The 110,390-nt window shown below is 54.4% G+C and overlaps 7 protein-coding genes, 1 long non-coding RNA gene and 9 other non-coding genes across 19 annotated transcripts; 12 read left to right on the top strand and 5 right to left on the bottom strand.

Annotated features, from left to right (window-relative positions):
* Window positions 1-1,785: 1,785 nt before the first annotated feature.
* On the bottom strand, window positions 1,786-4,503 carry LOC135330612 (uncharacterized). Its single transcript, XR_010392590.1, has 2 exons — window positions 2,800-4,503; window positions 1,786-2,192 (listed from the first exon to the last, which is right to left on the bottom strand). It is a non-coding gene; the product is annotated as an uncharacterized LOC135330612 (long non-coding RNA).
* Window positions 4,504-4,735: 232 nt separating this feature from the next.
* LASP1 (LIM and SH3 protein 1) lies at window positions 4,736-44,553 on the bottom strand. Its single transcript, XM_026114730.2, has 7 exons — window positions 44,401-44,553; window positions 38,520-38,614; window positions 23,291-23,375; window positions 13,842-13,949; window positions 8,312-8,465; window positions 7,915-8,009; window positions 4,736-7,601 (listed from the first exon to the last, which is right to left on the bottom strand). Exons 1-7 carry the CDS (start codon window positions 44,467-44,469, stop codon window positions 7,428-7,430), a joined length of 780 nt encoding a protein of 259 aa, XP_025970515.1. The 5' UTR covers window positions 44,470-44,553; the 3' UTR covers window positions 4,736-7,427.
* Window positions 44,554-44,891: 338 nt separating this feature from the next.
* TRNAC-GCA (transfer RNA cysteine (anticodon GCA)) lies at window positions 44,892-44,963 on the top strand. The gene has a single exon. It is a non-coding gene; the product is annotated as a tRNA-Cys (tRNA).
* Window positions 44,964-46,989: 2,026 nt separating this feature from the next.
* On the top strand, window positions 46,990-47,061 carry TRNAC-GCA (transfer RNA cysteine (anticodon GCA)). The gene has a single exon. It is a non-coding gene; the product is annotated as a tRNA-Cys (tRNA).
* A 285-nt stretch (window positions 47,062-47,346) lies between these two features.
* Window positions 47,347-50,463, top strand: RPL23 (ribosomal protein L23). Its single transcript, XM_026114724.2, has 5 exons — window positions 47,347-47,464; window positions 48,028-48,111; window positions 48,533-48,661; window positions 50,011-50,124; window positions 50,333-50,463. Exons 1-5 carry the CDS (start codon window positions 47,452-47,454, stop codon window positions 50,413-50,415), a joined length of 423 nt encoding a protein of 140 aa, XP_025970509.1. The 5' UTR covers window positions 47,347-47,451; the 3' UTR covers window positions 50,416-50,463.
* On the top strand, window positions 48,339-48,469 carry LOC112991907 (small nucleolar RNA SNORA21). Its single transcript, XR_003261373.2, has one exon. It is a non-coding gene; the product is annotated as a small nucleolar RNA SNORA21 (small nucleolar RNA).
* Window positions 49,159-49,291, top strand: LOC112991906 (small nucleolar RNA SNORA21). The gene has a single exon (XR_003261372.2). It is a non-coding gene; the product is annotated as a small nucleolar RNA SNORA21 (small nucleolar RNA).
* A 456-nt stretch (window positions 50,464-50,919) lies between the features above and the next one.
* CWC25 (CWC25 spliceosome associated protein homolog) lies at window positions 50,920-64,448 on the top strand. Of its 3 annotated transcripts, none has more exons than XM_064524692.1 (12): window positions 50,920-51,143; window positions 52,328-52,424; window positions 52,683-52,881; window positions 57,556-57,728; window positions 58,228-58,464; window positions 59,170-59,239; window positions 59,773-59,900; window positions 60,092-60,161; window positions 60,646-60,836; window positions 61,424-61,501; window positions 62,091-62,252; window positions 63,575-64,448. In XM_064524692.1, exons 3-12 carry the CDS (start codon window positions 52,840-52,842, stop codon window positions 63,687-63,689), a joined length of 1,266 nt encoding a protein of 421 aa, XP_064380762.1. In that variant the 5' UTR covers window positions 50,920-51,143; window positions 52,328-52,424; window positions 52,683-52,839; the 3' UTR covers window positions 63,690-64,448. The 3 variants fall into 3 exon arrangements, with proteins under 3 accessions (XP_064380762.1, XP_064380761.1, XP_025970508.2); XM_064524691.1 differs by having other exon boundaries at window positions 50,922-51,143; window positions 61,421-61,501; XM_026114723.2 differs by lacking the exons at window positions 50,920-51,143; window positions 52,328-52,424; window positions 52,683-52,881 and adding an exon at window positions 56,991-57,204 and having other exon boundaries at window positions 61,421-61,501.
* TRNAC-GCA (transfer RNA cysteine (anticodon GCA)) lies at window positions 53,946-54,017 on the top strand. The gene has a single exon. It is a non-coding gene; the product is annotated as a tRNA-Cys (tRNA).
* On the top strand, window positions 54,308-54,379 carry TRNAC-GCA (transfer RNA cysteine (anticodon GCA)). Its single transcript has one exon. It is a non-coding gene; the product is annotated as a tRNA-Cys (tRNA).
* TRNAC-GCA (transfer RNA cysteine (anticodon GCA)) lies at window positions 54,944-55,015 on the top strand. The gene has a single exon. It is a non-coding gene; the product is annotated as a tRNA-Cys (tRNA).
* TRNAC-GCA (transfer RNA cysteine (anticodon GCA)) lies at window positions 55,427-55,498 on the top strand. Its single transcript has one exon. It is a non-coding gene; the product is annotated as a tRNA-Cys (tRNA).
* Window positions 64,449-65,140: 692 nt separating the features above from the next.
* On the top strand, window positions 65,141-89,803 carry PIP4K2B (phosphatidylinositol-5-phosphate 4-kinase type 2 beta). Its single transcript, XM_064524690.1, has 10 exons — window positions 65,141-65,529; window positions 74,654-74,751; window positions 76,366-76,462; window positions 80,455-80,607; window positions 81,378-81,524; window positions 81,770-81,808; window positions 83,199-83,312; window positions 83,613-83,871; window positions 84,263-84,366; window positions 84,941-89,803. Exons 1-10 carry the CDS (start codon window positions 65,353-65,355, stop codon window positions 85,019-85,021), a joined length of 1,269 nt encoding a protein of 422 aa, XP_064380760.1. The 5' UTR covers window positions 65,141-65,352; the 3' UTR covers window positions 85,022-89,803.
* Window positions 89,804-90,195: 392 nt separating this feature from the next.
* On the bottom strand, window positions 90,196-93,262 carry PSMB3 (proteasome 20S subunit beta 3). Its single transcript, XM_026114714.2, has 6 exons — window positions 93,127-93,262; window positions 92,710-92,894; window positions 92,080-92,187; window positions 91,301-91,478; window positions 90,948-91,042; window positions 90,196-90,320 (listed from the first exon to the last, which is right to left on the bottom strand). The coding sequence occupies exons 1-6, from the start codon at window positions 93,127-93,129 to the stop codon at window positions 90,272-90,274; spliced, it is 618 nt and encodes a 205-aa protein (XP_025970499.2). The 5' UTR covers window positions 93,130-93,262; the 3' UTR covers window positions 90,196-90,271.
* Window positions 93,263-94,816: 1,554 nt separating this feature from the next.
* On the bottom strand, window positions 94,817-94,890 carry TRNAN-GUU (transfer RNA asparagine (anticodon GUU)). Its single transcript has one exon. It is a non-coding gene; the product is annotated as a tRNA-Asn (tRNA).
* A 1,131-nt stretch (window positions 94,891-96,021) lies between these two features.
* Window positions 96,022-104,774, top strand: PCGF2 (polycomb group ring finger 2). Its single transcript, XM_064524688.1, has 9 exons — window positions 96,022-96,147; window positions 98,802-98,941; window positions 99,055-99,151; window positions 101,230-101,285; window positions 101,412-101,646; window positions 101,907-101,955; window positions 102,054-102,152; window positions 102,254-102,334; window positions 102,699-104,774. The coding sequence occupies exons 2-9, from the start codon at window positions 98,830-98,832 to the stop codon at window positions 103,032-103,034; spliced, it is 1,065 nt and encodes a 354-aa protein (XP_064380758.1). The 5' UTR covers window positions 96,022-96,147; window positions 98,802-98,829; the 3' UTR covers window positions 103,035-104,774.
* A 285-nt stretch (window positions 104,775-105,059) lies between these two features.
* CISD3 (CDGSH iron sulfur domain 3) lies at window positions 105,060-106,139 on the bottom strand. Its single transcript, XM_064524689.1, has 2 exons — window positions 105,850-106,139; window positions 105,060-105,738 (listed from the first exon to the last, which is right to left on the bottom strand). The coding sequence occupies exons 1-2, from the start codon at window positions 106,066-106,068 to the stop codon at window positions 105,568-105,570; spliced, it is 390 nt and encodes a 129-aa protein (XP_064380759.1). The 5' UTR covers window positions 106,069-106,139; the 3' UTR covers window positions 105,060-105,567.
* Window positions 106,140-110,390: the final 4,251 nt, after the last annotated feature.

Below are 110,390 nucleotides of genomic sequence, written 5' to 3'. Positions count from 1 at the left end.
TTCTTCTGATGCTGAATTATAACTGCTGTCACGGGGAGCTGATAAATCCTTCCAGGAATAGAAGCAAAATTCCAGCTGTAGCAATATAGGCCTTTCCAGACCGGGATTCCACCCTGACACAACTGCAGTTTGAGCTGCTAAAGATCATATCCTGTCTGTTAGAGAGGAGTATCAGTCCTGCTAGTGCGGCTCACTGCAGACACCTCTCCTGGTGCTTTCGGTCACTTCTCGGTCCTCAGCCGCCGCCGGGTCCCTTTCCTTGCAGAGCAGCCGCCTCATTGCAGCGCAGAGCGGCCGGTTTGGGGGCGCGGGTGAGGCGGTAGCTGTGCGCAGCTCGTTAGCTCTGCACAGCCCTCGGAGGGGAGAGGAGCATTTCGAGCAAGAGAAAATTCTTGTTCCTGGTTTCACACTCAGCTGAGTTTCCATTCCACGCGTTCCTGATTACTCACTCTCCCTTAATCGCTGTAGATGTTGACATCACATACGGACTCACGAAGCCAAGGTTACTGGGAATGTGACTGATGTTTGAAGAGATTCTTCCCAGAATATTTCATGCTTCTGATTTTCGACTATATTTGGTGATGGAGCGAGAAGCATCTCCTGTGCGTTTCCAGCGCCCGGCCGTGTCCTGCACGGGGCTCCGGCAGCGAGGAGCTGCCCAGTGCCACTCGGGCTGGGGCCGGTGTGCTGTGGGCAGTCTGGATCCTTGTGCAAAGTCGCGAGCATCGCGCTTCCCTCAGGAGCTTCGCTTGCAGGAGATTGCAGTGTCGAGTATTCCGCTGGCAGCGCTGGCCACATCCAGCATTTCCCAACTCAGAGATCCCTCTTCTTTCTGTAAACATGTTCCTCTTATCTACAAATCCCAACACGCCCCGAGAAGACCTGCGTAACCTGCAAGCCCTCCTCAGGTCCTCTCATCTCTCACCCACCAGCGGGACGGTGCCATGGTTTATCAATGACCTTTTCTTTCCATTACAGATATTTCAGGTGTTTATTGTTTACAAGGAAAGGTAATTCCCATGGGAGACGAGACGTATAAAAATCTGCTCTTCTAGGAGAATGAAAAATCCAGCCTGAGAAGGTTATTGCATGTGATAGACAGCGTGAGGGCAAGGGTAAATGTGAGGCTTTGTAACAGGGCAGAGCAGCCGACAGGGAAAATCCTCCTGAGACCCCAACCACTTTCCCAGACCTCGCCAAGATGGGGGAAATTAAGCTCTGAAATGTTCTTTCCATCCCACAGAAATTTCCACCGTATAAAAATGTTCCTTTTTCTTTGCTGAGAGGAACCGAGCTGTCCCTGAGGCCACCCAAGCCCAGGTGAGGCCGCGCTCGCTGCTCCAGCACCGCCGGCGCTGGGGAGCTGCTGCCCGGCCCTGTTGCCCGAGACCGAGCGTCACCTACGACGGTGCATGAGCCGCTCGGGAAACGCCAGGGAACGGCTGGGGACCGGACTTTGGACAGGATATTAATGGCAAACATGAGATATGAGCCTGAATCGCAGAAGCAGACTGGAGAGGGGAAGCACCAAGGGCATGTGGAGGCTCAGTGAAGAGCTCTGGTGCTCCAGGCTCCGCACGAGATCTCCCAGGAAGCCGCACGGCGCAGGAAACGGCACTTTCCGGCAGGCCCCTCCGTGCCGTGGCTTGGCCTGCGGGATCCCCCGCGCCGTGCCGGCGGACGGGGCTTTGCTCCGGGGTGGGCTGTGCCCCGCTGCTGCAGGCAGAGAACGGGGAGGCGTGTTTCAGCGGGGCCGTGCAAAAACAGCAGACATGTTCATGCTCCTTTGGTGTCATCCCTCTTTTTATTCCCTTTCCTCGGACAGTTTGCATTAAAAATATAAGTGCTTTCTAAAGTTAAAACCAAACAACGCAACCTCGGAAGTGCTTATCCCAAGGGGCTAACGCACGTGGCTGGGGCAGGACCCGCTACGTCCCCGGTGGAGCAGCCTGCGCGTCCTGGGGAGCAGCTCGGCCGCGGGACGTCGCTGCCCAGCGCTTTCCCGGCCCCCTGTCACCCCGCCGCCGCCCCGGCTCAGCCCCCGCCACCAGCGCATCGCGCCTGGCACTGGCGCCCGCCCGGAGCTGCTCGTCCTGGGTGTCCCCAGTCTCCGGCTGGGAGAGACGTCGGCTCCAACGGGTTAATGCTTTTCCAGAAGGCTCCAGGAGAGACGGACCGGGCGGCGGCTGCTGCTGTCGGAGAGAAAGGAGACACTGGTGTGACCGGGGCCTGGGCACCGCGGGAGCCCCGGCCGTGCTGGGAGGTGGGACCGGCGGCGGCAGCGGCCCTCCCTCGCCGGCACGCTGCAGGCACGGAGCAACCTGCCGCCGGAGCGACGAGGGGCAGCGACACCAGGACCCCTTCAAAACGATGCAACCAGAGTCACCTACTGCCTCTCCCCTCTCGTGTTTCCTCTCCCTCCCTTGTGGGAACAAAAGCCCCAGCTCATGCTGCGGCGCTGTGAAAGGCAGAGCTGCTTTTCCAGACAGGAAGGAGCTGATAAGGAAGGAGCTGATAAACACAGCGGGGAGAAAATACAAGCCCCCCAATAGCGAGAGCACGTCTCGGTGGGCGAGGTGGCCTGATTTAAAAAATAAACGCCGGCGCCCTCCTTCCAGCACCGAGCAGGCAGCAGCTGCTGCGATGCGGCCGGCTCGGCTGGCTCAGCCAGGCAGCGGGCGCAGGAGCCAAAGACAATAGCGTTAAAAACACAGGCAGCCTCCCTCCCTCCCTCCCTCCCTCCCGACACGTGTTTGCTCCCAAATTAAAGCCTGGCGGGGTGCGGCGCGGAGGGCTCACCTGGACGATGCCCGGAGTGACGGGCCGCTGCGGAGCCGCGTCCTCCCCAGCATCGCGCTACAGCATGTAGATGATGTAGGAGAGAATCACCAGGCCGATGATGGCGAAGAACATCAGGATGAAAATATCCAGCATGGTGGGCGAGGAGCCGCTGGGGCAGAGGCTGCTGGGCTCCCCGGGGCAACCCGGCTCCTGCGGCAGGGGCGGCAGCGAGGGGGATGCTCGAGCCGCCGCGCTGGCTGCCCTCCTCCTCCTCCCTCCCCTCCCAGCCGGAGCGCCGCTCGCCCTGCTCAGGGTGCAGAGATGATGCCTGAGCTGACTGAGCCGCTTCCCACCTGGAAAATAAAGGGGAAAACAAACGGTCGGACGGGGCTCGGCCGTGCCGGGGCAGAGCAGGGCACGCTCAGCTCGCGCCTGGGAGCATTGCTTTGCCCCTGCTCGGTGCTGCCCAGGCCGTTGCCCGGCGGTTTGCGGAGGCACTCGTGGTGCCACGGCCCTCGTGTGCAGCCGGGAAAGACTCAGCCTCAGGGAAGCATCAGAAACCGGCTTCGGTGGCTGCAAGCTGTGTCAGTCGCCTGGGACCGGTCCAAATTCCCAGCTCTCAGACACCGGTGCTCCCGGGGCAGGCAGGAGGCTATGGCATCCTTTGCTTTCCCCGTATCCAAACACCTGCTTCAGCATGATTTAAGTTAGCAACCCCAGACCGGGGAGAAGTAGCAGCAACAGCCATGGAGCCTTCATTTTTCTTTTTTTTCTTTTTTTTTTGGCTACCACTGCTGATGCAAATAACATCCTTCTCCACTCATTTTCAAGAAGTTGCTTTTTCCACTGCTAAACGCTGCAGTTGTTGAAAATCCCACCTTGCGCAGCCGCAGCAGCCAAGCCCGGCGGTCGCCAGCTGTGTCCGGCGCACGCGAGCTGGCCGGAGGCGGGTGGACCAGGCCGTTGTGGCGGAGCGGCCACGGCCAAGCACAGCGGTCACGCTTCAGTGGGAGTTTTCCCTTCTATGGGAAAGGGCCTGCGTTTGGCCTGTGAAACATGTGCCTCCAACTTTTAATACTTTCCAGAGAGGCTGTGAGGAGCCAGGACGCTGCACCAGCGCTGCACTGCCGGCAGCAACGCTATCGGTTGCTCTGGTCTGCAGACAGGGATTTCCAACGGGAGCCACGGAATAACCCCAGGGATCTGAACCCCCTCGCGCGGCAGTGCGTCCCTCGCCGTGCCGGGTGCCAGCCCGCGGCTGTCCAGCCGTGAGGGTCCCACAGCCTGGAGCAGGGGGCCAAGGCGCTCGTGCTCCGCTGGAAATTCACCCCCTCGCACTAACGTGGCCCCAACTGGTCCAACCGAAACGGCCACAGAGACGCCGCTACCTTTGCGGCCATCGCCAGCTCCGGCCCTGCTCTCCGGCAGGGCTTGTCCACGCTTTCCCGCTTCACGGCCGCGTTTCGAGGCAGCCTCCCGGGAGCTCTGCGGTCGCCGGCTGCCGCGGCACATCTGCACGCGCAGCCCGCATCTCTCCTGCGAAGGAGCAACAGCTCCTTGCTTGCAGGCGCCATGGTAACTGCCCTGGATCCGGCCCGTCGCCGCCGCGATGGGGACGCGCTGCACTGCGGGGCCATGAGCCAGCCCAGCTGCCGGCAAGCACCCACCTCCCGCTCGCCCCGTGCTTCTGGGGTGCGGGAGGCTCCACCAGCCCGGGCGGCCACAGCCGGGGAGCCGCCTTCCCGCGGCCCCGGCGAGTCCCTGAAACGCGCCCCGGGAGCTCGCAGGGGCTGGGGGTGACGGCGTTTCCCAGGTCCAGCCGCACACCGGGGAGCTGAGCAGGGACGAGGGCCCACTGCCCCCGGCCCCGAGGTCCCACCGCGTCCCAGGCGAGCAGCAAACCTGCCAAAGCCACCGGGAAGGGAACACAATCAAAACCAGCACAATCAGCAGGTAAAAATTATACTTTTATTTTTAATTTGAGTAACCCAGGAAGAGAATTGGTTGTGTTTTTCCATCGATGGTTTGGTTAAAAAGGCCAAATAACATTTCATTCGTGGGTGCTCAACCCCATGGGAAGCAATACACAAGGACAAATCCCAATCAATCAACTGATCCGAAAGAAAACAAACGTTCTAAGCTCAGCACTGAAACGCGACCAGGGAAGCTAAGACGGACGAGGTTTATTTTACACGTGATGAGAAGCAATTTAGCTTTTAATTTTTTTTTAACATTTTATTTATTTACTTATTTTAAATACAGGTTTAGGTGCTTTTCAGCTATGAAAAAAGGCAAAAAAGTGCATAAGTCAAGAGAAAAGGCAGAAATCAAGCAGTAAGAGGTTTGTTTCCCACAGCAGGGGAGGAAGGGCAAGGCATGAGAGGGGAGATTGAGGACAATGGTTTCAAGGTAGCATTAAAAAAAGGTCCGTATACCAAAATGTAATTGCCTGTGTTATTTGGTCCATTAAAAAACGGTTTATTCACATTGATACTCCCACCCCCCCTCATCCCAGACAAGAACGTGATTAAGAACAGGATTAGCAGGGAGAGACGCAAACCTCCCCCCTGGCCCCCCTTCTCCCCTGCTCTTGTGCTCTCGTTTTAGCACCGACCGGGATTCCCATCCCGTAAGGGCCATCGCAGCTGCTGCCGGGGCTGGTCCCCCCCAGGGACTGCTCCGGCCCCACCATGGCCGGCGGCAGCTGGCCGGGACGCGAGCCAGGAGCCAAGCGCTCCCCTTTCCGTGGCTCGCGCCTGCCCTCCGGCCCTCGCGACGGAGCCGTCCCCCCTCTACCCGCGCGGGTCACCGCGCCAGAAGCCCCTCAAGGCAGGTCACCATCATCCCAGCGCCGCAGCCCCGTGTGCTGGGAAAGGGACGGCCAGCGTGGGGCCTCCCCCGGGGACCGTCCCCCAGGGACCGTCCCCCAGGGCTCCTCACCAGGCAGCTCCGAGCATCGTCTAAACCCGGCAGCAGACGCAGCCGCTTCGGTCCCCAGGTTCCCCCCTCACTCGGGGAACCAGCGACAGCGGCAGCAGCCAGGGCGAGGGCACCGCGCTCCCGCCCGTGCGTTTCCAGTTACAGCTGCCCCCGCCCGTCCGGCTCCGAGACCGGGGAGCCCGGACGAGGAGGGGGCGGAGATGTGCTTTGAAATTTTGGTCCATGGTGACCCCAAGTCAGCTGTGGCCACAAAAGCCACCACCGCTGGGGACCAGCGAGGCGTGCGGGGAGGCCACGGTCCCCGTGCTCCCGTGCCATGGCTCCGGCGGGAGGGAAGGCCGTGAACACCTCCCGTGCACGCGGACCGCGAGCGGGGAAGGATCTTTCGCACGCGGCTCACAGCAGTCACAGATGTGGAAGGAAAGCTCCCGACCCCCCAACAGGCCCAGATCCGATCCCACCTGCTCCCCGCACGGAGCATCTACCCAGGAGGGCTCAGGAGGGTCTGAAGAGCCCAGCAGCAGCAGGAGAAAAGCAGGAACCTTTGGGTGGATTTGGGGAGCAGCCGCTGCTAACGGAGGACTCAGCTGTCCCAGAGGCCAGGGGACCCCCAGATCCCGGCCCGAGGAGAGGAGGCCGGGGCTGCGGGGGGATGCGAGGTGTCAGGATCTCGGTGCTCCCTACCAGCCTGGAGGAGGGGGCAGGCAGGGAGACAACCCCGGCCCTTCTCCAGCCCTCAAATGTGAGCAACAGCCTCCAGCCAAAGCACCGCCCCGGCTGCTCCTCTGCCAGCGCTGGCACAGCCCCTGCTCAGCCCCGGCGTCCCGGAGGCCTCCATCCCTCTGCCCCAGCGCCCCAGTGGGACAGGGATCGCCAGCAGCCAAACCCCGGGACAGAAGAAACAAGAGCCGCTTCCAGGGCTGTCCAGAGTAGCTGCTCTAAATCTCAAGGAGAAACTAAAAGATTTTGTTTAAAATTTTAACTGTGAATTGTTCTTCTGGTTTGTAACATTTTAAAGACTAAAGGGAGCAAAGACTGAATGGAAACACTGAGCAGAGGAGACGGGAGAAGCAACTGGATGAGCCAGAGCAAGAGCAGCGCAGGGTGGATGCTGCCAGCTCATCCCTCCTTTCAGCCCGGGGCAGCCCTTCGGACGAGCATCCTCCACCGCATCCGCACGGACACCCCCGTGGGAGCCCCCGGTAATCGCTGCCCCTGTGCTCTTCTCCCCACCTGGCCCTGCAAGAGGTAGGGAAATTTGGTCCTAATGGATGGTCAGCTCCTCCCTTGGAGCACGATCCCAGCAACTCCGGCTGCTTCCCGCAGCCAGGAAATGCCAGAGCCCCTGGGAAGGGGGAGTCCAGCCTGGCACGGGCGGCCCCAGCCCCTCCGGAAGGCCAGAGAGGAGGGAGACTGAAGGAGAGGGAAAGCTACGTGGTTTGGTCTCTTGAGCCCTCAACATCCCTTGCAGACAGAGCTCCCTCAGTCCCGACAGAGCTACAGAACAAAGCTAAATTGGAGAGAAAGCCGAGGTGGCTGCAGAAACAAAGTAACCGGGATGTCAGGACACAGCTCCGGCGGGCAACGGCAGGACACACTGGATAAGGGATGCTGGGTGAGAGAGAGAGAGACGCACACACACACACTGGGGCCGGCGCGGGCTGGGGGCTCGGCTGACAGCCACGCGCCCCGTCCCCTCCCGCGGCTCAGATGGCCTCCACGTAGTTGGCGGGGAGCATGCCTGTGTCTCCCGTGCGCTCCACCGTGCCATACATCCATCCGTCATCGATCTGCTGCACGTTGATGATGGTGTCGCCATCCTGGAAGGAGACCTCGTCTTCGTCGGCCGCGTTGTAATCGTAGACGGCGCGGAACCGCTTCTGCAGGAGACGGGGGTCAGCGGGCAGACGGGCAGAGCTCCCTCCCCCGGGCAACCCAGGGCGAGGAGCCCTGCCGGACCCACCCGAGAGGCGCGCAGGAGCCAGGAAATTCCCGCTGCATGGCACGCAGGGATGCTGGTGCCACCAATAGCTGCGGCAAGCAGAAATGACACACCAGCATACAACCCAGGAGCTGGGAGCAGCTTCCCAAGGGGAGCAAACCCGGCTTTGAGGGATGGAAACTTGTGGGCGGGTGTCAGGGTGGGTGCTGTCCGCCCTTTGGTGGTATACTGGTGTATTTGGGTATACTCACCCCCCCTCCAGAAGGAGCGTTGCGCTGCGTAGAGGCCGGTGCCGCAGGCTCCTTGTAGCCGTAGGACTGAGACGATGGCTGCTGCTGCTGGTAGACTGGGAAGGAAAGAGGGGCCCGTGAGCCAGAGCTGCTGCTACGTGCTGGGATTCGAGACGCAGAGCAAGGCCCCTCGCAGGGGCCTCGCAAGGCTCTAGCAGCCAACAGCCCTGGGGGGAGGAGAGCAAGCAGAACTCCCCGAATCGCCTCTAACAGGGGACGAACGCGGCAGGGCTCCCAGGCCCAGCGAGGAGCTGGCTGCCGCCCCGGCGAGCGCGGTCCCACCCAAGCGCGGAGGCTGGGCAGGCTGAAACGCCCAGCCCTTCCCGGGGAAAGCGCCTGCCCGGAGCCCCGAGCGTACCTGGGTTGCTGGGTTGGACGTGATGAGGTGGCTGATTCTGCTCTGCAGGTCTCCGGTAGTTGGTGCTTTCCTGGGAGTTCCTGCGCTCCAGCTCAGCGCCCTCAGCGGGACTTGGGCCCATCCTGCTCCTCTCAAACTCTTCATGGTATTTTATCTGCAGTAACAAAAGAGGAAAAGAGATCAGAGCACTGCCTGGAGAACTCTGCAACTTGGGACTGGAGCAGCTGGGCCCTGGGGAACGTGCAGCCAGGGCTGCCTCCTCTCCTCTGTCCCCCAGGACGGCTTTAAACAGGGTCTCATCTGCTCCCGGCGTCATCCCACAGCCCCTTGGCTGAAGGTCCTCGCACCTACACCCCAGGCAAATACAGAGTGTGCAAAGCCTGCAGAAACTGCGAGGTGGGCGCTGCCTCAGGCCCCGAGGCTGTTCACAAGGCGAGGCTGGGGCAGGCCAGGCTCCCTCGAGGAGGGCTGGCCCCGAGCGGAGCCACCCCGCAGTCCCCAGGGTGCTGAGGCTCCGGAGCGCCTCTCTCTGCTGTGCGAGGATGCTCAGACAGCCCTGCCAGCCCTCCGCGAATCCCAGCCCGCACGTCGCAGGCCCCCAGCACTGGCAGCGGCTCAGGCAGCCGTGCAGCACCAGGAATGTCTTCATCTGGTTCCAGCTCATTTCTGTTTGCCACTGAGGACGCAGCCGGCACATTACCCATCTCTCAGCCTCCCCGGTAATCCCAGGGACTTCTTCCTCCCCCCTCTCCTCTGCCACACGGTCCCAGTACCCATTCAGAGGCAGATGAAGTTCCGCAATCCCCCCACACTGGCAGGACGTAAATTCAAGGACAGGATGCCCTTTTCAGGCTGCTACAGGCTCTCGGCCTGGCTGTCTGCAGACACGAGCCCTGTACCATCTGCGACAGAAAACCAGGGGCCAGCAGCATGCCCTGTACAACAGGCCTGGACGCTCCCTTGCCTGCCCGAGGCCCCAAAGCCAGACCTCGCCTGCGCGTTAGCAGCCCTGGGAGACACCATCTCCGTGCTTCCGAAGTCACCGTGGAGGCTCTCCCTTCCCAGCTATTTGGCCGGCGAGGCCATGCCCCACCTTACAGCGCAGCCTGAAATTGTCGCTTCCTGCTTATCCGGAGGGCTCCCCGTGCCACCCGCGGCACAAGCAGAGCTCTGCCGCCGGAGCGTGACGGCTGCCCCGTCGCGGGCTCCGCTGGAGTTGACGGGCACCTTGGCACCGTGCAGGCAGCAGAGCCTGGCATCCCCGTGCAGCAGGCCGCAGCGCAGCACATCCGCACGAGCACCGCGGCTCCGCGTCCAGCGGCAGAGCTCGGCTGCAGCCGCGGCTGGACAGGTCCGACCCTGCCAGCGCCCGCCTGATCCTCCTCTCCAGGAGCATCCCGCGCTCTCGGCTCCGGCCTCCGGAGCATGGCAGCGGAGCAGCAGACTCCTCAAGCTGGCAGAGGGCCCAAGCACCCAATTAGGGCTCTGGCATTTGGCAAGGAGGGGAAGCAGAGGTAGCCGCCTTCCAGGAAAACACAGGGCAACAACTACTCAAACACTGGAGCAGGGATAATAAGACAGGGAGTGGGAAGGGAATCCCAGCAGAGGAGCGTACAGATGAGATTCACTGCACCACTTCTCAGCCAGGATCTCTGTGTTAACCCCGCCACCGCCCCAGGCAGCGAGGAGAGGAGAGGAGAGGAGAGGAGACGGTCTAGACGTGGACTGCCTGCAGGGCAGCCCGGAGAGGAGGAAGCAGGAATCGCCACGACGTGGGCTTCCCTCCCCTTTGGAGGCCCATCACCCAGGGACAGGGCAGGAGAGGATGCATGATGGGGAAAGAGGCCCAGCCCCAACCAGGTAAGTCTGCTGAAACCACAGGGACCTGCCTGGACAGGGCAGGTGGACTCAAACTCACTCCCCCCCACCACACTGCCCCCAACACCTGAATTAACCCCAGGGGAGACACGGCGAAGGAGAAGAGGGTAGTTATCCACCAACGCAGCACCAAGGAAGCACAACTGACCTAAATATAGCCCTGAGTGGCTGATCGGGCTGGGAAGATTGCATGGAAAACAACCAAGCAGAAGAAGGAACAAGGGAGATGGCTGGCATTTTCTGCACCAACAACCACCTTGCAATACGCAAGGCTGGCACGTTGCTGCCTTCTGCCCAGTTTGACTGTCCTTGGGGGAAGAGAAGAGACATGATCACACATGAAAGCAAGGAGGGTTTATGCAGGCTGCTGGCCAGATGGTCCTTAGAGTCTTCTGTTTCTCCCGCTCCCTGCATAGAGAAGAGCTTCAGCACACAGACTTGTAAATGACAGACAAAAGGATCTCAGTCTCTACCTGCAGCCTAATCCTGCAGCCTCAGCCGAGAGCAAATGTATCTCTCCTAACATCTGCCCCCAAATTTCTTTTTAAATTGAAGTATGAGAAGGCCTCAGGCGTTTTTCATGACAGAGACTCAAAAGAGGAGCCAGCAGATACCACTAAGCACACCAGTCGCATGTGACTGGTCAGAACCTTTCCCCCGCAGCCAGCAGAGAGGGACCTCTGCAGCAGCAGGCAGGAGGGAAGGGTTAACCCAGCTGCCTGGGCATAGGTGCAGAAATTAATAGCCACTTGTGTTAATGAATACACTGCTGTTGGAAAACACCTGGAGCCCATTTGTCTGCTGGTTAAACAGTTATTTACTGAAGGACGCTACACCCCAGCTCCCTGCACGAGCAAGAGGCAAAGCTTGGAGCAGAGTCGCACTCCAGGGAAGGGAAGGCCCTGAAGGGAGCACTTTGCTCCATCCAGCCCATTTCTTTATTTGCTATAGGGAGCCTGCCCAGGGACCGCTTCAGGGCAACGTTGCCTGGCAGCGGGAGTTAACGCTTAGGTTTTACGTGGCTTCGTTTCCAAGAGGGTTTCCTTGGGTGCAGGACTGGATCAGCACCCTCTGCAGAGGGTGGTGTGGGAGACCACGTGCTGCAGAGGTGCTGAGGCCCCAGCAGCCGCTGCCCTTCCTGTGAACGCCGCAGCAGAGCCACGGCGATGGTGCTGGGGCAGCCTCACCCCTTGGTCTGCTCGGTGGCTCCCTTCGTGTCCCACCTCTCTGCTGCATTATTTAAAACCTGGAACCTTCCCAACCGGTCTTCCCAAAAGGAGAGGCGGTTCCCTTAACGCAATGACCACAGCCCCACTCCATGGAAAGGGAAAGGACTGCACCATCCCAGGAAGCTGCGCTCATCTTCTGCCAGCTCAGACCCAATGGAAAAGCTGTCTGCAGGGAAAACCTTCCAGCCAGGTCCATTTCCCATGTGGGCAGGGCTGAGACTCCGCTGCCCTGAGGTTTGATGTTCGGATAACATCCTGTAGCTCCCCCAGGGAGAGGGGACCACTGCTTGCGAGAGCGGAGAACCGCACCATGAGATCAGAAGAAGAGAGAAAAACAATCTCCTCCCACCCTGCTGGGCATCTCCATGTTTGTGTACACACGTTAACTCCCACTGTTGGCACAGGCACAATCCTCCTCTGTATTCCTATAAGATCGGATCCACCCGCCTTGGACACCCTTGGGAAGCAGACGGGATCCCACGGTAGAAGTGCTTTTATTGAGGATAGAAAAAAGCTCCATTTTCTCTCTCAGGACAAGCTTTCAGCCCCAGCTCACTTCGCCTCGTCTGCAGAGACTCTAGCTCGTGCCCCTGCCAGCGCAGCACCTAAGAGGGGGCAAAGGGAGACAACACTTCCCCTGGGGCTGCAGGGAAGGGGCTCAGCCTGCCATCTGGGAACACGGATTAAGATCCATCTGACTTATTTGGCTGCCATGGTCACTCGGGGCATGATGGCAGCTGGAAACGGGCTGAGATAGAGACGCTCGGAGCCCTGGGGTCAAGGTATTGGGCTTTTCTCCCCCAGGACACTGCTCTGGGCAGAGCCTGTCCTGGGCTGAGCTACCCAGAGCAGCTCAGGGCACCGCAGAGGGACAGTAACTCACAGCAGCCATTTGAGGGGAACCTTAGAGATTTCTCTTGCAAAGCTTTGCCTCTGGGGGTGGTTTATTGGTCAGTGAGAAACCAGTCTTCTCTGTCCTGTCTTCTGCTAGGCCAGGTTTTGCAACAGCTTCTGAGCATCAGATAAGGAACAGACACATGACTTTCACATGCAGCTAAAGGCTAATTAACCCTGTGTTCTGCTGGAGGCAGGTTACTGAAGGCCTCCTGAGCCACAACGTCCAGGAGTCTAGGGTTGGGTTTGGGAAGAGGATTTTACCCCAAGTCCGACACACCCGACGCAGCAGCTATACATGCGAGTGCATATCCTCCTCTTTCACCATGGCAACGCACAGACCTCCAGGTCTTTGTGTACTGCATCCCTTTAACCAGCATCTGGATATCAGAGGCTGCACAAACTGCTATGCCAGCTGCCAAAGCTGAACATGGTTTTTACATAATTTTTAGAAAAGGAAGAGTTGGTCTCTCGCAGGCACAGGACGGAGTTCCCTTCCAGGAGGACACAGGGGACAAAGATGCTGCTGTGCACGGCCCTCGGGAATCCCTCCACGCCAGCGCTGCAGCGGGATGCTGACGGGAGGGAAGCTGTGTTCAGAAGAGGGAACTAAGCAGCTCCCTGCAAGGCTGCTCTTGTGCAGCAAGGGCAGCAGCTGCCAAGAGGTGAGGGATCTAGGTAAGGAAGTGGATGACGCTGCCTGTCCTGCTCTCAGGGGCTGGTGGCAGCAGGTGGTGGGACTCTGGGGACTGCACAGAGCCCAGGCACAAACTGACAACAGCAACAGCAGCTGCAAATGCTCTCAGCAGCTGGATGGTTGGAAATGGCTCTGCACAAGCCTGAGGAGAGGTCAAGGCAAGAGGAGCCTGGGAGGGGACAGTTGCAGCTGCACAAGGGACAGGAGGAAGAGGTGTGGCTTTTGCTGGGGTTGCCACATACAAATACAAGCCAACAAGAAAGGAGGATGGAGTCACTCAGCCCTCACAGGGAGGCAGCACTGGGCCTCCCCCAGAGAGCCCAGAGCCTCTGGAGCCCCCTTCCTTGTGGGCTACAGTCACAAGGGGTGGCAGACGGGACCTCCCCCGTCCCACCAGCCCACATCTGCCTCCTCCACTGAGTGCCATTCCCTGGTGCTCCCTTTCATCTTGTTTATGCTCTTACTTCTCACAGTCAACATTTATGTGAGCACCTAGGAAGAAGTTAAGGACTCCGATACCTCTTTGCATCTGGCTGCAGCCTCAACCACTACATTTGTTAGCCTTCACAGTACGAAGGGCCCAGGAGACATGCATGATGTCTAGCTGCAGACACAACACCTCTAAAAAGAGGATCACAAGGTGCCCAGCGAGAACATGTTTGTGAATTACCCTGCCGGGCTTTAAAGACGAGGCAGCCTTGTTTGTTTGCTAACAGCTATCAGAGCACTGGCCCTTGTTCCTCATTTTGCAGTCAGAGCACCCCCGGCCTTCTTCAGTAGTGCAGCGGGAGGAAGGTCACAATATCACACACAGAGATTACAAGCTACTCACATTGCTGATCTGATCCTGAGTCTTTTTGATTCTCTGCAGCTCTGGGGTGTCGGCCACCACACTGAAGCCTTTCCCCTTGTTCTTCTCAAACTCCTCCTTGTAGCGAATCTGGATACAAGAAGATGATAAAAACAGATTTGAACATGGAAGGAAAACAGCATGCATAGCATTCCTATGTGGCTCGTGCTCCTCATGACCCCCAGTGCATCCAGTAATAGTAACATGGGGTATTGCTAAGAGCCAAAGCACACCAACAACTTCCGATGCATTTGCTGATCTTGTTTCTCTTTCAATAGGGTGGGGGTAACTCAGCTCTACTTTGAATTTCCTGTGGCCACCAGCGCACACACTGCACGTACCAGGGATCAGCTGGCCTGCGGTCACCTCCGCCCGGGAGCCCCAAGGGTTGAGCTACACCCGTACAGGAGCATTTCGACATCAGGGGACGTTCAGCCTCCTCTGGAAGAAAAGCACCCAGGGAGGCCATAACCAAACCACAGCGCGGGGGGAGAAGGCAGGAACACAGGCCTCCTCATTGCTGCTTGCCAGATACCAACATCAGCTTCTCTTTCCATTGCACCCAAAAGCAGAAAAGTCCTGTTTTTCTTTTCTTTAATATCTATATATAGCTTTAAATGACAAGGACTTGGGTTTCCACCTCTACTGTGAGGGGGAACGAAAGCAGCACACAGCTCCTGAACACGCCGAGTTGCCACAACCCAAATTTGCTTCCTGGCCCGGTCGTGGCGCAGGGCGTTACTAGATCGGTGCCCTCGGTCCCGCGCGGGAACGCTGCTCCCACCCGAATCACCCGGAAGCAGACTTGGCCTCTGCAGCGGCTGCAGCCCAGCCGCTGACTCAATCACTCCAACACGGAAGGAAATGCTGAAACCAGCTTTTTGGCCTGCCTTGATAGAGCAGCTCTGCTGACTTTCAGATCTGCGCAGCCAGAAAGATTCCCACTGCCACGGCGAGGGGGGAAGCAGACGCGCGCAGCCCACGCGCAAAGCGCCGCGCAGCAGAAATGCCACGGCGAGAGCTCGGGGTCAGAGGGACCCTGCCCTCCTCCTGTGCCCGAGTCTTTCGGGGTGCCATGGCCTGACGGGGGGGACCAGCAGCTGGAGCTTCAGAAGCTCCAGCGATGGGGGAGCCCACAGCACACAGTCACAAGCAAACCGGGTCCAAAGCACGTTTGCATCCAGATGGAAAATTCATGGTTTTTATGTAATAGACTGGAGACAAACCCCATTGAGCCTGAAGTAAAACAATGAAGATGGGGAAAATGATGACAAGCCCAGAGCCCTGGTGGCTCTAAGGAGCTGACTGTCATTGCAGCAGTCATGGCAGCCCGAGAACATGCATGCAAGCCTGCCCTTCCCCTTCCCTGGGACACGTCTCCGCTGAGCTGCCCCGTGCACTGCAGACAGTTGTATGCTGTTGCTGAAATGAAAAGGTCACCGCCGCCTCGCACGCAAGTGGATTAAACCTCTGGACACGGACGGAGCGGTCTGCAAGGGCACCGCAGCCCTCCGCGCACACGAGGTGGGTCCACCGCTCACCACCTCCCGCTGGTGGGGGGGAATGTGGGCACAGCGGGGGGGGGGCACAGTCCCACCACTCCCCACCGCCCACTTCCAGCAGTGGGAACCTCCTTTTAAGGCGAGGGCCGGGAGCGCAGGAAGAACGGGAGGGGAGTGGGGACACGTCACTCCCTCCCACCGCCCATGCGGGAGCAGGGAAGTGCTCTAAGCAGGGCCCGACAGCAGCGTCTGGCCAGCACAGTCGGCTTCCTGTAACCCTTCCCGGCCCGCGGCCAGGCGCACGCAGGAAGCCGGCGATGGCCACGCAAAGAGTTTGCACAAGCACATCGCAGCCCCTGCCCCACAGAGCCGGGGAGCCCTCGTGCGAGGGTAGCACACTTTCGGGGCGAGGATAACACTTTCGGGGTGGCTGATCCAAGGCAGCAGCCGCTCCGCAACACAAACGCTCTCCCGCGTGAGCGAGCAGCAGCGGAGCAGGACGACTGCCTTGCTTACAGATTTGCCTCGCGCTCGCACGCAACGCCAAGATAAAGCTTGGAGGCAGCACAGGAGCATTGCGGGGGAGGCGGGATAAAGCTGATTTCTTCCCCACACTCTCCTACAGACCTCACGTGTTTGTGTCCTGCCCAGACAGCACATCCAGCTGGGCCTGGAAACACCTCTCGGGAAAGGCTGCCAAACGTTTCCTAGCATCTTTTGAAGGCGCCAAGAAGCTAAGAGACACCTCTGCTGCCATCTGGGCTCTTCTGTGCCCAGTCTAGCTCCAGTGATGTTAGCTAACGTGCACTGGGAGAGCCGGCAGGGCCAGGCGACTCCGATGGCCGTGACTCCTGGGGATAACTGTCCTTCCCAGGCCTCAGGCGGCTCTGAAATGAGGCCGTGGTGGGTCAGGGCCAAGCAGAGGCAGGAGTGGTCATCTCGCCTTGACTTAAAGGTTTCAGTTAACAAGCCTGGTGTAGACGGGGTGGTTAGCAATAGCATATGCTGCTATACACTTGCCTACAGCAGGGCTGGCAAACACCTCCCAGCACTGAGCTCCAAGGCACAGATGCTTCCTTCGTTTCAGTCCAGCCTCTGGTCTGCTCCACAGATCGTGTAATGGCCACTTCCAGGTTAATCATTATCCCGAGACTGGGAATCAGGAGCAGGAAACCAGCTGTGGCCCTGCTCCCAGAGAGCAGAAGGGCAGGAGACCAAGGTCTCCCTCCCCCAGGCCTGGAGACAAGCAGGAGGGAGCTGCTCACGGTGCTCCAGCCCGGAGCAGGCGGGAAGCCGGACACCAGCTCTGCAAAGGGCACGAGGAGAGCTCGCTGCCAGCTGCACCGGTTACCCTGGTGCGGATATCAGAGCTCAGTGCTCTGCTGGCAGCTAGAGCCACACTCGGCATTTTCTGCCCGGGGGCCCTGTTGCTATCCTGCAAGCCAGGAGAAACACAAGCCTCGGAAGCACAGAGCCTCCAGCCTTCTCCTCAGTGACGGCATGGTCGCTGGTATCACAGAAACCTAGTCCTAAGCCCAAGCAATTTATGCTCTATGAGTCACAGACTAACTCTAATGTGACATTAGAAAGCTTGATGACCCTTGATGAACCTCGTGGGGGGGGGGGCACTCTAGGAGGATGCAATAGCAGCAGCATGCCAAAGCACATCAGAGAGGACCACAAGACACCAATTTCAAGGCAGAAGACACTGTCTGAAGCAGTATGATGGAGAGAAATGCTTTTGCTGGTTGGGGTAACATAGATCTTGAAGAGCATCACTGACTAGGAAGGAGCAGCCCTGAGGTGTTCAGCATTAGGCACAAGGAACCCAAAAGTCAACAAAGCTGCAACAAAACCCGATGACGCACACTCAGAACGGATCAGGAGGGGCTGAGTCAGTCCTGCGAGCCAGCCTGAAAAGCCTCAGCCTTAGCAAGCTCAGCTACATCTGCAGCTGGACCCATAAGCAGTTGTATTTGTCCTTTCTCTGCTCTACTTTCAATAAAGGTTTTTCCTTCAGATCTCCAGCCTGGGCGTGGGATGCTCTCCCTGCCATCGTGCTGGCAACAAGCTGCTCAGAAGAACGGCATCCATCCCGCAGCCCTCCGCTCATCCAGCCCCAGAGAGGGGTCACCAGGCACCACCGCCAGCAGCAAACACAAGAAAGTTACCAGCTCTGAGAAATCCACAGCTAGGGAAAAACAGCAGCAAAGAATCATCAAGGGTGAAGCTGATTGCATGGCTAAGTGGTTCCTGTAGCAAATTTCATAATATATTTTACCCTTCTAAATCTTGCCTGGAGCCCTATTCGTCTTCCCTGGGTTTTTTTTCCAGGATTCAGGAGGAAGGAATTTGGCCCTAAAGCCAAGGAAGATTCACTCATGTATGGGGAAGCCTGGCTGCAAAGTAGGGACCTGACCCGAGTCGCAGAGGAAGATCCCGGTGCCCGAGGGCAGGTCCGAGACCAGCATCGCCAGCTAGCTCAGGTCACACTACACCATCGCAGCAAGGGAAGCACAGCGCAATGGCCACGGAAAGCAGAGCACGAGCGCCAGGAGCGATGCTGGGAGGAAAAAGCAAGAATAGCAGGGCAGGAGCCTGGCAGCCACCATCGCCCTGTGTTCAGCATGGCTCAGGCCGGCAAGGGGAGGTGGCTGGAATCGCGATCCAACAGGAACCTCGGCCCTTCCTGGCTTCGGCAAGCCCGGGCCCGGGTCCTCCGGGGCTGCAGCGATCGCCAGGGTTAAGCGACCAGGCCGGAAAGGAGGGAGGAAGCGCTCAGACAAGGCGCCTTTCAGCTTCTCCCTGCCCTTATATGGGCACCGGGCCGGGCTGCACCAGGCCAGGCAGCAGCCAGGCCGCCGGCGCTTTCCCATGCGCCGCTCTCCCATGCGCCGTGCCGGGCTATTATGAGCACGAGAGAGGAGTAGGGACAAAGGCAGGCCAAAAACGTGCTGGTGGGAACCGGAGAGGAAGGAGGGGTGGGGAGACGTGACCCGCGACCCCCAGCTGCCTCGCCATGGGAGGAATCTCATTCATCGGCACCAGCCGCCGCAGCCTTTAAAGAGACACAAATCCTTCCTTGCTCCCAGCCCCAGCGGCGCACAGCCACGTCCTTAGGCCCTGCCTGCTCCTTTGGTGCTCTTGGAGATTTGAGTCCAGGTGAGCCTGGATGTTAAGGGGGAGATAGATGTGCAATTCAGTCCCCCTGTGCATCCCCAAGGCGGGAGGGTAGTGCTGGGAACCAGCTCGGTGCAGTGCAAGGGGCTCTGATGAGCTGTCGCTGCTGCCTGCCCTCCTGCAGTACCTGCCCACCCATCTACTTGCTCCTGTCACGCTAGCTCATAGCTGCCTTTCACTTACACTGTACTAACAAGCCTTCGGTCTCATGGTCCTGGCACTGTCTGCATCACTCAGCTTTACGGGCGCAGAGAGGCAGCGGCCCAGCACCAGCTCAGAGCAAACCACGCACCGATGGGTGCGGCCAGCCAGACCACGCTTCCACAAAGCAGGGGTTAGATCTGTTCTCCCGAGAGCTTCCCAAACCCATATCCACACCTAGTCTGTCAGGGTCCCATCCCCTAAAAATAATACAGATTCCAGAATTAATTTCCTCAGAGGAACTGTTTCCCCAGCACTGGGAATGAGTGCCAACGCATGCATCCATGCACTACCTAAAGGGAGCCAGAGCACTGCCCTTTAGGCGTTACAGCACTAAGCAGGTCTCAGCTCAAGCATGTTAAACCAGCACTTGCATCCACATCTTTGATCTCGCTGACAGCAGCTCCCCAAGGTGACAGACGCATTGCTGCAGAAAGGAAGGGCTCAGGACACAGGACAGTCACCTGCCTCCCACGCCACAGGAGCCTCCACCCTCACACAGGAAAGGCTACGTCCAGAGATACCAATTCTGAAAGCTTGAAAAAGAAGCCACAGGATAAGTACCCTGCAATTTTGTTGCCACACGTGGGCTGTAAGAGAGGGCTGCAGGCGTAAAAGCTGTCACTTTGGAGACTTATTTAGCTGCACAAGACATTATTTTCCAGCTTCTGTCAGTGACCGGAACAAAAGACGCCTTCTCAGTAAACATAAATAGAGGAGGACATCAAGAGTTGCATGAAACTGCTCCAGCTCGGCACACAGCTCCTCCATCATCGCCCTCCGCCTCCCCGCTCACAGCACAGCCCAAACAGCGGCTCTGGTAAACAAGCGGCTTTTCCAGTCACACCAAGGTGGACGGTGTATTTTTGGCAGGCAGGAACACAGGATCAACCTTCTCAGGGTCACCCACGAGTACTGCAGCTCTCCAGGCCTACAAGACCCCGCTGCAGAGGAAAGGGCCTGGAAAGGGGCAGAGCTGCTGGCTGCTTTTGCCTGGAGCATCACTTCCCGCTATCAGGAATGACCCTCCACCACCCGTGGGAAATTCCTTGCAGCTTTCTAGCCAGAGGGGATGGAAATTTTCCCTTTTCCTAACATGGCTCCCAGCTGTTCCCAGCCACAGCTTCTCCCGGGGGGGGCACGCACTCCAGGAAGCTTCACAACAAGCAGCAGAGACTGAGCCATGGCTGAGCCGGGCTGCCAAACACTAGCCTGAAGGTAAGATGCAACTGTTCATACAACCCTGTTCTCACTCCACAAGCAATTGTGTGACTAAATCTACATGCAAAGCTCTGCCCATCGCAGTAGCCAGGATGCGCTTTTCAGATAGCATTTGAACTGGCAAACTGGCACAAAAGCTCTCCTACTAAGCTGTCACCACGGTAAAGCAGAGCCAGCAAGCCCTTTGACAAGCTTCCCCACTTCAGCTAGCAGCTCAAGTTTATCCAGTTAATTTACAAGACTGAATTCTTCTGCCTGCTCTAGGAGGACTGGAAGTGACCTATTCCAGTCCTGAAGCGGTTGCGTAGCTCCTGCAATTACTACGAAGGGATTGTCAATAAAACAGAGCACGGAGCAGCTGCATTTTAGCTAGAGTGCTTCAAAAATATGAACGTTTGGTGCTTGGAAAATAGGAGACTCCCTTTGTAGGCAGAACAAAGGCAGAGAGAAATAAAGATCTTATCTAAAGCGTTTAGGATCTGTCCTCCCTCGAGGACTATGGGCATTTTGGTCTGGCAGTTTCTGCCTGACTCAGCTCCTCACCACTCCCTGCTCCCTCCTCTACACAGGGTCTTTCTGCTTTTTCATGCAGAAGAACGGATGCTGCTCCATTAGCTCTTCCCAGAGCTCAGTTGCTTGGGGCAACATCCCTTTAACCTCTTCCGCTCCTGGGCAGCTGCTCCAGTTGGGCAGATGTCTGGGTCTCAGCAAGATCCGATTAGGAGGGAAGTGGGATGCATAAAGCCGCTGCACCAAACTGCTGGACAGAAGGGAAACATATCCTGGGGCCCAGGCCAGTCGGCACGAACGGGCAGTATCCCGCAGGCTGGCACGCAGCAGGGCTCCCGTCGTGCACCCGGCAGCGCTGTCAGAGGGGAAGGAAGCCGACACCAACGCCGGACTGCAGCTCGTGCCAGCGTTACTCAGTTTTACAGCCCTAGGCAGAGTCACAGGATGCAGCTTCCTCTGGCCGGAGGACAGCAGGCAACAGCACCAGACCACGCAGCAATGTGGAAGTCTGGGAAACTCTGAACCTTGGAGAAAGCAGCCTCAGCTGTGGAAATGCCACCTAAGCCACAGCACTGCTCCTGTGAAGGTCCGAGAGACTTCAGGGAGCTGGGCAGGGCTGCTCCTCCCCAAGGGGCAGAGATTCTGCTAGAATCTGAATTTTAGTGACAAAATCTAGGACCTGGCTTCTTAAACAGCTTAAAGCCAAGAGGCACCTTGCATGTGGCACGCTGGCAAGAAGGGCTCTGTCCCCCTTGGTGGCTGGCTGCATCTCGTAGCACCTCGCCTAGACGGGTGAGGGGCCAAGTCCTGTGGAGTGGACAGCCCTAGAGGCACCGGCAGACCACCCAAACCGAGAACATCACACCGTGGGAGGAAGCAGAGACCCCCGCCAGCTTTGGCAGGATGCACCGAGGCAGTGCAGCACAGGCCTGCACGGACACGGTCTTTGCAGCCCAGACTGGAGTAGCTGCATTTGCTAGAGACCAACTTCATGTTTATGGCGGCTGTGTCAGCCCCTCCTCAACCAGGCAAAGGGAATGTTTTAGGAGGCGCAGGCCCAAAAGAATAAAGATGTCACCTCCTGCAAAACAGCTGTCATACGCACAGCATTTGCTCCCAACTGCTTCCTGCACAACACACCATAAGGAGCTGGAAGTCCCAACAAGCTATAGAAAAGCCTGGGCAGTGTGGAGCACAGCCCCAGCACACACCCTCCCCAGGGTCTCCTTTAATAGGAAAGGACTAATGAAGAGCCTGAATTCATTGTGAAAACAGTGCTGGGGACTCCAGAGCACTTGGTGCAGCATTATCTTGATTGTTACCATGGAAAAGCAACTGTGTCCCCTTAACAGCTCTATGGAACACAAAGCCAGCCCCAGGCTGAGCTCTAACTCTCTGCTTGAGCCAAGCTGCATTTATGCAAGCCTGGGAGCTGTTGGGCAACTTGCTCTGAGGAAGAGACCTTACAAAAGCAGAGGTTTCAAAACTTGACGCTTGCTGTGTGGGCACCACCAGCTCTAGCTTGTAACAGGTGAGTGAGGATCCTAAGTTTCCCCCTTCTCCTCCAGCAGGAAACATTCCTCAGCAAGCTGCTTTTTAGCTCCTGGCACTTTCAGGCTAATGGGAGGAGAAGAAAGGAAGGTCACTCTATCCTTCACAACACAGCAGGGAGGGGAATGCACTGATCCCGAAAGATGACTGCTCACCCTGAAAACATCACTAAGGCAAATCCTGTGCTGTGCACCCTCTGCTCGGATCTTCTAAGGACCAACACTGCTACAATGCTGAGCTAAGCCAGCACGCCCTGCTGACAGCACTCCGGGCAGTCTTTTTGCCCCTTTTCAAAGGGAAAAAAATTAAATAGATTCCCAGAACAGTTGCCACATCCTGTGTTCTCCTGAGAGACCGTGACTCAAGCCAAAACTGCCCCGGATGCATTTTCTTCCAGTGCAGAGTATTCCGAGCACACGTCTGCAGTTCTACAACATCAAAGCTTCGGACAGAACAGTTCAGATGCTCCAGCACAGCCCTAACCTTAGGGCTCAGCCATGCCCAAAGAACACCAATTCTTGGCAGACTGAAGTCACATGAAGGGTCAGCCACCAGAGCTGCCAAGCCTTGCCCTTCCAGCTGTTTTTCTGCTAAAAGCATCACTCATTTCTCAACTTCTGTACATTTTCAGCATCTTGGAGTGAGAGAGGAAGGACAATGGAGATTGTTCCTCATCCCCCCCAAAAGGGTCAAGTTCCTACTGTATCATCAGAAGTTACAGCTCAGAGCTGTGCCTCAAAGCTGGGGACTTTTGCTGACCCAGGGACACCTTAAAAGTATAGAACAAAACATGTCTGGACAACACCCTTCTCAAACAGGCTCTTCCCACCAGTGGAAAAAAAAAATCTTTAACTGTGCCAGTTGTTATCCCTTTTATCTGTTTACTTCTGCTTGCCAGAGGTTTCAAGCTCTGCAGGATTTGGGTTTACTTGAAATACTTGCCTACGGAGTAATTCCCTGTCCAGATGAGGCAGTTTGTCATTTCACCTGATTGTGTTGCTGGATCTCAGCAGATGAAAGATACACTGGCACGAGACACAGACGTGACTGGGAGAGGCAGACTGCTTGCTGGACACCTCTCGCTGAGATCATAGCAGCCACGAATGAACGGAACAGAGAGCACAGTTCAGATGCATGAAATCCAAGAAGGATCCACACCCCAAACCTGCCTCTCCCTCTTCAGAGCGAGGGCATCAGAGCACAGAAGAATGTAGTGCGATGGGGAAAGCACACTGGCCTAGGGCAAGGAGCGAGCTACACACTCACCTGGCTCTGAAGCTCACTCTGCTGCTTTAGACGCAGGTTCTCGGGAGTATCTGCCACCATGGTGAAGGACTGCTTCGGGTAGTGTCTGCAAGGAGAAGACAGACCATCAGTTATGGGCGTTTCTAGGGGAAACGGCTACATTCACTGCCCTCTCCCATTCACACTGCTGCCTACTACAACCAGAGAGGTCCTGGGAGAGCCGAGTGCGTTAGCCCCACTCCAGAGCGGAGCCACATCGACTTCAGCAGCAGTAACAGAAACATGGCTACAGAAACTTCAACACTTGCAGGTTTAGCAGTAGCCATTTGAGATGGCTGTGTCTCACTGCACTCTCATCTGGAAATTATCACCTTCCAGAGCACACGTACATTGCTCACTGGGTTCTGCAGTTCAGTCTCATATTAACTTAAGCTAAACTTCATTAGCAGTTTTATCAGGAAAAAGAAAGCAGAGTTCTGCTTTTCCAGAAGAGAAGGCCATTTTAGGTTTGTGCCCGACTGATTTCTGGAAAGAGCCTAACACATCTTCAACTTCTGATTAAACAGTCCCCCCCCAGGATAACATTAGCCCAAGTAAATGCTACATAGCTCTGGTCTACAATAACTTTGCATCTGCTTCACTTGAAGGGTCAGAGGGGAGTGGGGTGATTTTACTTGCTTATTTTACCAAAGTTACAGACACACAATCCTCACATTACGGTTTATTAGTAGTGCAGAATGTCATGACCTGGCATAAACCGTCAGCACACCAGTGCCCATCTTGGGGGCACAGGCTGTACTACTTATCTACACCAGTTCAATTTGTGTTTAGTGAATCCTTAGGACACGCCTAAAATGGGAGCGCTGCACAAAGCAAACTCCATCGTGGCCTGGCTGCAAGCCCAGCAGCTGTTATTCTGAAGGGCCATATAGCAGCTTCTGAAAAGCGCATGCAGCCTCTGCTACAGACGACAAATCAGTCGGAAGAACTCAAGTACTGGCAGAAAGCAAATATCCAATTCTAAAGTTGGAGACAATGAGGTTACTACAGGCCCTGAGCAGACGAGGCAGACTTCACATGGCCCTTCCAACCTTCCAGTCTGGAGCATTACAAGCTGCGTGGAGGAAATGGTTTGGCAGAGGAACGTTTCCAGGCTGCCTCACCATTGACCACGGTAGACAAACTCCTCTGTGCACAAAGCTCCCCGAGAAATGCCTGGCGAGGAAGCGTGACACCAAGCTGGTGTTAACCACTCTCATGGGAGAGCAGAGAAATTGAAGACATCCCACTGCAGCCTTTAGGGTTTTATAACTGAGATGATGGAAAGCAAATGAGCAAGTGGGGGGGAAGTGCCTTCAGAAAGCATCAGCAGTTCCTCATCTGCAAGAGCTGAAGCAGGACTCAAATTCAGCAGCAGAAACAGACACTGCAGGGTTTTAGGAAAGTTACCGCCTAGCACAAGGGAGTAGGGCGGAGGTACAGACACAGCATCACCCCGGCTCACATCTCACGCTCTGAGTGCTCATGACACGGGCTTTCCAGCTCGCAGCACACGAAGCACCGAGGTGGCTGTTCTGGCGCTTCGCGGTGCAGCCCAGTTTCACTTTCAGGTTGGATAAATCCTCTTGAAGAGCCAGGGCAATCACTCTCCTCCCAGCGTAACAGCTCTTAAAGAGAGGTCACCAGGTCTAACTGGTGCACTGAAAACAGAACCAGGGAGAGACCGCGGCTCCTCAGATGGGGAACCAGGAGGTTTAACCTGCTCTTTAGAATCTGAAGGCTTTTCCTCACAGTACTGACCCAGGTCTTGGGGAGGTGAAGGGCTCTGTCTAGTCAGGTCCATAAACCAAACTGTGGCCTCCAGTTCCCATACCTCACTCAGTGTCGTCCAACTGGTGGCTGAACCATGCTCTCACTTGAGGGCTACATAAACTACAGGACACTGCAGTTCCTGCCCCTTTACAGGCCACACATGATCTGTGGGTCTTCGGAGGCCCTTGGGCTGTGCTGTGGGAGTGTGTGTGCCGCAGCACCAGCAATTATCTATTCACAGCATCAGCATTAGCACCTCTGCCCAAGGTTAACCAAAACGTGGCCAAACGATGATAAATGAGCAGAACGCCAGCTGCATACGGAGGGGCATAGCTGAAAGCTGCTGCCTTACAGCAGTGCTGTCGTAGAGCAGGAAAGCAAAACACACAACCCGCAGACCTGCAAGAGCAGCACATACCTCAGTAACGCAGCAATGCAGGAAACTCGAGAATAAAAATAGTCTCCTTCTCAGCATCTCAGAAAAAATAGAGAGAACCCACCCCCCCACACACACCCAAAAGCCAAACAAGGCAGATACGGTCTGTAAAAAGGGGAAAAGGCAAGCAACAGCTTGCTGCCTGCTCCCCACCACGAGAGGAACACCTTCCCTCCAGCCCGCTTCCCAGGAAAGGGCGATGTGCTCCCTGCTCCAGCTTGGCAGCAGCAGATGTCAAACAGGACCGGTTGTGTCACCACTGACCCAGCTGCCTGCTGCGCTAGGGGAGACCAGTTAACACCAGGATCCCCACGGGCTGGGAAGTATTCTGCCCACCACAGCCTCTCGCCAGCACCCGACAGGTACCAGCCATGAGACCCCAGCCAGCCCCCATCCATCACTAGCGCGTGGAGCAGCACAGAGGCTGCAGCCGTATCCAGAGCCAAGAAGCTGCTCCTGTTTAACCTTCCACAGGTGCCCACAAACACCCAGCAATAGGGAAGACTGAAAGGGACAAGAACCAGTTTTAGAGCAGCAACAGATCACCAGTCTTCAAGGAGATTGTTTAATCTCCGTTTAGATTAACCTGATTAGAGGGGATGTATACTGCATGCTCAGGCTCCATTGCCCCTACCAGGAGCTTTTGGGCATCACTATGTAAAGGCTTCACACCAGGTCACATCAAGGCATGTACTTCAAGCTACTGCAGAGCAACTTCCACATTGAGACTCCTGAAGTGATAAACCCAGCTCTCCAAGAGGGCCATGTGCTCTCCAGGAACAGCAGACACCGCAGTGCGCTGGATGTGCTTTTGCCACTTACTGAAGTGCTCACATGGAAATGGAGCTCAACATTTTAGCCATGTTCTCTGCTCTCCCAGTAGGTAACGTGACCAGCATGTGAATGTCTAGATGGGCGTTATCTAGCTCTGCCCAGAGCAGACCTACCTCTCTGCTGACAACTTTGGCAAAGCTCTGCCACTGCCGTGAAGCTGCACCAGTGACAGTTCAGAAGCAGCAAATCAGCATAGGACACCTCGGGACCAAATCCACACCAGCTGCCGTCTGCTGCTAACACAGGCATGAACAGCCTGGGAGGCTGGAAAAGGAGGGGACTAAGTTACACTGGCTCAGGCCAGCCTTTGGCTAGCAAAGATCTCGCACGTAAAGGCTGCCGCAACTGCACTGGTCACTGTGTTTAATACATACATACCTTGAACAGACAGGATTGAGGGAAGCAGACCACAGACTATGGCACAAAGATGACAAAAATACTCCCTAGTAGCTGATGAGCGTCAGTAGTGCCAGTGCAGTACTTAAAGGAGGTTACATTTAACAGCTTTTCTGCAGAGCGCCCTTGTTCAGGGCATTGCTGCATCGCGGCAGTTCCCGGGGACGACTCCTTCCCAGCCCTGAAAGCACAGGCCACATTACTGCAATGGCAACAGCCACGACTGGTATCTGGCATGCAGCATTGGAGTACACGCAGTAAGCGGTAAGCATGCGGTTTTGGCCAAAACAAGTAGCTATTAGGCTGCTGCTGAGGGAGTTAGAGCTTAGTTAACAGTAGCATTAATCCAATAAATTCACTACCTCAGCTAACAGGGGCACGAGAAGACAGTCAGAGACTTGGCTTCTTGTTTTACCTGTTACTACTCACGTGCTAGAGCCCTTTCCGAGTTTCTTGGAAGTTACTGCTTGACTCATAGCAAGGCTAATGAAAACAAAGCCACTTTAAGCACAAATGGAGTTAGGAACCCAAACACCCTCCCAGATTGCCAGTTCCCCACTTGGGAGATCAGGTCTCAAAAGCAACAAGCTACACAGCTCAGTCCCAGGCCTGCATTTAGGCCAGGATGCACAACTCTGTCCCTGTCCGACAACATGGGAGGAGAGTCCAGTGTCATCAGCATCGCCCTGAGTCTCCGCAGTTCCAGAAAGCTTTCCCTGCTACTCCGCAGCAGCTTCTACAGCAAATCCCCGTTTTAAAAGCCTCTTCCTGCCAAGGACACAAACATGGAAGGCCTGTGCACAGATTCCAGGCTGGGTAGGAAAGCAATGCAGTACAGCGAGACATATGGCTCCTGTGAAGGGCAGATGCATTTAAGCTGTGCACACCGGCGAGACACAGAGCTGCATTTACGGTTCAGTCACGGCCCACGAGCTCCGTACTATCTGCTAGTGCCGAGAGCCTAATCATTAGGTTACCATGGCAACCGCATCCAATGCTCCGGGCATGCTAATGGAGGAGGGACGAGGAGACGGAGTCCCAGGCAGCCTCAGGCTGCTCTTGCGCAGCCTCCGTCACTGGAAGGGATGAAGACCCCGCAGCCCAGCAGCAGATGAGGACTGCATATTCTCATTACAACTGCCCTGCTATAAACTGGGGGAAGACCAGAACAGGAGAGACCATGGCAGGCACCACTTCACCTCCCATGCCTGGGCAGGGCTTCCCCTGCTTTCTGCAACGCCAGACTCGCCTGGAACAGCGTGGGTTAGAGGCACATCTGAGCCCACGCACGAAACCGAAGAGCCAGTGGTAGGGCACAGATCTCCCTACAAAGGGAAACAAGTTGAACCTTTTACCCTGGGATTGGATATCACTTTTCCTCTAAAGTGAAGCTCACGAGGTTTGCCTGATAAGGAAAAGGCATTTCAGTCCTTTGGGTATTTAAGACCAGGAGTTCCTGATTTAGGAGTGGTGACAGAGTCCCCCCACTTGCAAAAGTCAGTGCTTCCCACTGCTCAGCCAGTATAAACACAGACACCCAGATCCCTGGAACACGCTAGAGAGGGAAAATCATCTCATATGCATGAGAATCAGCCACAGTAATAGTCAGCAATAAATTAAATCTTAATGAGAAAGCACTGAGTGAATTGCCTTGGGTTCGGGGAGAGCGCGCAAGGCAGCGTGTGCGTGGGAATGACGTGTCTGCTCTCCCCCTCAGCACCTGGGGGATTTACAGCAAAGATGGATCCTTCCCGCCTTGCATGGGGTGGTCTCATGGCGGAGGAACAAACTCAAAAATTCACCCTCTTCTTGGAGCTAAAGAAACAAGAGAGGAGCCAGGAAAGGAACAGAGCTATGGGTCCTTGCTGCCCTCCCCCAGCTCCACCATAAATAGGTCTTGGCTGGGGAAGCAGAGGGGGAGGGTTCCTTTCGCTCAACCTGCCTCTCTCAGAAGAGGCATGAGCACCACATGCCAGATCTCACTGCGACTGCGGAACAATCCTCTTGGCTAACTGGGACCGGAGTGGAAGGCACGAGAGGGCTTTCAGAAATAGGAAGTGGCGAGGACGTTGGTGCCTGCCATGCCAGCAACAGCCAGCACAACGCTGCAGCTCCCGTGAAGCGCTGCACCCCCAGCCCGAGGGCCTCGAAGGAGCAGGCATCCCGCAGCAGCTGCAGAAGGGGCCACGCTGCAAGAGTCGATCCAAGCCCCAGTTAGGCCGCTGCTGGCGGGTCCATTCCCAGCACCACACACCTGCACGGCTCCTACAGCACCCGCGCACCACCTCAGCCCCCTTCCCTCCCTCCTCTCCAGGAACGCTTCACATTCCTGTGTCGACCCAGCAGGTAGAGAGCTATTCAGGGAAAGAGCCACAGGGGTAGGGAGAGACATCCACACTAGGCGAGAGCTAAGCCAGGGAGATTCTGGGCCCTAAAGGGTCATAAGAAAAAAACAAAAGCAAACAAACAAAACCCAACACTGCAGGCTTTAGACCCGAGCAGCCGGGAAGACAAACAGGGGGAAGCTGTTTCAAACAATCCTTCTTCTGACAAACTGAAGGAAATAATTAGTCCCACGCAGCCTCAGATGTGACATTTGTGTAAAGTCTGCTAAGTAATAGCTGTTCAGACAGAAACATTAACCTCTCACGAGCAAACGTGAGCCGGGCAGAACACCCGTGCGAGCTACCTGCGAGGAGCAGCTCCCGGGTCCTGCTTCTGATGACCCCACAGCAACTCAGGATCAAACAGGATCAAACCACATTGCCTGCTTTTTGGCAGGAGAAGCACCGTGCGTTTTCCCTGCCCGAGGGTACAGGGACACTGGAGGGACGAAGCAGGAAAGGAGCCGAGTTTCGGCCATGTGGAGCAGGCCGACATCTTGCAATCCGCCTGGCACTCCGCGGCGTTGGCGATGCTCTTGCAGCAGCCGAGCAGGTAATTCGGAGGCCAGGAAGCAGGAGGGGGTCCAGGGACCGGACACTGCAGCGGGGCGAGCACACGCTGAGACCTCCCAGCTCGTCACACCCTCCATGTCTCTATGGCAGTTTTATCAGCAAGGCGGATGCAGATTATTTTAACAACGCAGCACTGCTGATCGAGAGGAGCCGGCCGCGGTGGTCTCGGGGGCAGCGCCGAGACACAGCCAGCAGATTTGCCTCGTGCTTCAGGTCTCTTATAGCAGCCACCGCTGACATCCGTCCTACGGCTGATTAGAGTTTAACGAATCAGACAAATGGGATGCCCCCCCGCCCAGCCCCCCGCCACAGGGGGCTGCCGTCAGATTAAGCGAAGTGGCACGCGGGTATGTGGGGCAGAGGGACACGTGACGGAGCAAAGCCGCGACGCTCCAGCAGCGTCTCCTCTCGCCGGTCTCGCAGCCTCGTGCAGGGCTGACAGAGATACCCCCCTAATCTGCGGCTCCATGGGATCCAGGATGACTACACCCATCGCAAGAGATGGCTCCTCCAGCATCTGCCTCGCCGGAGGCAACAGCCCAGAGCACTTTCTGCTCCCCCCCCCTTTTTTAATTATAGCAATACCTCTAACACAACAGGTGTCATCTACAGAGCAGGCGGCTGCTCTCCGCCTCCAAGAAACCCACAAAACCCCACGCACGCGGCTCCTCCTCGGAAGAGAAGAGCTTTATGGCCCACAACGAGACTCTGCGTACGAGCCCTCTGCAAAGCACTCCAACGAGCACCGCGCTGCTTCACCCGTGGCAGCGAGAGACAAGGCATTTTTTGTTGCACTGTTAAATCAGGTCAATCAAGTCTTCTCGGGCCAGATAGATGCTGTCTGGCTCCTGTATTAGGAGTTATCAGAGTACTTTAAGTCCAAGCCACCTGAAATTTAACCCCATCGTTAACAGCAAATCCTACAATTACCATGGGATAACGTTGTTTGCTTTGTGCATTCAACAGCCTTTCCCTAGCTAATTTTACTATTTCCCATAGCATCATCATGAAAATCCTCCCACAGCCACAGAAGAAAGTTTGCTTAATTTACTTAACAGTCATGAGAAAAAACAGCAAGACCAAAGGCAAGCCTAAGATAGCAAGCTGCTTTTGAACCTGACGTTAGAACCTAAATACAGAATCCCTGCTCCTGTGCACCGGTCAGAAACAGCCCTCCATCAGCCTCTCCGGCCCAGGCTCCTGGTGACCTGCGAGTCAGGAGACACCCAAGCAGCGTTTTCCCTTCCCCAGACCCAGAGCAGCAGTGCAAAGGCTGCGCCCCGCCGATGTGAACTCGAGACCAACGTGAGTCTCCCGGAGCACTTGCACCCCATCGCTTCCCCGTCCTGCCCCAGAAGCAACATTTGCTGAGAGCTGCCTTGCAGAAGAAGCGGCGTTACCCTCCTTCCCACCCTGCCAGTGACGCCAAGCTAAGTGACAGTGCTTGGACTGTTCCTGCCCTTTAGTTTCTCACAAGCTAGGGAGCCATAATTAAATTTCTGCAATAAAGAGCATGGCAACGTCCATGTGGCTCTCAAAAGCTAACCTGAGCAGCAGCTCTGTTCACCACAGGACCCAGACTTGCTCTCTTCAGCACGACTGGGAAATGAGTATCCGTTCCCAGGGAATCATGAGTGCTGTAGAGCACAGGCGATATGACTGAGTTTTCAGAAGAATCACCCCTAGCTCAGTATTGCTGGCATTCACGTAACAGGACACTGAACAAGTACTTCGTACCACTGCTTTTGGACAAGTCTGCCAAACTTCAGTACTACTGGTGCCACCACACAGTCCCTTCCCCATCTCTGCTGCATCTTGCACCTTCAGGAGGTGAGTCACCTCCACACAGCTGTCTCAAGGCTTTGGTAAAAAAAGAGTTAAACAAAGGAAGTAATAGACTCTGCTTTGCCAGAAGACTCACAAGTTCACATCCTGCTTTTCAAAGAGTTGCTGATTCTTGGGGACATGCTTTTAAAATAAACTATTCTTGCTTCAGTAAGAAAAGCACCACCACCTTCACTTTGCAAAGGGCCTGCAAACATCTCACTGCAAAAGAGCAGGCTGCAGAGAGATTTCGATTCCTCCCAGCGTTTCCAGGGAGAGGCTGCCAAGATGGCTGGTCCAGCTCTCCACGTGTGCAGCTGCCGCCTTCTCCAAGCATCTGTTCACAGCCTACCCAGAACTTGCATTGGAATAAAGTAACTCAGAGCACAGCTTTTCAGGACATTTCTCAAGGATTCCCCTATTGCCCACCCAGCGCATCAGCAACAGGCTAACACAGGGCTGGAAGAAGCAGGAGTGTTTTGCTGCAAAATTCCCCAAGCGACTTTGGGCAGAAATCCCGCAGTGCTTTGGAGGGAAGCAAAGCCCCCCCTCATCAGCTCTAGCACGGTCCTCCGCAGCATCGCAGCACATCAGTGTTCAGTGTAGGGCAGCAACAGGGAGCAGTGCTTTACTCAGCCAGCTCTGCTCTCACTGAAAACAGGCAGCATGTGGCTCACCCCCTTTCCCAAAGGCTTTGCCAGCAGTTACCAGAGGGTTGCAGAGCAGTATGTTGCCTAAGTAAAAAGCAGCTTGTTTTCGAAAACCTGCTTTAATCCACAATGGAAAGATTTCAAGTGAACACAGGAGAAGAGGGGCTGCCAAGCTGTGAAGTCAGCAGTCACTTCTGGAAACAGCTGTTTGTCACAGCTCCCTTCGCTCCCCCTCCCACAGCTCAGCCCCAGCACAGAGCTGGGCCTGTCCTGCCCTCCCTTCACAGGGCGATGCCTCGGCTCCAGCCAGGGCCGGGATGAGTGCTGGGATTGATAGCCCCTACCCAGAACCCGAGGTTACTTATGGGAAAGACATGGGCACCTCAACGGAGCTGGGTTTTTCCACAAGGCTTTCTGGCTCCAGGCATGGATAAGCAAGTTTAGGAAAGTCAACATTTATTTATAGTCTGCCCCCTCAGTGAGATCAAAGCATGGGCTAAGAAAACCTGGCTGCAGAACCAGACTAAGTCCTTGCACCACCTCTCAGGGCAATGACTAGCAGCAGCACCGGCAGGAGGGAGCTGAACTGTGGTCCATGATAACTAAGGACAACATCTATAGACAGCCCGAGTCATACCAGATTGAGCTACAGAGCTAGTGGAACAGGAACACACATTCTCCTCCTAAGTCCAGGAGAGGCTTGGCACAGCCCACATGTACCGGGGGGCAGATGGGGCAGAAAGCCTTGGACTATGGTGAGGGAGCAGCATGCAAACACAGGGCAAGCTTGGAAGAAGTAGTGACCTGCAGAGAGAGAAACAGCGAGATTTCCCCTCATGCCCCCTAATTCCGTGTAGGCTTTAGCTACAAGTACTTCACATTGTGTATACAGGGGTATAATTGATTTAAACTGCTTGGCAGCAATGCGAATCAAGAAGTGACAAGGGCACCAAACACAGATTGGACTAGGCTTGCCTTTGCACTTCACAGCCCCCCAAACCATCTAGATTGCTTTGATGAGGGGGGGTCTCTCCATGAAGTCTGGGTGTACAGACAGCACTTGGAGTAAGTCATTCCCAGACACTTCAGGGAACAGATGCTCCACCCCAGAGAGGCTTCTCCAGCCCTTGCAGCCTCCCAACCATTAAATCATGACATTACTCAGGAGAGTTTTTCCATACATCTCATCCCCTCTCCTCCAGAGGGAATCAGGAAGCTTTTCCCCCAACCACCACCAGAGGTGGAACAAGAGTATTTGTATTCCCTTGCTCCTCTGTCTCTCCTCAAAGCCATGTGTGTTGGGGTCCTCCACCCCACAACAACATATGGGAAGGCCAGCTTTCATTTACACCGAGACAAAGAGCCATGTCTGTTCAGAGCACCGCGGTATGCAAAGCGTGCACACGGAGACAGAAAGACAGTTATTCTCATCCAGAAATTCAGCGCAAATAAAGCATCGGATAAACACCTGGACTCCATCCCAGCACCACAGTTGTTCCTCCTTCCCTTCCTGCCCCCCTTCCCCCCCCCAAAAAAAACTTGGAAGGATCACTCCATTAATGTAGTAGGCAGCTACCAGATGGAGTGGCGAGGAATGCCAAGAACAGATCACTGGCTTGTTGTGAAACTCGGAGCAGCTCTGCCTGCCACTTGCTAACTTTTTCCAAGCAAAAAGTTAGCCCCAGAGGTATTAAGCAGCTTGCTCTGAATGGAAAGGCAAGGATCAAGTTACTGTTGAGAAATCTGCTAGGGAGGTTTTTAGGGTTGTTACCAGGAATTAAAGTCTTTAGGGCTCCCGTTCAGAGACACCAGAGCCCAAGCACTACTCGGATGTCAATGCTAGGTAGACCTAGGCAAGGGCTGCTGCCGAGCTGCTCGCACCAACCCAGAATCAGAGGAATGCCAGGCCCGCGAGTCCGATCCCCCAGGACACGTTCAGCCCCAGCAGCAGCCAGTTGGGTGGGGCTTCCTCGCAAGGAAAGTTGATTGCTTGGAGAAATACCAAAGTCACAAGCACAGCAGATGGAGGGATAGAGACCCTTCTGACACACCTACGTAAGGTATTTTTGGCAGCCTTGCATATCAGTTAGCCCCTTTTTGAGGGGGGGAAAAGCCCCCCCATTAGCATAGGGAATGTGGAGAACAGCAGTGCAGCATTTTCCTTCTGTGCACAGTATTGGAATAGCAGGCTGCTGAGCCAGGACTACAGCAAAGGTGAGCAGGAAGGGCTCTGCCAACAGCATCACCTCCATCACGCAAGTTCAAACAGAGGATGTTGTGCTTTTAAGGCTAGGCCGCCAACACAAGCGCTGTCTTCTTGGTGGGGGAGGAGGCATTGCTGAGCAAGTAGGCCATTAACTTCCTGCCAGCTAGTCTGCAGCATTCAAGAAGTTAAAGAGAAGAAAAACCATACAGCTCTGTGGGGAGTGCAGATGGCAGACAGCCCCTCTGACTAGCCGTGCTCCAGCAGCAGGATCCCCGTGTGAGATGCACATGTGCGGGGAGAGCAGGGCTTTCTGGACTGAGATGCATCCAACAGGACAACTGCATCTGTATCAGCATCAATTCAGAAAAACCCACAGCTCCAAAACGAGGTCTGGCCTTGGGTTTCATCTAGGTAGCCCCTCTGGGGGGACATGAGCAGAACGATCTCGTAGCCCAGACAGGGCAGAGATCCTCTTCCCCTGTGACAGGGAGAGGGGACTCCTGCCCACTGCTGCCTGGATACTGCTCTCACTGTGCTCCAGCTCAGAGCTCCACACCCAGGCGTGTGCGAGCTGCTCTTTGCATTTTAAGTAGCAGTGCTGTCCAGTAATGCCTCTGAAGATGCCGATTCCCTAGACCAAATACACTGCTTTGAGCTCTCAGAGAGGATTTAAGGCACTAATTCATGATGCATGATGAGTGACTGTCTAAGCAAAGCATGAAGCTGCCAGTTGCCAGGGTACTCTAGAGCGAGAGAGGATCAAGGTAGCGAGGATCAATGCAGCACTGTTGCAAGCACCACCTTCACGTAAGGTTCCAAAGCAGCAGCCGCCCCGGTACCTTAAAGTCAGCGGAGGAACACTGAGGAAGAAAGTCTTGTCTACCACAGAGCAGAAGAGTCCCTGACATGGGGGGAAACCTAGCAGTCAGAGGGCAGAGTTAATCATCCACCTTCTTGGAAGGTTTCACACAGATTTATTGCTGGGTAATGTCAGATAGGGAGGAAGCCCAGCCCTCTTCCTACTGCTCCCTTGAAGAAAGGCTTCGGAATTTGGCAGAAGGCCAGGGCTCAAACAGAGGAGACCCTGTGTTAAGGCATGTTCAGAAAAGCAGCCTCTTCCCTGCCAGGATAAACGTTGCTTTTCCCACTCACTCTTCCCCCACCCCCCTTCCCCTTGGTGGCTAGAAGACGTTGCCCCTCAGCTCTAGTATCAGTAAGAGATGTTTGGAAAGGGTGGGCCCCTTCTGGGTAGCTCCGGGTTATCCTCATGTCAGCTACACTCACCTTGCCCAGCAGTTTCTTCCTTCCCAGGATATTCTGGGGGCACCACATGCCCCAGGTACAAGGACAGCAGCTGAGAAGGAACCAAGCCCGAGTTTCCTGGCTGTAGCCTCGCTTCACGCCCATGGTGGGCACTGCGGTTGCAGAGCCTCCCCCAGCAGGCCAGGGGTTTGCGGTTGCCGGAGACAGGCCTCATACGCCTGCAAATTGGAGGTCCTCTCCGTTCCTTTTCTTTTTGAAGGCGCAGCCATACAAAGTAGTAAGAACAAAGCATTTAATGGAGGTCTCAACACAGTTTGAACATCCAGGACTGCCTTGGGTAGAGTCAAGACAGACAGCTGCCTCTTCAGAGAGGCTTGGAGGCCACTGAAGGGTTAAGACAGCAAGCCTGCTTCAAAGGGAGCTCTTGAGCAGAGGGGGTTGAGAAACCGAGATGGGCTGAGGTTGCGCACACTCCTTGGAATTTCAGGAATTTCCCATTATTATCCCACTTCCCTTTCACCAGCATGGAGGGGAGACAGCACAAGAACAGAACTCCAGGCCCATCCTTATGGCCAGAGACAGCCCTAGGGGCACGTATGCCCCAACGCTCAGTGCTGGGAAGGCTCAAAGGCGGTATTAGGCTGCACCTGATCTAGAGAAGGAAGACAGCATTGCCTCAGGACACTAAGATGAGCCTGGGGGGCAGAGGGGGCTTATCTCCTGCAGCCCTTTGCAAGTTGCAGTTAGAGAGATGCCTTATCCTAACCTCTCCTCTAGCCACCTGACAAGACAACACACTTTATGAACATCTCCAAAACAGTTAAAATCCAGCCAGCATCTAGTCAGAGCCCCATGGTCAAGGTTTGGTGTAGACCTCTGCTTCCTGTCCACAGCTTAGGGTCAGCTCATCACAGGCAGCTACCCACAATCTTGCTGCTCATAACTAGCTTGTCTCCACCCAGAGAGAAGACAGATGAAGAATCATGCTGGGCTCCAATACACAGCCCTGCACTCATAACCCAGTCTTTTAGCTTTGCCAAAACAAAATCTCAAGCTCCCAGACCCCAAGCTGATCAGTCAGCCACAAAAGTAGTTTTAGAGACCTGGATAGCCTAAGTGCAAGTGCTGGAGAGCTGTCATTCTCTAGTCAGTGACTGCCTCAGGCTGCATGTTCCCCACCACCACACATACCTCTCTTATGCCATGAGAATTCCAGTTTTTACTTGGAAGCAGGAGTTCTAAAATAGTGCTGCTATCTAGATATCTAAGAGTTACTTCTTACGTCTCACTCCATTGCCATCCTGCACCGCAGATAAGATCCCATTACACAGCCAATACTAACAAGTCTCATCCCAAGTCATACAAGTTGCAGCTATCCTGGACACATCACAGTCCACTTCTGGTATCAGAAATATCTGAACTACAGAAAAGCTACAACAGTGGGAAATTCTGCTAGGACACTAGATGACTGAAATAGTCTTGCTACTTTTTCTTCTACTTCATCTTATCCATTAATAGAGTTAATATCCCTCTTACAAGGATGTTGTCAGGATTAATGTTTAAGAGTACTTGTGAAAGGAACATGCTGCACAAGCATTAAATACTATTTAAGTTCTTCAAAAGAAAATTAGATAAAGTATAAGAAACAGCTACAAAGATCTCCTACTCCAAAGTAGCTTTACAGACATTAAGAAACTTGTCAAGTGAGCACCGAGTTCTACTTACCTATGGTTCAGTAGGGACTAGCTTTCATGATACAATGGCAGAAACTAGAAAGCTATTGTCACTAACTTAGACAAATGAGCTAACTGGATTAGCTTTTAAGTTCCAAACTCCAGTGATCAATTGCAGATGAACTAAGGAGGACTTAATCTAAGACAAAGGCAGCATTGAAGATTTTTTTTTAAACACAAAGCTTCCTGTCTAAACAAACTCAGTGTTGCACATCACATTTAAGGTCTCCCAGAGTAACAAAATAACTTCAGAGTAGAGTACTTTGAATCATCATTATTCAGATCAAAGAGTCAATTGTCAGCAGAGATCTCCTACTGTTGTACAGTTAGGCATCCTTCTTGACAGCTGAAAAAAGTTATGAATGATGTATCTTCACTGGCCCCCACAAGCAGCTTGAAAGATCAGGGGAAGCTAACTGAGGTGTGATATAGCCAGCTGATCTCATCCTACCCAGCTCTGCCTCCATCTCTCCTGAGCAGATAACAGCGAAGAAAGTTCTTACATTTAAGCTGTACCTGAGATAGATGGATTTACCTTTGTAACACCCAGGACAAGTGCCACTAGATGAGCATTAATCAACCTGGCCATGACCCCAACACCTCAGCAGAGCTCAGGCTGTTAGATACCCACATTCCACACGCTCCCACTGCACTCCTTTCTGTGCAAGGGGCACTTCTCTGTTCCCAGCTAACTGTATCTGTTAGCACAGCACAAGCACCTTCTCATTTACTCCTCTTTAAGGGAACGCCAAAGTAAATTCACATAAATGCCCACTTGTATTTGTATTATCTACCTTGGGTCTGTCCAAGCTAGAACTCAGAACAGTGGCCATGACCTGGCATTTAAGCCTGGAAAACACACACTGTTGTGGTAGAGGCATTAATTGGCCTGTGCAAGGCCTTCAGCCAGAGCTTCACATGTGCTCCCAGGAAATACTGTAAAGCAAAGGGGAAAGATTGTTTCCACAGAGCAAGGTCAGGATTCTCCATGCTCCTAAGCGCCAGTTCTCACATCCTGAAATCTAAGAGAACTGCAAGAGGTGGGCCCAACAGCTGCTCCAGTATTTCATAGGCTCAAGCATCAAGTTACAGGTCTAACACATTCTCTGTCGTAACTAGAGCAGGTAGCAGAGACTTACGCATTGCAATACGGCTTCTTCTCGTAGCCCTTGTAGTTTTTCATGTTTAGGGTCATCTTGCAGGTCTCGCAGTGGAAACATGCTTTATGCCAGAACTGGAAACAGAGACAAGAGAAGCATTAACAGGAGTGCCTTGCAATTCTAATGGGACATGGCCTGTTTTGCACAACTCAAATTCAGTGCTTCCTACAGCATGCAGGAGTCAGTGATGAGATCCACAACATTTGCAAAACTTAGAGGACAGATACAATATTCTTACTAGTTTAGGACCTAAACAGTCTTGTCCCACTGGTGTGTAGCTTATCTGAACAGGGCAACAACATTTGTGACTTAGTATTAATCTTGTTTTCTCATCTGCAGATCATTATTCATTAACCTTCACCAGATACAGGATAGGGAAAGACTCCCTACTCAGAAAGAGGCACAACATAAAACCCTGAGACCAGGAGACCATCAGCAACTGAGTTAACAGCTGTGGTTTAAAGGCTTTAAAGTTACTGCTTTAGGGTTTGTTTTTCATTTTGCTGATGTTAGCCAAGAGATAGCCAGAAGAACAGGTCAGGTGAGGCTGCATAGAGACACCAAGCCAAGGAAACAGAGATGGAGAAGGATTCTCATGAGAAGCCCAGTCTCACATCATCAGCTAAAAGGTCTTCACAAGTTACTGCCCTTCTGCCTGCTGAGCTGGGTGGCTAAGGCCATCTCAAAACCCCATGATCCCAAAGAACACAGGATCACCCCCAAAACATCCCAGCTTCCCTCTCCCCACCATGAAGCTGTCAATAGCCATGACCAGTGCTACATCCTTAAAGAGGGCAGAGCTAGGGAGACAGCAATAAGCAAGATGAGCTGCTAGCTTGAAGTTGTGGCAATGGTAATTTTTACATCCTCTCCCAGAAGGTTCTTACAATAGCAGCCTCGGGTTTACCCCACACCCCAGCTGAGGTCTGCGGTCTGAACACAGCCTTACAGCAGCATGGCTGCTCTCTTTGCTAGTGAAGTACACTTAAATTCGAGACTAATAGATACCCCTTGAAATTCAGATCATGACCCAACATCATAGGTTGCAACATCTAATGAACTGTAAAGAACTGTTCTCCAACGTTCAGAGCTATTCTTAAAGCAAGCATTGCCACTGAGTATTTGAGCAAAGTGGCTTCCTTGGCTGGAAGAGGCCCTATGGGGAGCATTCAGAGCTGCTACTGCAGTTACACAGGCCTGCACAGCCCCTGGACTCCCTGCGGTCCAAGGCCAGTCACCGAGTGACCAGACCTTCTCACTTCCTCAGGCAGCGATGGCAAGAGACTTCCTGGGGGGTATGATGTGACCAGCCCAGGGACCAGACAGGGCACCACAGAGAGGAGGGAGCACAGGCAGGAACCAAGCTGGGGCATTGCAACAGGGAAAGCACAGCCTGAAGCAACATCTTTACTCACTTCAAGCAAGTTACTCCTGCCCTAGGACTCCCCTTTCCTCCCAGGGCCTCCCAGTTCAGCCAAATCCCCTCGTCCCTCTGGCAAGCCCCCCAGCACAGCCACACCTGCCAAGTATACAAGCCACCCATCGCTAGCTCTGCAAACCTACGGAGAGAGCAAGTTGAAAGCCACATCGACATCTCACAATACCCAAGCAGATTAGATTTAACAAGCATGCCATGTGACACACAAGACATTGATTCAGGCATAAGTTTAATATGCAGTCAGCAAACTCAGGGAGAACAGCTGGCAGTTGTTGCTATGATTTCCACCCTGCTGGAAGTCTTAAGCTCTTTTAAAAAAGCTATTTCTACCATTACAACTATGGTTCTGCGCTTTTCTGCGAGAGGGAGACTACCTTCGGCAGGAGCCAAGCCTGAGCCCCTGCGGTACCTGCCCACAGGTACCGCACCCCTGTGCGCAAACACTGCCGCGGCTTAACGAGGCTGTGACTCACCGAGCAGGACAACTGCCTGTTTCTGTTGCTCAGAGCAACACATTTGTTCTCTTCCTCTAGCTTTACCAGTTCCTCCAGAACTTTCTGCTCACAGCAAGTACAAGGGGGCTTCTCCACTGCATCAACATGCTGCTCTGTTTTCACACCCTAGTTCCTATGCAGCCATCGCAGGATCATTTCCCTCCTTCCCTGGCTCTCAGACTCTTTAAAGACAGATCAGCAGTGGAGCCTTTAGAGTTCTTAAGCATCTAAAGATCTGGAAAGTTAGAGCCTTTCAGTTGAGTTACTGCCACATTAGAGGTAATTAACAGATCTCTCTTCAACCTTGTCAGCTATTCACACTGCTGTAATAGCTGTGCATAAATACCAGAATACCACTATAAATACACGGAGACAAACTGAAAGGCAATATGACTTGAGCCTTTTCCTCTGAGGAATACCGAATCTCCCAGGAGCCAAGGAATAGCTGGCAAGGCCTGGTGCTGTCACCCAGCCAGTGACAGCTTTGACAACACGCATTAGCAGAAGAGCTGGACTCCGAGAGCCTTTACCCCCAGCCAGAGAACAATATATGAATATTCTTACCTCACATTGGATAAGGCATTTTGGCCCTTTGGCTCTTGCAAAGCTTTCTCAGCAGGCTGAGCACACACCTATGGCACGTGGAGGGGAGAACTACCTCTACCTTTAAACTTTGCTGCCTCTCAGCTTTGCCCATCTTACCACTGACAGCATTAACACTAGCTCCAAGGATCTAAATCATCATGAGATGAGGGAGGGCTGCAACATACAACTGACAGATGAACACAAGTTATGTAGGCTTCCAGCAACACTATAAATGCTCCAGAAAGAGGACAAATTCCACATAAGTTTTCACAAGTATATTAATGCCTGTCCTTTTCCCTTCCAAGTTTGAAGTGCTTTGAACATCTGGAGCAGATCTTAGGTACAACTGCATGGTGCAATTCATCCCGTGTCTCAGCAGGCCACACTTTTAATAGAGGCAAGCTGGCTGGAATCCAAACAGGCTGCTCTTCTAAAGATGTAGTTATTTAAGCAACTTTGCCACTTGCAGCAGCCTACACCTGGGCACACAGCTCACAGCCAGAGCACATACCAGTGTATCCATTTATAGCTTATTTATAGCTGCAAGACATCCTTCCACCAAAGGAAGCTATTGCTCCACACCTGTAAGCAAGTCTCAGGGAGTGAATATCACTTGAGACTCAAAGAATTAGGAGACAACACAACAAGGAGACACTACCCGGGCTGAAGACAAGTCCTTGATCAGGACTCATCTGCTGTAATAGCTAGTTTAACTTCTACTCATTGCTTTAGAAAGTCACCTGATATCAGCTGTACGTAGGTTTATAGTTTAGCAGTTGCAGCCACAACCACCAAACCACGCGACACTCGTTCCAGCTATGAGCAGCACAGGACATGTCACTTCCACAGCGGAAGTCAGCCACATCACACAGTATCTTATCGGGAGGGCTGAAAGGACTCCGTCAAGGAGGGACGGGGGAAGGGAACAGGCAACAGACGGATAACACCGACTTCCTGGAGTCCAAGCTGAACATTGGACTTTCACAAGGTGACAACACGAAAGTAGTCGGAGTTCCACTATTAAGAATCAGAATTTGGAGGCTGAGCTTTGCCCAGCTTTGAGCCTTCAGCAGTCTCACTTCTCTAGCCACGTACTGTATTTTTAAAGACTGATGAAGCACCAGCTTTTCCTCATTTGCTGTGCATCTCAGAAGAGAAACTTAGAGTGGACTTTCCCAAACTATCTACCAGGGCACTCGGGGCAGGGAGGGGGGAGGAACCTAACACATCAGGCTCTCAGCACATCAGCACAGCCACGGAAAGCTCAGTGGCACTGACTTGCACACCTTGCCTCTCAGCAGACCTTCACCATTGTCGCCTTTGGTTCAACTTAAGGCAAGCAGTGCCAGAACTGCCCTTTGGACTTCGCTCAGGGCAGAGTGCAAGTAGGTGAACACTCACTAGACAGTTCTAATAAAACTGTGCACATCCCCTGCTTTTACACAGAGTGGACAGGCTCATCCAGGCTCCATCACAACAGCCAGAGGCCCCAGGAAGGATTAATACAGGCCCCGCAGTAGGAACTTAGCTAGCACTGTATTACAGGGCTGACCGTGCAATGATTGTAGCAAGCTAGAGGTAAAAAGACTCCTCTGAAGCATGAAGTGACCACTGTAGTCTATCACTAGCCCCCAGGTAGCTAGAGTATGCAGTATCAGGATGCGTGTTAGTCATGCCTTCGTGGCAATGCACAACTGCCAGCTCAGAAGTAGCACAACACTAAGAAGCAGAGCACTCCCCCAGCCCTCCCAGCTATCTACAATTCAAATACCCTGAAGCTGCTTGAGGTCAACAAGAGCTCTAGAAGACAGAGCCACTTCACTGCTCTGGACAAACAGGATGGTTCCTGGGACACAGGGCTGATGGTTCAGCTTTAAGCAATTCCCAAGTTAAGAAAGAAACATCATCTGTTAAAAATGTGCACAATAGGGTCTGCTGAAACTCAGGAATGCTGCTGCTGCTGAGATCCATGCATTCTTCAAGTTACTTTTTTTAGCCCCTAAACTGGTCATCCCAGAGCCCTGGAAGAGGAGGGGGAGGAGACCAGCTCAGCTATCCAGGACAGTTTAGTTCCCAAAGGATTCCTTCTAAAACTATAAAGCACAGGCAGCCAGCTAGAGTACAGCACAGGATCAATACACTAGTGCTTTTTTCATCTCCAGGCCTGACCACCAGACACAAGACCTGAATTCCAGCACCAAAGGAGATGGGTTTAATTTATACTTTGTTTTTCTTGGGGAAAAGCTCTCAGAAGAGACACTTAAAGCACTTGCACACCATGTTAAGGCAGGCAGCACAAGAAACTATAAAGTTTAAGTTCTGGAACAGAGAAGTATCAATTGGAATTGAAGATTAAAAAAGCTCAGCTAATGTAAAACAGATGAGGTTCCCAGCTTCAAGAGGAAGCATTAACTGTTGCTTTCCATTTTGTCTCCTCAGACACCCAGCTGCATTTCTACAGAGCAGCGGCTACAGTTTCCTTTACCAATTGCCACAAAGCTCAGACGCTACGTTTTAATTATACATAAAGGGGAGTCCCTGACACTGCCTGCTACTGCTAAGGCAGGGGCTCCCACACGCCCGTCCCAAACTCTGGTACAAGCAGTGACAAAAAAGTTGCTCAGACCGAGGGTGCCGCTTCCAGACGGGCACCGCCAACCTGCGGCGTCGCACAAGCCGGGCTGGCAGGAAGCTGGGTCTCAGCCCCGTCCGGCTGCCCCAGAGAGCGGGACGGGGGTCCGGCCTCCGGGACAGCCCGAGTGGGCCCGACTGCAGCTGGGGAAGCGAGCAGGTCACCGGGGCTCAGCCCTCAGGTCGGGGGGGAGCCCCAGGGGAGGGCAGGCAGCAGGGCTGGTGCTGTGGGGCTGCCCCACAGGGGAAGAGCCCACACCACCCACAGGGGCAGCCCCACAGGGGACCCCACAGGGGCTCCAGACAGACCCAAGACCCCACACAGACCCCAAGGGGACCCTAAAGGGGTCCAAGGCCCCACAGAGATCCTGAAGGGACCCCAGACAGACCCCAACAGGACCCCAAGCCCCACATAGACCCCAGGGGACCCCACAGCAACTCTGAGGGGACCCTAAAGGGGCCCAAGGCCACACACAGACCCCAAGGGAACCCCACAGGGACCCTAGACAGACCTCACAGAGAGCGTGAAGGGGCCCCAGACAGACCCCGAGGGGACCCTAAGGGACCCCAGGCCCCACGCAGACCCCGAGGGAGCCCCACAACAACTCGAGGCAGCTCCCAGCCCCCACAGGGACCCCCTTAACGGCTTCCCGCCCCCAAAATCCCCCCCCTCCCGAGGGGCAGGACCCCAGGACGGAGGGGCAGGGCTCACCTTGTCGAGGCAGTTCACCTTCTCGGTGGGGTAGACGATCTTGCCGCAGCGGGCGCAGTTGGGGTTCATGGCTGCGCTGCCTCCCGCCGGCGGCCGCCGCGTCTTCTGGCCGCCGCCTGCGCCGCGGCGCCCCTAAATAGGCGCGGGGAGGGCGGGGGCGGGGCGGGAGCGCGCGCGCGCGCTGCCTGCCGGGGGCGCGCGCCCACCCACGCGCAGCTCCCCCCCCCCCGCCCCGCCCCGCCTGCGCGCTCGGCCGCGCACGCGCAACTCCACCCCCGCCCCGCGTGGGCACCCGCGCGCACGCGCTGCCTGCTTGCACGGCTCCGCGTGGGCACCCTCGCCCGGCTCGTCCCGTCCCCCGCCTCCCCCGCGCATCGGCTCCGCCCGCAGCCCCTGCCGCCGGGCGCCGCCGCCCCACGCGCCGCCGCGATCACGCGTGGGGCCGCGGGAGCGCCGCGGTAAGGGCGCGCCGGGCGGCTCGGCGGCCAAGCGGGGGTATAGCTCAGTGGTAGAGCATTTGACTGCAGATCAAGAGGTCCCTGGTTCAAATCCGGGTGCCCCCTCGCAAAGTGAGATTTTTCTTTTTTCTCTCTTTTTTTTTTTCTTTTTTTGCCCTTTCCGCCCTCATTTCGAGCCCCGCGTGGGATTTAACCCCTCGTTTGCAGCAGCGCATCCAGCGAGCGACGTGGCCTAAAATCCCGCAGCGCGTGGCGAGCTGGGGACAGCTCCAGCGGCGGCAGGGCCCCGGCGCTCGCAGGCTGCCGAGGGAGCTGCTGCCTTTCGGGAGCCCCGGCGGCAGCGGCTCTGTGCCTCCCCGCTCCAGACCGCCTCGAGGTGCGAAGCGTGGGGAGGCGCGTGGGGAGGCAGCACGCCCCGTCGGACGAGGCTGCAGGCGGCTCCGCGTCCCCCTTATCCGCTCCAGGATGCAGCTTCAAACGGCCTCCCTTGGCTTCAAAAGCAGCTCATCCGATCCTCTCGCAGAGGCACCCGCTCCTTCCCCCTGCTCACCTCGCACGACCCCCCCGCGACAGCCTCCCACCCCGTCCTGACCCGGCTCGGCCCAAACTAAGCCAGGCGGTTCTGTTTACCTGGCTTGCTGGGGTGACGCCGGGGTGGTTTTCCTTCCTCCGCGCCGCAGGAGCTGCCGGGTGGCGGGGGCCGCTCGCCAGCCCAGCGTCGTGCCGGGGGACACTCCATGCTCGTGGGCCCGCTGCGGCCGTGCCCCCCGCGCATGCCTGAGCCGCTGCTCCCGCGGGGCTGGTGCTCCCGGGGCCCCTGCTCCTGCCTGGAGCCACCGGAGCCGCCGGGAACGGCGCATCCCCGTCCGCCCCGGCCCTGCCGTGCAGCCCGAGCGGCTCCCGCGCACGGGGCCTGCTGGAAACGACCCCTCCGTCATGACCTTCGCGGGAAGAGCAAGTCCCCGCCGCAGTGCGGCCTGCGATGTTCCCCCGGTAATTCCGCTGCGGCGACGGACGGGAGCAGCCGTCCCCTTTCGGAATCCCCTCGCAGAGAAGATGCGTCCGCCGAAACCGCCCCGCAACACGCCGAGCTGCTTGTGCCCGACGGTGCTGCAGGACTTGTCTCTCGTTAGCTGCAAACCGCGTGTTCACTGCTGGCGGTTGGTTTTGTAGCCATGAAACAACAGGATATCTCTCTGCTTACTGAAGCTATTATTTTAAACATGTATTTCCAATTATTTGCTTCCAAGCTGTTGAGTTAGTGCCTTTGCGCTGCGCAGAGCGCTCAGAGCAGGGGGTGGGTGAACTATGACAGCCAGCATCACTCGTGCTTTCCTCTCAAAATTAGACGCAGACAATTCCCAAGTTAATCAAAAATCATTTACTGCCACCAGGCAAAACAATTTGTTCATGCTGTGGATAAATTACAGCGGGATTTGCAAAAGCACTTAGGGCTGAAAATTAACGTGGAGGCAAAAAAGATCGATGAGGGTAATTCTTTCTGATAACATAGAAAAATTCATTTCTTGACTTACTGTCGAGAGTGCGGCCCGAATTGTGCCGTTCTCGGCAGCTTTTCCAAGCAGGAGCCGTGAAACGTTCCCATAAATCAGCCGCCTGCAAATGTTTTTCGACAGCTTGTAAAATAACTGTTTGTGGCTCTCGGTCCTGCTGCTCTGGTCAGGCTCCCAGTGCTCGAGCCTCCGCGTCCGGCTCCTCGAGGGCCTGGGCTTTGCGGGGCCACGGCAGCGGCAGCGAGCCCGGGGAGGCGATGTGGGGCGGCCCTGGCTGCCCCTCAACCACGCTGGCACAGCGGTGCAAACCGAGGGGCAGAGGGACGAGCTGGGAACCTCCACCCGGCCTGCGGGAGCCGGCGGGGACCTCGGCGGCCGTCACCGGGCATCGCTCCCGCGCACTGCGAATGTTCCTGATGCGATGGACACATGGATGCGGCCAAGGGCAGCACGTGCTGCGGCGGTGAAACCGGGGCTTCCCTCCCTGGGATAACCGCAGGAAAAGGGCCCTTTGGGGTGGTTTTGGTCGGGCTGCTCTGCTCTTCCCTCTGCTGGGCTCAGCTCTGCTTCCGCCCTGCTTCCACCCAAGGCAGCGCGAGGAGGACCCGCAGGCGGGCGGGGGTATAGCTCAGTGGCAGAGCATTTGACTGCAGATCAAGAGGTCCCCGGTTCAAATCCGGGTGCCCCCTCTTTTCCTCCCTCCGCTTTTTTTCATTTTCTCCTTTCTCTTTTTCATCCTTCCACGAAAAATAATCCCCCCCCCCCGGGGCAAAGTGTTTCCTGCACCAAACCCTCCCAGCGCCGCGGCGTCCCGGTGCCCCCGGGCAGGGCTCCCGCAGCCGCGGCGGCCGGCGGCGGGGCTGCTCGGGGGGGGTCGATCGTCCCGGGGGGGGGTCTCGGGCTGCCCCGCGCGCGGGGAGGGGGCGCCCCGCCGCCGCTGCCCCGGGGGAGCCACGTGACGCTTCCTCCCCCCCACCGCGCCCTCGTCACGTGACGGCCGCCAGGCTCCGGGGGCGGGGCTGCGCGGCGGCCTCATTTCCCGGCGTGCCGCGCGCGCAGCCCTCTCTTCCGGCGCCAAGATGTCCAAGCGGGGTGAGACGGGCGCGGGGGAGGGAGGGGGGCGCCGCGTATCCGGGCCCATCCGCCGCCCCGCGGGCCGCGGCGCCCCGGGAGCGGGTGGGGGCTGGCGCGGGGGGCGCCGCGGGGGAGCGGAGGCCCTGCGGGAAGCGGGGGCCCTGCGGGAAGCGGGCCGCGGGAGCCCGGCCCTGCGGCGGGGGTCGGTCTGCGGCCCCCGGGGCTCGGGCGCGGAGCTGAGCGGTGGTGGAGGAGCCTCGCTGGGGCAGTGCGGCCCGGCAGCCGCGCTCTGGGGCTCTCCCCGCGCGGATGAGGCAAGGGTGGGTTTCTGCTCAACGCAAATGCGCTTGTGAGGCCCGTAGTTATAGTGTGGCATTTTGGGGCACGGTCAGAGTAACCGGTTCCTCTGTCCAAGGAAGGCGGGGCTGGGGCTGGGCGCAGCTCTGTAGCGGTGGGATACTTGGGTGCTGGGAATTTTCCAACAGATGGTTTCAAGGGCGAGGTCCTGGCTGCTTATGTTGTGTCAGGAGAACGTTTCTGCTCCCTAGTCATGGCCGTGCTGTTCTTTTTATAATCTGCAGGACGTGGTGGTTCGTCTGGTGCGAAGTTCCGCATCTCCCTTGGTCTCCCTGTGGGAGCTGTGATCAACTGTGCAGATAACACAGGTGAGTCTGGCTGTTATGCTTCTGTAATTGATCTTGTTTCTGCCTCTGGCAGGCTTTTTCTGGGGGGTTGAGTTTGAGGAAGGAACCCAGTGGCTCAAGACCTCTGCCTGGAAGGGGGATGCAAATTGTTAATATAGAGAGCAATCAGCTGTTGAAAAAATTCATGGGTTCTCAAGTGTGTTAAGTCTTGGAGCAGTTTAACACAGTGGTGATGCTAAAAACAGTTTTCCTTCTGAAAAGCACTTGCTGAGTCTGTGTTTGTGGCTCAGTGAGATGTCGTGGGAGGGTAGAGCAATAGTATCGCTTTTGGGTGAAGTGGCAGCCTGTGCTGTTAGCTTCAATCAGTGGTCTGACAAAAAAGTCCCTGTAGGGAAGGCTGCTTTGGGGACAGATGGGCTAATGCAGATGACTCTCCCTGCAGGTGCCAAGAATCTCTACATCATCTCTGTGAAGGGGATCAAGGGGCGCCTGAACAGGCTGCCGGCTGCTGGCGTGGGTGACATGGTCATGGCGACTGTCAAGAAGGGGAAGCCTGAGCTGAGGAAGAAGGGTGAGTTTGGAGAGGAGCTGCGAGTCCTGCTGTGCCCCTGCAGGGCTTCTCAAACTGAGCAGCCCTGAGCAGAGGGACAGCTACTGCGTGGCATCTTCCCAGGTGCCAGAGTGCGCTGCTCAGTCCATGTCTGCTGCGGAGGGTCACTTGCCCAGACTTCCTCAAGTTGCTCATTGCGGAGGGGGGCAGGATGAATCCAAGTGCTGCTTGGATAAAGCTCTGCTTGTTGTGATGACTGTCGCATGCGTAGGTTGGTATAACCCAGCTAGATCTTGCTGGTTTATAATGACAGCCTGTGCCTCAGCATTACAACTTATGCCCAACACAAAAAATAGAGGGACATGATGGCATCATTAGGCTTCTCTCTGCTGCTGGGAGTCTACGGGTGCTGCAGTGCCCTTCCTTTGTGGGACGGAAAGGCGGATCTCCCATCTAAGGGGAGCGGGAGTCCTCCCTAACTGACCGAGTGGGCACCTCATCCCTGGAGCGTTAGTTCCGCCCTTCTGAAAAGCACTTGTTGGGTCTGTGTTCAGTGGCCCAGTGAGCTGTCGTGGAAGGGCACAGCAAAGGCATCGCTTTTGGGTGAAGTAGCAGCCTGTGCTGTTTATTTCAATCAGTGGTGTGACATTGTGCCTGGGCAAGCAAGCCTTGCTGCTGCTCGGGAGGGGACAAGGGAGGGTTCTTGCTGAATATTGCCTGTGAGTTGGTGTTATGTTTAGAAACGTAAGTGGGAAGCTGGAAAAACACCGAATCGCCCAAGTGTAGAGGTAGCTGAAGTGTTACACCTTCAGGTTGTGTACTGTCCACAAACTACAGCTTTCCTTAAACCCAGCTAACGCACTGCACACTACTGAACATGAGACATGATTACAGTTGCCACTTTTATAAGAGAACAGCGTGAGGAAAAATAAAAAGATGCACTGCATTTGTACTTGGCCCTAGGCTGAGTTGTCTTTAAATGAACCTGGAGCTTTTCTTTACAGTATAGCCAAACAGCTGGCAGAGGAGCCTGCTTTTAGACCATCAGTCCTGCTCTGTCAGCATGATCTGAGGCTCATTTAGATGTCAGCTGCGTTTCCAGGTATTACCAAGAAAACTTGATAGATTCTGTAGTGTGAATACTTAAAAGCCAAAGAGATGGTGATTTGTCTGTCAGGCCTGCTAAATATCCAGCCTGTTTTGGAACTGTAAATCCAATGTGCTCACTAATGAGGCACTGCAAATATGATATGCAGAAAAACGTGTATTGAGCTGAGAGGCTACAGCAGAACATTTCCTCTGGGGCATCTGTTGTTGGACTGTGCTTAAAAGGATGGCTGAGATACTGAGCTGCTTCTTTCTCTTCATAGTGCACCCAGCAGTGGTAATTCGGCAGCGAAAATCGTACAGGAGAAAAGATGGTGTGTTCCTCTATTTTGAAGACAATGCAGGAGTGATAGTAAATAATAAAGGTGAAATGAAAGGTATGGACAAGAATCCTGTTGCACTGGGCAAAGGTGGAATGAGTGGGATGGTGTGTTGAGAGCTCCACGCTCCTGTGTGGAAGGACCCAGCTTCTTAGATTCTGGAGCACCATCAGGCTGAACTAGTGCTTGTACAAAAATATCGCTTTATACTATTGCTGCATCTGCTCAGCCTCCTAATATGTTCTCTCCTTTTTCTCTTTTCCAGGTTCTGCAATCACAGGCCCTGTGGCTAAGGAGTGTGCAGATCTGTGGCCCAGGATAGCCTCCAATGCAGGAAGCATTGCATAAACATGTTCTACTTTGTAGAGATAAAATAAAAATGCTTATATCAAATAAGTAGCGTCTGTCTTGCCATTTTTAAGCTTAAGGCATCCTCCTTTCCAAGCAGGACTGAATGTTACAATGAGGGAGTTATTTCAGTTCTGGGAAACTGTTCTTTCTACAGAACTTCGTGTGTGGGTGTGTAATTCAGTAGGAAATGGGGTTTGGAGTGATCAGTCTTTTCTGGGGCAAGTTCTATATATTGGAAAAACTGCATCTGGAAGGGGGTTGCACTGGCATGACTTGGATTTTAGCAATAATGACTGAATTGATCCAACTCAGATGTGCAAGGATGGAAACTGGGAGCTGTCTATGAAACACCTTCTACAAAAATCCTTTGTACAGGAGTTGTCAAATTGCAGATCTGCCACTTTTTTCCAGAACGGGTAATTTAACTGCTTAGAGATACTGGTCTGACTGTGGGAAGAGTACTGTCTGAAACTGAACTGTACCATGAGCTGTTGAGCTCATTCTGGACAGTAGGTGCTAAAGAATGCTTTTTTAGACCTTGCTGAAGACATGCAAGGACATATCAAGCCCACTGCTGTTTGCTGAGGTAGTGGCTTAATTACATGCCTCTGAACCTCAATCAGTGGTGAAACAAGCCATCTGGTCAGTGACTGTTAATTGCAAGTAGAGAAGGGTGATCTGAATTTTCAAGATCAGCTGAAAGGCTTCAAGCTCAGAACTGCAAGGTATGTTTACCCTGAATGTTGCAAAAATTCCCTATGCTATGTAAAGTTGCTTGTGCTTTTCTTGGTGTTCCCCTCATTCCTTTCTAGCTGAAGCAGAGCCAGGAATGTGGATATAAGCTGCTGCTGAGCTCATTTTGCCTACCAGCATTTCAGCAGCAGAACTTCCAGCCTCCTGTTGTGATGCTGCTGCTAAGGGACAGCTCTGCTACTAGGCAGGGCCTGGTCCTCTTCCCTGTGTCACAAGCTTGATGCTGCTCTTAGCTGCAAAGTCTCGGGAGTGCTCCCCTGCTTTTTGTGGGGTGGAAGGTGGGTCAGGGCTCTGCTCCCTGCCTCTAGCTATGTGCTTGAGGCTGCGCTGCCAGCCCTTCCCTGGCCACAGGAAAGGGCCATGGGTGAAGTGGGGAGGCCTCGGGGAGCACAGCCTCGCTGACAGGCTGCCCCCAGGCTCTGCTGCCCTACACCACCCAGCTTGACCTCCATGCTGTGGCCTACTTCACCTCTTCTGCTGTCCGTGTGCTGCTGCAGGCCATGCTCCCCCTGCCTGGTCCCTGGAACTGGCCCCCCAGGCAGCCCTGCGCCTCCCTGCCAACCTCGGCTGGCCAAGCTCGCTCCAGCTCCTGACTGGCAGCAATGTCTCTCCTCAGGGTGAAGCAAAGGAAGTCTGTTAATTCCCCCTGTCCCCATGTTCCACCTTTCCCTTTGCTTAAGAGATTTTGGAGGTACTTCTGTGCTACTTGGATGCTTTCAGTGCAGCAATGTAGTGGACGAAGGAGGAAGGTGCAGAAGGAAACAAAACCTCAGGTGTTCTGTAGTGAAAACAGAAGTAGCAATGGACAAGCGCACCAGAGCCTTGCAATGGACTGTACATTGCAGTTGTCCTGCAGGACTTAGTGATTCCTTTTTTCCCCCCACTTCTTTTGCTTCTGCTGCTGCTGGAGATCTTGCAGGGAAGTAGGATCTGCTTTGCTTGCCATTCGAGCAATAAAGCCCCTGCTTTCAGACTTATTTTTCTAAGAAGCCCAGTTCCAAAGTATTTTAGAATGCAATAATTTGCGAAGGGTTGCAAAAATCTTTGTCTTCTCAAAAATAAGCCCCTTTCTTCAGGCTCTTTATGATGTGTCCTAACCCTATTCCCAAAGCCCATTTCAGTCCTCAACCTTTGTTCTTCCTCTCCTTACTGGCAGCACCATGGTGGCACATCCAGGGAGGGCTGGAGAGTGGATGTTTATGTACCCATGGAGCAAAACAGGTACTCGAACAGGAGGAGCTGGGCAAGTACAGGTACGTGTCCTTCCCACAGCTCTTCCAGTGGGTTTATCTGAAGTCAAATGCTTTGAGAAATGGTGGCATAAAAATAATGATTTTGGATCTTTTTCAACAGCTGTTTGGCATAACCAGTATGACTGCAAAATGTTGTGGCCTAAAAACTGTTTCTCAGACATTTCTATTGGATAAACCTGAGCTGTGCACTGGCAGCAGCTGCGGAGGGGAAATTTGAAAAAAGGACTTCTGTGAACTGAGAGCAACTCTTTTCCACAGGCCATTTCATAGAGCGGGTGAGCGGTCGTGGCTTCTTCCTAGCAGACCTGAAACCTCTGAAAGGGTACAGTGGGCGCTTTGGCTATTGCCACAATACTCCAAATCTATCACTGAAGTCATCCTCTCTTGGAGAAGTGACCATCTTTCCAGTCCACAGATGATGAAGGAGCTGTTCCTCAGGCCCTGGAGAGAGATGAAGGTAGCTGCTTTTGAGTAAGAAAGGAACACTAAAATAAAAGTGTTCTCACTTGTTCTATTTTAACAGCTTGTGCTCAATTTTTGATTTCTTTAAGATGTGATCTGCTGATGCAGTATTTGGGCTTCTGCTCTACCAACTGCTCTAGAAATAGGTTGGGAGATTTGATGTCTCCCTGTGCTTAGGCAGAGAACTAGTTTCATTTGTTCTCTGGGGAAGAAAAAGGAGGTGTCTGAGATAAAGAACCTTCACTGCCTTTCTCTGCGGTAAAAGGGGAAAGGAGGCAGACCTGCCTTTTGCTAGCAGCTGATAAAGCATTAAGAGGAGGAAGAAACCAGGGCAGAAGAGTTGATTCACTTCTGTAGCCAGAGGAGGACAGGAGTGGGATGGTGGGAGCTCCCATGTGCATCAGCCCCTGGGTGAGCCTTAACAGCCACTGCAGCATTCAGGGTGCCCTAAAACAGGGGTGGCCTGGATACAAGCTGCTTGTGACACAGTGCAGCTCTGACACACGAACTGTACTTGAACTGTCTGCAAAATGCACAACCACACGTCATCTCTATGTTAAACACCACAGAGGTGAAGACTTTTTCCCAGGCACGGTGCGGCATGAAGTGTTTCAGGTGTTTTCTTTTTCGGTCGCCTGCCTGTGGCCAGTTAGTAGGGGAAGATGAGAGGCTTTGGGCAGCGTGGGAGTTGTTCTGCCAGGTAATTACCGGGCATGGCTTGTGTGCTCTCTAATGGCAGAGCACACCCTGAGACCAAACACAGGCCTAGCCAAGTGCCAGCTATTCTGAAGTCATTGTTTCAAAGCTTTCTTTTTATTCTTCTCCCTTATCAGACCTTTTAGAGAAACAGAACTGGAAATTCATTAGCTTGGCCTGCATAAGCCCAGTTCAAACTGTGGTGAGAGGCCTGAGGGCTTTTTTAAGGGAAAATGAAGGATAATTAGAAGGCTATTCTGAGAGAGAAATTGCTGCAGCTGCAGGGAGTGAAGGCAGTGGAATGTAGCACAGTAACATCGTCATTACCGAGAACTGGCCGTACCTGGCACCTTCCACACAGGTGGGGGTATAGCTCAGGGGCAGAGCATTTGACTGCAGATCAAGAGGTCCCCGGTTCAAATCCGGGTGCCCCCTCCCCTTTTCCTTCTTTTTGTCAGGAAAAAGTAGTTTTGGACAGGTTTTTTATTTATTTAAATATTTTTTTCCCAAAACTGCCTGTAGGATATGACCTCTGTTTGATCAGATGGTGGCTAGAGTTTAAAAAAGTAGATTGTTAACAAAAGTGCATTAACACTTGGGTGGTTGTGAGCAGAAATATGAGTATTTCATAAAAAGTATATTTTATCCTGGAGTTAATTTCCAGAAGGTTGCTGTAAATATTAGGAATTAACGAAATGATTTGCACTGGAAGCTTGTATGCAAGAGGGGGTATAGCTCAGTGGTAGAGCATTTGACTGCAGATCAAGAGGTCCCCGGTTCAAATCCGGGTGCCCCCTCAAAATGTATTTTTTTCAGAATTTTTGCATGTTCACAGGATTCAAAACAAGCACAGATTTATACCTTTTACTTTTCCAGAGGCTGAAAAATATTTTTTCACCACTAAATATTATTTTTGTTGTCTCGTTGGAAGGGCTAAATTTAACACAAGGTTTATCTCACTAGCCTCTCTGATATCACCTCAGCTTCCTCTCAGCTATTTCTTGCATTACAGTAAAACTTAAACATCCTGGCCAAAATTTCAAACAAAGAGTGGGAGGCAGGCTCTATGTCAAATAACTTAGTCTCATCAAACAAAACAGACTACAGTTAGAGGAAACAAAGATATACATGGAAAGGGACTTGGCCAAGGTCCTCTGGTAAATCAAGAAAGGAGACAGGCTTGGTCTCTCCTTGTCTGGACCCTAGTGACTTTCGATATATTGGCTCCTCTTGCATTCCAGGCTTGCAACCAAACCTTCTCCCACAGGATTTGCTTGTTTCCTATAGAATGGAGATGATGTTTGGGGAAGAATATATTTCAAAATATTGTTTTGTTTACTTGTTTTGTTGTTTACAAGCAAGGGGGTATAGCTCAGTGGTAGAGCATTTGACTGCAGATCAAGAGGTCCCTGGTTCAAATCCAGGTGCCCCCTGTGTCCTGTTTTTCAGGAAAAATATAAGGAGCTTGCTCTATTTTTAGATGTACTGAACATGTAGTTTGCATAGAGTGTTGGTGTCTGAACTTTGGTATTAAAGATATTGAGCACTGGCTAAACCTTTGCTGTCAAAATCAATATCCACATCACTGCCAAAGTAAAGAAATAATATTAGTTGTTTGGCCATAATATAATTTTTATCAATTAGGAAACTGCAGGGGGTCCAGACTGTGTAAGTAACTACACTGTACATGTGCCTTTGCCTCCAGTATTGATTCTCTGTAGTAATGCTCTCTGATCTACGTTAACATGCAAATGCAGGCTGCCAAATGAAAGAATCCAACCAGTGGACATAAAATTGGGCTATATATTTTGTTTTCAGAGCCCCTTGTGTCACAGTTAACCAAAGGGGGTATAGCTCAGTGGTAGAGCATTTGACTGCAGATCAAGAGGTCCCCGGTTCAAATCCGGGTGCCCCCTCTTTTCTTCTTTTTCAACCTTCTTTTCCAAAATTTCTTCACAAAAAGAAGAAATATGGCACAGAGGTGGTCTTACTTGCCCATGGTCTAAGGATTACTTGGTGTTCTTTTGCCAAATGTGAAATCATACTTTAGTACTTTTCCTCCGTATGTTCTCCTGAACAATACACATACTGCCATTCTGACAGTTTATTTATGTGTACTGGGTGTTTAGCTTCTCCTGTGTGAATAACTGTCATTAATTTAAACTGCAAATAATAAGCATTTTTTTTAACTGGAAAATGGGATCCTTACCAAAATGTCTCCGAAAGGGAGCTGTCGTATCAAACCGGGGAAGGTGGGTTTGTTGAGATTACACATCAAGACAGATATTGATGTCTGGAGGTTGGGGGTACCTGGATTTGAACCAAGAACCTTCTGGGCTGCAGTCAGACACTGTACCCCTGCGCTACACCCCCAGCCTCAGGGGGACCCCCAGCAGCTGATTCACAGCAGGACATAGCTCAGGGGCAACGTGCTGGGTTAGGAACCGGGAGGTCACCAGTTCAAACCCAACCACCACCAGGCAAAGGAGGCTCACTCCAATGCATTTAAAGGGTCTAGGGGACAAACATCTGTGGGCTCTTTACCAAAGGGTCTGGGGGACAAACATCTGTGGGCTCTTTACCTGGCTCTGAGATTGGTGTATTCTGAAACTACACTGTAGAACAGTATTTACAATGAGTTATGAAGATGCAGCTATCTTTGTAAATATGGTAGTATCATAGCTGTTTCACAGTAAATACAGTAAGCCAATACAACAGACATTAAAAACACTACAATACTAAAACTTCCTCCATGAATTTATCCCCTATTCAAAACAACTCCTAGGTACTTCTGGAAGATTCCTTCTACTATCCCAATTGGAAACATACACTTGCTCAAGTTTTGCCTCAGTTCTAGGTAAAAACAAAACAAAAGGGAGCTTAAATAAAAATAAACCAGTTACCCATCTTGCAAGCTCAGTAGAAGAGTGTGGATAATCATCTAGCAAACCAGTCATACCCTGCACTGGAAGATAATCCTTTGGGTTGTATTTTAGATGCATTGGCTTTCTTCAGCTGAGCCAGAGTGGACCCAAACCCCTCATCAGTCATGATGGCGTTCGTCTGGCTGCCAAAGACCCTCCCCTTCGTGTGTGTTGAGTCCAGCAGGATGTGGCAGCAGTGGCTGTTGAAACCACTGGTCTGCAAGGGAGACCTTTTGCTCAGGGGCACCCAAATTTGAGCTCTAGTTCAAATTAAGAGGCTGATGCGGGAAAGGGAAAGAAAACAGGCCGCGGTGCAGTGCCACTTACATCTAGACCGTGTCCTCGCTGCACCCGCAGGTGCTGCATGGCAGCTGTGCTGGTGAGAGGGGCAGCCCTGTGCACTCGAGGCCCTTAAACGCGCTACCTTCACCTGGGCGATTTAACGTTGGTGACTTAAATCTTTTTTTCCTTTTTTGCCCTTCAGCGGCCGCGGGGGCCTGCGGCGGGGCCGGGTCGGCTGCTGGTCGCCGCCTTCGCCATCGTGCCGCCATTTTCCCGCCTTCTCTTTCCCCCGGAAGTGACGTCAGGGAGCGGCGCCGCATGGAAGAGGCGGCGGCGCGGGGAGATGACGCAGCGGTCGGCCCGGTAGCGGAGAGGGAACCGCTCTCCCGAGCGCCGCTATGGGGGGAGGCGACCTGGTGAGGAGGGAGGCGGCGGGGGGAGCCGAGCTGGGGTCTTCCCCACCCCGTCGGGCCCCTCGGGCTCCCGGTACCGCCCTGGGCTCGGGCAGCGCGGCTGGGGTGCCCGGGGCCGCCGGGGCCTGGGCCCTGGGGTTGGACCGGGCCGCTCACCGGCCCCAGCGAGGTCGGAGCAGGCCCCACCGGGGCTCGACCCCGGGCCCGAAACGCTGGGGGAGAGACCGGCTCTGAGCGGGGCCTTCTCTGCGGCCATTGCCTGGCTGCAGCCGGGGAGACCCCCTGGCGACCCAGGAGCGGAAGGGGGAGTGCGGCTGTTTGGCAGTAACGGTCCTGGTCTGCTCCCTTCTGTAGAACCTGAAGAAGAGCTGGCACCCGCAGACCCTGCGCAATGTGGAGAAGGTCTGGAAAGCAGAGCAGAAACATGAGGCCGAGCGCAAGAAGATTGAGGAGCTGCAGCGGGAGCTGCAGGAGGAGCGAGCCCGGGAGGAGATGCAGCGCTATGCGGAGGATATGGGCACCGTCAGGTGAGGTGGTGCTGGTGCTCCCAGTGCCCGTGACAGCAGTGGTTACTGCCTCCAGAAATCCTTTGTTCGGTGCTCCAAAAGGTTGCTTCGTTGCTGCAGCGGGAGCAGGTTCAGAGCAGGAAAGTTTCATTCAAACTTGCTTGGAGCTGTGTTCAGACTGTCAGGGCTCTGCTAGCAACAGACTGTAAACTGTAATCAGCCAGTTTGTTATGTTATGCTGTTTATGTTTTGAAGAAATGTATGTATGAAGAAACGACAGTAGAAGAGGCTTATAATTTAACTCCTTCTTCTGTTTCACTCAGTTAATTACCTGCTGTGGCGTTCTGTAGCTCTTACATGTAACTTCATGTTTTTTTTGAAAAAAAACACCTCCTGCCAGGAGTCAAGAGTTTAATGTCTCTGACATGAAAGCGTTTCTACTCACCTTCACAGAGCAGTGACTGAAAATGTAACTTTTAGAACTCTGTAATAGAAAATAACATGGCCTTCTTTGTAACAGAAAAAGAGAAGAGAAGTTGGAATGGATGTACCAGGGTCCTGGAGGCATGGTGAACAGAGAAGAATATCTTATGGGTCGCCCCGTGGATAAATATGTCTTTGAGAAGACAGAAGACAAGGATGCAGGCTGTTCCAATGAGACAGGACTTCTCCCAGGCTCCATTTTTGCCAAGACAGGTGCCAATTCTGTCCTAGACATGGCAAACAAAATCCGGGAGGATCCACTTTTCATGATAAGGTACTACATGTGGAGTTGATAGCGGTAGTAGATCAGGCAGAGCACCGGTAATAGCAATTTGCTGAGAACTGTCTCTCGCTTATCTGTGTAAAGAATGCTATTACGCCTTTTCCTGAAAGCTCCCTCTGCCTGTTGGTGAGCTCCAGGCTGTAATGACAGTCCTGGCCCCAAAGAGGTCATCAGCCACGTACGTGATTAGTAATTTGTGTGTTCTAGACACAGCAACCAAATAATCAACTTGATCAGTTAGCTGCTTTTGGATAGTTTTGCTGACTTGAATTCAAATCTAAGATGTGATTTGGAAGCGCTGATAATCATGATACAGACCTCAAGCTGCAAGTTGATAAGGACATAAAAATGCAAAGGCTGTTATTGCACACTCACTCTATGTCTACAAATTTAGGTCATCCTCTTATGTGTATGTGAATATATCTTGTCTGCTATGAGAGTTCAGGCATTTAGCAGTGTTGTAGCCAGGTGGATTGTAACAAAAAAATCTTGTTTGCCCTACTAGTTGGACTCTTGGGTAGGGGAGCAAAAGACAGACTTAATCTTAAATGGAACTGTGTTGCTGAATGTACAAAACTTGCCTTTTCCTTGTTTATAGGTTTTCAGGATTGGCACTTTACTGGTGTCTTCCATGAAAATATGATCCCTGATATTTTCAGTTGTTTGGAAATACTAATTTCTTTTTCTCTGCTTTAGAAAGAGAGAGGAGGAGAAAAAGAGAGAAGTTTTGAATAATCCTGTAAAAATGAAGAAAATCAAAGAATTGGTAGGTACATCTCAGTACTCGTTAACAGAGTCAAAATGTAGAATACACTGAATCAAGTACAGGATCATAGGACAAAATTTATATCCTTTAGGAGTAGGAGCTGAGCTCTGTTCCTTTTCTGTTTCATAGAAAAATGGAATAAGTTCAGCTTTCTATAATGTAGATACAATAGAATGAGATTCCATATCAGTCTCTTAGCAAGAGCTAAATTCCCTTCCTTTCATATCCAGTGTCACTTTTATTCTTCTTGCTCTTCTGTTGTCATCTTAAACTAGTGATTAATTGCTGGTTTGGTGTGACAGAATGGTTGGAGACTGGATTTTACATGCACTGATACCAAACTGGTGCTGGGGAAGACTATTAAGTGCTTTAGTTTTGAGAGAGAATCTTGGTAAAGAAAGGGTTTAGGTTTTGTCCTGAGAGCCTTTCCATAGAGAACTTTGTTTCTGCGCGGAGTCCCTTGCCTTGTGATACTGACTATTCAAGTGTAGGCACAATAATGGCTGCTAATGAAAGGGTGTCTTGCTTTATAGCTTCAGAACAGTTTAGATAAAAAAGAGAAAAAGAAGAAGAAAGAGAAAAAGAAGAAGCACAAGAAACATCGACGTCGCAGTTCTAGCAGTGAAAGTGCCAGCAGTGATGAGGACCGAAACAAAACCAAGTATGTTTCAAGGCTTCGTTATAAAATAAATCTTGTTTCCTGTTTCAGTTATCTATTTTATATATTTATAAATAAATCGGGGACCCATGTTCCACATATTGAATGTATTTTTAAATGATATTTTAATATACTAAAATATTGTATTTTTGAATTTCATCTGCTTCAAAAGTATTACTCTATTTTCTCTTTAGATCTCAGAAGAGGATGGATAGTTCTTACTCAAAACCTGTTCCTTCCAAGGTCCCAGGATATGGCTTACAAGTAAGTACCTGTGTTTTATATGGCTCTTTCAGTAGAAAATGCTCGTGCAGGGATTAGGGAAGCTTGCTACAATAACTGCTTCACCAACTGGAAGAGGATTATGAAGGGGACATGGTTTAATAAAGTTCAGATTCAGTTTGGAGCCATCCAAGCCTTGAAACCAAAGGTGTTCAGATCCTGGTAGGACTTTTGTCCTTTCCCAGTTCAAGTTAAGTTCTATTTCATTTCTCTTCCTGGAGTTGTACATCTGTTTAAACAGTGTACTTGACTATAATGGCAATTTAGTTTATGGTTGAACATTATACAGAAGTTATCTTCTTCGACACAGGTGTTAGAACAAGAACCTAGCAGATAAGAGACATAAGCCAAAATACACACAGGCTCATTCCTGCACTTGGCCTAGCGTGCTCTCTCCTCCATGGCCTTCCGTTGTTGTGGTGCTCTTAGAGGATCTCTCTCCTGAAGGATGCTTCTTGAATTCCAGATTAGAGACTCTGACCAGAACCGCAAGTCTCGGAGCTCTCCAGCTGCCAGCCAGGAGAGGGCCCCCCACAAGCACCGGGATCGCTCCAGGTCCAGGAGCCAGTCCCGCTCTCCTCAGAGGCGCAGTAGCAAGAAGAGTGCAGAACAGTCTGGATGCAAGTGGTCAAGATCCCCTTCTAGACACAATAAACAGTGAGTGGGGCTGACCTGGATAGCATCTACCAGGGGCTGCTGGTGGGGGAGTTCTCGGGAATCAAAATCCATCTTATTCCGTCTCTTTCTACCGCTTTAGTGTTCTGGCTGCATTATTGTTCAGTCCTGGTTGTAAAGGCAGCAGCTGTGCAGTTACGCAGGCGTGCAGAAGCACGCGGGTTAGCTCCTGCGGGGCAGCATGCTGTCTGCAGCCATGCTTTTCATTTGTGACACCCTCCTCTTAGGTGCACACAAAGGTGTTGCTTGTGACTTGACTTTATTTGGCTACTGATTCTCTTCAGAAGTTCTTTGTAATCTTTGAGTTACCCTTACTAAATGCTAATAAAGTCAGGCACCAGGTACTTATTGCCTGCTGATTCAATTATTTAAGCTGAATAAAAGTATATGAAAATTAGCAGTATATCAAGAGTCATTAGAATCTGTTTTTGAAGTGGACAAGTAACAGACCTGCATTTATGGTAGAGATCTTAGTTTCAGACTATATACAAAAAATCTGGGGAAAGTCTAGAGGTGTAATAATTCATGTTCATCTGTCCTAAAAAGAGGGTATTTTTATGTTATAGCAGTCGGGAGGAGAGAGGCAGAGCTAGAAGCCCTTCCCCTAAAAAGGGCTATCGACGGCAGCATACTCCAGGTTACACGAGGTAAGTAAAATCTTGTCCCTCTGCTTCTGGATGCAAGTTGCCCCTGATGATTCTGAAATAGCTTGGTGTAGTCTGTGAAACAAATTCCATTCTGTTAACTAAAATAGATCAGATCAGACTGCCAGAAAGTCAGGCAGACAGTCCTAAAGTGTTCAGCTTGCTGCCCTCGAGCTTGATTGCTAACACTTTGGACAGCTTCCCAAACCAACTCATGTGGCTGCTGGTTCTCCATGTGTCTCACATCTCTGTGTGGGGCAGTCATGTGAAGTCAGTCTTTGTCCCACAGACTGTTAATTAGAAGCATTTTCTTTCACTGTCATCAAGAAAATATGACCTTGATGGCATCATCTTACCAATCAATTAAAAGAAGGCTGAAAAGAGGAAGAAAATAGACTCTTTCTAGGGGCATGGTAAAGCAGAACATTTAGACATGTACTTACGCGCTTTGCTGATTGCGTACCAAAGGAAAAGTCATGTTAAACACCCCTAATTTTGGAGATCATAACTCATGTTAAAGAATGGAAAGCAAGAGGGGGATGGGGGCCAGCATACTACTGATTCACAGCAGTGCTGTTTTCTACACAAATAGAAAGATCTCTCCAGAAGAACTGGAGCGTAAACGCCAGGAAATGATGGAAAATGCCAAGTGGCGGGACGAGGAGAGAGCAAACAACCTCAGGAAACACCGAAAGGAGGAGGAGCTGGAACGAGAGATGGAGAAGCTTGACTCCCGAGATGGGAAGTTCTTGCAGTGAGTGTCTTCGTTACCTGCTTTTTCAATCAGAGGAAATGTAGGCCACGGCTTCTCAGGAGCGAGCAATCGTGGTATAGATCTGTATCTACTATGTTGTGCAGTAGAACTAGGGAAATCTACTTTTCTCAGATTCTCTTCTTACCCAAAAATAGCTACTTTATACCTCTGTGATGGCCTTGGTAATCAGACCTGAAAACTGGCAGCTAGTTATTTGTGCCATGCTATAGAAATGCCTGTTTTAAAACCAAAGCTTTCTAGCATCTGCTTGTAGGAGCTTACGATAGAGTTCCAGTCCTGCAAGCTAACTGGGAATCTGGTGTGCCAAAGGCTTGTGTGACCGAAACCTGTGCTAAAGAAGAAATAAGATCAGTTCTAGAGGCATCTCTCTAAACACAAATAGTGGCTTACAGGCCCTTGTGTAGATGCCAGGCAAAAGAAAATTGGAGTGGCATGAGGACTTCCAGAAAGCCCCGCATCCAATTAGGAGAGCACTTTCCCGGTGTGTCTGTGGGGCTGCTTTCTGAGGGCCCTGATGCAGTGGTGTGTGAGAGAGATCCCGTGGCAGGGTTGTGTATTATGGAATTGCTGTAACATAGTCTCCTCCAGGCTATATAAATTATTCAGAGAAGGAGGTACACTCTAATTTCTGAAGCTGCCCAGAGCTAGAATCATGCAAGGGTGGTTAAAATCACAGTAGATTTTCTCCTTGAGCAAAATCTTTTGTGGAGTGGGATTTCTGTGTGTTCCCCTGCGCAGAACAAGCTGATTGAACTGACAAACTGTTTAATAACATGCTGTTTAAAGATGGTGATAGGCATGAGAAGACCATTCAGAGAAGCACAGCGGTGTGGTTTGAAGTAGTAAAAGCAGGAAGTAAGTGATCACAAGGATCCCTTTTCTCTTCTGGAGCCAGCATAGTAATTTACAGCATGAGCTCTGGCATTTGGCTTCCCAGAGGAGCACTGCCCTCGGTTCGGGAACGCATCGCTTTTCCCTCGTTTGCTTCTCAGAAAGCAACCAAGTCCCCTGTGACAGATGCATTTGTAATTAACGGTTAGTTATATTTGGAAGATGAAGGAGACTTGAGAGCTACTGAAAACGTATTTCTCAGTGCTGACCTTAAATAAGACATCGAATCTGTTACAAGCCAAACAAAAAGCTATTCAGTTTTCTCACTGCGATGTTTAATAAGAAATAATTTGCTGCTTCCTATTTTAGTTTAATGTGGGTAGATGATTTGGGAATAATGAATCCTGCCAACAATGGTGTAATGTTTGGAAAGAAATTCTGACTTATTTTCTTGGTTCATTTTTCTGCAGTCGCTTAAAACTAGAGAGTGCTTCTACTTCCACTCTAGAGGATCGGGTGAAACGCAATATCCACTCCCTCCAGAGAACTCCCGCTGCCTTGGAAAAAAACTTTATGCAGAGATGAAACTTGTTCTTCCTCTGCTTCTGTGCAGGAGTTAAATGGACACTTATTCCCCAAAGGTGAGAGACCTCCAGCACAGAGCCATCCTCTGGCTGCATATACTGCTCTCTAGAGGAGCAGTTACCATCTCCCAAAGAGCTGCTGGATCTCTGTGCTGCAGCCTACAGTGCGTTCTGGTCTTCTGGCGTTGTGAATACCTTTGTACTCAGCATGACCTTGCAAACAAACCTTTGCTGGAGAACTTGTGAGCCCTCGTATTCTATTTTTAACATATTGCCAGATCTTTTCCTGTTCTCTCCACCTTGACTGGTATCACTTTTGTATACTGTTATTACCAGATTATGCCTGGTGGTAACTGCTTTCTACATTGGGCAAATTGTCCAAACTCTTTATATAATAGAGTGAAAGAGCTATTTTTATTAGTACGTAAAAATTGGAGCAGAACAGATTCACTTGTGAGTTAACTGCATTGCATTTGGTAACAGCTACATGAGTGACAGACAAAATACTGATTGGCAATGTCACTGCTTCGGTGTGAGTTTGGAGGGTGATGTTAGACTAGTCTGTAAAATATCTGTAGCTGGTATTTAATTGCTCACAGATTTGAGTGATGTTTTGGCCCAAAGGAAGTTTGTTCGAAGGATAAGGAATGAACAGAGTATAGCTGATACAGCAAATATTTCTCTGGGATTTTGTAATGCAGGGTAATGTCTATATGTACAGCAGTGTAGAGTTGTTTTTAAAGGAGAAACTTTACCGATATTTTTAAGTGTTCTTTGTAGCTTTTTTGGGGGGTGGGAGTGGGGGTTGAACTTTGTTGTCAAAGGGGAAACCCATGGTGTTATGTGGGTCCAGGGGGCTGTAACGGGTTGTTGTGAGGGCCGGGCTCGTCCCCGGAGGCCGCCGGGCTCGGGTCTCCCCTGCTGCGGGGGTCCGGGGTCCCCGCGCGGCGCCGGCCCCCCTCGCTCGCCCTTTAAACGCCGGGCTGTGACGTGTGTAGCAGCCCATTCATAATTCCAGGCGCCTCGCTGCTTATTGGCTCGTTCTGAGAGGGGCGTGGTCTGGGCGTGGACGTCACGCCAAGTGGGAGAGACCATCTCCGGGAAAAGGAGGAGGGGAGGAGACGGTCTCGCCTTTCTCTCCTCCGCGGCATATCCCTTTCTTTTGCTTTCCCCCTTTCAGTCCAAGCCCGGCAGCGTCTTTCGCAGCTTCTCCCGCAGGCTGAGTCAGGCCGAGCGCACGGCCACCGCCGCCATGTCCATCCTCAGCACCCGGCACTCCCCCTCCTCGGGGAGCACATGGCACCTCCCACTCCCCACCTCCTCAGGCCTCCGCCATCTTGGCGCCTCCTCAGAGCAGGGGCCGGAGCGGGCTCGGCCGGCCGCGGCGGCTCCTCCTCAGCGGTGGAGCGACCCACCGCGGGGGCGGGGGGGGAGAGGGAGGCGGGGACAGAACCACTGCGGCAGCGGCGGGGGGGGGGGGGGCAGAGACGGCGAAGCTACCGGGCCGGGCCGAACCAAGGGGCAGTGGCTGACAGGGGCGGGCGGTACCACTCGGGGAGGAGGGGGGCGTGTGCCGGGCCGGGCCGAACCATGCGGAGGCGCTGGTAGGGGGAGCGCGGGGGCGGCGGTTCGGTCCCGGTGCCGGTGCCGGTCCCGGGTCGGCCATGGCCTCGAACTGCGCGGGGGGCTCGTCGGCGGGGGGCGTCGGGGCGGCGCTGGGCTCGGCGCTCAGCGCCAGCAAGACCAAGACCAAGAAGAAGCACTTCGTGTGCCAGAAGGTGAAGCTGTTCCGGGCCTCGGAGCCGCTGCTCAGCGTCCTCATGTGGGGGGCCAACCACACGGTGAGCGCGCCCGCCTCGGGCCTCCCTCATCCCCCGCCCCCCGGAACCGGGGCCCTCACCCCCGAAAAGCCTAGGGCCCTTCATTCCCCCCCAAAAACCCAGGGCCCTCCACCCCCCCCAAAACCAGGGCCATCACCGTGCATCGGGCCTCTTCCTCCCCCCCGACCTGGACCACCCCTCTCACCCCCCAAAAACGAGGGCCCTCCCCCCAAAAACCAGAGCCCTCACACCACATCAGGTCCCTTCCTTCCCCAACTCCCCCCCTGAAAACTAGGGCCCTCACCCTGCGTTTGGCCCCCTCCTCCCCTCACCTTGGACCAGGGTCCTCATCCCCCCCCCCCCCCCCCCGATCGGGCCCATTCCCTTGGGATCAGGCTCTTTCCCCACCCCAGACTGTGGCCCTCACCCCCCTGCGTTGGGCTCCTTTCCCCCTAAATCGGGGCCTTGCCTCCCCCAGGCCTCTGTGCCCTTCCCCGGGTTGCCGTTTCCCCGGATCGGGACCACTTGGAGGGTGTGTCCTGCTCACCCCATGGGTGTCTGCCGCACAAGGAGGGTCTCTGTGGGGTCTGCTCCTCCCTGTGTGTGTCCCCGTCCCTGGGCAGAGCCCTTCCTGGGGTGTTTCCCTCCTGGGCTTGGGGCTCCTTCCCCAAAGGACCCTCATCTCTGGGTGGTCCAAGTCCCCTGGGTCAGGGTGTCCTGATCCAGCCGGGGGGGTCTTTAGGCTTCTCTTCCACTAGATGCTTCCCTTTGCCTGCCTGCCCCCTCACACCCACCCGTCTTCCAGCATCTCCTTCCCCAGTGTCCTCCCCTCTTTTCCCCAGGACTGAGGGCAGCCAACACCATTTGGGATCGCATCTCTCTTCCCGTAGGGTGCTGTCACCTTGGCACGTCTCCTCTCTGGGACTGGTGGCCCTCCCCACCCTGAGGACACTTATTGAACACCCGCAGCCCTGTACCCTGTCCCAAACCCCTCTGCTTCTTGCTCAGGGTAATGCCTGTGGCCGTGGTATGGTCAGGGGACTCCCACATGTCACGACCCTAAGGTCCCATGCAGGGACAATCCTGCTCCTCAGGGTTGGCCATGTGGGGAGGATTATGATTGCCTCTCATCTCCATCCTAAAATATGAAAAGGTCTTTTGCCCCATCTGTCCAGCCTCATCTCCCTCTGACCTCAGGCTTCAGCTACCAGAACTCGGGCCAGAGGCGTCCCCACAATTCGTGACCTCCATCCCCCGGGGCAGTGCTTGGTACCTGTCTTAGGAGGGAGCTGGGAGTGGCTCCCTTGGAAATGTCCGGGAAGTGCTCGGCTCTTTGACCAGCCTGCTGTGGAGGTTGCTGAGGCCATCTTCGTATCTGCTCTGGAAGCTTCTCCATGTTCTCTGATGGCAGGCAAAAATCCCTTGCAGGATGGGGAGGATGGATTTGCTGCTGCTTTCTCTTGGATGTGGGTGATGAATGCCGTTTTGAGAGAATACTCAGGTGGTCACAGAAAGCTTTCCCCTTCCTAGATTAACACACTTCCAGGGCTCAAAGACAACTGTTCTTCCAATGGATGAATGGAGGGTTTCCTGGAGAGTGAAGGGGACTTGGGCTTAATTTTTGTAAAGGCAACAACATTTCTCCTAAAACAGAATTACATTTCTAGTTTGCCTGGTAATGGAGAGAAACCTTCCAAATGTAGTTCAGCGCAGCGTTGTCTTCCCGAGTTAAAGGATGTTGAGTGCTTGCTGCTCCTCGCCTTGGCCAAGAGGCAGGATCATGAATTTAATCAGGTTTTGATCAGCTTCAGTGGTGCTGTTATGAGCCCTGCAGAAACAGGGAAATTGTTGGGATTCCTCTCAATTTCATTCGTGGACTCTTAGGGACAGTTGTTGCTCGGTGGCAATTAGCCCTTCTTTTCTGTAGCTGTCTGAGCGCTAGGAATCTGGCAACCTTTTTAGGCTCTGGATCAGGGCAATAATGCAACTCTCGGAGCACGTGGCTGTGAAATATTTAGGCAAAGGGAGGCAGGCAGGCTGAAAGTTTGGTGTGAATACTCAGCTAGTAATGAGATTATATCAGATGCGCGTTATGAAGAAACCGCTGCCAGAGATGAAGACCATGTCCTGAGGGGCTGGGAAAGGGTTTAGAAAATATCAGCTGTGACCTCCTCACCCTTGGACGCGCATCCAGGATTTCCTAACAAATTCTTGCTAGCTCATTTTCCTCCGCCTCCCTGCCACTGCTCCGAGTCTGCGTTTGGTAAGCCTTGAGAGCACCTGAAAGGTTGGTAGTTAGTGTGACCACACTGCAGAGCAGGCTGTGAGCTGAAGTATTTCTGTTTACTCAACACATGAGCAGCTGCTCATCCTGGTCTGTGTTCGAGAGATGATGTTGCTGCTGCCGCCCTGGTTTTATGGGAAGTGGAATTGCTGTTATGCTTCCAGCAGATGGATCTGGACAGTTTATGAATATTTCCAAGAGTATGTTTGAACTTTCTTAGAAATCTTTTGTGGGGTTATTTAATGTTTGGCTTCTGGACCACAGTTTTTCAAGGAGGGGAGTCTGTGGGGCCCGGCCTAGGGATCCCTGCTGTGGCAGAGGGAGGAAACACTGGTATCGGCACAACCATGAGGCTGTGCCAGGATGAGTCTGTCAAAAATACTTGCAGTTGAGATGAACTTTTTCATGGACAAATCAAACAAACAACCATTTTATGCAATCCACCATCTCTGTTGACTGAAGAAATTCCCTTGGGTCCATTAACCGAGTCTGGCAACAGTTCGGCCCTGCCTTGTGTTTAAACAAGCTTGTTAGCAGCTGGTGTGAATACAGCCTATGACGGGTCTGGAGAGGATCAGGAGCAGCGATGTGAGCACACGGAGCACAGGAACTGGTTCCTGGAACACCAGTTCCAAACAGTTCTGTTTAAATAGCGAGTTGGGTCTTGGCTACCCTGGTGGTCCCCAGCCAGTGTTTAAACTGAATGAACGGGAATCGGGGTGGGTCTGTGGCTGGGGAAAGCAGGGCAAAACGTGGGTGGTATTAGTCTGACAGATAAATTTTGAACCCGAAAACCGCGGAGGGGAGAGGAAGCTGTGAGAACTGGTGCAGGTAGGAGAAGGAAGTGGAGTCACAGAGGTCCACGCTTGATTTCTGAATGTTCTGTAAGCGATTGGGCGGCAATGTAAAATTCAGCAGATGCAGAGATGGTTCCCCAGGAAGCTTTGCTTGCAGCTGCTGTTGTCATGGCATTGGAAGAGGAGATTCAGCTCCTCGGTGTCGGTCGTACGTGTGATGCTTCTTGCACATTCTCCGCTCGCTGGCTGAAGGTGTGTGCACGGAAGCTCACCAGGCGCAGAGGGAAACTCGTGATGCCTGGGGAAGGGGGAAGCCATCTCGCACTGAACAGCAGCGTGAGCAGAGCAGTGTTGCGTGATACTGTGGAAACCATAGAAACAATTGTAAGGTGGTGATTATACCAGGCGCGGGGATCCCAATGAGTTTGGGGGTTGTTGGAGAGATGACTCTTGTCTCTGTTAAATGAACAGCTGAGTTCGTGCGGGCTGTGATGATGCTTCTCTAGGTGGCAGTTCCTCCACCGGAAAAGATCCTGGTGCCTCTGTGGATGTTGGCAGGGGCAAGGAGTAGGTATAAACAAATCTGCTTCTGTCGAAATGGGTAGATCTCTTCTGCTGGCTCTGCGGGTCTTGCCCGAAGCAGCCTCCTGTGTTCCACAGGCTCCCATTACTGGCCGAAGCACCAGCCGATCTCCTAGGACCTTTAGGATTGGTGCCAGCCACTACAAAACACGGCTATTTAGTATTCAACTGAAATAGCAAAATTGGGATTTGCAGCACGCTTCTCCCTTCTCTGCAGTGTTGTTTTTGGTGTTGCCACGTTAATTCTAGCCAGAGCAGCATCTGCCACATATCAAATGTTGAAGTCCTATAAATTGGTACTGGCACATGGTAAACAGCATGTGTTTGTCCTTTCCAGCACTCGCTATCTGCTGTGGCTCTAATTGACCTCTGGAGAGTGCAGCATATGGTGGTGGCAATGATAGCCAATGTTAACGATCAAGGCTGGTGGTTCTGCACCTTCATATCCCAGGACCTTCTGTTAAAATAGAGATTCCAGGAGCTCTTTTCCCTCTTGAGATATGGGGAGAAAAGAAGGTCCTTCTGGGTGATTCAGCAGGGAAAACTGGGCTCATGCGCCTGCTCTGCCATGGACTTACCGCGTAGCCTTGGGTAGGTGGTTTAACCTTTCCACTGCTCAGCTCCCTGTTGGTACCAGTGCCAGCATGGGCGCTCACAGGTGGCCTGGAAGGATGATGCTTTTAAACGGTCCTGAGGCCGTGCTGGTGCAAGGAGGGACCGCGTCTGCCCGCGGTGCCAGGGCGGCAGAGCGAGAGCCGGCTGCTTCCTCCGCGTGTGACACGAGCGGTGTGCCGCAGCTCCGTCGGGATGCGGGAGCTCTTCCAGCAGTCCTCAAAGCGCTTTGGGAAGAGGTGGTTCGCTGTCACTGGGGGATGCTTTTTCTCTTAAGGCATCCTGGTGTCCCCAGCATGCTAGTAGAGATTATTGACTACAAGATTCATGCGTCCATAGCATTGCGTGGGGGGTGTTTGTTAGCCTGGATACTGATTAATCATGCTCTAATTCATGGAAAACGGTGTATTTTCTCGAACCAACTAGTCTCTGCTTTCTGGCTCAACCGTCGCCCGTTTGCTGTGCAGTGTTAAGCAGCTGCAAAGTTTTGCTACAGATGTGGGCTTGTCTCCATGCTAGTTAAAGTCATTTTGCTATGTCTTTTACCTACTTCCCTGGAGTATGGTAAAGTTTAACTAATGCTCACAGAGTACTTTGAGATGCCTGTCTGACAGGCGTTGAGAGGAACAAAGTATTTTTCTTTTCCCAAGCAAATTCCTGTTCTAAAGAATCCTAGAGAGTAGACTAGCACACTCCATCATCTGGATCCTGTTAGTAAACAAATTGCGTTTTCCCATCAATTTACTAATGGTAATTGCCACTTTGAGGCTACAGTCAGGTTTTGAAACAAAATTATGCCTGGCCCATTCGTTCTAACAGCTGTCCCTGAATGACACAGAATATTGATGTGTCTTTTATTGAAGAAAGGAATTGGCTTTGGTGGGGAAGGCAAATTACCAGCTACAGATAAATCCAGAATCGCCCTGACTGGTGTTGCTTGAGGATTCGAGTGATCAGGAAACATGAGCATGAAGGAAGGAGGGGAAGGTGGTACTTCTCCAGCCCTATAGGGCCGGGGATGGCTGAGGACTTCTCAGCAGCGTAGGCAAAAATGAATTCTGCTGACTGCGGACGAAGGGCCAGGGCGGAAAAGGCAGCGGGACTGTGGCCGTTCTGACCCTCGCCGGGCCACCTCCGCACGTGGGCCGTTCGCCTTGCCCCAGAAATCGCCCCTTTGTTCTCGGGAGATGGTGCGACCAGCAGAGAATTGCGAAGCATCGCTTTCTCGGTGCCCCTGCTGTTGTCTAGTGAAGATGTCAACTGGTTTGTCTAAAACGCGTCTGGGTTTTACATTCTCTAAGCTGCACTGGGAGCTTTGCGAGCCTGGCGCGTGTTTGAGCCTCTCGCGCGGCTGGCGGGCCCGTGCCGTCCAGCCTGGCTCTGACCTGGGGGGGGGTCAGGATAATGTCCCGCGTTTTCCTGCAAAATGCAGGTGGCAGTGGCAAAATACAGTTCTTGACCAGCGCTTCCAGTGCGGGTCTGGGACCCTGCAGGTTGTCTCTGTGCTTTCTGCCCAGCGGGGGAATAGAAAACTCCTGAAAAAGGCATAACAGGACCGTGCAAAAGCACAGGCATATTTTCAAGAGGATTTAAAACAGATTACATCTAAAAGGCTGTGTGACTTGCAGAAAACCGGCACCACGCTGGGTCTGAGGCAGATCCCTGATCTGAAGAGCTCGTGCTCTAGATCCACAGTTCTTAACTTTTCCGGTTTGGGGAACTCTAAAGCCTTTGCAGTGGAGCTGTGGAAACACCCTAATAACAGACTGCTGCACAGCACAGTCCTGCTCCTCGTAGTCGCTGTACGTCTCCTCAAAATAGGCCATGACCCCTCTGGTGATGGACTGACGTGTGGTGACTCTCAGTGGTGCCCACAACTACCTCTTCCAGCGTAGAGAACCAAGCCCAAGGTCTCGCTGTCCCTCTTATGGCCAGCAGCAGCCCCGGAGAAGGTCTCCAAAGCTTCAGGTATGGTCAAACTTTCTACAGCTGGGTGAGACCTGTTTGGGCTCCCCAGAAGCCGGGGGTTGCTGGGCACCTTGCTGTGACCTTGCCTTCTGTAGCGTGAATACACAGACACACACTCTGCTATATATAATCTCCTGCTGCACGCCTCTCCCTGGGGAGAAGACGGGAGAGCAAACATGTGCCAGGCGTTAGTCACGTTGCTCTCGGAGGCTGCTCAGATTCCACCGCGATAAGCGCAGGAGAGGAAGGAACCCTATAGACAGTGCTGTCCTCCGCTCTCGTTTGGGCGAGCTCTCCCAGCACCTCGCTCAGCGCCCCGCTCCACGCCAGCCCCCGTCACCCTTGGGCAGCAGCATTCGATGCTGACAGCCGTACTGCGCAAAGGGACGGTTTGGGATGTCCCTCTTCTGAGGCGGCGTGGGGACAGGGGGCCTTTCGTTCCTCTCGCTTTGGGATCCTGAGGAAGGTGTCAAGCGTGGGAGTTACCGGGGCAGGACAAGGTCCCTCTTGCTAAAGAAAATCCCAGACCTGTGTTTGCTCTCAGACCGGTGTCGGGAGCGAAGGCCCAGTGGAAATCTGACCAACAGCCGGAGAGCGGCCTGGGAGCCCCGGGACTAGAAACGGCCCCGTTGTGTCTTCGGCTGCTTTGAGAGGTGGCGATTCTGGTCCCAGCACAAATCACTCCTTTCTCGGCGGCGTTTCCAGAGCCGGCACCTCGAAGCCTCCAGAAGGCTCTGCTGCACGCAGCTGGCGAGGGGGAGAGGGTGCCGCCGGGGCACTTTGCTGGCTGTTGTTGTATCTTGGGAAGAGCGGAGGCATCTTTCGAAGGAGGCGAGGTGTCCCGGCACACCCACTTCTGCCAGTCGGGAGACTTGCAACAGGTACAACATTTGCTACGAGGCTTCTGCTTTGGCAGAAACGAGGACATCCAGAGATGTCTCGATATCTCACTTTGCTAACGTTTGTGTCTGAATTTCTCGTGGGGAGGAGACAGCCTCCAAATTGCTGTTCCCGCTCAGCTGTCAGCACCCTTCCTCCCCTCTGGAACAAGCTGATAATAGCTCGTTTGTGTCTTACCCACCACCGAGAAGAGGGCTGGGAACAGGCGTGTCTCGGGAGCTGCGCTGTCGGGCCTCCCCTCCTGTTAGACAGCAGTAATTAGCGGCTGGAAGCAGCACCTCTTTCTTGATACAGAATTAGCTGTTTTCTCTCCCCCCCTCACCCTGGGGGGAAATCACTGCGTGGGGCTTTCTGGTGCGGCTGCCTGCAGAAGCTGGGAGCTGGTCCCCGAGATCTGGGAGGTCCCTGCCTGGCCTGAGGTCCTCTCGCCCTTTCCCCGGTTCTAGCTGCAGCTCTAGGAGCGGCTCCGTGCGGGATCGAGCCTTTAGCTGAAGCCAGGGGCATTGGCCTTCCTGCTCCGTTCTGATTACAAGTGATGGGAGGCGTATGACATTATTCATTTGTCTGTGCAGCATTCTCCATACATCCTGAAGCACCTTATGGGAGTGCTTAAAGCTCCTCGGTGCTATTACGAGGTAAATAGTGGTCATTGCTTTAAAGAGCACCATCTCTGTTCTTAACTGAACAGTGGCCGGATAACTTTCCCCCTATCTGTTGTGTGGGATGAGCGTCTCTGAAAATAGTCATCTTTCCTCTTTGCAGCCTGTACGTGTCTTTCCTTGCAGTCTGATGTTTGTTAATTTGGTCTGTTTTTTTTCATTGGCAACAAGGGGGAAAAGATGTGAAAAATGCCCACCTCGTCAAGGGCTTGATCGCATCCTAGGCAGCCCGCAGCCCCCTCCAGAGCCGGGGACCCCCATGGTCCCTGCAGAGCTGAGCTGTGCCACAGATGCCACTGTAGAAGCATTCCCCCGTAGCTCCTCCTCGGTGGAGATGGGGCAGCAGCTATCGGGGCAGTGCTGCGTGTCCTGGTGCGTGCAAGGAGGAGGGAATCATCTGCTGCTTCCCAGCATTACCTGCTTGGCTCAGGAATTATGGGAATGTGTTGCAGTGGAGCTTCTTCCTAAATCCGCCACGTTAATACCAGTTCTGAGTTGGGACTTGTGTGGGCCCTGTGAATGAATGACGGTGCCTCTGTCCTCAGAAGAGGCAGCTCAGAAATGCGCTGCCTCTTGACCTGCTCTTGAACGCTGCCACGTCCTTTTTAGCGCACCGGCTTGTCCAGTGCAGGGCAACCAGAGAGAGTCCGGAGGTGGTTTTTTTCCTATTGATGCTTTCACTGCTGGGAGCTGTAGCACGAGGCTGCCTGTACAGTAGCAGCTGAACATTCATTCTTCAGCTTCCCTGTGTTCCTGTGGTTGCCACACATGACTAAGGAGCAAAAACAATCTAGTGGAGTGACTCATTCCGTTAGAGAAGATGGGATAAGAGCAACAAGAGACAGCAAGCATAGAAACAGCATCCACAGGGGAGCTGCACCGTGTTACATTGAAGCTGCGCGCGTGTCTGTTCTGGCTGGTCAAGCCGAAGGTTTTGGTCATCTGTGATTTGTAGCAGTGAGATCTAGTTATGAAATTGGCTGACACAACATTTCTTAAATAAAGAGAAAGGTGTTTTCTTTAAAAAATAAAATCTATCTCTTGGTCTGTAGGTTTGACTCAATTCTAAGCTGTATCCTGGGTGATCAGTAAAAGGTGAACAAATGAAAGAGCCGAGTTTGGCTCGGGGAGTGCTCGCCCCACGACTGAAGGAGACGTTTCTGTGGCTTGTAACCGTAGCGTTCTCCTGATTGCTTCAGCGCAGAAAGTCGCTCTGAAAACCTAATGGGTTATATTGCTTCAAAAATGGCTTCTGGGGTATTTGGCATCCCTGTAACTCCATTGACGATAACTGCAGGACTGTGGAACTTGGGTTTTAAGTCTCAGTTTCCTTTCTCTTTTAGATCAATGAACTCAGCAATGTTCCTGTCCCTGTCATGTTAATGCCCGATGACTTTAAAGCCTACAGTAAGATTAAGGTGGACAATCATCTATTCAACAAGTAAGTAGATGCTTCCTAATTTATTTGTCCCTGTAAATAAAGCTCTCTTTGCTTTACGGGAAACTGTCATGGTGAAGGCCTTTTGGTTTAATGCGTTTTAATGTCAGAATCTGTCACGCTTGGACACACGCTCCAAACCTGCCTCCTGCCAAGACCGTTCGGCAGGGCATGGCGGGGTCTGTCTGTCACTGGGATGCTGTCTGGTGGTCTGGTATCTATCCTTTGCGTGATGAGAAGTCTAGTAAGGCCAGGCTCAGAACTGGCACTACTTAAAAGCAAAGCTGGAGCTGGTTAGACATGGATATTCACTGGACTGGGAGAAGACAACTCTTATTTTAGGCTTTACGAAGTGTGACTTACCCAAAACCCTAGGGCCAGAGTTCACTGCAGGTCCTGATTAAGCACAACACTGGTGCAGACCTGTTCCTTGACTGCTGCTGTGCCTTGTCTGGGCGCCCTGACCAGACCAGCAGATCCAAGACCGTGGAGGAGAGGGCAGGAGTTCATTCTCCATGGCCCACCAGGTTCCTTGTCTCTTTGAGACTGTTCACTGTAGACACTTGTGATGCTGCACTGTTCCCTTGGCCCCTTGGGGTTTGTATGGAGACACCCCCTTATCCTTCTGCAAGAGATTAATTTTGGAAGCCTTTTTGGAAGCCTTCTTGTGACTGGCACTGAGAACTGCGTTCTCCGCCATGGCTCTGTTTGTGCATGTCTGCAGTGCTCCCGGATTAACGCTTCGTTTTCACCAAGTTTCACAGGCATCAGTTTTCGAGAGTGGGAGTGTGATTCAAAAGTTTGTCTCTCTTCTCTGGCATCTACAATTAGCAATATCTGTTCTTCCCCTCCTCTCCTACATAGGCGTTAGTTTTCCATGTGTTGGTGCAAAGGATTCCCATTGAGAACAACTGAAAAAACCTCCCACTGTGTCCAGGCAGGGCTGTCTTCTCTGCTGCTGCTCGCTGGGCAGAGCAAGAGCTCTGGGAAGGAGTAGGTGTGGGGAGCACTGTGTGCTGTGGTCTGGGGAGCCCCCGTTCCCGGCCGGCAGGGCCTGGCAGCAGGGCTCACCCTGCAAAGGCCGGGCCTGGTCTCGAATGTGCCAGACGGGAGCTGATTCACCCCCTCCGCTTTGCGTTCTGGGTGAGACGGTTAGTCTTGCGCTGACCTTTCTTTTGATGCACCCGTGATCTGATCTGATCTGAAATCAGAGCCCCCCTTTCCTCCTGCTTTTCATCTTAAACAGTAACAGTGTGTTGCAGGGGGCAGCTGTGTTACTGAACAGAACAAAGCGACAAAGGAGGAGGAAAAAGAAATTATTCTGTCAAATCTGTACTCGTGACAGGGGAGATTGTTCTGTAAGACAGACATCCTCGTCCAGAGAGCCTGTAAGTCAAAGGCTGGATCCTGAAAGCATTTCTGTGAATAGATGACTTCTGTAGGCATCCAGAGGAACAAGCTGCCCTAGTGAGGGTAAATGTTTGCAGAATTGGGCCCTTGCAGGGAGGAGGGGGCTTGGATATCCTGGGGGTTAGCGATGAAGCGGGAGGAGAATTGAGTTCAATTTCACAAGCTGATCCTTGCACAAGAATATCTTTCTTTTCTGCTTTGCCCTAGGGAAAACTTGCCAAGTCGCTTTAAATTTAAGGAGTACTGTCCACTGGTGTTCCGAAACCTACGGGAAAGATTTGGGATCGACGATCAAGATTACCAGGTACCCCCTTTTCTCTCCATGCCCTTCCTAACTCCTTTGCGTAGGACAGAATGGTAAAGCTGGGGGAGAAACAGTGATATCACCATTCTTGTGTGATCAGCTCTAGGGGCTTCTAGTCATGGTTTAAAAGGTTTTCCCATAGCCCTGAGGGCCCTCAGCAGTGGAGCAGACCTTGCTGTGCCAGGCACTGAGCAATCACGGAGTAAAAAGGTGGTCCCTGCTCCAGAGAGCTCGCAGTCTAGGCATAAAATAAGAGGCAGCAGATGGCTGCAGACAGGCGGGGAGCTGGAGGATAACAATGATCTAGTGCAGAACATCTGCAAGGAAAATGAATCTGTTGTGTTTTTGATTCGGGTGCTGCTTTAACCAAGGGTGTGTGCCAAGCGTTGGTGCTGTTGGACTGGGTTTATCAAGGTGGCTGCTGCTTTGGGACATGTCCCCAAAGGCTGCAAGATCAGACTTGCCTTGGAGGGGAGAGACGTTTTCTTGTATTAATGCAACTGGGCTTAAATCCAGTGGAAAAGAGATGTCGCAACTCTCGCTGCTACAACAGGGCCTCCCTTCTGCACACAGCTTTTAGTCTGAACGCACACAGGAGACACATAACAGCAGGCTGGTGAGAGACCACTTAAATGAGGGGAAAAAACAATGCAGAAAGAAGAGGATGGCTTTGATAGTTGTGTGACCTTTAGTGGGCCAAGTGTCAGGTAATTAAACCCGGTATCTTTGGCGCTCCGCTGCAGTTGATAAAGGCTGGCAGTGGGCCAGCACTGGCTGGTCGAGAGCTTCAACCAACGTATTTGCTGTAATCAGCCAGCCCAGAGTGGCACGTTAGCGCTGCACGAGTGGGTGAATAGTGCGAGTTTCTCGCTCCCTCCCTTCTTCACTTCACCCATGAGCCCTGCTGCCTGTGTTGTGGGGCGAGAGGACATGGGAGCAGAGCTATTCCTGCCAGTCCCTCCTTCCAGCAGCGCAGGTGCGTGCCCTTGCACCCGCCGTGTGTGTGTGTGTGTGTGTGCACACCCCCAAGACTGTCACAGTTCTCTGTAATTATATCTAGATTATTGCTCGATCTCCTCCTGTTTCAAGGTTAATGTGATGAAGAGATCTGTTTTCCTCCTCCAGCTGCATGGCTCACGGCGCTGGTGAGAAACTGGATCTTCTAGATCCAGTTTCTGGTCTCCGGTGGTGGGGGTAAAGAGCAGATGTGCAGCACCTGCGACCCATCCTCTGCCCCGACGTTCCCAGAGCGAGGGGGGAGCACCTGGGGTCCCTCCGGGAGAAGGGGCGCTCCGAGTGTTGCTGTCTGAGGCTTTTTGCTTCTTTGCATAGCTGCATCTCAGAGTTGCCTCTCTCCTGGCTGCCGGGGTCCACCACGCTCTGCTGCCTGCTCTCGGGCGGGTTGGAGCTGGACACCTGAGGGTGTTTCCTCAGAGCGAGACACATTTTTCATAGCAGAACTGACAGTTTGCTTTGCTTTTCTTCTGCAAGAGGCTGGCTGTCCCCAGGAGGAACAGCAAATGCTGGCTGCTGCCCCGTGGCTGCCCGTCTGCTGACGGAGGAGGAGCTGGGCCGGCGCGAGGAGGCAGGCGGTGGTCTCCGCGCGTCCCCGTGCTCCGTGCCTCGTCATTACCTGCAAGCCACGAGTCGCACACGCAGATCGCTCCTGCTTCTGACGGAAGATCTCTTTTATTTTCGGGACGCGGCTGCTCAGTTCGTGCTTTTCTTGAATGCGTTCCTGTTAGATGATTAATTTTATTTTTTCCCTCCTACCGTCAGGCCCGTTTGCTAGGCAGCGATGGCGCTTTGCCAGGAGAAGCGGTACCGTCGCCTCCTGGGCTGCTGACGGTATTTATGCCAGGCTGCGTGTGGCTCTTGAGGAGGCTGCTCGGCCAGCAACACCCTGCCCCTCGGGCTGGCGGTACCAGGGAATTACTGTGTGCTGCCTCCCTCCATACCCTGCAGTGCACCTCTCGCATGTGGTGAAATCTTTAGCTCCTAATTATTATTTTCTTCTCAGTCCATCTGCCGTGGCATATTTTAGATTTTTTTTCTCTGTTTTAAGAATTGATCAGAACCATGTGAACTAACTTGCATGGAAGTACGCCCAGCCACGGTGGTTCCCTCTTACCTGGTCTGTCAGTTATGTTGTACCTGCCGCTCCGAATGGGTCCTTCTCCCATTTCTGGGGCAGAGCAGTTTGGCTGTTTAAAAGCGTCCACCCAGAACAGAAAGCAGAAGACATTCCCTGAGCTGAATTCAGGTGGGTAAAATGTGATGGCTCGAGTGGGAGTTGAGCCAGGATGCTAAATTTAATACCCAAACTCTGGAGAAGGTGGGAGTGACAGGAAGGCAGTGAAGTAAACCTAAGGACTGTGAGTTTGGTAATGTCCATATGTGGTCGTGATTTCTGCTTCCCATCTCCTCTAGAAGAAAGGCTCTGTGGTTTTGAGGTGATGGGTGTTTAAACTGTGTAGCACAGACTCATTTGCAAATGTCAGCAAGAAGCAAGTTTTTTTTTTTGGTTTGACTCTATTTTTCTGACAGTTTCTAAAGCCATTGGCAGGAGTAGAGTTTTTCCCCTGCTTCATTAAAGTTTTAAAAGCTTTAAATGCTTCATTCTGAAAGGAAACCTCTCAGCTCACTTGCAGCGTGACATGGTAAATCCCTCTTTCGCAGCAGGCTCTGCTCGCCTGCGCGTCTGGGTCTCTGCAGAAGAGCAGGCTCCCTCTGCTGTCTGCTCGCCAGAGCAGCCGAGGGGAGGACAGGAGAGAACAGCGTAACTAGCACCTAAAAAAGATAGCGTGAAATACGTTGTCCAGCCCTGAGGTCCTGTAAAACTCACCTACCTTGAGCTAAAAGCCAAGATCCGGACATCTGTACCACTGTGTTTCCGAGCACAGCTCTCCCCACGTGCTTGCGTCAATGGTAAGGAAATACTAGGGAGATCCAATGCCGGTAGTTGGCAGAACGGCTTCTGAGCAGACGCTGGTAACTGGAGCGCTGGAGCTGGGAGGCGGTTGCTGAGAAGTGACGGAGAAAACAAGCAGGAGACTGGTGACCTGGCTGCTAGGTTAGTCAGGAGGGCAGGGAGCGGCTGTGACTGTGGGACAAGGCTCACGCCAAGTCCTTCTGCCTGGGGAGAGGGATCAGGATGGGGTCAGAACAAAGAGCAACTGGTGCAGGGGACATGGTAGATACCTGCTCTGCAGTTTGCTTTGGATTTTCCGGTTGTGGTGCAAATACAGGGAGAAGCTGCAATGTTTCGTTGCTAAGGATGGAGACAGGGATATAAAGACAGATGCTCTTGGTTGTCGGAAGAACAACCAATCTATTTATACTCACTAATCCTTTTCATCCAATTGTAAGAATAGCAGAGGCTGAGGGTGGCTTTTGGTTTCAGTATGACCTGTAAAGAATTCCCCAACAAGACTTTTGGCAGTTAATGCTGCTTTTCAACGGAAAAGAAGTCAGGCCCTTTGCATTTATTTTGTTCTGCTTTTCCTTAGACCTTGGAAATATCCTGATTGTTCTAGTTTCCCAGGAGGAAGTCCTAAGACATCTTGATGCGTGTATACTGCCTCTTTAAAGACTCACTAGTAAAGAATATCTTCAAAAATGTGCGGCCAGGTATTGGAGTAAGACACGTTAACAAATCGAAGGCCCAGATGAAAGTTCTAATCCCCATGTCCAGACTTCTAAATTGAGTGGGTTAAGCTCTGTAGTGCTGAGCACTCAGGGGTGCTTGCTCATGACCATCACGACTGTAGCTGGTTTGCAAATGTGCTCTGAACCCTGGCCAGGACACTGGCACAGTTACGAAGGTGGAACACCAAGTCCCTGGGATGTCTGTTCTTCTAGGGCCAGCCGGGTTGTGGAGCTGGCTCTGGTCGCCCATGTCGCATTTGCTTGCCAGGACTGCTCTTCTTTCTTCCCTGGGGAAGCGGCAGTTCCTGCCTGTCCTTCCCACCTTTTTGTTCTTGTTCCTTCAGAACTCGGTGACACGAAGCGCCCCGGTGAACAGTGACAGCCAGGGCCGATGTGGGGCCCGGTTCCTCACCACCTACGACAGGAGGTTTGTCATTAAGGCAGTGTCAAGCGAGGATGTAGCCGAGATGCACAACATCTTAAAGAAGTACCATCAGGTACGGTGAGTCTGAAACCCTGGGAGAGGGAGGTGGCGAACGCCTCGGGGAGCATCTTGTGATTTGCTGGGGAGCTGGAGCTTGGATTCACTGTGAGCAACCTAGCAGAGCTTGCCAATAGCTTTTGCAGAAGAAAGCAGTGTTCCTTAGCACCCGAGAGCCAATTAGGGCGTAGCTGTCTGCTTCTTCGCGGTGCTGAGCCCCTCTATGGTTCACCCTGTTCCTTATATCAGTGAATTATGGGTTGTTGGTACCTGAAAGCAGTAAACACAGTCCTGATCAGCAGCCCTTGAATTAGACTTTCCAGAGGGACCTGGGAGGAGACATCTGCCTTACTGGAAGGAAGGAGGGGCAGCATGGGACAACTGGAAATGTTCTAGCCTGGACTGCATTATCAGCCCGTCCATCTGCTGTTCACTTTCAGATACGCTCACGTAACCACAAGAAGTGAAGTTGGCCAGTGCCAAAAACGCACATGCCCAGCTGAGTCTGGGTGACTGACATACATACCTAGTCTGTTACAGCAGGCTGGACACGCACGCGCGGTGGGATGCTCTGCCTCGCTCATGAAAGCTCCTTGCAATGCCCTAGCTTGCTTTGCTCGAGACGCTGGGAGCTATTTGCAAGCCTCCTCTCCTTCCGCATGAGTGTCAGGTGGCCAGAACCGGCGGCTTCCCTTTCGGCTTCTTGCTGAGCTTGTGTTGTGCCAGAGATCGGTTTTGTGTGACGGTACCATCTTTCTCTGCCCTTCCCTTCCCCGCTCCCTGCAGTTCATAGTGGAGTGTCACGGGAACACCCTCCTGCCTCAGTTCCTGGGCATGTACCGGCTCACCGTGGACGGCGTGGAAACCTACATGGTGGTTACCAGGAACGTGTTTAGTCACAGGCTGACCGTGCACCGGAAATACGACCTGAAGGTGAGAGTTTGGAGGGCCACAACGGAGGGGGAGACTGCTTTTCAGGATGGTGGGAACTGGGCTTTTTAAGACCTACTTGACAAGGTCCTGGGCTTTGCTTTTTGCTTGGGAGGGCAGGGAGGGGAAACTGACTTTAAAAATATATTTTTTTTCTGAGTGAAAGAATTTAATTAATTGGCATCAATAAATTCTTCAGGAATAAAATACCTAGTGCACCAATGCCCTTTCCTTTATTCTTTTATCAGGGCTCAACAGTATCCAGGGAAGCAAGTGATAAAGAGAAGGTATGGACCGTCCCTGGCCAGCCTTTCCTTCCTCCTGGTGGTTGGGAGCAAGTGGGATCCAACTGACTGTTCCCTTTTGCAAAGGGGTTCTGAGCAGGGGAGATGAAATGGGCCTGGAGTGGCAACCTGTTTCTGTCCCACCTTTCAGGCTGTGCCCAGTAACTGCTCAGAAAGAGATGGTGCAGACACCTGGCAGAGGTGCAGATCTGATGCTGCCAGGCTTGTTATGTTGACACTGCCAAGAGTGGGGGGAACTTCTTGGGGGACGATTCCACAAGTACCAAATCCCAAATTAATGTGACGGTGCCTTTATGGAAAGGTTTCTTCACAGTGCTCCCCTCTGTGCCAAGCTGAGTCAGATCAACAGTTAGCTTTTGCAACAGAGGCTTTTGTAAACCAGACCAAGCCCCTCTCAGCTTCTTTGCATATCTTTGCATATTATGTGTGTAAATTTAGGTTCTGGTTCCACTAGGGGAGCTTCTAAGAGTCCTGGCCCTGCAAAGCTGCAGCTGTGACACTACCATGGAAAGTCCAATTGAAATCACAGCAGTAACTCATGGTACTACATTTTTGGCATGTGCACATGGGCTTTGCAGGTTTGAGACTACTGAGTAAGTCTACCCTAGCCTGCCCCAAAATTAGATCTCTGGCATGAGCCAAGGAACTCCCATTTATACCGAAAACTCTGGCATCAAGGCACGGCTTCATGGTGCCCAAGTGTCCCTGACTTGCTGGCTGTTTACTCTCTAGCTTTTTCTGCTTATTTAGCTCACCTCAGACCATTCATATTAGATCTATATAAAGCCACCACCCAGTCATATATCATTCCAAGAACAAAATAATTGAATTCCCAGTTGTGCAAAGGGGTTGTATGTTCTTCCATATCCCTGAGAAATCCTCAGGGCCTGTTGCAAGCAGATTCCTTGAAAGTGGATTTAATTTTTTCCTCAAGTCTTTAGGGAGAGAAGCATTTTTTTCCAAGTCTGCCCCCTCCCCGATCCCCATTTGAAGCCAACAAAATGCATCTCTCTTCTATTCTGGGAGCTGTTTGGACCATCTCTGGCTGGAGCCAGCTGTCAAGCTTTCAGCCTGCAGCAAATCTTCCCAGCAGTCTTTAAAGTTGGGTTGCTCTTGGTGTCTCCCTTCAATTCTCCCTAGGTGCAGCTCAGCACATGGATTCATTGAGAAATACCATGCTCTGCTTGGTGCCATTTTCATACTTAGCGGACAGGGTGAGCCACTTTGCCATAGCAAGAGGCAAGAGACATCCTGGTGCCACCCCATACTTAATCGGAGTCTCTGCGCAATCAACATATTGCAAAAGAATCAATGTACCAGCCCTCCCGCAAGAGGGAGGGGTTAGGAGTGTGACACAGGCTTTTCCTTGCAGGCCAAGGATCTGCCAACGTTCAAGGACAACGACTTCTTGAATGAGGGTCAGAAGCTGCATGTTGGAGAAGAGAGTAAAAAGAACTTCCTTGAAAAGCTGAAGCGGGACGTGGAGGTAGAGTTTCCTGGGGGGTAGCTGTTATTCTGAGTGGGTCTCCCGTAACTGGATCCTCGCGGCGGCTGGTGGCCCGAGGGGTACAGCAGTGACTGAAAAGTCATTCCTCGAGCAGTCAAGCAAATGCAGTCAGGGTTATGCTGGTGGCGGGGGCATACGAGCTCCTGTGGAGATTCTGCGGAGTCTAATAAGGGTTTAGCTCTCACTACAGCCTTTTCTTAGGGAGATACTGGCAGGGTAGGACTGAGGGTCTCTGATCCCACATGCGTGCTCCTGTTCTCACTCATCTCCCTCTCCCAGTTTCTAGCTCAACTGAAGATCATGGACTACAGCCTGCTGGTTGGGATCCACGATGTTGACCGGGCAGAGCAGGAAGAGATGGAAGTAGAGGATCGGGCAGAGGATGAGGAGTGCGAGAACGACGGTCTCAGTGGCAACCCCATTTCCTCTTACGGCACACCCCCTGACAGCCCGGGCAACCTCCTCAACTACCCTCGCTTCTTTGGGCCTGGAGAGTTTGATCCTTCTGTTGACGTCTATGCTATGAAAAGCCACGAAAGTGAGTATCATGAAATCTTGCCCTGGAGAAGGTCTAGAGGACAGAAGAGATGTCCTGGGGTTTTGCGGGGCTAAATGGAGTGGAAGGACTGTCCACAGAGAGAATGACCTTGCCAACTCTCTCACCTTCGCTCTGCAGTCCCTGTTTGTGGACGGTGTGAGCTAAAAGGGGTGGAAGTGATGCTCAGAGAATAGTGGGGTGTTTGAACAATGTGTGGGCCTCCAATCTGCCTTTTCCAGTTGTTCTTCTCTGCCCTTCTACAGACCCCATATGCCTTGCTTTCCTTGCTAGCTGCATCAAGACAGATCTGCCATATGTTTCCTAAGGAGAGGGGTGTTGCTGGGCTTTGCTGACAGCTCAGGGTGTGCTAGCGACTCTCTTGCCTTGCTAGGTGCTCCCAAGAAGGAAGTGTACTTCATGGCCATTATAGACATTCTTACGCCATACGATGCGAAGAAGAAAGCTGCACATGCTGCCAAAACGGTGAAACATGGGGTAAGCAGCCTGCCACCCATAAGGAGGATGGGCTTCGGGGCTTCTGCTTTGCTGCATGCCTGCGTGCGTGCATGTGTGTGAGAGAGCTCCTGACACTGATTTACCACCAGTCTGGAAATTCTCCAGTGATTTCATGGCCAAGTACAGCTCTTCCCTCGCTCTTCCTGTCTCCTCAGACTATTTTGGAAGGGCTTTCCCTCTGTTTGGTGGATCAGGACAGCGAGACCTGAGGTTCCCTGTTCATCCTCCCTCTTGGAGCAGAACAGAGGGATCCAGACACAGAGTTCTTCATGCTCCTCCCAAACCATGAAGGAATAAACCCAGTGCCTTGACTCAGTGGCCTCCAGCAAATCCAACTGGGGCTAAAATCGGTTCCCTTGAGGATCTCTCTAGACCTCTCAGGGTGTTGGTTGTTTCTAGAATTTGCAAGTCCATTTGTGGGTCTTTCCCGGCAGGGCCAGGCTGTGCTGGCACAATCCCTCCCTGCTGTCCTCCCTCATCCACCCTTCGCAGCGCTGCAGGGTCTACCCCACGAGAAAGGTGTTGTGACTTATCTCTCCTCTCTGCCTTGCAGGCTGGGGCAGAGATCTCCACCGTGAACCCAGAGCAGTACTCTAAACGCTTCAATGAATTTATGTCCAATATCCTGACATAGTCGTCTTCAGCCTTCAGCGAGAAATGAAGAGAAGAGGGGCTACTTCCAAACAGAATGCAGCCTGTGACACTAAAACAGACACTGTAGCAGCATGTGGGGTGTGCGTGCGTGTGTGCGTGTGTGTGTGTGAGCAAGAGCGAGTGTGTGGCACTGTGTGACTTAAAAGAAAACTAATTCTAGGTGCACCCTCCAACCGTCCACTTGACCCAGGTGGAAAAGTGGGTTTTTATGTTACAGAAGTGCCCAGACATAGATTTGAGGGCTTTTTAAAACAAGAAAAGTGCATTGTTTCAGCACTGCTCTTTCTAATGATGTTTTCTCCTCTCTGATCCAGAGAATCCTGTAGGGATGTGACATGTGGCACTGTATAAAAGGGGTCGCTCTAGATCGTGGTCAGTGAGAGTGAAGCAGTGCCTGATTCCACAAACTACTACTACTTTTTTTATTGGACTGTCTTTACCAGGAAGACGTACAAGCCCTTTTATTTCCCTCTTGGTAGGAATTGGAAGGAAAATTGCTCACCATTTCGAGGATGGAAAATATTACTCTGATAAGGAGGAGTTGCTGAACTTTAACTAGGTAAATTCAGACTGGGACACTTTATATTTTTTGGTTAATTTAAGTAAAGAAAACTTTTTGTAACTGCACTTGATTTACAAGAAAGTTGAGGGAAATGAACATCTACCAAAGATGATCATGTAAAAAGGTGTAACTCCTAAGAGCCTAAAAAATCAGTGTGAGAAGTAGTAGAGACCTTGAACAGCCTCTGAAAATAATGTGCTTGGCCCCGTCATGCTTTCAATTGGCTAGCTATGAAGATGTCATAAAAGAAAAACATTGCATTTTGTACCTGTAGATTTGGGATTGTATTTGACTATCTGGAACATTTTCCTGTCACACCTCAGTCGGGAATTGCCGTGTCTCTTAGATTACAGCTTCACATCACAGTTCTGCCAGTGTTAATCTAGCTAATGTTCGTCTTCCTAACTCACCCAGTCTGCAACAGGTACTTGGATTTGTTTCCTGACAGAGGTTCTTTGGCTAGGTGGTTTATTTTTTAAAAGGCAATGCGACTTGCACGCGACGGAATTGGACTGGCTGCCGGTGGGGAGTGCTGGAGCTGTGACTGTGGAGCAAGTTCCACTGCTCAAGAGGACTCGGGCCTTGAGCTGTGGTTGTTTTTACTCTTCTGCGCTCCGTACCCCTCTCTAGAGCGACAGCCGAGGAGTGGAAATGTTTGAACACTTGCGCCAGATTATTTTTTCCCCCTAAGGAATTGGAACTGATTTGTGTGACTGAATAACGTCCTGTTTTGTCTCCAGAATGCTTGTAATTTTTCACAGCCAAGCTTGTCAGACTTGCTTTGGGTTTCGTTAGCTCTGCTGCACAACAGTTACAGACCTTTTGGTTCTTTTTTTAATTTTCTTTTTCTTTTTAAGCAGGATTTAGCATTTTGAACAAACCTCTTGCAGTTGAAACGTTGCTTATCTGCCTTGAAACTGTTTTCACATATGCCTTTGTTTCGGGAATAAGCTGTTTCGAATGTCTGTCCTGTGCTGTAATGCGTGCTACAGTTTGGTGTGTGGAATTTGGTCCTTTTGAGAGATAACTGGTGCTCATCATGTCCTGGTAACTTCCCTAGACTAACGGTAGCTCTGGTCTGGATTCCGAATGTGGGCTTGTTTTTTTTTTTTTTTATGTTCGTACCCACATTCTTGATGCGAATCCCACAGGTCTCAGCTTTGAAGGGACAAAAGGGGGCTAAAGTTTCAGCCCATGAGAGTGCACTGTAAATAGAGTCTTTAAGAAGTCAAAATTTAATATTAGGGGTCGTAATGGGATATGAATCTTTTTTTCCTTCATGGATCATTCCCCTTGACATGGGACAAATTTCTTCTGCCGCTGTAGCGCAGTCCCTATTCTGTGTAACGTGGGGGCTAACACACCGTTGTCTGAGAGTCTGAAGAGTCTCGTGTCTTAAGGTGTGTAGCTGGAAAAGCCACAAAACAAATGCAGATATGAGAACACTTTATAAAGGGAGGAAATAGAGGGTGTCATCAGTTTAGTTTTGTGGGCATTATATTGGTTGCTTTTCTCTTAAACAATAAGCACTTAAGTTTACTATAAATTAGAAATTAAATACCAGTCACTTTTTATTCCTGACAGTTTTTTAAATCTGCATTGAATCTGCAACTTTGGCCTGGTAAGTTTGCCTTTCTCCTTTGGGGAAGTTAGCTGGTACCTTTTAAACTGTTTATCTTCAAGTCACATATTAAAAAAGAAATGAAAATGGGGGAGGAAGAGAGAAGGAAATTAGTAAACTGCAGACATACGACAAAGAGACACTAAAAACAACCAACCCAAAGACAGTAGAAGGATGAAGCTGGCATAGCTAGGAGCCACAATCTCATTCACTGAATTTCATAAACAGGAATGAAATTAAAATGCAGTTAGTTCTTGGAGCAATCTTTACAGAACTCATGATATTAAGGGCTCAAGAGTAGTTAACTGTATTTTCTTACCCCACTAAAAAAGGGGAGAAGAACTGCTAGAATTAAATTGGCTGTCTCTGGCTCAAGTGATACGAAAAGCCCTATAAACTCTATTCACTTTTAGCACTTCCCCAATTCTGCCACTTCTGTCGAGTTGCCATATTGTGTATATTAAAGTAATTAAATGCAATTTTCTCACTTAATGATGTATTACCCAGGTATGTAACTTTGTTTAACATAAGCATTTTGTATATTGTTTACATTTTGAGAGGTAGCATTATGTTAAAATGCTAATTTTTGTTTCTAGACAGTATTTTTATTACCAGAATAAGAGGTGAAGCTGCAAATATTTGATTTGTTTTAAAAGGGACTTTTGTTTTTGTTTTGTTTTGTTTTTTAATCTTGTTTTAGGTCACTTTTTTAACTCAAGTATTTAAAAAGAAAATGCAGCCCTTTCAATCCGGGTTTTACAACTGCTTGTGCTAGTTTGTTGTCTGTTTCTGGTGTGAATTTAGTTCTAGTTTGCTGAATGTAGATATTTCTGTCTGTAGCATGTACCCTGCAGAACACTTTACACTGAAGTGCATTTGACTGAAAAACAGCGCTCAGCCGGAAGAGTTGCAGTAGGTGGACAGATCACTCAGATCCCCGTCAGAGTGCAGGAGAGTCTCTAACATGAGAAGTTACTGCTTTATTTTTTCAAGAAATTGCAGTGCATTTCTTGGTCAACTGGAGGGTTTTTTTTAAAAAAAAAAAAACAAAAAACTTAGTGTGCAGTGTCTCTCTCCAGTACCTGAAGGCAGTTTGTGTTTGGGAGGGGAGCTGCAGGATTCGTAGTCCTGCCTATACCGAAGGTCTCTCTCTTTCTGAATGTGGGCCTAATCTGTCAAAATCAAGAACTAAAAACTCCCTTGAAGCTAGACCATGTCTCTTCCCCTTTGAGATCGCTCCTAGGGCCTAAAAGAGAGTGGGAGAAGAAAGGCAGAGTGAAGAGTCCCAGTTCGGGTGCTGTTCTGCCCCAACAGTGCAATAAAAAAACACTCGAGAACATGATGGGTCACCCTTTATATAGGAACCACTTGTTCTGGAGGTAGCAGGCAGCACCTGGCCTCTGTGCCAGCTTTGTCAGTGCTAGGAGAGGGCCTGGCGGCAGCAGGAGTTCACGTCTCTCAGCAAGGAGCGGTGGAATCCTTCCCCCTTGTCTCATATGCTGCCTCTGATTGATCTGGTGTTAATTATGAAAGCCATGATGATACAATTTATCCCTGGGGAAACTTCTGGGGTAGTAGGTGACTACAAATTTCCTGCATAAATGAGGCTGTAGTCCCACATCCAAAAATCCTAGTTTTGAATCGGATTATCGTAATAGTAAAGACACTAAAACACTTGAGTTGTATTTCTTCCTCTGGGAGAAAGCTCCTGCTTTTTCCTCCAGAGCACGACCATAGCTACCTTCAACTGGGGACCAGCCTCTTAGCTCAATAAAGACACAAAGCAAGGTTGTATTGTAGTTATGGACCATGTTTGGTAGGGATTGTGTCTTAGCCTCAACTGACAGATGCCTCCCAGTCCTATGACTACTATGCAGTCTTTACAGATGCCTCCTTCAAGCTGCACAAAGGTCAAAAGTGTTTAATCTTGAGCTGGTACAGACCTTTCAGAAGTCAGTGCATGTGCTGAAACTTGGTTTGCAACACTGCGTAACTGTTCTGAGACAGACTGTCATTGCAACAATAGTTTCAAAAAACAAAATCGCTGTCCTCTGCTCATCTGTGTGTTTTTAATGCCCCATTTCAGATTTGCCTGTCAACTTCCCCTACTTCTGCAGAGCCATTTTCCAGTATCCATATTAGCCACTACTGATTTTCCTTGCTCTTTGAAATGAATTCTTGTGTAATAGCAATGGCAAAGCTTGGGGAACCAACTTCTGGTCATCCATCATTTTTAGTGGTTTCAGTTTTCACCACTCAGAACTCGTGCTGTTCTTTGTTTAGCTGCTCAGTGCAGCTGCATTGAGTTGTGTCAAATGAGCCTATTACACACAGGTCACAAGGGTGGGCAGGGCTAATCAGTGCAACTGAAAAAATGTGAATAAATTAAGTTTAAAACTAAAAGGAAAAAAAAAGCATTCTAGGTTTTTTCACTGCTGTTTTTTAAATAGGAATTTTAAGTCCTCTGTGCTTGTCTGTTTGCTAGGAGCAGTTTGAGACACTGTTACTGTTTTGAAATGCATGCATGTTACAAGATGAGTCTCCAACCAGAGAAAAATAAAATTAAAACTTTGTGTACAGCTGTTCTTTATTGTTGTCTTCTTAAAAGTGTTCTAATAATCAACTGTTACTTTGTGAGGTATGAAGTCATTTTAAGGAAGTCTTAGATTGACTACAGGTAGAAAAGTCTGTTTATACCTGCCTATAAATTAGAGCTCTTAAATAAGAACTGATTCTACCCCTTACCAAGTACTGAAGAACAATGACAGGAAAAACTGGTACCTCTGCACTGCATGAAGGAGTTGCTGCTGACTCCCTGGGTGTACCTGAAGGCCAGTCACTTAGAGATCTAGAGGTACTGAGAAGGATTAGCCACAGGTAGCTCAGAGAGAAAGATAAGCTCTTTTTGAGCGCTTTAGAGTGAGATGAGAACTTGATCCTAATGTTTAGATTTAAGAAAAGGAAAATTAACTACAATAGAGGAGAAGAGTTTTATTTAAAAAAGTTCCAAGCAGACTGGGATGTGAAACAGAAACTGCTGTGCTGGGCTAGTCCATGCGAGCTTTCAGGGTCCTCGTGGTGATCTTGTCTTTTTCACTAGAGGGAGAGAGAGGGAGGAGACAATAAGTCAGTGTTAAATATCTGCATACAGATTGTAATTTTATTGGGAAAGGGGACTGCGCGTATGTAGTTTGTTTGCAAGTGCAGGCAGATGCCTATTACAACTGAATAATCCTCACCCTCCCACCTCTGCACCCCAGGGCAGTGCACCGGGTTCAGTGAGCAGTAATGCCAGGGATACTGCTCGGGAATCGCAGGGAAACAGCACTAGGAGCAAAATAAGTTGCTCCCGAAGCAAGCCTGAGGCCAAGTCGGGAAGTTAACCTTGCACCCCGCTGCGGCAAAGAGCACCCACTTGGCCTGCGTCACCCGTATGTAAGGAGTCGCAGCCCGAGGTGAACCCGCCCCGCCGGGAACGCAGCTAGGGACCCCCTGTTCAGCAAGCGGCTGACCCCAGACTCCCTCTTCCATGGCTACTGCGGTTCTGGCAACAGCCAGAGCAGAGGGCAACTACGAGTAATAAAACAATGTTTAACATGGACAAAATGCTGCTGAAAGGGAGCAGGCTTAAGAATACCCTGGAAACCAATCCCTCAACTGACTTAAACAAGTTACATGTTTAAATTCTACCTCCTCTCTGTAGGGGAAGAGAGCAGCACTTACATGACGTGTACTATTACACCCATTCCAGATATGGCGTCTCTGTCCACTGCGTTCAACATGGCCTGTGAGATTGTTTCAAAGAGGTGATCTGGTTCCTGAAGAACAGAAGCTATTTTAGCAGCTGTAAAAATTGAACGTTGCGTCATCAGACTTTGTTCAGACCCAAAATACCACCCAAGAGGCTGCAGATTTTTCCTGCAAGCTGCTATAAGCTACAGCCTCTCTCCTCTCCTGAGCTCCTTCTGGAAGAAGGAAAGGACAAAGCTTCATCCAACATGGGTATCTCAAGTTTTCCAGTTAACAGCGGGAGGCTGGATCCAAGAATCAGAGTTGAACCTTGCCACCTAACTCACCATGTCGGGCTCCCAGAGGGACTCGCACATGCCGTACATCTGCTCCGAGCAGGTGCCGCTGACCACAAAGTCATCGGTTATCATCGGGCAGCCGATCAGGTCTAGGGAGCAGACGAAAGGTTCGTGCGTTACGGGGTCCAGCCCAGCAATGACTGGTTCTGTGTAATAAGGTCCAAACCTGTGAAGAGCAACATGACAGAACAGTCCAACCACCTTGAAGCAGTTCCAGGTCCCACCTAAATAACCATATAAGATTATTTTAAACAGTAAGATCTAAAGGGACTCTGGAATTTGGGTAGAATTTAAATTATAAGTTTGAGTATTTATCAAATAATTCAGATTTGATGGAATATAATTAAGATGGACTGAAACTGAACCCTCCTGCAGATCAAAAGTTTTCTTTTCCAGTATTTTCCTCTTAGCTGCTAATTGCTGCAAAGGGGCAGGCTATTGCTTCCTTTCACTTAAACATCAGATTTGCATCTGCGCTTCAGTCCTAGGCAACCTTTGGTACAGAGACTTCCATTCATTGCTGGTGAAAAGCCATGAGAGTTACGCATGAACGGAAATGCTAAACTGGGGTTAGCTGGTGCACAGACCTGTCTATTAATCAAGCACCAGTTAAGCTAATGCTGCCACTAAAGTCTCTTTTTGCCCATACTACCAGTCTCTACAGGAGCACTTCTCAGCCTCCCACCTCTCCAGAATCAGATCAGCTCCAGTAACCGCAGCCTGCCTTCACTAACATGGTAGAAGCGACTCCGTTGTTTGACAGTTACCGTCTCTCATACAGCAGATTGGAAACCATGCTCATAAAAGTCTGAGGTTTGATCTGCCTTCCTTCCTTCAGTTCATAGAGGTTCAGCCTGAACTTCAGTCTCTGGGCACTGCAAGAAGAGATGAGAATCAGCGTTAAAGCAGAAGCAGATTCCTTCTGCATCTGCCTTCACACAGGCCTGAACTGTTTCATTGCATGCTGACAGACACTAACTCCTGATGCATCTCCTTTTACACCTGAGGTCGTTAGCTCTTGCTAGTGATGTGATCTTCATTCAGATGCAGTTTTATTAAAAAACAAAAAAACCTACTCTTGTGTTCCAAAATAAGCAGGAGCTTAATAAACCCAAGAAACAAAAGAGTAGGAAAAGAATACAATGCATATGTGACGTGAAATCAAAGATGAACAAGGCAAGGACGTAAGTCAAAGTCCTTTGGCTTGTTTGAGAATGGCCCTGGAAAGCCCTAGTGACTGGAGACCAAGAGAAGGAATGCTGGTACCCAGCTACTATGCCCTCCTTCATGAATAAATAAAAGCATTTAAGCTCAAAATGAACTGCTGCTTAACATTTACTGTAAATACGCCTCTCTGTGGCTCAGCCTTAGCACGGGCAGGAGAAGGCGCCACTTACACGGTCTGCACGTCCGTGGCTAGTCCAGCCAGTCCAATGTACAGCCTCGCTCCCATAGGGAAGATCTTCTGGAAGTCCGTGGTCACCATCTGCGCCTGAATGCCAAACCGCCGGTCCGCGGCAATGGCCACGCAGCTCTTCCCCTTCATGGCCATCACGGCCCCGCCGTTATACGACATAATAGACTGGGAGGAAGACAACAGGTAACGCCGGGGCCACCGGGCCGCGCTCCGCCTCGGCCTGGTACCACCCCAGACACCGCCCGCCACGGGCCCGGGCACCGCAGGCCGCGTCCTGCCGGCCCCGCACGGCGAGACCGGCCCCAGGGCGACCCCCGGCTCCGGGACCCCCTTCCCCGGCCCCGGGACCCTCCTCCCCGGCCTCGGGACCCCCCCCGGCCCCGGCGCCCGCGCTCACCATGGCGCCGGCTGCAGAGACACCACCAGGCCCCGCACCGCTTCCCCGCCGCTCCGGCCTCCCCGCCGCACTGGCGCACCCGACCCCGCCGCCTCCCCCGGGCCCGCCTCCCGCCGCCTCCCATTGGCGAGCGCCGCCGCACGCGCGGCCGCCGCCTCTCGCTATTGGCGGAGCGGGCGGCCCGCGGGGCGGAGCTCGCAAAGTGGAGCCGGGCGTCAAGGTTGGTTGAGAGGGGGAGGAGGGCGGGGGAGAAAAATGAGGAGTCATAGCGAGCGGGGCATGCCGGGACGGCGGCGGACTGCGGGCGGGGCGGGGCACAGCTGGAGGGGGCGTGGCACAGCTGGAGGGGGCATGGCACAGCTGGAGGGGGCGTGGCACAGCTGGAGGGGGCGTGGCACAGCTGGAGGGGGCATGGCACAGCTGGACAGGGCATAGCACGGGCGGCTGTGTGCGGGACGAGCATTGCGTAGCTGGCTGCAGGGGATGGCACAGCTGGAGGGGGGTCCCACAGCTGGATGGGGTATCACACAGCTGGGGGGGTAGCACAGCTGGATGGGGTGTTGCACAGCTGGACAGGGAATTGCAGGAATTAAGTCAAAGGCCACATTTTGCCTGGCAGGAACGTCGCATGTGCCGGGGAGAGAAGGAGCACCAAAGCCAGAAGCAGCCGGGCGGGAATAGCTCCAAAGCCGGGTTCGGCAGAGCCGGAGCCATCAGAGCCTGGGCGGCTTGGCGGGGCCTTTCGGCAGCTCCCAGAGCAGCGCGGCAGCCATCCCCGCCGGACCACACTGTCCTCTTTGCTCTCCCAGCTGGTTCATGCTCTCAGGTCCGGAGGCAGGAGCAACCCTCCTTCCTCGCCCGGAGCAGCGACGCCGCAGGCTTGGCTTCAGGAACGTTGGTTGTGGCCGGTCTGAAACAACAGGGATCTTCCTGGCACCGCTTTACAGCCGGCATCAACAACTCGCTTCATTGCTTCCGGTATGAAAATAAAACCAGGGCAGGCAGGGAGTGTAAATAGCTTTTACAAGACTTTTATAAGAGAACTTCGGCAACGCAGATTTCAGGCCTCCTTTGGCGCCTTTTAGAGGAAGTTGTTAACACTGGATAGAAGCAGGCGTCCAAGTCGCAGCTCCATCTCTGATGTCCCGGCACAGCTCCGTGTCCCGGCACAGCTTAGCGGGGAGCTGCAGCAGGGAGGGCACCGCAGACTGCACAGGGACGTCCGTGTGCCGTGAAGGCATTGCCAGGCCAGGGGCTCACACCCGCTTTCCCAAATGCGCCCTCCAGCCCCACACGCGTCCGGCCTTGCCCAGAACCTGCCCGAAAAGAGCCGCGAGCCCAGTGGGCAGCAGGGCCGCAGCCCTCGCCGGGGGTCCCGGGGCCGCACGCTGGGCAGTGGTGCGGTGCAGCACTCCCGCTGCCTCTCCCCTCCCGGCTGACCAGGCCTTGGGGGCGCGGAGCAGCGGGGCATCGCTGCCCCACGCTCCAGCCCCCCAGCTGCAGCTCCGCTGAGCCCCCGCACAGCCCTGTGCAAAAGGGGAGAGCAGCCCGGCCGCACCATGGGGAGCCCGGCCCGGCCACCTCCCTCTCCAGCTCCCCCGCTCTTTGTCCGCCTGTGCCCGCTCCTCCAGGGCGATTAAATTAAAACACACATATGTGAGAGAGCAGAAATACATAAAAAGCCGCGCTCCGTCCCTGGGTGGGCTCGAACCACCAACCTTTCGGTTAACAGCCGAACGCGCTAACCGATTGCGCCACAGAGACCGCGCTGCGAGCCACCGCCGCGGCCAGTGCACTCAAGCGGGAGCATCCGGCACCGGGGACACCGGGGGGCATCGGGGGGCACCGGGGGCACCGGGCACCGGCACCGGGGGGCAGCGGCGGCGGAGCAGCAGCCCGGGGCCGGCGGGCGTCCCGCATGGGGACAGGCGGCGCGGGGAGGGGTCCCTGGGGGGGGGGGGGCCGCGGCACTGCCTCCCGCGGGCGAGGGACACACGCGTGGGCGCTGCGCCCCCGACGGGCAGGGCGCCGCGGAGGGCCGGGGGGGCGCGAGGCGCCGGGACACGCGTGGGCCCCCCGCAGCCGCCGCCCCCCTCCCTGCGCCGGCCCCGCCGCTCCGGGGCCGGAGATGCCGCTGGCCGCGGGACCGGCACCCGCGGGGGACGCGGCGGCGGCGGCGGGAGCCCGGCCCGGGCTCTTCTTTCCTTCCTTCCCTCTTTTTCCTTTTTTTCTTTCTTTCCCTTTTTTTCCTTCCCTTCGCTTCCTCCCCCGCTCCCGGCGCGGGCACCCCGGGCCCCGCCTGCGCCGCCGGGCAGGGGCAGCACCGCAGCGGCTCCGGGGGTCCCGGGGCGGCTCCCGAGGGGGCCGGGGGGTCCCGGGAGGGCAGGGCCGGCTGCTCCCCCGCTGCGGGCCCCAGACGGGCCGGGACGCTCGGGAGGACCCGGGGGGGCGGGCAGGGCCGGGGCAGCCGAGGGGGCGCACGGGGACCCCCGCCCCCGCCTCGGCCGCTCCTAGCGGCCCGGGCTCCGGCGGCTCGGATTTTGGGCCCATTCCAGCGGCTTTTGGGGCGATCGCATCTCCTCCCTGAGCAGCTCCGGGGGGGCGGGGGCTCCACGACCCCCCCCGTCATCAGTGCCGCAATAGTCCCCCGGGGTGGGTCGGGGGGACCCCCGTGCCCAGCCCCCCCCCCGGGCCGGGTCGGACCCCCCACGTCGGCGAGGGCGAAGGGGGGCGGGGCGGCCGGGGGGGCCCCTCCAATCTCGGCCCCTCACTCGCCTCCCTCCTCCGCACCTCTGCGCGAACACCCTAAAGGAATGAGGTCACGTGGGGCGGGGGCGGGGCCTCGCTCGCGGCTGGAGGAGGGAAAAAAATAAAAAAAAAAGGGAGGAAAAAAATAAAAAAAAAAAGGAGGAGGAAGGGGAGAGAGGGAAAAAAAAAAAAAAGGAAAAAAAAAAAAGGAGCCAGCGAAAAAAGGGCCCCCGCCGCCGCCGCCGCCGCCGCGCCGAGCCGAGCCGCCAGCAGGTAGGGCCGGCCCGGGCCGCGCCGCCGTCGGGCCCCGCCGTCGGGCCGCGCCGCCGCCCCCCCCCGCCCCCCGCCCGCGCCGTCTTTCTCTCCGCGTCCAAGATGGCCGATGGGGCCGCCCCCCCGCTTTGTGCCGCGGCCCCCGCCGCCCCCCCGGGCCGCCGGGCCCTGACAGCGGCGCCGGGCCGGGCGCGGCGGCGGCCGGGGGCCCCCCCGGGGCTGGCGGGAGGGGCCGCGCCGCTGTCAGCGGGCGAGTACAAAGGGCCGCGGGCGGGAGCCGGAGCGCGGCCCGGGGGGGCGGGGGCCCCTTCCCCCCCCCCCCGGCATCCGCCGCGGGGGCGCGGTCGCGCGTGTCGCGCCGGGCGGGGTCCCCGTGCGGACGCGCGTGGCCCCGCTGCCGCCCCAGGCCGACGGGGCTGCCCCGGCCCGGCGCCCCCCCGCGCCCCCCCGCGCCGTGTCCGGGGGTCCCGTCGCGGCGGCGGTCGCCGTCCGTGGGGAGGCAGCGCGGGGTTCACGCTCCGCCGCCTTTTTGCCGGGGCTGCCGGTCCCTGCGGCGCCGTGCGAGCGAGCGGGTAGTGCCGGGGAGACCCCGGCCGTGCCCGACGGCGCTTCGTCCCCCGCCGCGGATCTCGGCCGGCCCGGGGGGGGGGGCCGAGGCTGCCCGGGGGGCGCGGGGAGGCGGCGGCCGTCGGGTCCAAGTTGCCGGTGACTTTGAAACGTCCTTCCCCCCCCCCCGCACCGGGCCCCCGGCCGGGGGGACAAAAGACCCCGAAAGCCGCCGTCGGGGCCGGGCCGGGGGCCGTGCCCGAGCCGCCGGCGCTTCCCCCGCGGGACGCCGCTCCCACGGGGACCGGGCGCGGCGGCCCCAGGGCTCCGGCCGGGGCGGGGTGGGGGGCGGCGGCGGAGGCCGCTTTCGGGCCGCTCCCGGGGCTCCGCGGCGCCGTCCCGCGTGGGAACGGGGCCGGGGGGGCCGCGGCTTTGTTCGCCCCCCCCGGCAGGAAATCGCGGCTCTTCTCCCCGGTTTATTAGAACCGGTTTGCGCCGGTGTCTGCGGCCCCCTCCCCCCTCCCGGGGAGACCCGTGCCGCCATTGGCGGCTGCGAGCTCCAAAAGCAGCGAAATCCACCCCAAACGCGTCCCGGGGGGCTGCGAAGGGCCGGGGGGGCCCCGCCGCCTGCCCGCTGCAAAGGGGACAGGGAGCCACCCTGCAGGGCACCCAGGCCCCGGGGGGGGCCGAGCCCGGGGGGGTCCCCAAGGCCACCCGCCCCGGCACCCCCCCACGCGCCCCGTCTGCAGAGGGCCCGGGGTCCCGCTTGTCCCCCCGCCGGGGCGGCCGCTCCGCCGGGACAGGGGCGTCCTGGCCGTCCCCGCGGCGTCCGGCTGGGTGCTGGGGACCCGCTGTGTCCCTGTCCCCATCCCTGTCCCTGCCATGTCCCCATCGCTGTCCCCGCTGTGTCCCCATCACCGTCCCCGCGCGCCGGCCCCCGGGGAGCCCCCGCTGCTGAACTAGATCGGAGCCCCAGATCGGCCCCCCCGGGCGGGAACCGGCACCGCGAGAGCGGGGAGCAGGGCAGCGTCGCTGGAACAGGCGTCCCACACCGGGACAGGCACTGACACGCACACCCGGACACACGCACACACCCCCTGCGTGCAGAGCCCCAGCCCGGCACACACGGCCCCGCGCACACCCCTGCCCCGCACCCCCCCTGCACACACCGGCACAGCCTTGCACACCCAGCCCGTGCACGCACACCTGCACGCACACCTGCACGCACACCTGCACATGCACACACACACACACACACACGCGTGCGGGTGTGTACGGTGCATGTTGTGTCTCGTGCCACGCTGTGTCCCGGGTTGCGGCGCCTGTGCCTTCGGCTGTTGTTTCGTTGTTGGTTGGGGTGTGCGAAGGGTTCGGCGGGGAGCTGGGTCTGCGCCCGCCCGTGTGCTGGGTGTGTGGGTGTGCGCGTACCCCTGCGCGTGTCGGGGGGGTACGTATAGCATACATACGTCTCTACCCGGGCGGGCACAGGGGTGTGCGTCCCTGCGTGGGGCGGGCGCGCGGTGCTGTGGCACCCGTTTGCACTGGCATCGCACCCGCACTCACCTACCCCAGCCGCGGGCTGGTTCCCCCCCCGGCCCCCCCCGGCCTCGCATGGTTGCAATAATATTCTGGCCCCTCGCCAAGTATAGGGGTTGCCATGGCAACAATAAAACTGCAGCGCTTTCGGGCCCCAGCTCCGCCGGCTCCCGTTGCAAACGTGGCGGTGCCGGAGCGGGGAGGCGGTGACCCCCCCCACATCTGCGGCGCCCGGTGCCCCCGGTGCCCCCGCGGGTGCCCTGCCTGCGCCCGCTGCCAGAGAGGGAGCGGCTGCCAGAGCGGGAGGCGCCGGCTGCAAATGCCTTCGCTGTCGGAGAAAACAAAAATGCGCTCATGCATGTGTGTGCATGCGTGTGTTGGTGCGTGTGTGCCCCCGCGGCGCTGCCCGGCTCGGCCCTGCCTGCACCGGGCTGGATCTCTCCGTTCGGAGAAGAGCCAACGTGGGGAGACCCACGGCAGTGGCGGGGGGGTCCCGCGGGGGCCGTTCCCGTGCCGCGGGGGCTCCGCGCACGCCGTTCAGGGTGGCCCCGGGGGGGGGGGTTTCCTTCCAGAGAGGCTCCGCCGCGGCTCCGCTCCAAGATGCACAGAACCACCCGGATAAAGATCACGGAGCTCAACCCCCACCTCATGTGCGCCCTGTGCGGCGGCTACTTCATCGACGCCACCACCATCGTGGAGTGCCTGCACTCCTGTGAGTCGCCGCCGCGCCAGGACGGTCCCGGGGGGGCACGGGGGGCCCTGGCCACCGCCGCCGCCGCTCCCTCGTCCGTGGCTTCGCTCACGCCGTGTCTCTCCCCTCCTCAGTCTGCAAAACCTGCATCGTTCGCTACCTGGAGACCAACAAGTACTGCCCCATGTGCGACGTCCAGGTGCACAAAACCAGGCCCCTGCTCAGCATCAGGTGAGGCCGCCTGGGCTCCCCCGGCAGCGATGCGGCACGCCGGGGTGCCGCGCACCGGGATGCAGCGCGCGGGGATGCCGCACGCTGGGATGCAGCGCGTGGGGATGCCGCACACCGGGATGCAGCACGTGGGGATGCCGCACACTGGGATGCTGCGCACCGGGATGCAGCGCGTGGGGATGCAGCGCACCGGGATGCAGCATGCCAGGATGCATCGCACGGGGATGCATCATGTGGGGATGCCGCACACCGGGATGCAGCGCGTGGGGATGCAGCGCACCGGGATGCAGCGCGTGGGGATGCCGCACACCGGGATGCAGCATGCCAGGATGCATCGCACGGGGATGCATCATGTGGGGATGCCGCACACCGGGATGCAGCGCGTGGGGATGCAGCGTGTGGGGATGTAGTGAGCAAGGATGCATCGCGCCGGGATGCAGCACGCTGGGATGCATCGCACAGGGATGTATCGCACGGGGATGCATTGCACAGGGATGCATCACACAGGGATGCAGCCCACTGGGATGCATCCTGTGGGGATGCAGCGCACGGGGATGCAGCACGCCGAGCTCCAGTGCTACGGGCTGCAACGTGCACCCGCAGCGAGGCCGCGCTTGGAGCATCCCGCTCGGAGGGACCGGGGAGCGCGCCGCGCCGGCGAGCCTGGGCTGCGCGAGCATCGGGCGGACGAAGCAGCAGCGGCTGCATCCTTGTGGCATCGAACGTCTCTGGCCCGGCCTCGCGCTGCAGCCGCTGCTCGCGCGGGCCGGAGGTGATGGGAAAGGCGGCCGAGGCGGCGGCGCGCAGGAGCCGGCCCCGGGCTGGGGAGGCCGCGCACGTCCCGCCGCCGCAGTGCGAGCGCTGCGGGTGGTTGGCATAGAAACCACGCAAGGCTGCACGACCGCGCGGGGCTTCCCTTTTCTTTTTTAGCCTCTTCCATGTAAATCCGTTTCTGTAGTAACACTTTTCCCTTTTTTTTTCTTGCTTTACTATGAAATATTTACACCCGGCTCCCACGATCCCTCGCCTGAACATCCCACGCGCCCGCGCGCGGCGCCGGGAGCGGGGCCGGCCGATGCAGATGTGCTCGGCCGCTGCAGCTCGGCCTTTCTGCCGTCACCTCTTTGCCCTTTTCCTTGTGTCCCTCCCCGCGAGCCGAAAACGGGGATAACGGTCCCGCCGGGGGCCGCGGCCCGGCTGCTCGGTCCGGCCTCGCGGGCGGCCTGGGCGCTACCTGCCCGTGCAGCGGCAGGACCTGCCTCTCCGCCCGCTCGCTGCGAATTACGGAGCAAATCCTCCGCGCGCGCGTGAGCAGCGGAATCGCAGCGGGGCCCCGTGAACCGCAGTGACATCAGCGAGGAATTAGGGATGAAAGCCGTGGTTAGGCTAAAAATAATATGCGAATGACTGGTACGGTCATTTGTTTTTCTTGAAAATAAAGGCCTCATTATGAAAATGGAAATAATTGCAGGTATAATTTACTTTTCACCCTCCCGTCTGCTCTCGCTTTGTTTTTGAGATTTTTTTTTTAATTTGGCCGTGCCGCTGCTTTTAAACTGCGCCAAATGCCCTGCTTGCAGCGTTCAGAGCCCAAGTGTTTTTGCAAAATCCCGGTGCCGAGGTCTCTGCCCAAGACGGGGCTTCAGCCTTCCCTGTCGCTCGGGTGCTTTTGAAGCTCCTACCCCAAAACGGGGTAAAATACAGCTGATCGGCGTCGCTTTATTTTGCAACGACTTGACTTTGCCTCTGCCCTGCAGTATTTGCAGCTGAGCGAAATCAAAGCCTCAGCCATAGACTATATCTGAGCTTAAAAATAAGATGCAAACTAAAACTTGCAGAAGTGTTTGCTGAGCTTAGAGTTTTCTAAGCTCTCGGTATGTTTTTGTAGTAGCTTTTGCTACCAAAATGGGTCCCGGCCCCCCAAACACGCTGCCGGGCGCGTGGGCACTGCGGGGGCTCGGGAAGGGCTGCCGGGGCCCCGCTCCTGGGACCGAGCCCCGTCTCTTTTCTCTCTCTTTTAATTGTTTTTAATTAATGTTTTGTAATTTTTTCCTCTCTTTTTTCCTTTCTTTCCCCAGGTCAGACAAAACCCTGCAGGATATAGTGTACAAACTGGTCCCGGGGCTTTTCAAAGGTACGGGCTCCCGTACGCGGGGGGGTCGCGGTTGGTTTTAGCCCACTCCCAGCCCCCGGGTTTCACCGGCGCCGGGCAGCTCGGCCCCGTGATATTTGGGGTTTTTTCCCCCCCTTTTTCCTGCAGATGAGATGAAGCGGCGGCGCGACTTCTACGCCGCCTACCCCGTGGTGGAGGGTGAGTGCCCGGGGGGCCGCCCGCCCGCCCGCCCCGCGGCGCCGGCCTCGCCGCCCGCCCTGGCCCCCGGCACCGCGCCCCACGGCTCCGGCGAGGAGCGCGGGGAGGGGGCCGAGCGGCGCGGGGGCGGCCTGGCCGACGACGAGATCGTCAGCTTGTCCATCGAGTTTTACGAGGGCACGAGGTACCGTCTGCTTGCCGGGAAGCTTCGGGGTTTGTTTTTGGGGGGGGGTTTTTTTGGAGCAAACTCCGGCCCCCTCTTTGCCGGCTGCGGTCCCCGGCGGCGCCGCGATGCCGCGAGCGCTGCAGCCGCCCCGATGCTCTGAGCCGACGGCAACGCTGCCGCCGGCGCCGGGGCTTCGTCATCCCCGGGGCTTCGGCCCCCGACGGCATCCCGGCCCCGCGCACCCCCTTCACCTCCCGCTTGCTTCCCCCCCCCGGCAGAGAGGAGAAGAAAGGCGCCCTGGAGAACGGCGACCTGGAGAAGGAGAAGGTGAGCGGGGGGCTGGCAGCAGCCGGGGCCGGGGGTCCCCGAGCAGCCCCGGGGGGGGGAAATCGGGCACCCCCGTGGTGACGCCTCTGCTCGCCCAGCGCAACGGCGTGCGGTTCCTGCGCTGCCCCGCCGCCATGACCGTCATGCACCTGGCCAAATTCCTCCGCAACAAGATGGACGTGCCCAGCAAGTACAAGGTGGGCGCGCGCCCGGGGGGGGCAGCGGCTCCGGGCTGTGCTTTGGGGGGGGGGGGGACGGGGCTGTAACCCCCCCCCGGGCCAACGCTCTGCCGGCGCAGGTGGAGGTGCTCTACGAGGACGAGCCGCTGAAGGAGTACTACACCCTGATGGACATCGCCTACATCTACCCCTGGAGGCGGGTAAGCTGCCCGCGGGGGGGGCGGGGGGGGTCTTTTTTTTTCCCCCCACGGATGGAAAAACCCCGCTGTTAATTAGAGGGAGCCTTTGGGAAGGGGGCCGGGGTTGTTCCCGCGGGCGCGGGATGCTGGTGGCGGCATGGGGGGGGTCGCCGGGTGCCGCAGCTTCCCTTAGCCCCCCCAGAAGGTGGGAAAAACTCGGGGAAAATTCCCACGGGCCTTTAGGCGACGCAAAGGCAAATTGGGAAATGTAACCCAGCGCCTGGAAACCCCAAGGCTGGATGTGGGTGTTTTTTTTGGGGGGGGGGGGTTCCCGCGGCCCCCACGTGCCCCGCGCCACCGTGTCCCCCCCGCCGTGCCGCCGCAGAACGGGCCGCTGCCGCTGAAGTACCGGGTCCAGCCGGCCTGCAAGCGCCTCAAGCTCGCGCAGCCCCCCAACTCCGAGGGCACCAACACCAGCGGCGCCTCCGAGTGCGAGTCGGGCAGCGACAAGGCGCCCAGTCCCGGGGCACCCGCCGCCGCCGCCGCCGCCGCCGCCGCCTCGCTGCCCAGCCCCGGCACGCCGCACGGCTCGCCCGGCTCCGGCACCGCTGCCGCCAGCGGGGCCCTGCCCAACGGCACCGGCGGCCCCCCGCCACCCCCCGCCGCCCCCCGCGGCCGCAAAACGACTCTCAACGGCAGCGCGGCCTCCGCCTTGACCTAAGCGCCGCCCCCGCCCGCCCTTTTATATATCTATATATATATTATATATATACATATATATGTGTACATAGGGAGAAAAAAAAATTATACATACTTATTTTCTATTGAGTGAGCAGATTAATTTAAGATGCAAATAAGACACATAAATGTGGTTGGATATTTTTAAATGTTCTTTTTTCTTCTTCTTCTTTTTAATTATTATTTCTCGTTATTTTAACTTAACGCAAGCTGCATGCCGGAGCCGGGGGTCCCGCAGGCGCTGCCGTCTGCCCGGCTCGGTTTCTATAATGCTTTTCCCCCCCTTTCCCCCCCCCGCGCCGGGGCCGTGAGCAGCGGAGCCCAGAGGCCCAGGTGAGGGCCGCGCACAGGTAAGGGCCGAGCACAGCAGCCGAAGCCTCCCCGGGCGCCGCAGCTTTGCCTCGCCGCGGCTTTACCTCGCCGTGCACGTCGCTGTGTCTTTTTTTTATTATTATTATTTATTTTGCTTCCCCTGTGTGGTTTCTGGACAGTGTCTCAGGCTCTGGCCTAGCAAAGCCTCCCCTTTATGCACAGTAAGTAGCTGCTTTTCTTTTTTTCCCCCTCCACACTCGCAAGGTGACACTGCCCGTACGTGGGGGGGGGTGCGGCCGCACAAGCCCCCCCCGAGCGGTGCCTTCCCCTCTGCGAGGGCGGCCGGGCAGCGATGCTGCCCTCGGGCTGGCGGGCAGGGCCGGCTCCCGCCTGCTCCGGAGGGTTTCGGCCGGTGCAGCTGGACCGTTCGGGGTGGCTGGAAGCCCCCGTGCAGGACGGCGGCTCTGCAGACGCCGTTGAACGCGCCGGAGCGCCCGTGGGGTCCCGTTCCTGCACCCGCCCCCTCCGAGCCCCCCCAGCTCGAACCCCCATTTCGGAGCATTTTATTTTTCCCCATCTCCCCCCTCTCCTGTCTCTGCATTGCATTTTAAAAAAAATAAACTACAGTGCCTTTAGCCGGGAGGTTTTGGTGCGGCGAGCGCGGGAAGGTGCCGCCGGGCCGCGGGAACACGCGCGCTCCGGGCCGAGGGACCAGGTTCTGCACCGCACAAGCACAGGAGCCCGGGCGCGCGGCCCCGGGGGTCTCGTCCCCCTCCGTCGTGGGGTCGCGGGGAGGATGGACGGCAAAAAAACAAAATGAACAAGTAAGCAAGTGCCTGCGGAGCCCCGGCGGCAGCGCGGGCTCGCGTCGCTGCGCCCCGGGAGGGGGGACACTGCGGCGGCGGCGCGACGGCACGTGGAGAACCAAAGGAAACCGGCACGGGAATTGTACGAACTCCAAAGGTCAGTAAACGTGGGATGTTACTCGTTATTTTTCTTTTTTTTTTTTTCCCCTTTTTTAAGTAGCGCAACCCCCACGATGAACTTTGCAGGCACCTTCGCAAGCCCAGCGGGCGCCCGCGGGGGCTGCCCCGTCCGTCCCGCCGGGCTCGCAGCGCGCCGGGGGCTCCACTCGTCCCGACGCCCCTTTTCTCCTTGTAAATAGGCCAAAACGGAGCGAGGGAGGCGGCGGAAGCGCCTCGACCCGGCATTTGGGGGGCACTGGGGGCTGTTCTGCTTTTTGGGGTTTTTTTTCCTATATGGTACAAACCAAATTGCTCTGTATGTTTGCATCCTGTACGACGTTTTAATGTCCTGTAATATATTCTGATATTCATATATCGTCATGGGTTAAACGTTTGTATAACTACACAGCTTTGTAAATGTAATAAATGCTGCGGACTGTCACGGACTCGCGCGCACGGGGCTGCGCGTCCCTCCGGCAGCGTCGGCCGCCGGCTCTGCGCAACCAGCCCCAAAAGCCCCGTTTTCCGGGGGTTTTTGTGGCTATTTGCGGGCGTTCGTTCTCCCTAGCAGGGCTGGGGGGCAGCTGGGCAGCCTGGGGCAACTGGGGGTAACTGGGTCCCTGCTCCCTGCTCACGCTTTGGGGCAGTTTGGGGGCTTTTGGGGGCATCCGTGGGTCTCCCTGTCGCCGTGGGGCCGTGCCGGGGTTCGGGCTCAAGCAGCAGGCGCCAGCTCCGGGCTGAGGGCTCGGCTTTATTCAACATTTACACAGCGGCAGCGAGTCTCGGGGTGAAGCAGGGCCCGGGGGCGCGGGAACCCGGCCGTGTGCGGGAATCCCGGCTCCACGCGGGAACCCGTCCGCGTGGGAATCCATCTGCACGGGAACCCCGGCTCCGCGTGGGAACCCATCCACATGGGAACCCCAGCTCCACGCAGGAACCCTGGCTCTGCGTGGGAATCCATCCGCGTGGGAACCCCGGCTCCATGCGGGAACCCCGGCTCCGCGTGGGAATCCATCCACATGGGAACCCCGGCTCCATGCAGGAACCCCGGCTCCGCGTGGGAATCCATCCGCATGGGAACCCCGGCTCCGTGTGGGAACCCGGCTTCGTGCCGCCGGAGCCGGCCAGCGCCTGCGGTTTGGGACTCCACGTCCAAGGCCCAGTCCTGCTGCTTCGTCCCCCGCCGGCCTCCCCTCCCGCCGAGACGGGGCCGAGGCGCCGCTCTCCGCCCGGGGCCCGTCAGGGCGGGGGGGCCGCGCGCCCGGGGTCCCGCCGGTGGGAGCCGTCGCAGAAGGGCGGCGAGCGGGTGCGTTTGCAGCCGCAGAGCCGGGCGCGGCCGTCGGCGTCGGGCGTGAAGCGCAGCGGGGTGACACCGGGCGCCGCGCGCTTGTGGGCGCCGTCGCAGAAGGGCTGCGAAGCGAAGGGGCGGCAGGGCAGCACCGGCCGGGGGGGGGGGGGTGCAGCCGCCGCCGGGACCCCGCAACCCCCGAACCCCCGAAAGGGATAAAAACCCCCCGAAACCTGCTTCTTGCTGTGGCCGCAGGCGCACCAGGCGTACGTCCTCCCGGCCTTCAGCTCCACCGCGAAGGGCTCCTCGGCGGCCGCGACGGGCTCGGCCTGCGCCCGGGGGGGGCTCAGCCCCCCCGCGCCGCCGCCGCCGCCCCCCGCGCCGCCGCCCTGCAGCAGCGCCGCCGCCGCCCGCATCGCTGTCACGAGCGCGCCCGGCCTCAGCGGCGCCATGGCCCGACGCGCCGGCCCGGCTCCTCCTCCCGGCGCCGCCGGAAGAGGCTGCGGCCGGCGGAGGCGGGGCGGCTCCTTGCACGGTCCCTCCCCCCGGTGCGGGACCCCCTTGCACAGTCCCACCCCCTTGCAGGGTCCCTCCTCCGGTGCGCGGCCCCTTGCACGACCGCCGCCCGCTGTGTACAGCTCCTTGCACGTCTGCCTGGGTGCGCAGCTCCTTGCACAGCTCTTTGCATGTCCCCCTGGGTGCACAGCCCCTTGCACGTCCCCTTCTGGGTGCAGAGCTCCTTGCACAGCCCCTTGCACAGCTCCTTGCACATCCCCGGTGCACAGCCCTTTGCACAGCCCCTTGCACGTCCCCTTCTGGGTGCAGAGCTCCTTGCACAGCTCCTTGCACATCCCCGGTGCACAGCCCCTTGCACAGCTCCTTGCAGGGCCAGGTCCTGGTCCAAACGGGTGCTGTGTCCCACGGTGGCGGTGGCAGGGCTCAGCCCCACAGCACTGCCGTCCCCTGGCACTCTGGGCACCCAAAGCCCTTTGGGGGCTGCCCCCCGCCCCCCCGGGGGTCTGGGGGTGCCGCTTCCCTGCCCTCGCTCTGCTGCAGGCAGCGTGGGCGTCCCTCTGCCCACCAAACGCACGCTCCTCCGTTTCCCCTTGAAATCCAGCTTTTAGGCATCAAAGCTTTGGACTCCTTTCCCTCCTTTTTTTTTTTTTTAACATTTAACTACTGGGAAATTTAAACTTTTTTGACAGCTGAAATGATTGAGCTGGTGCAGATGACCCAAGGCGGGGGGGGGGGAGCTGGGGAGGTTGGGGGGTTTCGCGGCCGGCAGCATCAGCGGGGACGTGACCGCCACCGCGGCCCCTTTGCCGGGCACCGCTGGCCTCCGAGGGTTGTGCCTGCCCGGGGCACCGCGGGGCGGAAGCAGAGCGTTGTAGCCTATGTTTTATTTTTTGGAAACATTCTTTTAATAAAAAGAACAAGGACTGTGACAATTTCTTGGTCATACAAATGCATTAATGGTACAAAGACGGTATGTGCGTTATACACGACGGAGAGACCGTGAGGCCCGTTGGGTTCCTGCCTCTCGGCAGACAGAGGAAGGGTAAAGAGGAGCAGTTGTCTGTCTGAGACATCCTCTGCCACTCGCACCTGAACTGGTTTTTGTCCTTAAGAAGGAAATAAAACAGAAGCGTCCTGTCGAGTCTCCCGCGGCGCGAGCAGAAGATGCCGACGTGCAGCAACGGTACAAATACGTAAGAAAGTTAGTACATTCCTGGCTACAAATCTGGCCATGTAGTTTTCAAATAAAAACCCTTTTTTAGGAAAAAAAAAAAAAGATCATACAAACATCTACTTAGACGTTTTAACTTGCCCCTTCTCTCCCAGCTCTCGCTTTTCGAGTTTATCCCTTTCCCATGGGCCAAAGCTCAGCTTTGCTGGCCCGCTCGGGGCTGTGCTTAAACCCCGCCAAAGCGCGAGCTCTGCAGGCGCTCGGGGCTGTCCCGGGCAGCGAGGCCCCTCCGCACCTTAGGCGCTTCCTAAGCGCGGGCGTTCGGGTCTCTAAGTGCTGCTTGGTTCAGACACCGCGCGGAGAGGCCTCGCGCCCCGCAGCCGCAGCGAGAGCACTGCACGGGCAGACTCGAAAACATTGTGTTTGACGCTTAAAACCAGAAAAACCCAGCCCTGGAGCGTCTCTGCTCTTCAGCCGCAGCCGCCCGTGTTCCTGCCAGCCCGACGGACCCTGCGTGCAGCTACAAAGCGGCATTTCTGGGCACGAGGCTGATGACGTTTTGATGTTAAAATGATGATCTTGAACAAAAGGGAATTTTTTCCTTTTCTTACTTTTTTTTTGTAGCGCAAATCAAATTCTGAAATATTGATTACAGAAGTAAGAGCCCTCAGCCCTCCCTCCGCCACGGTCCGGCTGTCGCTCCGGTTTGGCAGCCCGCGAGGTTGCAGCAGGCGCTGCGGGGGGGCGGGGGGGTGTCCGGGCAGAGCAGCTCCACCGCAGCCGCCCGGAAAGGACGGGGATGAACGAGGGCACCGAGGGCTCGGCTGGCCCAAACCCAACCTCCTCGCTGGGCATCACCTTAGGGAGAGCTCTCCCGGGCCCAGGGGTGTAGGAAACTCGCAGGCTCCCTTTTAACACAAACATTTGTGTTAATTGCTCTGGCCCAGAAAGAGAGAGAAAAAAAAAAAGAGAATGAGAAATGGAAATTTGGTGGAACAATCCCAGAAAAAACAGCAACAACAACAAAAACCCCAGACCATCCATTCCTTGGCCCTGTGCACAGACGAATGATTTAGTGGGTCTCCTGCCGCGCCCTGCAGACGCTCTCGGGCTGGCTTAGGAAATGTTGTGTTTGCTGATACGAACCAGATTCAAGCGGCCGGCAGAGCATTTGCACACGAGCTGGGCTGAGGAAGGGATTTCACCTTCGTGGGAAGGGCACAGCCCATGTCAACCCGAGGCAGAACATCCCGCAGCCTTTTGTACTGATTTAACCAAATCACTTAAAGAAAAAGGCAGAGCGTCCCTTGAGCCTGTCTTGTTTTCCCTGTGGGCAAGTCTTCAGCACAAAACAGATTATGATGTCTGACAGATTTTCAAGGTGACCATGACAAGAAAAGATGTGCCCGATGGAGGGAAGAAGCAGCAAAGCAGCGAAGGAGAAGCGAGGTGCCCAGGGATGCTGGTCTGCTCAGGCGCTACCTGCCCTGGAGCCATGGAGGACCCTGGGACTGAGCAAAACCCGCTCTCGTTGCAGCGGCTGCTCTTCCCCCGTCCGGCTGCTGAAGCTCCTCCGGCGGCGCTGGCTCGGATGCCGACCGGGGCCGCGGGAACCACCCCACCGGCCATCACCAGGCCCGTGCACCGGCCGGTCCGTTCCTGGTCGAGGCTTTTTGGCTCCTCCTGCACCCCGGCATCCCGGGACGCTTCCCTGCAGGACCGAACCCGCACGGACACCCAGCAGCCCACGCTCACCCGCTGGTGTGTATTACGCTTTGCGGAGCCTGGCTCCTTTTTCCAGGCAGAGGGGTGGCAAGAGCAAAGCCCAGGAGACCTGGAGCTATCCCGGCTTTGCTGCTGGGGAGCAGAGCAAGTTCCTCCTACCTGTGCCTGTTTCCCCGTCTGGAAAACGGGAGAAGAGAGGACCTCTCTGAACTGCAGTTTGAGACGTACTGATGGAAGGTTATTATTAAGATTATTGCTATTTCACCCTTTCCTGCAAAGGTGACATCCACAGCCTTTACAACAACGCCATTTCTGAGACTAAACACGCAAAGGAGAGGCACCAGGAGACCCATTCGACTCCCTGCCTCAAGGCTTTTTTGATCACAGGCACTTGAGTATTTTTTACTTATGTGGGTTTAAGAAACCGCACAGCACAGCATACACCAAAGGCGATGCTAAATAACACAGCAGCACGAGCTGCCAGCGCCGAAATGTGGTGGACTGGCTGGGCTGGAAAAGAGCCCTTGAAAAACCACTTTGGCCACAGCACTGCCTGCTCAGCCCCATCCCAACTTGACAGATGATGCAGGTGTCCTCAACTGCAAACACAGAACAGGGGCAAAGCTCTCATCACCATCTGGATGGGCCGACGCACGCGCTGGAAAGGGGAAAGCAAACAAAACGGGCTTTAACTTGAAAGGTCTTTGGAGCAGCTGGCATTGATGTCTTGTTTCATGCCCAGAGCAGCTGGGCCCCTGATCCGCACCATGGCTATTCTCTCCCTCAGAGACGTCTCAGGGACCAGCAGTACCTCTGGGGCCGACTGATAGGCTTGAGCTGAACGGGGCAGCCCCCAGGCAGGTGGCCCTTTCCCCAAGCTGCCTTTGCAGCAGAAGAGCATTTGCTTCCCAGCGCTGACCCTCCGGTCCCGCAAAACAACCACAGCCAGCTTGCGGCTCGCGCGGGTGGCTCCACCACCCCGGAGGGCTGGCTCCACGCTTGCTTCAGACGTATCCGTCACCTCTCGCCCTGCCAAGTGGGCTGAACGTTTCACCCCAAAGCATATGACATCATTTGCTTGGTATGTCTCCTCTGGAGTCTTCTGCTGAGCATGTAAGACCTCATCTATGTCTATATTGTCTTTGGTACCGAGCCAAGGGGCTCAAGCCATCTGCAGCCACGAAGTCTGGAGGGACGGTGCTGGCATCTCAACCATGCCCTTCCAGCTGGGGCAGCCCCAGCAGCCCGGAAGCAGGGGGAAAACCAGGAGCTGGCATGGTCTAGGGATGCCAGAGCAGAGAGAGAGCAGGAGAGCACAGACCGAGCTTGTCTTCTTCAGCAAGGAGACGCACAGGCCTCATT

This window comes from Dromaius novaehollandiae, chromosome 22 (assembly GCF_036370855.1).
Source record: "Dromaius novaehollandiae isolate bDroNov1 chromosome 22, bDroNov1.hap1, whole genome shotgun sequence".
Lineage (NCBI taxonomy): Eukaryota > Metazoa > Chordata > Aves > Casuariiformes > Dromaiidae > Dromaius > Dromaius novaehollandiae.
Note: the sequence above shows the minus strand (reverse complement) of the source record. Positions and strands in the feature narration are given on the sequence as shown.

Excerpts from the sequence above, each read along its gene's own strand:
- LASP1 (XM_026114730.2), bottom strand. The coding sequence starts at position 44,469 with ATGAACCCCAACTGCGCCCGCTGCGGCAAGATCGTCTACCCCACCGAG. Across the intron at positions 38,615-44,400 it reads AGGTGAACTGCCTCGACAAG|TTCTGGCATAAAGCATGTTT; the intron begins GTGAGCCCTGCC and ends CTCTGTTTCCAG. Across the intron at positions 13,950-23,290 it reads AGAGTGAGCTTCAGAGCCAG|ATTCGCTACAAGGAGGAGTT; the intron begins GTGAGTGTGTAG and ends TCTTGTATCCAG.
- RPL23 (XM_026114724.2), top strand. Across the intron at positions 48,662-50,010 it reads GCCTGAGCTGAGGAAGAAGG|TGCACCCAGCAGTGGTAATT; the intron begins GTGAGTTTGGAG and ends TTCTCTTCATAG. Across the intron at positions 50,125-50,332 it reads TAATAAAGGTGAAATGAAAG|GTTCTGCAATCACAGGCCCT; the intron begins GTATGGACAAGA and ends TCTCTTTTCCAG.
- CWC25 (XM_064524691.1), top strand. The coding sequence starts at position 52,840 with ATGATGAAGGAGCTGTTCCTCAGGCCCTGGAGAGAGATGAAG. Across the intron at positions 59,240-59,772 it reads TGAAGAAAATCAAAGAATTG|CTTCAGAACAGTTTAGATAA; the intron begins GTAGGTACATCT and ends CTTGCTTTATAG. Across the intron at positions 60,162-60,645 it reads TCCCAGGATATGGCTTACAA|ATTAGAGACTCTGACCAGAA; the intron begins GTAAGTACCTGT and ends CTTGAATTCCAG.
- PIP4K2B (XM_064524690.1), top strand. The coding sequence starts at position 65,353 with ATGGCCTCGAACTGCGCGGGGGGCTCGTCGGCGGGGGGCGTCGGGGCG. Across the intron at positions 76,463-80,454 it reads TCGACGATCAAGATTACCAG|AACTCGGTGACACGAAGCGC; the intron begins GTACCCCCTTTT and ends TTGTTCCTTCAG. Across the intron at positions 80,608-81,377 it reads TCTTAAAGAAGTACCATCAG|TTCATAGTGGAGTGTCACGG; the intron begins GTACGGTGAGTC and ends CGCTCCCTGCAG.
- PSMB3 (XM_026114714.2), bottom strand. Across the intron at positions 92,188-92,709 it reads GCCACGGACGTGCAGACCGT|TGCCCAGAGACTGAAGTTCA; the intron begins GTAAGTGGCGCC and ends CTCTTCTTGCAG. Across the intron at positions 91,043-91,300 it reads CCCTCTGGGAGCCCGACATG|GAACCAGATCACCTCTTTGA; the intron begins GTGAGTTAGGTG and ends TCTGTTCTTCAG.
- PCGF2 (XM_064524688.1), top strand. The coding sequence starts at position 98,830 with ATGCACAGAACCACCCGGATAAAGATCACGGAGCTCAACCCCCACCTC. Across the intron at positions 101,647-101,906 it reads GAGTTTTACGAGGGCACGAG|AGAGGAGAAGAAAGGCGCCC; the intron begins GTACCGTCTGCT and ends CCCCCCCGGCAG. Across the intron at positions 102,335-102,698 it reads ACATCTACCCCTGGAGGCGG|AACGGGCCGCTGCCGCTGAA; the intron begins GTAAGCTGCCCG and ends GTGCCGCCGCAG.
- CISD3 (XM_064524689.1), bottom strand. The coding sequence starts at position 106,068 with ATGGCGCCGCTGAGGCCGGGCGCGCTCGTGACAGCGATGCGGGCGGCG. Across the intron at positions 105,739-105,849 it reads GCGGCCACAGCAAGAAGCAG|CCCTTCTGCGACGGCGCCCA; the intron begins GTTTCGGGGGGT and ends TTCGCTTCGCAG.